The sequence below is a fragment of the Xenopus tropicalis genome, chromosome 8, assembly GCF_000004195.4.
Source record: "Xenopus tropicalis strain Nigerian chromosome 8, UCB_Xtro_10.0, whole genome shotgun sequence".
NCBI lineage: Eukaryota > Metazoa > Chordata > Amphibia > Anura > Pipidae > Xenopus > Xenopus tropicalis.
This window is the reverse complement of record NC_030684.2, coordinates 1,871,676-2,014,987: the sequence shown is the minus strand read 5'-3', so window position 1 is coordinate 2,014,987 and position 143,312 is coordinate 1,871,676. Positions and strand designations below refer to the sequence as shown.

Here is a 143,312-nt window from a genome sequence, read left to right as displayed (position 1 = left end):
TGTTGTAATCATAATCCTTCACCTCGTTATACCAAGCATCCACGGCAACGTTCCCTGCACCAAAGGGAGTCATTTTAGTACTTTAATCAGCAAAAATATCCCCCTTCCCCATGATAATGTATGGGAATAGCTGTGCTCCCTCTAGTGGCCAGAGCTGGGAAGTGCAGAAATCCATAGAGGCCCATAGAAAGTCTCCCATGACTGGGGGTTGTTATTATAGTACTTACCTGCCAGGGTCCTGCCCCGGGAGCTGTAGGAATAATAAAGGTTCTCCCCGCCGGCGCCGCTGTGCTGCATTTTGTTAATAGACAGAAGGTGGTTGGCCCAGGTCTGGGCGGATTTACTGAGCTCCGCATTGAGTCTCATTGGAGGGACGTTGTGCTTTTTCCTGTACTTATTATGGGCCTCTAGGAACTGGGTCTGGAACAGATTCTCATCCGCTCCTAATGGGGAAAATATATATATATATATATAATGCTGCAAAATAAGCGTCAATGGAACTCTAAGCAACATCCAAATAGACATTCATTATATTTTGGGTTTATTTCCCCTTTAGCATGAACTGTGCGTATCTTTGCGAACAGCCTGTACAATTCCCAGGGTAAAAAGCCCCCATAAGGCAAGTCCACCTTTATATTCACATCATCTCCCAGACATAATCGTGTTCCTATGGGTCTCATTTCTCCTGTGTTTAACTCTTTCCTACCAGCGATAACTTTCATGTCAATAGTATGTAAATTTACCCTTTAATCTTCAGTTTACTGAAGGGCTTACGGAATGTTTTAGCATTTACCTTCACACTGACTCATTCCTGTGCCACTGTCAGTCTGATTATCCTGATTCTCTGTACTTCCTGCTCCTGGGCTGCTCTCTTTCCCATGGACAGGCAGGAACCTCCCCCTGGGTAAGTGAATTCAATCTCCCCCCAGTACTTACCCAGGTACAGAGCTCTGATTCTCTGTACTTCCTGCTCCTGGGCTGCTCTCTTTCCCATGGTCAGGCAGGAACCCCCCCCTGGGTAAGTGAATCCAATCTCCCCCCAGTACTTACCCAGGTACAGAGCTCTGATTCTCTGTACTTCCTGCTCCTGGGCTGCTCTCTTTCCCATGGTCAGGCAGGAACCTCCCCCTGGGTAAGTGACTCCAATCTCCCCCCAGTACTTACCCAGGTACAGAGCTCTGATTCTCTGTACTTCCTGCTCCTGGTCTGCTCTCTTTCCCATGGTCAGGCAGGAACCCCCCCCCCGGGTAAGTGAATCCAATCTCCCCCCAGTACTTACCCAGGTACAGAGCTCTGATTTTCTGTACTTCCTGCTCCTGGGCTGCTCTCTTTCCCATGGTCAGACAGGAACCTCCCCCTGGGTAAGTGAATCCAAACTCCGCCAGTACTTACCCAGGTACAGAGCTCTGATTCTCTGTACTTCCTGCTCCTGGGCTGCTCTCTTTCCCATGGTCAGACAGGAACCTCCCCCTGGGTAAGTGAATCCAATCTCCCCCCAGTACTTACCCAGGTACAGAGCTCTGATTCTCTGTACTTCTTGCTCCTGGGCTGCTCTCTTTCCCATGGTCAGACAGGAACCCCCCCTGGGTAAGTGAATCCAATCTCCCCCAGTACTTACCCAGGTACAGAGCTCTGATTCTCTGTACTTCCTGCTCCTGGGCTGCTCTCTTTCCCATGGTCAGACAGGAACCTCCCCCTGGGTAAGTGAATCCAATCTCCCCCCAGTACTTACCCAGGTACAGAGCTCTGATTCTCTGTACTTCCTGCTCCTGGGCTGCTCTCTTTCCCATGGTCAGGCAGGAACCTCCCCCTGGGTAAGTGAATCCAATCTCCCCCCAGTACTTACCCAGGTACAGAGCTCTGATTCTCTGTACTTCCTGCTCCTGGGCTGCTCTCTTTCCCATGGTCAGGCAGGAACCTCCCCCTGGGTAAGTGAATCCAATCTCCCCCCAGTACTTACCCAGGTACAGAGCTCTGATTCTCTGTACTTCCTGCTCCTGGGCTGCTCTCTTTCCCATGGTCAGACAGGAACCTCCCCCTGGGTAAGTGAATCCAAACTCCGCCTACCTATATCTTCCTGGTGTTTTTCCCCTCCCACAGTTATATGAATACCCATAAAGTATAATGTTAATATCTATTATAACTAAAGTCGAACCCGTATTTTATATTTTCAAGGGGATCAGAAAATAATGGAAAATTGAGGGTTTCACTGTATTATTAGCCATAAATAATAATAAGCTTCACCCTGTAACAATGAACACGCCCCCTATACCCACGCAGTATGTGTGTATATGGGAAGAGAATAACCCATAACATTGCATAGTACTTAATAAAGGGTAAGTACCTCTTCTCGAGGGAAACGCTGAACAAGTAGAAAATTCTGTGCTCAATAGAAACAGTCCGAATAGTGACAGAGTCCATTTCAGGGCGTCCATTGGTGCTGTAAATGCAAAAACACAATGAACCTGGGGGGATCGGCCAGTGACAGAATGCTCTGTTATACAGATAGCTAGAATCTCAGCCATAAAGCAGGGCAGGACTGCTGCTTACAATGGGGGGATCAGATAGGATCTGTGCCACTGTGACAGAATGCTCTGTTATACAGATAGCTAGAATCTCAGCCATAAAGCAGGGCAGGACTGCTGCTTACAATGGGGGGATCAGATAGGATCTGTGCCACTGTGACAGAATGCTCTGTTATACAGATAGCTAGAATCTCAGCCATAAAGCAGGGCAGGACTGCTGCTTACAATGGGGGGGATCAGATAGGATCTGTGCCACTGTGACAGAATGCTCTGTTATACAGATAGCTAGAATCTCAGCCATAAAGCAGGGCAGGACTGCTGCTTACAATGGGGGGATCAGATAGGATCTGTGCCACTGTGACAGAATGCTCTGTTATACAGATAGCTAGAATCTCAGCCATAAAGCAGGGCAGGACTGCTGCTTACAATGGGGGGGGATCAGATAGGATCTGTGCCACTGTGACAGAATGCTCTGTTATACAGATAGCTAGAATCTCAGCCATAAAGCAGGGCAGGACTGCTGCTTACAATGGGGGGATAGGATCTGTGCCACTGTGACAGAATGCTCTGTTATACAGATAGCTAGAATCTCAGCCATAAAGCAGGGCAGGACTGCTGCTTACAATGGGGGGATCAGATAGGATCTGTGCCACTGTGACAGAATGCTCTGTTATACAGATAGCTAGAATCTCAGCCATAAAGCAGGGCAGGACTGCTGCTTACAATGGGGGGATCAGATAGGATCTGTGCCACTGTGACAGAATGCTCTGTTATACAGATAGCTAGAATCTCAGCCATAAAGCAGGGCAGGACTGCTGCTTACAATGGGGGGATCAGATAGGATCTGTGCCACTGTGACAGAATGCTCTGTTATACAGATAGCTAGAGTCTCAGCCATAAAGCAGGGCAGGACTGCTGCTTACAATGGGGGGATCAGATAGGATCTGTGCCACTGTGACAGAATGCTCTGTTATACAGATAGCTAGAATCTCAGCCATAAAGCAGGGCAGGACTGCTGCTTACAATGGGGGGGATCAGATAGGATCTGTGCCACTGTGACAGAATGCTCTGTTATACAGATAGCTAGAATCTCAGCCATAAAGCAGGGCAGGACTGCTGCTTACAATGGGGGGATCAGATAGGATCTGTGCCACTGTGACAGAATGCTCTGTTATACAGATAGCTAGAGTCTCAGCCATAAAGCAGGGCAGGACTGCTGTTACAATACTCACCTCCGGCTGGTGTAGAACGTGTGTGCGCGCTGCTGGCTAAGACTGCAGTCACCTTATCCCAAGGCTGATTATAAAGCTTTTGAGATCACCCAAGGGCCCTTTAGCCCCTCCCACTCTGGAATGAGTGACAGATAAAATACTTGGGACATGATCCAACCCACGGAGTTTGGGGTTATTTTTAAGCCAATCTTTTTATGGGTTGTTTACCAAGGTTATGTAATTAATTTAAAGGGAAACTAAAGTTGTTGTTTTTTTAATCCCTTAGTTTATTGTCTATACCAATATAATGGGAATCCCTCCTTCTGTTCCCCCAACTTACTGTCCCCCACCAGCATCTTCCCTTCCAAAGCAAATGGTGGAACATAGGATTAGTGGCTAAAGGTCACTTGGGAAGAGAATTGTCCATTTACTCTCCTAGATACCCCTGAAGGCCCAACTTGAAGATCATTTAGGGTGAGAATTCTGGAGATTGTCCATTTGCTCTCCTAGAAAACCCATAAAAACCCAACTTGAAGGCCATTTAAGGTGAGAATTGGAGAGATTGTCCATTTGCTCTCCTAGATACCCCTGGAAGCCCAACCTGATGGTCATTTAGGGTGAGAATTGGAGAGATTGTCCATTTGCTCTCCTAGATATCCCTGGAAGCCCAACCTGATGGTCATTTAGGGTGAGAATTGGAGAGATTGTCCATTTGCTCTCCTAGATACCCCTGGAAGCCCAACCTGATGGTCATTTAGGGTGAGAATTGGAGAGATTGTCCATTTGCTCTCCTAGATATCCCTGGAAGCCCAACCTGATGGTCATTTAGGGTGAGAATTGGGGAGATTGTCCATTTGCTCTCCTAGATACCCCTGGAAGCCCAACCTGATGGTCATTTAGGGTGAGAATTGGAGAGATTGTCCATTTGCTCTCCTAGATACCCCTGGAAGCCCAACCTGATTGTCATTTAGGGTAAGAATTGGAGAGATTGTCAATTTGCTCTCCTAGATACCCCTGGAAGCCCAACCTGATGGTCATTTAGGGTAAGAATTGGGGAGATTGTCCATTTGCTCTCCTAGATACCCCTGGAAGCCCAACCTGATGGTCATTTAGGGTAAGAATTGGAGAGATTGTCCATTTGCTCTCCTAGATACCCCTGGAAGCCCAACCTGATGGTCATTTAGGGTAAGAATTGGGGAGATTGTCCATTTGCTCTCCTAGATACCCCTGGAAGCCCAACCTGATGGTCATTTAGGGTAAGAATTGGGGAGATTGTCCATCTGCTCTCCTAGATACCCCTGGAAGCCCAACCTGATGGTCATTTAGGGTAGGAATTGGGGAGATTTTCCATTTGCTCTCCTAGATACCCCTGGAAGCCCAACCTGATTGTCATTTAGGGTAAGAATTAGGGAGATTGTCCATTTGCTCTCCTAGATAATCCTGGAAGCCCAACCTGATGGTCATTTAGGGTAAGAATTGGGGAGACTGTCCATTTGCTCTCCTAGATACCCCTGGAAGCCCAACCTGATGGTCATTTAGGGTAAGAATTGGGGAGACTGTCCATTTGCTCTCCTAGATACCCCTGGAAACCCAACCTGATGGTCATTTAGGGTAAGAATTGGGGAGATTGTCCATTTTCTCTCCTAGATACCCCTGGAAGCCCAACCTGATGGTCATTTAGGGTGAGAATTGGAGAGATTGTCAATTTGCTCTCTTAGATATCCCTAGAAGCCCAACCTGATGGTCATTTAGGGTGAGAATTGGAGAGATTGTCCATTTGCTCTCCTAGATATCCCTGGAAGCCCAACCTGATGGTCATTTAGGGTAAGAATTGGGGAGATTGTCCATTTGCTCTCCTAGATACCCCTGGAAGCCCAACTTGAAGGCCATTTAAGGTGAGAATTGGGGAGATTGTCCATTTGCTCTCCTAGATACACCTGAAAGCCCAACTTGAAGGCCATTTAAGGTGAGAATTGGGGAGATTGCCCATTTGCTCTCCTAGATACCCCTAAAAGTCCAACTTGAAGGCAATTTAAGGTGAGAATTGGGGAGATTGTCCATTTGCTCTCTTAGATACCCCTGAAAGCCCAACTTGAAGGCCATTTAAGGTGAGAATTGGGGAGATTGTCCATTTGCTCTCCTAGATACACCTGAAAGCCCAACCTGATGGTAATTTAAGGTGGGAATTAGGGAGATTGTCAATTTGTTGTCCTAGATACCACTGGAAGCCCAACCTGATGGTTATTTAGGGTGAGAATTGGAGAGATTGTCCATTTTCTCTCCTAGATACTCCTGAAAGCCCAACATGAAGGCCAGTTATGATGAGAATTGGGGTGACTGTCCATTTTCTCTCCTAGATACTCCTGAAAGTCCAACTTGAAGGGCATTTAGGGTTAGAATTGGGGAGATTTTCTATTTGCTCCCCTAGATAGTCCTGAAAGCCCAACTTAAAGACCATTTAAGGTGAGAATTGGGGAGATTGTCCATTTTCTATCCTAGATATCCCTGAAAGCCCAACCTGATGGTCATTTAGGATGGGAATTAGGGAGATTGTCCATTTGTTGTCCTAGATACCCCTGGAAGCCCAACCTGATGGTCATTTAGGGTAAAAATTGGGGAGATTGTCCATTTGTCTCCTAGATACCCCTGAAAGCCGAACTTGAAGGCCATTTAGGGTGAGAATTGGGGAGATTGTCCATTTGTTGTCCTAGATACCCCTGAAAGGCCAACTTGAAGGCCATTTAGGGTAAGAATTCCGGAGACTGTCCATTTTCTCTCCTAGATACTCCTGAAAGCCCAACATGAAGGCCATTTAAGGTGAGAATTGGGGAGATTGTCCATTTCCTCTCCTAGATACCCCTGAAAGGCCAACTTGAAGGCCATATGGGATGAGAATTGGGGAGATTGTGCATTTGCTCTCATAGATACCCCTGAAAGCCCAACTTGAACGCCATTTAGGGTGAGAATTGGGGGGGACTGAGCATTTGATCTCCTAGATACCCCTGAAAGCCCAACCTGATGGTCATTTAGGGTGAGAATTGTGGAGATTGTCCATTTTCTCTCCTAGATACTCCTGGAAGCTGAACCTGATGGCTATTTAGGGTGAGAATTGGGGAGATTGCCCATTTGCTCTCCTAGATACCCCTGGAAGCCCAACCTGATGGTTATTTAGGGTGAGAATTGGAGAGATTGTCCATTTGCTCTCCTAGATACCCCTGAAAGCCCAACTTGAAGGCCATTTAAGGTGAGAATTGGGGAGATTGTCCATTTGCTCTCCTAGATAGACCTGAAAGCCCAACTTGAAGGCCATTTAAGGTGAGAATTTGGGAGATTGCCCATTTGCTCTCCTAGATACCCCTTAAAGTCCAACTTAAAGGCAATTTAAGGTGAGAATTGGGGAGATTGTCCATTTGCTCTCCTAGATACCACTGAAAGCCCAACTTGAAGGTCATTTAAGGTGAGAATTGGGGAGATTGTCCATTTGCTCTCCTAGATACACCTGAAAGCCCAACTTGAAGGCAATTTAAGGTGAGAATTGGGGAGATTGCCCATTTGCTCTCCTAGATACACCTGAAAGCCCAACCTGATGGTCATTTAAGGTGGGAATTAGGTAGATTGTCCATTTGTTGTCCTAGATACCACTGGAAGCCCAACCTGATGGTTATTTAGGGTGAGAATTGGAGAGATTGTCCATTTTCTCTCCTAGATACTCCTGAAAGCCCAACATGAAGGCCAGTTATGATGAGAATTGGGGTGACTGTCCATTTTCTCTCCTAGATACTCCTGAAAGTCCAACTTGAAGGGCATTTAGGGTGAGAATTGGGGAGATTTTCTATTTGCTCCCTTAGATAGTCCTGAAAGCCCAACTTAAAGACCATTTAAGGTGAGAATTGGGGAGATTGTCCATTTGCTCTCCTAGATATCCCTGAAAGCCCAACCTGATGGTCATTTAGGATGGGAATTAGGGAGATTGTCCATTTGTTGTCCTAGATACCCCTGGAAGCCCAACCTGATGGTCATTTAGGGTAAAAATTGGGGAGATTGTCCATTTGTCTCCTAGATACCCCTGAAAGCCGAACTTGAAGGCCATTTAGGGTGAGAATTGGGGAGATTGTCCATTTGTTGTCCTAGATACCCCTGAAAGGCCAACTTGAAGGCCATTTAGGGTAAGAATTCCGGAGACTGTCCATTTTCTCTCCTAGATACTCCTGAAAGCCCAACATGAAGGCCATTTAAGGTGAGAATTGGGGAGATTGTCCATTTGCTCTCCTAGATACCCCTGAAAGGCCAACTTGAAGGCCATATAGGATGAGAATTGGGGAGATTGTCCATTTGCTCTCATAGATATCCCTGAAAGCCCAACTTGAACGCCATTTAGGGTGAGAATTGGGGGGGACTGAGCATTTGATCTCCTAGATACCCCTGAAAGCCCAACCTGATGGTCATTTAGGGTGAGAATTGGGGAGATTGTCCATTTTCTCTCCTAGATACTCCTGGAAGCTGAACCTGATGGCTATTTAGGGTGAGAATTGGGGAGATTGTCCATTTGCTCTCCTAGATACCCCTGGAAGCCCAACCTGATGGTTATTTAGGGTGAGAATTGGAGAGATTGTCCATTTGCTCTCCTAGATACCCCTGAAAGCCCAACTTGAAGGCCATTTAAGGTGAGAATTGGGGAGATTGCCCATTTGCTCTCCTACATACCCCTGAAAGTCCAACTTCAAGGCAATTTAAGGTGAGAATTGGGGAGATTGTCCATTTGCTCTCCTAGATACCCCTGAAAGGCCAACTTGAAGGCCATATAGGATGAGAATTGGGGAGATTGTCCATTTTCTCTCATAGATACCCCTGAAAGCTCAACTTGAACGCCATTTAGGGTGAGAATTGGGGGGACTGAGCATTTGATCTCCTAGATACCCCTGAAAGCCCAACCTGATGGTCATTTAGGGTGAGAATTGGGGAGATTGTCCATTTTCTCTCCTAGATACTCCTGGAAGCTGAACCTGATGGCTATTTAGGGTGAGAATTGGGGAGACTGTCCATTTTCTCTCCAAGATATTCCTGAAAGCCCAACTTGAAGGCCAGTTATTATGAGAATTGGGGAGACTGTCCATTTTCTCTCCTAGATACTACTGAAAGTCCAACTTGAAGGGCATTTAGGGTAAGAATTGGGGAGACTTTTGATTTCCTCTACTAGATACTCCTGAAAGCCCAACTTGAAGACCATTTAGGGTGAGAATTGGGGAGATTGTCCATTTGCTCTCCTAGATACCCCTGAAAGTCTAAATTGAAGACCATTTAGGGTGAGAATTGGGGAGATTGTCCATTTGCTCTCTTAGATACCCCTGAAAGCCCAACTTAAAGGCCATTTAGGGTAGGAATTCGGGAGACTGTCCATTTCATCTACTAGATACTCCTGAAAGCCCAACTTGAAGGCCATTTAGAGTGAGAATCACGGAGATTGTCTATTTGCTTTCCTAGATACACCTGAATCCCAACTTGAAGGCCAATTAAGGTGAGAATTGGGGAGATTGTCTATTTGTTCTCCTATCTACCGGAATCCCAACTTGAAGGCCATTTAGGGTGAGAATTCGGGAGACTGTCCATTTCCTCTATTAGATACTCCTGAAAGCCCAACTTGAAGGCCATTTAGGGTGAGAATCGGGGAGATTGTCTATTTGCTTTCCTAGATACCCCTGAAAGGCTAAATTGAAGACCATTTAGGGTGAGAATTAGGGAGATTGTACATTTGTTCTCCTAGATACCCCTTAAAACCCAACTTGAACGCCATTTAGGGTGAGAATTAGGGAGATTGTCCATTTGTTATCCTAGATACCCCGGAAAACCCAACTTGAATGCCACTTAGGGTTAGAATTGGGGTGACTCTTCATTTGCTTTCCTAGATACATTTGAAATCCCAACTTGAAGGCCAATAAGGGTGAGAATTTGGGAGACTGTCCATTTGCTCTGCTAGATACCCCTGAATGCCCAACTTGAAAGTCATTTATGGTGAGAATTTGGGAGCCCATTAGTCCAAGAAGGGCATTTATTTTAAAAGTATGAATCTAATAGAACCCGCTCAGTCCCTACTGTATTCCAGGAGGAACCCTCGCTGTTGGGTATTGGGCAATGGGCGGCCCGGTTCTTTAAGGTAAAAATCTCTGATCCAGGAACAAGGAAAACTTCTACATAAATATCTGGTTTTTCCAGAGCCTCGGCTGTGCCTCGTGGTCACGGTATCAGGAGATCCATGAGTTACACCGGGGTGGGGTTTAATGAGGGGTGAGTCAGCTAATGATTGGCTGTAGGGTGATTGGGCGCATTGTTACCCAGCTCTTCCAGTATGGGCGGAAATTACGCACCTCATTAGCACCCCAGGTATTCATGGGAGCCCACGTGCTTGGATTATTGGGGTGTGGATTTACTGAAAGGACTTAATTCCATTGGGGGGGAGTCGAGACTGTAGGATTAGTGGCAGTCTGGAAGCAGCTCATTGGTTGACCTAAATATTTGGGGATCTATATCGGGGAGTAACGTGAAGTGAGAACATTTGTTCTAGTGTGATCCAGTTATGACTCTTACTGGCACCCCTGGGGTTCTGCCCAAGTCCTTTCCCAGCATCACTGGTTCCTGATACAACTACCACTAGTGTGCGACTGCAATTAGGCCCTTAGATTGTAAGCTCACTGGGGCAGGGGCTGATGGGAATGGGATAGGGACCTTAGAGTGTAAGCTCACTGGGGCAGGGACTGATGGGAATGGGATAGGGACCTTAGATTGTAAGCTCACTGGGGCAGGGGCTGATGGGAATGGGATAGGGACCTTAGATTGTAAGCTCACTGGGGCAGGGACTGATGGGAATGGGATAGGGACCTTAGAGTGTAAGCTCACTGGGGCAGGGACTGATGGGAATGGGATAGGGACCTTAGAGTGTAAGCTCACTGGGGCAGGGGCTGATGGGAATGGGATAGGGACCTTAGATTGTAAGCTCACTGGGGCAGGGACTGATGGGAATGGGATAGGGACCTTAGATTGTAAGCTCACTGGGGCAGGGGCTGATGGGAATGGGATAGGGACCTTAGAGTGTAAGCTCACTGGGGCAGGGACTGATGGGAATGGGATAGGGACCTTAGATTGTAAGCTCACTGGGGCAGGGACTGATGGGAATGGGATAGGGACCTTAGATTGTAAGCTCACTGGGGCAGGGACTGATGGGAATGGGATAGGGACCTTAGATTGTAAGCTCACTGGGGCAGGGACTGATGGGAATGGGATAGGGACCTTAGAGTGTAAGCTCACTGGGGCAGGGACTGATGGGAATGGGATAGGGCCCTTAGATTGTAAGCTCAGTGGGGCAGGGACTGATGGGAATGGGATAGGGACCTTAGATTGTAAGCTCACTGGGGCAGGGACTGATGGGAATGGGATAGGGACCTTAGATTGTAAGCTCACTGGGGCAGGGGCTGATGGGAATGGGATAGGGACCTTAGATTGTAAGCTTCACTGTCATGCTAGAGAGATGCCAGGGTAGAGAGATGCCAGGGTAGAGAGGTGCCAGGGTAGAGAGATGGCAGGGTAGAGAGGTGCCAGGGTAGAGAGATGCCAGGATAGAAAGATGCCAGGCTGGAGAGATGCCAGGGTAGAGAGATGCCAGGCTGGAGAGATGCCAGGGTAGAGAGATGCCAGGCTGGAGAGATGCCAGGGTAGAGAGATGCCAGGGTAGAGAGATGCCAGGCTGGAGAGATGCCAGGGTAGAGAGATGCCAGGCTGGAGAGATGCCAGGGTAGAGAGATGCCAGGCTGGAGAGATGCCAGGGTAGAGAGATGCCAGGCTGGAGAGATGCCAGGGTAGAGAGATGCCAGGGTAGAGAGATGCCAGGGTAGAGAGGTGCCAGGGTAGAGAGATGCCAGGGTAGAGAGATGCCAGGGTAGAGAGATGCCAGGGTAGAGAGGTGCCAGGGTAGAGAGATTCCAGGGTGGAGAGGTGTCAGGGTAGAGAGATGCCAGGGTAGAAAGATGCCAGGGTAGAGAGATTCCAGGGTAGAGAGATTCCAGGGTAGAGAGGTGTCAGGGTAGAGAGATGCCAGGGTAGAGAGATGCCAGGGTAGAGAGATGCCAGGGTAGAGAGGTGTCAGGGTAGAGAGATGCCAGGGTAGAAAGATGCCAGGGTAGAGAGATGCCAGGCTGGAGAGATGCCAGGGTAGAGAGATGCCAGGGTAGAGAGATGCCAGGGTAGAGAGGTGTCAGGGTAGAGAGATGCCAGGGTAGAGAGATGCCAGGGTAGAGAGATGCCAGGGTAGAGAGATGCCAGGGTAGAGAGGTGCCAGGGTAGAGAGATTCCAGGGTAGAGAGGTGTCAGGGTAGAGAGATGCCAGGGTAGAAAGATGCCAGGGTAGAGAGATGCCAGGCTGGAGAGATGCCAGGGTAGAGAGATGCCAGGGTAGAGAGATGCCAGGGTAGAGAGATGCCAGGGTAGAGAGATGCCAGGCTGGAGAGATGCCAGGGTAGAGAGATGCCAGGGTAGAAAGATGCCAGGGTAGAGAGATGCAGGCTGGAGAGATGCCAGGGTAGAGAGATGCCAGGGTAGAGAGATGCCAGGCTGGAGAGATGCCAGGGTAGAGAGGTGCCAGGGTAGAGAGATGCCAGGGTGGAGAGATGCCAGGGTAGAGAGGTGCCAGGGTAGAGAGATGCCAGGGTAGAGAGGTGCCAGGGTAGAGAGGTGCCAGGGTAGAGAGATGCCAGGGTAGAGAGGTGCCAGGGTAGAGAGATGCCAGGCTGGAGAGATGCCAGTGTAGAGAGGTGCCAGGGTAGAGAGATGCCAGGGTAGAGAGGTGCCAGGGTAGAGAGGTGCCAGGGTAGAGAGATGCCAGGGTAGAGAGATGCCAGGCTGGAGAGATACCAGGGTAGAGAGGTGCCAGGGTAGAGAGGTGCCAGGGTAGAGAGATGCCAGGGTAGAGAGATGCCAGGCTGGAGAGATGCCAGGGTAGAGAGGTGCCAGGGTAGAGAGATGCCAGGCTGGAGAGATGCCAGGGTAGAGAGGTGACAGGGTAGAGAGGTGCCAGGGTAGAGAGATGCCAGGGTAGAGAGATGCCAGGCTGGAGAGGTGCCAGGGTAGAGAGGTGCCAGGGTAGAGAGATGCCAGGGTAGAGAGGTGCCAGGGTAGAGAGATGCCAGGCTGGAGAGATGCCAGGGTAGAGAGGTGCCAGGGTAGAGAGATGCCAGGCTGGAGAGATGCCAGGGTAGAGAGGTGCCAGGGTAGAGAGGTGCCAGGGTAGAGAGATGCCAGGGTAGAGAGATGCCAGGCTGGAGAGGTGCCAGGGTAGAGAGGTGCCAGGGTAGAGAGATGCCAGGGTAGAGAGGTGCCAGGGTAGAGAGATGCCAGGGTAGAGAGGTGCCAGGGTAGAGAGATGCCAGGGTAGAGAGATGCCAGGCTGGAGAGATGCCAGGGTAGAGAGGTGCCAGGGTAGAGAGATGCCAGGGTAGAGAGGTGCCAGGGTAGAGAGATGCCAGGGTAGAGAGATGCCAGGCTGGAGAGATGCCAGGGTAGAGAGGTGCCAGGGTAGAGAGATGCCAGGCTGGAGAGATGCCAGGGTAGAGAGGTGCCAGGGTAGAGAGATGCCAGGCTGGAGAGATGCCAGGGTAGAGAGGTGCCAGGGTAGAGAGGTGCCAGGGTAGAGAGGTGCCAGGGTAGAGAGGTGCCAGGGTAGAGAGGTGCCAGGCTGGAGAGATGCCAGGGTAGAGAGGTGCCAGGGTAGAGAGGTGCCAGGGTAGAGAGATGCCAGGCTGGAGAGATGCCAGGGTAGAGAGGTGCCAGGGTAGAGAGGTGCCAGGGTAGAGAGGTGCCAGGGTAGAGAGATGCCAGGGTAGAGAGATGCCAGGGTAGAGAGATGCCAGGGTAGAGAGGAGCACCAGCCACACACACAGCATTGTGGGTAACCCCTCCCCCCAAACCAATGAGACCAACAACTCAAATCACCATGGATCCGACTCATATTTATTTAGCATTACTCAGGGTGGGGCTAGGGGTGGGGTCAGTAGCGGGTGAGGGAGGGGTGCTCTTGCCCCAGTGGGACAGGGGGGGCTGTGGGGTATCAGGGTCGCTGGGGTGGTTCTTCCTCTATTGTCCATTCAGGGAAGGAAGATGCAGAGATTTCCAGTTTGTGACTCCAGTATCCAAGGCAACGGGGGAGATTCTTGGAATTTGGGAAGCAGAAAAGAGAAAAGTAAAATAATGTTAAAGGGAAAGTAAAACCCATTGACAATCCCATTAATTCCCCAGATACATTGAGCAGAATCTGACAGCGCCGGCAGCTGTATTAGAGGTATAGGTAATAGGTATTAGGGTTAGGGGGTATTAGGGTTAGGGTATTGGGGTTAGGGTATTGGGGTTAGGGTATTGGGGTTAGGGTATTGGGGTTAGGGTATTGGGGTTAGGGTATTAGGGTTAGGGTATTAGGGTTAGGGTATTAGGGTTAGGGGGTATTGGGGTTAGGGTATTGGGGTTAGGGTATTAGGGTTAGGGTATTAGGGTTAGGGTATTGGGGTTAGGGTATTAGGGTTAGGGGGTATTGGGGTTAGGGTATTGGGGTTAGGGGGTATTGGGGTTAGGGTATTGGGGTTAGGGTATTGGGGTTAGGGTATTGGGGTTAGGGTATTAGGGTTAGGGTATTAGGGTTAGGGTATTGGGGTTAGGGTATTAGGGTTAGGGGGTATTGGGGTTAGGGTATTGGGGTTAGGGTATTGGGGTTAGGGTATTGGGGTTAGGGTATTAGGGTTAGGGTATTAGGGTTAGGGTATTGGGGTTAGGGTATTAGGGTTAGGGGGTATTGGGGTTAGGGTATTGGGGTTAGGGTATTGGGGTTAGGGTATTGGGGTTAGGGTATTAGGGTTAGGGTATTAGGGTTAGGGTATTGGGGTTAGGGTATTGGGGGTTAGGGTATTGGGGTTAGGGTATTAGGGTTAGGGTATTAGGGTTAGGGTATTGGGGTTAGGGTATTGGGGTTAGGGTATTGGGGTTAGGGTATTGGGGTTAGGGTATTGGGGTTAGGGTATTAGGGTTAGGGTATTAGGGTTAGGGTATTAGGGTTAGGGTATTGGGGTTAGGGTATTAGGGTTAGGGTATTGGGGTTAGGGTATTGGGGTTAGGGTATTGGGGTTAGGGTATTAGGGTTAGGGTATTAGGGTTAGGGTATTGGGGTTAGGGTATTGGGGTTAGGGTATTGGGGTTAGGGTATTGGGGTTAGGGTATTAGGGTTAGGGTATTGGGGTTAGGGTATTAGGGTTAGGGTATTAGGGTTAGGGTATTGGGGTTAGGGTATTGGGGTTAGGGTATTAGGGTTAGGGTATCAGGGTTAGGGTATCAGGCTTAGTGTATTAGGGTTAGGGTATTAGGGTTAGGGTATAAGGTTAGGGTATTAGGTTAGGGTATTAGGTTAGGGTATTAGGTTAGGGTATTAGGGTTAGGGTATTAGGGTTAGGGTATTAGGGTTAGGGTATTAGGTTAGGGTATTAGGGTTAGGGTATTAGGGTTAGGGTATTAGGGTTAGGGTATTAGGGTTAGGTTATTAGGTTAGGGTATTAGGGTTAGGGGGTATTAGGGTTATGGTATTAGGGTTAGTGTATTAAGGTTAGGGTATTAGGGTTAGGGGGTATTAGGGTTAGGGGGTATTAGGGTTAGGGTATCAGGGTTAGGGTATCAGGGTTAGGGTATTAGGTTAGGGTATTAGGGTTAGGGTATGAAGGTTAGGGTATTAGGGTTAGGGTATAAGGTTAGGGTATTAGGGTTAGGGTATTAGGTTAGGGTATTAGGGTTAGGGTATTAGGGTTAGGGTATAAGGTTAGGGTATTAGGGTTAGGGGGTATTAGGGTTAGGGTATTAGGGTATTAGGGTTAGGGTATTAGGGTATTAGGGTATAAGGTTAGGGTATTAGGGTTAGGGTATTAGGGTTAGGGGGTATTAGGGTTAGGGGGTATTAGGGTTAGGGTTAGGGTATAGGGTATTAGGCTTAGGGTATTAGGGTTAGGGTATTAGGGTTAGGGTATTAGGGTTAGGGTATGAAGGTTAGGGTATTAGGGTTAGGGTTAGGGTTAGGGTATTAGGGTTAGGGTATTATTAGGGTATATTAGGGTTAGGGTATTAGGGTATTATTAGGGTTAGGGTATAAGGTTAGGGTATTAGGGTTAGGGTATTATTAGGGTTAGGGTTAGGGTATTATTAGGGTTAGGGTATTAGGGTTAGGGTATTAGGTATTAGGGTTAGGGTATTAGGGTTAGGGTATTAGGTTAGGGTATTAGGGTTAGGGTATTAGGGTTAGGGTATTAGGGTTAGGGTATAAGGTTAGGGTATTAGGGTTAGGGGGTATTAGGGTATAAGGTTAGGGTATTAGGGTTAGGGTATTAGGGTATTAGGGTATAAGGTTAGGGTATTAGGGTTAGGGTATTAGGGTTAGGGGGTATTAGGGTTAGGGGGTATTAGGGTTAGGGTATAAGGTTAGGGTATTAGGGTTAGGGTATTAGGGTATTAGGGTATAAGGTTAGGGTATTAGGGTTAGGGTATTAGGGTTAGGGGGTATTAGGGTTAGGGGGTATTAGGGTTAGGGTAGATTTCATGCTATGGGGGGGTATTGTAGCAGACTTACCTGTTATCCTGGCCATGGGGTTGCTTAGCAACGGGTGCCTATTTTGCAGCAGAGCCGGCGGGCAGAACGTTCTGCTTATAGGACTCTGGGTCGTCTATGTTCCCCCCGGGGTTGTACTGCCCCACCACATAGTGACGCCCCTTTCCATCCGTGGCCACTCCCACTCCAACCTCCTTCGACTCCTTCCAGATAACCTGAGTGAAGTGCCCTGGGGGGGGGGGAGAATGCAGTATTAAAGGGGAACTAACCCTTCATTTCCATGTAAAGCGGAATAGAATGATACAGACACTGCCATTGGCCAGGGATTCTCTATGCGCAGAACTGTCTTATATAAAGCAGAAATAAATGGGGGTCTGAGTGGGCGTGGTCAAGGGGGGAGCGCCCAAAAGGAGGCGTGGCCTATTTTATTTTATTTTTTTAAACTCTGATCACAATTCTTTCAGATGGGTAAGAGCCCCCCCCCCCCCACATGGACCAGCGCATACATTTTGTTACCCCCCCATTCCATAACATAGAGTAACAAGTACCTGTACCGGGGACATACCCCGGGCTCCCGAAATTGTACTTCTTAATCTCACTGTACCAGGAATCCACTGTGTGATCCGCTGAATCAAAGGGAAAGCAAAAGTCACTATTAGATCTGTGTATTAGTCACTGCTAATATCCTTATCATTTACAGTAGGGGGTACATTATCCCTTATAATACATGAGTGATACTCAGAGTTCCCTGTATAACTCAGCCTGCAGCCTTGTGCCTTTATATGGGGGGCACAGAGCCCCTCAGTGACTGCTAATATCCTTATCATTTACAGTAGGGGGTACATTATCCCTTATAATACATGAGTGATACTCAGAGTTCCCTGTATAACTCAGCCTGCAGCCTTGTGCCTTTATATGGGGGGCACAGAACCCCTCAGTGACTGCTAATATCCTTATCATTTACAGTAGGGGGTACATTATCCCTTATAATACATGAGTGATACTCAGAGTTCCCTGTATAACTCAGCCTGCAGCCTTGTGCCTTTATATGGGGGGCACAGAACCCCTCAGTGACTGCTAATATCCTTATCATTTACAGTAGGGGGTACATTATCCCTTATAATACATGAGTGATACTCAGAGTTCCCTGTATAACTCAGCCTGCAGCCTTGTGCCTTTATATGGGGGGCACAGAACCCCTCAGTGACTGCTAATATCCTTATCATGTACAGCAGGGGGTACACTATACCATACATGAGCAGCTGTAGGTTTAAGAGGTAGTTGTTACCTGTCGGCTCCTTGCCAGTTCTCTCGTAGATATTCTCCCCAATAGATCCTTCAGCTGCGGCGCTGTGCTGCGAGGTGCCCAGTTTGGCCAGTTGGTCGGCCCATTCCTGGGCGGATTGGCAGAGCTGGCGGCTGAGTTGGAGGGGCGGGGCTCCGTGCATTTCCCGGTATTTATTATGTGCCTGTAGGAATTCCGACTCAAACGATTTCTTGTCCATCCTAAAGGGAAAAGATCAGAATGTGAAGGAAATCTGCCCCCACTTATTCCATTAATACCCCCCTCACCCTATATGTAAATGCCCGGGGCAGCTGGCGCCTATGCCATAGCTATGGGTGGGCACCCATAGGGATCAGACCCCCGCACTGTAGGGGGCAGTCTCTCACCTGTTGCCCCCAGCTGCTGTACAATGCGGTGCAGTCACTCCCTCCCGGGCTGATTTTATAGGGTCCCAGATCTGCCCCCAGGGGCCCCAGTAACCCCGCCCACTACTGTTTGATTTGGGAGTGACAGCCGAGCATCAGGGAAATGCCCCACACGGTCTGCCCCGGGGGCACTTGGCACACTTAGTGCTTCTGGGATTTCTCTGGAACCAACAAACGGCTCAAAACACCATGTGACTGGGTCACCGGATCTGCTCCCAGAATCCCTGAATTCAACTGTAAGAAGTCACTCAGCAACTGATCAAACCTGCCCCCCCTCCTTCCCCCCCTCTGACCTCCCTGCTGGGGGTCATACAGTGTCCCACTCGGGGGGCAAAATTACCAACGGGTGAAATAGTTTGTTTCTTTTTTGTGTACTTCCTGCTCCTGGGCTGCTCTCTTTCCCATGGTCAGGCAGGAACCCCCCCCTGGGTAAGTGAATCCAATCTCCCCCCAGTACTTACCCAGGTACAGAGCTCTGATTCTCTGTACTTCCTGCTCCTGGGCTGCTCTCTTTCCCATGGTCAGACAGGAACCTCCCCCTGGGTAAGTGAATCCAATCTCCCCCCAGTACTTACCCAGGTACAGAGCTCTGATTCTCTGTACTTCCTGCTCCTGGGCTGCTCTCTTTCCCATGGTCACAATGAAACCTCGCCCCTGGGTATGTGAATCCAATCTCCCCCCAGTACTTACCCAGGTACAGAGCTCTGATTCTCTGTACTTCCTGCTCCTGGGCTGCTCTCTTTCCCATGGTCAGGCAGGAACCCCCCCTGGGTATGTGAATCCAATCTCCCCCCAGTACTTACCCAGGTACAGAGCTCTGATTCTCTGTACTTCCTGCTCCTGGGCTGCTCTCTTTCCCATGGTCAGGCAGGAACCTCCCCCCCTGGGTAAGTGAATCCAATCTCCCCCCAGTACTTACCCAGGTACAGAGCTCTGATTCTCTGTACTTCCTGCTCCTGGGCTGCTCTCTTTCCCATGGTCAGGCAGGAACCTCCCCCTGGATAAGTGAATCCAATCTCCCCCAGTACTTACCCAGGTACAGAGCTCTGATTCTCTGTACTTCCTGCTCCTGGGCTGCTCTCTTTCCCATGGTCAGGCAGGAACCCCCCCTGGGTAAGTGAATCCAATCTCCCCCCAGTACTTACCCAGGTACAGAGCTCTGATTCTCTGTACTTCCTGCTCCTGGGCTGCTCTCTTTCCCATGGTCAGACAGGAACCTCCCCCCTGGGTAAGTGAATCCAATCTCCCCCTAGTACTTGCCCCCTGAGTTGCTCCATCTCTAGGGAAAAGTGCTGATTCTGAGCCTAGTGAGCCCAGTAGGAGATGAGTGGGTACCAGAAATATAGAGAGGGGGTGCAGGGGCAGCATAAGGGTCCATTACAGGTGGGCACCCCATACACTCCAATTCCCTTGAACCCCCCAACCTTGGGTTTATCTGGGGGTACAAGCAGTGGGTTCCTCCCCTAAAGGAGACAAGGGACCCCCAGGACTTGGAATCTATGATGCATTCAGGTTCTGAGTTTCACTGTGGGACAATTCCAGCCAATGAGTTACCCCCTCTGGTCAAATGAAGAACTGCACCTTGGCCCAATCAGATTTCCTGCCAGTGGTTCTGATTTCTCTGTGGGTTCTGCTTCACCAAAGGGTTAAAAGTTGCCTGTATACCAGGATTGGATCAGTAGAATCAAGGCCCTAGGTTGGCACCCTCCGGACCCTATGCAGAACCGGACCCCATGGGCACAGCATAGTATCACGGTACCTACATCCGTCTGCCAACCAGGCCCATAATGAAGCGGCTGGATCCTTGTGTGCCATACTCTGCCTGCCCTATGCTGCCTGTGTGTGCCATACTCTGCCTGACCTACCTGGCTTGTGTGTGCCATACTCTGCCTGCCCTATGCTGCCTGTGTGTGCCATACTCTGCCTGACCTACCCGGCTTGTGTGTGCCATACTCTGCCTGCCCTATGCTGCCTGTGTGTGCCATACTCTGCCTGACCTACCCGGCTTGTGTGTGCCATACTCTGCCTGCCCTATGCTGCCTGTGTGTGCCATACTCTGCCTGCCCTACCCTGCTTGTGTGTGCCATACTCTACCTGCCCTATGCTGCCTGTGTGTGCCATACTCTGCCTTCCCTACCATGCCTGTGTGTGCCATACTCTACCTGCCCTATGCTGCCTGTGTGTGCCATACTCTGCCTTCCCTACCATGCCTGTGTGTGCCATACTCTGCCTGCCCTACCCTGCTTGTGTGTGCCATACTCTACCTGCCCTATGCTACCTGTGTGTGCCATACTCTGCCTGCCCTATGCTGCCTGTGTGTGCTCCATACTCTGCCTGCCCTATGCTGCCTGTGTGTGCCATACTCTGCCTTCCCTATGCTGCCTGTGTGTGCCACACTCTGCCTGCCCTACCCTGCTTGTGTGTGCCATACTCTACCTGCCCTATGCTACCTGTGTGTGCCATACTCTGCCTGCCCTATGCTGCCTGTGTGTGCTCCATACTCTGCCTGCCCTATGCCACCTGTGTGTGCAATACTCTACCTGCCCTACACTACTTGTGTGTGTCATACTCTGCCTGCCCTATGCTGCCTATGTGTGCCATACTCTGCCTTCCCTACCGTGCCTGTGTGTGTCATACTCTGTCTGCCCTATGCTGCCTGTGTGTTCCATACTCTGCCTGCCCTACCCTGCTTGTGTGTGCCATACTCTGGCTTTCCTACCGTGCCTGTGTGTGCCATACTCTGCCTGCCCAATGCTGCCTGTGTGTGTGCCATACTCTGCCTGCCCTATGCTGCCTGTGTGTGTGCCATACTCTGCCTGCCCTATGCCGCCTGTGTGTGCAATACTCTACCTGCCCTACACTACTTGTGTGTGTCATACTCTGCCTGCCCTATGCTGCCTATGTGTGCCATACTCTGCCTTCCCTACCGTGCCTGTGTGTGCCATACTCTGTCTGCCCTATGCTGCCTGTGTGTTCCATACGCTGCCTGCCCTACCCTGCTTGTGTGTGCCATACTCTGGCTTTCCTACCGTGCCTGTGTGTGCCATACTCTGCCTGCCCTATGCTGCCTATGTGTGTGCCATACTCTGCCTGCCCTATGCTGCCTGTGTGTGCCATACTCTGCCTTCCCTACCGTGCCTGTGTGTGCCATACTCTGTCTGCCCTATGCTGCCTGTGTGTGCCATACTCTGCCTGCCCTACCCTGCCTGTGTGTGCAATACTCTGGCTTTCCTACCGTGCCTTTGTGTGCCATACTCTGCCTGCCCTATGCTGCCTGTGTGTGTGCCATACTCTGCCTGCCCTATGCTGCCTGTGTGTGCCATACTCTGCCTGCCCTATGCTGCCTGTGTGTGTGCCATACTCTGCCTGCCCTACCCTGCTTATGTGTGCCATACTCTGGCTTTCCAATCGTGCCTGTGTGTGCCATACTCTGCCTGCCCTATGCTGCCAGTGTGTGCCATACTCTGCCTGCCCTACCCTGTCTGTGTGTGCCATACTCTGCCTGCCCAATGCTGCCTGTATGTGCAATACTCTGCCTTCCCTACCGGGGCTGTGTGTGCAATATTCTGCCTGCCCTATGCTGCCTGTGTGTGCCATACTCTGCCTGCCCTATGCTGCCTGTGTGTGCCATACTCTGCCTTCCCTACCATGTCTGTGTGTGCCATACTCTGCCTGCCCTATGCTGCCTGTGTGTTCCATACTCTGCCTGCCCTATGCTGCCTGTGTGTGCCATACTCTGCTTGCCCTATGCTGCCTGTGTGTGCAATACTCTGCCTTCCCTACCCTGCTTGTGTGTGCCATACTCTGCCTGCCCTACCCTGTTTGTGTGTTCCATACTCTGCCTGCCCTATGCTGCCTGTGTGTGCCATACTTTGCCTGCCCTATCCTGCCTGTGTGTGCCTTACTCTGCCTGCCCTATGCTGCCTGTGTGTGCCATACTCTGCCTGCCCTATGCTGCCTGAGTGTGTCATACTCTGCCTTCCCTACCCTGCCTGTGTGTGCCATACTCTGCCTGCCCTATGCTTCCTCTGTGTGCCATACTCTGCCTTCCCTACCGTGCCTGTGTGTGCTATACTCTGCCTGCCCTATTCTGCCTGTATGTGCCATACTTTGCCTGCCCTATGCTGCCTGTGTGTGCCATACTCTGCCTTCCCTACCCTGCCTGTGTGCCATATTCTGCCTGCCCTATGCTGCATGTGTGTGCCATACTCTGCCTGCCCTATGCTGCCTGTGTGTGCTATACTCTGCCTGCCCTATGCTGCCTGTGTGTGCCATACTCTGCCTTCCCTATGCTGCCTGTGTGTGCCATACTCTGCCTTCCCTACCGTGGCCGTGTGTGCAATACTCTGCCTGCCCTATCCTGCTTGTGTGTGCCATACTCTGCCTGCCCTATGCTGCCTGTGTGTGCGCCATACTCTGACTACCCTGTGCTGCCTGTCTGTGCGCCATACTCTGCCTGCCCTGTGCTGCCTGTCTGTGCGCCATACTCTGCCTGCCCAGTGCTGCCTGTCTGTGCGCCATACTCTGCCTGCCCTATGCTGCCTGTGTGTGCCATACTCTGCCTGCCCTACCCTGTTTGTGTGTTCCATACTCTGCCTGCCTCATGCTGCCTGTGTGTTCCATATTTTGCCTGCCCTATGCTGCCTTTGTGTGCTTTAATCTGCCTGCCCTATGCTGCCTGTGTGTGCCATACTTTGCCTGCCCTATGCTGCCTGTGTGTGCCATACTCTGCCTTCCCTATCGTGCCTGTGTGTGCCATACTCTGCCTGCCCTATGCTTCCTGTGTGTGCCATACTCTGCCTTCTTTACCGTGCCTGTGTGTGTCATACTCTGCCTGTCCTATGCTGCCTGTGTGTGCCATACTCTGCCTGTCCTATGCTGCCTGTGTGTGCCATACTCTGCCTGTCATATGCTGCCTGTGTGTGCCATACTCTGCCTGCCCTATGCTTCCTGTGTGTGCCATACTCTGCCTGCCCTATGCTTCCTCTGTGTGCCATACTCTGCCTTCCCTACCGTGCCTGTGTGTGCTATACTCTGCCTGCCCTATTCTGCCTGTATGTGCCATACTTTGCCTGCCCTATGCTGCCTGTGTGTGCCATACTCTGCCTTCCCTACCCTGCCTGTGTGCCATATTCTGCCTGCCCTATGCTGCATGTGTGTGCCATACTCTGCCTGCCCTATGCTGCCTGTGTGTGCTATACTCTGCCTGCCCTATGCTGCCTGTGTGTGCCATACTCTGCCTTCCCTATGTTGCCTGTGTGTGCCATACTCTGCCTTCCCTACCATGGCCGTGTGTGCAATACTCTGCCTGCCCTACCCTGCTTGTGTGTGCCATACTCTGCCTGCCCTATGCTGCCTGTGTGTGCGCCATACTCTGACTACCCTGTGCTGCCTGTCTGTGCGCCATACTCTGCCTGCCCTGTGCTGCCTGTCTGTGCGCCATACTCTGCCTGCCCTGTGCTGCCTGTCTGTGCGCCATACTCTGCCTGCCCTATGCTGCCTGTGTGTGCCATACTCTGCCTGCCCTACCCTGTTTGTGTGTTCCATACTCTGCCTGCCTCATGCTGCCTCTGTGTTCCATATTTTGCCTGCCCTATGCTGCCTGTGTGTGCTTTAATCTGCCTGCCCTATGCTGCCTGTGTGTGCCATACTTTGCCTGCCCTATGCTGCCTGTGTGTGCCATACTCTGCCTTCTCTATCGTGCCTGTGTGTGCAATACTCTGCCTTCCCTACCCTGCTTGTGTGTGCCATACTCTGCCTGCCCTACCCTGTTTGTGTGTTCCATACTCTGCCTGCCCTATGCTGCCTGTGTGTGCCATACTTTGCCTGCCCTATCCTGCCTGTGTGTGCCTTAATCTGCCTGCCCTATGCTGCCTGTGTGTGCCATACTCTGCCTTCCCTATGCTGCCTGTGTGTGCCATACTCTGCCTTCCCTACCGTGGCCGTGTGTGCAATACTCTGCCTGCCCTACCCTGCTTGTGTGTGCCATACTCTGCCTGCCCTATGCTGCCTGTGTGTGCGCCATACTCTGACTACCCTGTGCTGCCTGTCTGTGCGCCATACTCTGCCTGCCCTGTGCTGCCTGTCTGTGCGCCATACTCTGCCTGCCCAGTGCTGCCTGTCTGTGCGCCATACTCTGCCTGCCCTATGCTGCCTGTGTGTGCCATACTCTGCCTGCCCTACCCTGTTTGTGTGTTCCATACTCTGCCTGCCTCATGCTGCCTGTGTGTTCCATATTTTGCCTGCCCTATGCTGCCTGTGTGTGCTTTAATCTGCCTGCCCTATGCTGCCTGTGTGTGCCATACTTTGCCTGCCCTATGCTGCCTGTGTGTGCCATACTCTGCCTTCCCTATCGTGCCTGTGTGTGCCATACTCTGCCTGCCCTATGCTTCCTGTGTGTGCCATACTCTGCCTACTTTACCGTGCCTGTGTGTGTCATACTCTGCCTGTCCTATGCTGCCTGTGTGTGCCATACTCTGCCTGTCCTATGCTGCCTGTGTGTGCCATACTCTGCCTGTCATATGCTGCCTGTGTGTGCCATACTCTGCCTGCCCTATGCTTCCTGTGTGTGCCATACTCTGCCTGCCCTATGCTTCCTCTGTGTGCCATACTCTGCCTTCCCTACCGTGCCTGTGTGTGCTATACTCTGCCTGCCCTATTCTGCCTGTATGTGCCATACTTTGCCTGCCCTATGCTGCCTGTGTGTGCCATACTCTGCCTTCCCTACCCTGCCTGTGTGCCATATTCTGCCTGCCCTATGCTGCATGTGTGTGCCATACTCTGCCTGCCCTATGCTGCCTGTGTGTGCTATACTGTGCCTGCCCTATGCTGCCTGTGTGTGCCATACTCTGCCTTCCCTATGCTGCCTGTGTGTGCCATACTCTGCCTTCCCTACCGTGGCCGTGTGTGCAATACTCTGCCTGCCCTACCCTGCTTGTGTGTGCCATACTCTGCCTGCCCTATGCTGCCTGTGTGTGCGCCATACTCTGACTACCCTGTGCTGCCTGTCTGTGCGCCATACTCTGCCTGCCCTGTGCTGCCTGTCTGTGCGCCATACTCTGCCTGCCCTGTGCTGCCTGTCTGTGCGCCATACTCTGCCTGCCCTATGCTGCCTGTGTGTGCCATACTCTGCCTGCCCTACCCTGTTTGTGTGTTCCATACTCTGCCTGCCTCATGCTGCCTGTGTGTTCCATATTTTGCCTGCCCTATGCTGCCTGTGTGTGCTTTAATCTGCCTGCCCTATGCTGCCTGTGTGTGCCATACTTTGCCTGCCCTATGCTGCCTGTGTGTGCCATACTCTGCCTTCCCTATCGTGCCTGTGTGTGCCATACTCTGCCTGCCCTATGCTTCCTGTGTGTGCCATACTCTGCCTTCTTTACCGTGCCTGTGTGTGTCATACTCTGCCTGTCCTATGCTGCCTGTGTGTGCCATACTCTGCTTGTCCTATGCTGCCTGTGTGTGCCATACTCTGCCTGCCCTATGCTTCCTGTGTGTGCCATACTCTGCCTTCCCTACCGTGCCTGTATGTGCTATACTCTGCCTGCCCTATGCTGTCTGTGTGTGCCATACTCTGCCTGCCCTATGCTGCCTGTGTGTTCCATACCATGCCTGCCCAACCCTGCCTGTGTGTATGGCACTCACAGGCAGCATAGGGCAGGCAGAGTATGGCACACATAGGAAGCATAGGGCAGGCAGAGTATAGCGCACACACAGGCAGCATAGGGCAGGGAGAGTATGGCACACACACAGGCAGCATAGGGCAGGCAGAGAAGAGCGCACACACTGGCAGCATAGGGCAGGCAGAGTATGGCACACACACAGGCAGCATAGGGCAGGCACAGTATGGCCCATACAGGCAGCATAGGGCAGGAAGAGTATGGCACACACAAAGGCAGCATAGGGCAGGCAAAGTATGGCACATACAGGCAGCATAGGGCTGGCAGAGTATGGCACACACACAGGCAGCATAGGGCAGGCAGAGTATGGCACACACAGGCAGCATAGGGCAGGCAGAGTATGGCACACAAAGGCAGCATAGGGCAGGCACACAATGGCAAATACAGGCAGCATAGGGAAGGCACAGTATGGCAAACACACAGGCAGCATAGGGCAGGCAGAGTATGGCGCACACAGGCAGCATAGGGCAGGCATAGTATGGAACACACAGGCAGCATAGGGCAGGCAGAGTATAGTGCACAGACAGGCAGCATAGGGCAGGCAGAGTATGGCACACACACAGGCAGCATAGGGCAGGCACACTATGGCAAATACAGGCAGCATAGGGAAGGCACAGTATGGCACACACACAGGCAGCATAAGGCAGGCAGAGTATGGCACACACAGGCAGCATAGCGCAGGCAGAGTATGGCACACACAGGCAGCATAGGGCAGGCAGAGTATAGCACACATACAGGCAGCATAGGGCAGGCAGAGTATTGCACACACATGCAGCATAGGGCAGGCAGAATATGGCACACAGGCAGGGTAGGGAAGGCAGAGTATGGCACACACAGGCAGCATAGGGCAGGCAGAGTATGGCACACAAAGGCAGCATAGGGCAGGCAAAGTATGGCACACACAGGCAGCATAGGGAAGGCAGAGTATAGTGCACAGACAGGCAGCATAGGGCAGGCAGAGTATGGCACACACAGGCAGCATAGGGCAGGCAGAGTATAGCACACATACAGGCAGCATAGGGCAGGCAGAGTATGGCACACACATGCAGCATAGGGCAGGCAGAGTATGGCACACAGGCAGGGTAGGGAAGGCAGAGTATGGCACACACAGGCAGCATAGGGCAGGCAGAGTATGGCACACACAGGCAGCATAGGGCAGGCAGAGTATGGCACACACAGGCAGCATAGGGCAGGCAGAGTATAGCACACATACAGGCAGCATAGGGCAGGCAGAGTATGGCACACACATGCAGCATAGGGCAGGCAGAATATGGCACACAGGCAGGGTAGGGAAGGCAGAGTATGGCACACACAGGCAGCATAGGGCAGGCAGAGTATGGCACACAAAGGCAGCATAGGGCAGGCAAAGTATGGCACACACAGGCAGCATAGGGCAGGCAGAGTATAGTGCACAGACAGGCAGCATAGGGCAGGCAGAGTATGGCACACACAGGCAGCATAGGGCAGGCAGAGTATGGCACACACAGGTAGCATAGGGCAGGCAGAGTATGGCACACACAGGCAGCATAGGGCAGGCAGAGTATGGCACACACAGGCAGGGTAGGGAAGGCAGAGTATGGCACACACAGGCAGCATAGGGCAGGCAGAGTATGGCACACACAGGTAGCATAGGGCAGGCAGAGTACGGCACACACAGGCAGCATAGGGCAGGCAGAGTATGGCACACACAGGCAGGGTAGGGAAGGCAGAGTATGGCACACACAGGCAGCATAGGGCAGGCAGAGTATGGCACACACAGGCAGGGTAGGGAAGGCAGAGTATGGCACACACAGGCAGCATAGGGCAGGCAGAGTATGGCACACACAGGCAGCATAGGGCAGGCAAAGTATGGCACACACAGGCAGCATAGGGCAGGCAGAGTATGGAACACACAAACAGGGTATGGCAGGCAGAGTATGGCACACACAGGCAGCATAGGGCAGGCAGAGTATGGCGCGCAGGCAGGCAGCACAGGGCAGGCAGAGTATGGCGCACACACAGGCAGCATAGGGCAGGCAGAGTATGGCACACATAAGCAGGGTAGGGCAGGCAAAGTATTGCACACACAGCCACGGTAGGGAAGGCAGAGTATGGCACACACAGGCAGGGTAGGGAAGGCAGAGTATGGCACACACAGGCAGCATAGGGCAGGCAGAGTATGGCACACACAGGCAGGGTAGGGCAGGCAGAGTATGGCACACACAGGCAGCATAGGGCAGGCAGAGTATGGCACATACGGGCACGGTAGGGAAGGCAGAGTATGGCACACACAGGAAGCATAGGGCAGGCAGAGTATGGCACACACAGGCAGCATAGGGCAGGCAGAGTATAGCACACACAGGCACGGTAAGGAAGGCAGAGCATGGCACACACAGGAAGCATATGGCAGGCAGAGTATGGCACACACAGGCAGGGTAGGGAAGGCAGAGTATGGCACACACAGGCAGCATATGGCAGGCAGAGTATGGCACACACAGGCAGCATAGGGAAGACAGAGTATGGCACACAAAGGCATGGTAGGGAAGGCAGAGTATGGCACACACAGGCAGCATAGGGCAGGCAGAGTATGGCACACACAGGGAGCATAGGACAGGCAGAGTATGGCACACACAGGCAGCATAGAGCAGGCAGAGTATAGCACACACAGGCACGGTAGAGTATGGCACACCCAGGAAGCATAGGGCAGGCAGAGTATGGCACACACAGGCAGGATAGGGAAGGCAGAGTATGGCACACACAGGCAGCATAGGGAGGGCAGAGTATGGCACACACAGGTAGCATAGGGCAGGCAGAGTATGGCACACACAGGCAGGGTAGGGAAGGCAGAGTATGGCACACACAGGCAGCATAGGGCAGGCAGAGTATGGCACACACAGGCAGCATAGGGCAGGCAGGGTATGGCACACACAGGCAGCATAGGGCAGGCAGAGTATGGCACACACAGGCAGCATAGGGCAGGCAGAGTATGGCACACACATGCAGCCTACAGTGACACAATGCTGGCACTGCTCCTACAGGCTGCACAATAATTATATATTAAAAAACTTTTTCATTTCAGTACCACCTCAGTATATGTTCTTTTTATAGTGTGCAGGGTTTATTTTTGGGTTTCTACTGCTCCTACAGTCTGAGGTGTGAACAGGGGAACAATGAGCCTGAGGTGTGAACACTGCAGAGGGGGCAGTTAATCTCAATACTGGTACCATTTAAAGCTTCCACATAGGTAAGGCATCAAAGCAGTCATACAGATGGGGGGCCGCGGCCGCCAGTTGGACAGCACTGAAATAAGGTATAAAGCCCCCACGTAATGAGAATGACCCCCCCCAGATTGTGGCCCCAGGGCCTGTTTCTGACTGGGTACTGCGTGTGTAGGGAACCAGCAGATCCGACTGGCATTGAGCCCACATTATGCCCATTAGGGGCCTCGGGGCAAATTATATTTACTCATGTGGCGTCTGTAGCATTTCTGTAGAACGTTCCGCAGCGTCGCGTCTCTTTCCATGGAAGTCTTTACCCCCCCCCCCCGGGTGCTGCACCCACAGCCTCCCCTCCTCATTCTATGGCTGCTGGGAAATCTGGGGGCCCCCAGTCACAACCCCAGCCATGTCTGACCATGGGAAAGAGAGCAGCCCAGGAGCAGGAAGTACAGAGAATCAGAGCTCTGTACCTGGGTAAGTACTGGGGGGAGATTGGATTCACTTACCCAGGGGGAGGTTCCTGCCTGACCATGGGAAAGAGAGCAGCCCAGGAGCAGGAAGTACAGAGAATCAGAGCTCTGTACCTGGGTAAGTACTGGGGGGAGATTGGATTCACTTACCCAGGGGGAGGTTCCTGCCTGACCATGGGAAAGAGAGCAGCCCAGGAGCAGGAAGTACAGAGAATCAGAGCTCTGTACCTGGGTAAGTACTGGGGGGAGATTGGATTCACTTACCCAGGGGGAGGTTCCTGCCTGACCATGGGAAAGAGAGCAGCCCAGGAGCAGGAAGTACAGAGAATCAGAGCTCTGTACCTGGGTAAGTACTGGGGGGAGATTGGATTCACTTACCCAGGGGGGGGGGTTCCTGTCTGACCATGGGAAAGAGAGCAGCCCAGGAGCAGGAAGTACAGAGAATCAGAGCTCTGTACCTGGGTAAGTACTGGGGGGAGATTGGATTCACTTACCCAGGGGGAGGTTCCTGCCTGACCATGGGAAAGAGAGCAGCCCAGGAGCAGGAAGTACAGAGAATCAGAGCTCTGTACCTGGGTAAGTACTGGGGGCAGAGTGGATTCACTTACCCAGGAGGGGTTCTTGCCTGACCATGGGAAAGAGAGCAGCCCAGAGAGTAAAAAGATTTTTGGCCAATTGTGGGAGGGGCCTCTCTGTAGATTGAATTGTAGCAAATCAATACAAATAGCCGAGGCCGTCGGTTTAACACTGAATGATTTTCCCCATCAGCACAGCATTGTGGGTAATGCCCCCCCAGACCCAATGAGACGCAGGAGACACAGTTGGAAAGATCCGGCTCATATTTATTGGGCAATACAGATTCCCATTGCACTTCAGTCCATTGCGGCTACAGATAATCCCACAGACCCAGTCTCTGCAGCGTGACAGTAGTACAGTATCAACAGAACCAACCCCCCCCCCCACATTACTGGGTCCGTAAAACAATATTTGGGGGACCCGTGAGTGACATTCATCAGATACAAATCCAGTGTGGGAGAAACAACTCTCTCGCTATCGGCGCCGGGTCGAGGGGGGGGGACCGGCCGGGGCGGCACCAGTAACCGGGCACAGTTGGCACTTGGGGCAGTAGAGGGTGCCCCTCTTTATCTCGGGGGGAGCAGAGGGCAAGTGGTTATAAAACACAATAGTCAGCGCCCCTGAAAGGGTTAATCAGCGGGACCCCCTAGTGGTTATACCGGTGCCCTGTGCAGTCCTGGGGGGCACAGAAGGGTTAACTACCAGTGCGCCAAACTGCTTGCAATCCGATCACCCCGCTCGTTTAGTGGTAATTAATCAGCGCTGCCCACGGCCATTAACTGTTTGTGATACAGGTGGGCGGGGCAATCCCTGTGCCGGCCCCCTGCTTGGCACCGCCCACACATTAGGCTATTAACCCCTTCACTCCCGGGGGGGGGCCCTTTCTCACCCTTCGTGCCATCACACGGGCGTTGGCATCCTTGGTCCTGTGTCCGATTGGGCGAGAGGAATTGCCCCCCCCCCCCCCGAGGGCACAGGAGATGATTGGCTTCTATGTACAGAGTGTCGGTGCCAGGGAGGCGGGCACTGAATAAATATATACAATCTGTGCAGTGGCAGCGGGAGCCCAAGTACCCACTCACGCTCACACTCACACTCACATATATTTACATACAGAGAGGAGGGGCCTCAGTGAGCCATGTAGCTCCTCCTCCTTTCCAGTCCTCAGTCCCAGCTCGACCGTTGGGATGTGCAACTTTGCCTCCGGCAGAACCGAGGGGTCCGAGGGCCCAGAGATGCTGGTGTGGCCCCTGGAGATTTCCCCCCCAATGTCTCTTGGTCCATCTACATCTAGAAAACTAAAGGTTGCCCAGGCTAGTCCAGTCCCAGGCACACTGCCCCACGCTGGCTGGGCAACTAGTCCTTAGTGCCCCCTCACAAGCCCAAGGCGGCAGGTTTAGGCGGCACAGTCCAACTGCTCGATCAGGAAGTGGTGAATCGTCTCGAAGGTTGGTCGGTCCTTGATGTCTCGGCTCCAGCACCGCATCATCAACTCGAAGACTGGGCCGGGGCACAGGGGAGTCTGGGAAAGGTAAATCTGCCAAGGGAAACGCAAGCCACTCAGTTGGTGCTGCCATAGTGCTTCCCCCACAAAATGGCTGGAGTGATGCCTCAGCACCCAACTGTATCTGCCCCTACCTGTCTGCCCTGGTCCCGGAAGAACTCGCCCGTGTTCTCGATCACCTGCTCGTCGGTTAGAACGCTGTACGGCTGCTCCTTGCACAGACTGAACATCTCCCACAGGGTCACCCCGAAGGCCCAGGCATCACTGCAGGTGGTAAACTTGCCCTGTGGCAGAGAAATGGGGAATTAGACTGGCACTCAGTTACCCCTGGGAACTCTCCCATTGGGTAGGTGACCCCGAACTCCCCCCCAGTACTTACCCAGGTACAGAGCTCTGATTCTCTGTACTTCCTGCTCCTGGGCTGCTCTCTTTCCCATGGTCAGGCAGGAACCTCCCCTCTGGGTAAGTGAATCCAATCTCCCCCCAGTACTTACCCAGGTACAGAGCTCTGATTCTCTGTACTTCCTGCTCCTGGGCTGCTCTCTTTCCCATGGTCAGGCAGGAACCCCCCCCCCTGGGTAAGTGAATCCAATCTCCCCCCAGTACTTACCCAGGTACAGAGCTCTGATTCTCTGTACTTCCTGCTCCTGGGCTGCTCTCTTTCCCATGGTCAGGCAGGAACCTCCCCCTGGGTAAGTGAATCCAATCTCCCCCCAGTACTTACCCAGGTACAGAGCTCTGATTCTCTGTACTTCCTGCTCCTGGGCTGCTCTCTTTCCCATGGTCAGACAGGAACCCCCCCTGGGTAAGTGAATCCAATCTCCCCCCAGTACTTACCCAGGTACAGAGCTCTGATTCTCTGTACTTCCTGCTCCTGGGCTGCTCTCTTTCCCATGGTCAGACAGGAACCCCCCCCCCCTGGGTAAGTGAATCCAATCTCCCCCCAGTACTTACCCAGGTACAGAGCTCTGATTCTCTGTACTTCCTGCTCCTGGGCTGCTCTCTTTCCCATGGTCAGGCAGGAACCCCCCCCCCTGGGTAAGTGAATCCAATCTCCCCCCAGTACTTACCCAGGTACAGAGCTCTGATTCTCTGTACTTCCTGCTCCTGGGCTGCTCTCTTTCCCATGGTCAGGCAGGAACCCCCCCCCGGGTAAGTGAATCCAATCTCCCCCCAGTACTTACCCAGGTACAGAGCTCTGATTCTCTGTACTTCCTGCTCCTGGGCTGCTCTCTTTCCCGTGGTCAGGCAGGAACCTCCCCCTGGGTAAGTGAATCCAATCTCCCCCCAGTACTTACCCAGGTACAGAGCTCTGATTCTCTGTACTTCCTGCTCCTGGGCTGCTCTCTTTCCCGTGGTCAGGCAGGAACCTCCCCCTGGGTAAGTGAATCCAATCTCCCCCCAGTACTTACCCAGGTACAGAGCTCTGATTCTCTGTACTTCCTGCTCCTGGGCTGCTCTCTTTCCCATGGTCAGGCAGGAACCTCCCCCTGGGTAAGTGAATCCAATCTCCCCCCAGTACTTACCCAGGTACAGAGCTCTGATTCTCTGTACTTCCTGCTCCTGGGCTGCTCTCTTTCCCATGGTCAGGCAGGAACCTCCCCCTGGGTAAGTGAATCCAATCTGCCCCAGTACTTACCCAGGACAATGCTCACTTACCAGCAGGATGCTCTCCCAGGCCATCCAACGTATGGGCAGCACGGCCCGGCCCTGGATGCGGTAGTAGTCACCGCTGTACAGGTTGCGGCTCATGCCGAAGTCGGCCACCTTGATGGTGTAGCTGTTGCCCACGAGGCAGTTGCGGGTCGCCAGGTCCCGGTGCACAAAGTTGAGCGACGCCAGATACTTCATGCCGGCGGCAATCTGCGCGGCCATATACAGGAGGTTCTGCCGGCTGTGGGGGCACAGAGAGGGGGTAAGAGCAAGGCGGCAGGGGGCAGTTATGGCCTAGTTGCCCCCGGGGTATCTGCTCACCTCACAGACGGGATGTTGTTGGCTTTGGTGAATTGGCTGCGGATTTCCCGCTGGGACAGGAACTGGTTGAGGTCCCCATTCTCCATATACTCGGTGATCATACAGAGGGGGTCGTCCCGCACACACACCCCCAGGAGGCGGATAATGTTGGGGTGCTTCAGGCGGGAGATGATCTTTATCTCCTTCAGAAAGTCGTTCCTATGGGGGAGATTGCAGTAGTGTTACCCCGGCGGGGGGCAGATGGGGGCAGCAGCACAGTAAGGGGGGGGGCACATACCTGGCGGTTTTGGTGACGTCGGGTCTCAGCATCTTCACGGCCACCATATTGGGCTGATCGCTGAATTCATTGGGCGACATCTCCAGGAACTCCTGCAGCCCCTCCGCCTCACACAGATGAACCTGCAGGGGGCGACACTGCGCTTAATCTCCCTATGGGCAACACGGGGCAACACGGGGCAACTCCCAGCATCCCCCCCCCCGTACCTCTCCGAACTGCCCCTCTCCCAGTTTCTCCTTGAGCCGGAGCTGGTTGCGGGGGAACTCGCCCACGGTGATGTCCTTCTTGGTCAGGGAGTCGACGGTGACGGCCGGCACCGCGTACATGTTGTTCCCCGTTACCCCCTGCAGGCTGACGATGTCCGTCTCGGCGTAGTGGGGGACGCTGTTCTGGAAGCCCTGGTGCGGGGTGGATTTGGTCAGGTCGGGCTCGGCATAGTCTCCGCTGCAGGCTGCAACGAGGGGAAACTGGCATTATTATACAGAGCGGGAGCTGCCATATTGGAGCCAGAGGAAGTAGCTGGGATGGGGGAAGCTGAGGGGAGCCGGAGGAAGTAGCTGAGATGGGGGAAGCTGAGGGGAGCCGGAGGAAGTAGCTGAGATGGGGGAAGCTGAGGGGAGCCGGAGGAAGTCGCTGGGATGGGGGAAGCTGAGGGGAGCCGGAGGAAGTAGCTGAGATGGGGGAAGCTGAGGGGAGCCGGAGGAAGTAGCTGGGATGAGGGAAGCTGAGGGGAGCCGGAGGGGAGCCAGAGGAAGTAGCTGGGATGGGGGAAGCTGAGGGGAGCCGGAGGAAGTCGCTGCGATGGGGGAAGCTGAGGGGAGCCGGAGGAAGTCGCTGGGATGGGGGAAGCTGAGGGGAGCCGGAGGGAAGCCAGAGGAAGTAGCTGAGATGGGGGAAGCTGAGGGGAGCCGGAGGAAGTCGCTGGGATGGGGGAAGCTGAGGGGAGCCGGAGGAAGTCGCTGGGATGGGGGAAGCTGAGGGGAGCCGGAGGGAAGCCAGAGGAAGTAGCTGGGATGGGGGAAGCTGAGGGGAGCCAGAGGAAGTAGCTGGGATGGGGGAAGCTGGGGGGAGCCGGAGGAAGTCGCTGGAATAGGGGAAGCTGAGGGGAGCCGGAGGAAGTCGCTGGGATGGGGGAAGCTGAGGGGAGCCAGAGGAATTAGCTGGGATGGGGGAAGCTGAGGGGAGCCGGAGGGAAGCCAGAGGAAGTAGCTGGGATGGGGGAAGCTGAGGGGAGCCAGAGGAAGTAGCTGGGATGGGGGAAGCTGGGGGGAGCCGGAGGAAGTCGCTGGGATGGGGGAAGCTGAGGGGAGCCGGAGGAAGGCGCTGGGATGGGGGAAGCCGGAGGAAGTCGCTGGGATGGGGGAAGCTGAGGGGAGCCAGAAGAAGTCGCTGGGATGGGGGAAGCCGGAGGAAGTCGCTGGGATGGGGGAAGCTGAGGGGAGCCAGAGGAAGTAGCTGGGATGGGGGAAGCTGAGGGGAGCCGGAGGAAGTCGCTGGGGGTGGAGCTGGAGGATACTGGGGGGAGCCACAGGAGGATGCTGGACAGATGGGAAGCCGGAGCACATATCATGAGGGAGAAGCAGCAGGAAGTCGCTTGGGGGGGAGCTGGAGGATTCTGGTGGGAGCTGGGGGGAAGCCGGAGGATGCTTGGGGGGGGGGGGTGGGAGCAGCTGGAGGATTCTGGTGGGAGCTGGGGGGGGAGCTGGAGGATGCTGGGAAGGACTCTGGGGGGGAGCCTTAGGATGTTTGGGGGGTGGGAGCTGTAGGATGCTGGGGGGAGCTGGAGGACCAAAGAAGGGAGTAACTGGAGGATGCTGAGGGGCCCTGGCTACCAATGTTTTAGGGGGGCCCTGGCTACCAATGTTTTAGGGGGGCCCTGGCTACCAATGTCTGTGTGTCCTTTGTACTGATGGGAGGGGCCATTGGGGGGCAGGGCATGGGAGGAAGGGGGCCCAGAAAATTTTGATGTGAGGGGCCCCGTGATTTCTGATTTCTTGTGTGTTTGGGGGTCTCACCGGAGTCCTCGGCGCTCTGGGAAAGCTCGGGCAGTTTGCGCAGGGGTTTGGTCGGCTGCTGGTAGTCGAGGTCCAGAGGGAAGATCCGCTCGTAGGTGGGATTGGATTGGTGGATCTGGGTCTGCTGACTGTTGCCGATGGTGTAGCTGTAGAAGGAGAGACGGACGGTGGCGTCTTCTTCCAGGATTCGCCGAGGCGCCTGAGGGGGGGGGCACATAACATCGTCATGGAGATGGCTTTGGCCAATTGGACGCTAGAGTCCAGGGACCGGCAGGGAAAGCTCTGGGGATACTTGCAGTTTCCTACACGCACCACTAGGGGCAGAAGTAGGAAACATGGAAATATAGTCCCAATGGGCACATTTATCTGATGGTGTAAATACTATTCCCAGAATCCCCTCTGCCCAATGTACTCCCGGAGCTTCCCTTGCAGTGCTGTGGGGTAGATTCTCGGGGCACGGACCCCATGTGGGGTAGGACGGGGGGGCCTTATAACACCCACCTTCTCCAGACGTTTCTGCACATACTGCTTCCACAGGATCAGCACGATGACCAGGACAAGCAGGAGAATAATGGCCACAAGGCAGCCAATCAGAACCGAGGTTCTCGACTCAGGGGGATTGACCACCGGCCGGCTGATGGTGAAGGGGAAAGTGGTTTCTAGGGGGGGAAATGCAAAAGGAGATGAGTGTCAGCTACGGGGGCCAATTTCCCAGAAACCCCTGGGTGTGTTTCCCACTCCGGCCACTAGGTGTCCCACTTCCAAATGGAAGAAACCAATTGACACCTTGGGCCGGGGGGTTAATTATTTAGATAGTTACCCAGTTTCCTCTCCGTAGAGTTCTGCAGAGCCACTGGAACCTCAGTGGTTTGTGCCGGAGCCGAGGTGGGAGACTGGGTGCCCAGGGTGGGCACGGCTATGCCCATATCTGCAAGGGAAGAAGTGAAGCTGGCACCATTAGGGTGTCGGTGGGGGGGCACGCAGTGGGTGTGGCTTAAAGCAGCAGGGAGGGAGCACTTACCTGACTCAAAGGAAATCTCGCTGAACATCATCCAGGCGTCGGCAAAGTAGAATCGGCACAAGATGGCGCTGCCCACGCGCTGGCGCAACGGGATGGTGACAAACCTGGCACTGGGGTTCTTATCATCCACCACCATCAGCACCACCACAGGCTCCGCCTCCCATTCGCCCTCCAGGCGGGGTTTAAACAGACACTCGGCCTTCTGGAAGATCTTTACCCCCTTGGAGAAGAGATTATTGCAGTGCACCTGGGGGGGGCAGATAGAGGGGTTAAGGGGGCAGATAGGTGGGTTAGGGGGGGCAGTAGAGCCGGTACCGAATCCGGAATAAACCCAACAGAACCGGTTACCTTCATGAGGGAGAAGTTGCGCGGCCGATCGAAGTGGAACTCCACCTCCACGTACCCCCGGGGGGCGCTGTCGTTCCTCCAGCCGATGTAGTCGTAGCCGGGCCACACGCGGTACTGGAGGCTCTGGGTGAAGTCGTCCAATCCGTGAATCCCATCCGTCAGCTGCCCCAAGCCCCCAAACTGGCGCCTGCAATCAGGAATCCATCAGAGCAGGGGCAACAAGACCTTTATACCCCCCCAGCATCCCAGCATGGGGCGGAGCCATAGTCGTAACCAAGGGGGCGGGACCCCCAACCCAGCACTTAACCAAAAGTAAATTAAAGGGCACATTGCCCCGTACCTCTTCTCCAAGTATCCGTCGTAGGTGGAATCGTTAAGGAAGGCGATTGGTTGCCCCGGGGCAATGTAGGTCTCCCCTTCGGGGACGCTGTACGAGGTCAGGCCGTCTGTGGGGGGAGAGGGTAAACACTCAAATGCCCCGACTAACTGCCCAATCAATGTCTGCCCCCTGCAGTAGCCACTGATATCCAGTTTTTCCCTCCTCCCGTTCCTCAGGGGCCGGGCTTAGTTGAAGCTCTGCCCTCCCCCTGCTGCAGCCAATAAGAAGCTGTAAAAACTCACCGGACCACTTGCAGCCGTACAGCTCCACCCGCATACACACCGTCATGGGCACCTTGGTCACCGGGATCACCCTGATGTAACGGGCGATTATCGGGGGCCGCAGATCTGCCAGGACCACCTCGTACTCATCAACGTTGCCCCTCATTACCTGGAACAGAAGGGAGGGGCAGTTATGGGACAGGCCACCTTCCTGGGGCTTGGGGGGGGGCAAATACCCCCCAGTAAAGCAGATTTTGTCCCAATTACGTGCGACCGGCAGCCCCAATCTCTCAGCAATGAGCACAAGGTCAGCAGCCACACTGCCCGGGCCCCTCACTATCACGAGTTATGCCAAGGATACGCGGGCACCGGCGCCACTGACGACTCTCGGGAATCACGTAATTCTATTCGCTGGCTTCTGCCCCCCCCTGTTCTGATTGGAGGGAGGAATGGTGTGTACTGGTCAGGGCAGCAGGGAACGTCCGTGTTCTCAGGGGGCATCTAGGGACACAATTGGCCAACAGCGGAGCTTATGTACCTACCTGCACCTTAGCCCCCAGCTCTGTACCTGCGTAAGTACTGGGGGGAGACTGGATTCACTTACCCAGGGGGAGGTTCCTGCCTGACCATGGGAAAGAGAGCAGCCCAGGAGCAGGAAGTACAGAGAATCAGAGCTCTGTACCTGCATAAGTACTGGGGGGAGATTGGATTCACTTACCCAGGGGGGGGGGGTTCCTGCCTGACCATGGGAAAGAGAGCAGCCCAGGAGCAGGGAGTACAGAGAATCAGAGCTCTGTACCTGGGTAAGTACTGGGGGGAGATTGGATTCACTTACCCAGGGGGAGGTTCCTGCCTGACCATGGGAAAGAGAGCAGCCCAGGAGCAGGAAGTACAGAGAATCAGAGCTCTGTACCTGGGTAAGTACTGGGGGGAGATTGGATTCACTTACCCAGGGGGGGGGGTTCCTGCCTGACCATGGGAAAGAGAGCAGCCCAGGAGCAGGAAGTACAGAGAATCAGAGCTCTGTACCTGGGTAAGTACTGGGGGGAGATTGGATTCACTTACCCAGGGGGAGGTTCCTGTCTGACCATGGGAAAGAGAGCAGCCCAGGAGCAGGAAGTACAGAGAATCAGAGCTCTGTACCTGGGTAAGTACTGGGGGGAGATTGGATTCACTTACCCAGGGGGAGGTTCCTGCCTGACCATGGGAAAGAGAGCAGCCCAGGAGCAGGAAGTACAGAGAATCAGAGCTCTGTACCTGGGTAAGTACTGGGGGGAGATTGGATTCACTTACCCAGGGGGAGGTTCCTGCCTGACCATGGGAAAGAGAGCAGCCCAGGAGCAGGAAGTACAGAGAATCAGAGCTCTGTACCTGGGTAAATACTGGGGGGAGATTGGATTCACTTACCCAGGGGGAGGTTCCTGCCTGACCATGGGAAAGAGAGCAGCCCAGGAGCAGGAAGTACAGAGAATCAGAGCTCTGTACCTGCATAAGTACTGGGGGGAGATTGGATTCACTTACCCAGGGGAGGGGTTCCTGTCTGACCATGGGAAAGAGAGCAGCCCAGGAGCAGGAAGTACAGAGAATCAGAGCTCTGTACCTGGGTAAGTACTGGGGGGAGATTGGATTCACTTACCCAGGGGAGGGGTTCCTGTCTGACCATGGGAAAGAGAGCAGCCCAGGAGCAGGAAGTACAGAGAATCAGAGCTCTGTACCTGGGTAAGTACTGGGGGGAGATTGGATTCACTTACCCAGGGGAGGGGTTCCTGTCTGACCATGGGAAAGAGAGCAGCCCAGGAGCAGGAAGTACAGAGAATCAGAGCTCTGTACCTGGGTAAGTACTGGGGGGAGATTGGATTCACTTACCCAGGGGGAGGTTCCTGCCTGACCATGGGAAAGAGAGCAGCCCAGGAGCAGGAAGTACAGAGAATCAGAGCTCTGTACCTGGGTAAGTACTGGGGGGAGATTGGATTCACTTACCTGGGGGGGGGGTGTTCCTAGCAGGGCTAACTCTAGTTAGACAAAGAAGCCATTCCCTATGCTATAACAAGGTTAAAGGGAACACTAAACCTATATCCAACACAAATGTATTTGGAACGGACATGGCAGCCACGGTCTGTCCTTTGGACCCACTCACCTGTTGACCTTGGTGGTCTCTCCAGGAGAGCCAGCGACCCCCATTCCGGCTGTAGTCGACCCGGTAGGCCCTGGCGAATTCCTTCCCCGTCGCCCGAGCGTGGCGCCCTTGGGTGCCAATCAGGGTGATGAAATGAAGCTCGTGGAGGTCAATCTGCAGGTACTGAACATCCTCGGGTTGGAGGAGACCCGCTGGGCACCAAGCGCCATCGCCTTCTTCTCGCTGCAGCCTGGAGCGGAGGGAAGGAATCGGGCGTTAGTACTAGGGCGGGGGTGCTGGGAGTTGCAAATCAAAGCTGATCTGATTGGACGACAAGCGGGTACCTTGCGTATTGGGGGCCGGTAGATTCGTACCACTGGCTGGACGCTATGATATCCTCATCCCGTATGGTGCGGTCGTGCATGCCCAGGGCGTAGCGGCACGAGGCTTTGGGAAAGAACAGAGAATGAACCCACAACATGGGCACCCACTGGTACAACCGGGCACTGCCATCAGGCTGGTATATACAACTCACCGGGGATCACCGCACACTTGGCACGCCCACTCAGAAGAGCCAATAGGAAGAAGCAGCGGAACATCTTGTGAATCCAATAGGTGCGCAGACTGTGGGGTGGTCGCCCAGTCAGGCCGGGAGCCGTCGCCAATGCCCCCTACATCTCTAGGGAGAAAGCCAAGAGGGTTAGTTGCCAGGGGCTGGTACCCAGGGGAACCCTGGAATCTGCACCAAAGGCTCCCCCACTACTCTCCACTGCATGGCTTCACCCCTTTTAGCCCCAGAAACGACCCCCTTTCCCCACTGTATATTATGGAGGATATTATTATTGCTGCACTGTGTGTCTGTGCCAGCAGGTGGCGCTGTGGTACAGGATATGGTGAGAATTATAAGGCACAACAGAGCCTTTGGCCTGTAGAGCTTACAATCTACATTTGCTGCACAGTAAGTTTCTGTGACTGACAATTAGGGTTCAGCCCCGCCCCCAATACAAATATAAACCCTACAGATAGTCGGCAGCTGGCAGGGGATTCTGGGAGTTGTAGTACAGAAATGACCAGGAAGTGGCTGGATGCAATAGCAAGAAGGGATTGGGCTGTAAATAGATTTAGTGATTCTGCAGCCAATAAGGGAATCAATACAGAATTGGGGGGGGGGGTAAGTGAATTTAACGTATTGCCCCCCCCAAGCAAGAGATTGGGAAACATGTTTGTCTTCATCTTGTGATTCTCTCAAAGGTTCCGATTCCTAGAAATGTGATGCAAGTGCCCCCTAACTCCAACCATATGTTCCTGCGCCCCCCGGGGGGGTCTGTGTGCTCCTTCTGGAAGCCGGCCCTTTAATTACCCCCCACTGGCTGCTTGTAACAGTGGCCCCCAGCTCAGTGCTCCGGGGCCCCCATACTGAGGCACCTTAGGGAAAGACTGGGCTCGCCCTGAGGTTTCTCAGCCAGAGGGGGGGTCCCGGGAGTTGCACACATTATATTCTGGGGGGCCCCCCAGCAGGCTCCCCCCTATTCCCAGGCTGCACATCCCCATGTCCCTTACACAGCAGCTCAGCCAATAGCTGCAGCCCTTACAGTGGGAGCTGGTCCACACTCCCTATAAAGGTCAGTAGGGCAGTTGGTGGCTTTGCCCCACTTTAGGGCACATACAGAAATCTGGCGGCGCAGCACCCCCCCCCCCCCCCAGTTCAGGGAGGAGAGGGTTAAGGCCGGGGTGAGATCGTGAGGAGGATCAGATTGCAGATTATTCCCATCTGTCTGCCTCCCGGCCAAGTGACGTGACAGCCAATCAGGGCTCAGGAACTCATTACATAAAGCCCAGCGCTGGGGTAAAGCGAATCTATTCGCTGAGAGCTGAACCCCCATATTGTACTGTCTGACACTATGGCACCCCCTACCCATATGTATAAATACAAATATACAGAGAGGGAATGTTCTGGGCACACAATAAGCTGTACCCCCATACTGTACTGTCTAAGGGAAACACTATGGCACCCCCTACCCATATGTATAAATACAAATATACAGAGAGGGAATGTTCTGGGCACACAATAAGCTGTACCCCCATAATGTACTGTCTAAGGGAAACACTATGGCACCCCCTACCCATATGTATAAATACAAATATACAGAGAGGGAATGTTCTGGGCACACAATAAGCTGTACCCCCATACTGTACTGTCTAAGGGAAACACTATGGCACCCCCTACCCATATGTATAAATACAAATATACAGAGAAGGAATGTTCTGGGCACACAATAAGCTGTACCCCCATACTGTACTGTCTAAGGGAAACACTATGGCACCCCCTACCCATATGTATAAATACAAATATACAGAGAGGGAATGTTCTGGGCACACAATAAGCTGTACCCCCATACTGTACTGTCTAAGGGTCTCTATTACTTCCTACTCAGGGGAGCCCTGTGTCCATCCCAGATTCCCTTCCCCTACAGGTTTCTATGGTTACTGGCCCATCTGGGCTGCCCGGTCCCTCTATCACTTCCTGCTCAGAGGAGCCCTGTGTCCGCCCCAGATTCCCTTCCCCATGTTTCCATGCTTTAGGAGCACATTCCCTCTCTTTGCATCACCGAGTCGTTCCATCCCTCCTCCCCCAACTTGCTGAAACTTTTCTTTCCGGAAACTTCTGTTGGCCAGAGGAGAGGCTCGCTTGGCCCGGGGCCCGGAGGGATTGACTCGGTGCCAGTGAGAATTCCTGGAGCGGCTGATTATTACCACGCAATTTGGGGGCAGGAAGCGAGGATAAAAAGGCAGGAATTGGCGGCACTGACTCCGGCCCCTCGCGCTGAGGCTTCCCTGAGCTTCGCCTGGAATGGGGCCGCGCCATTGGCTGCTGCTCCCTTAGCTTCTCCGAGAGCCTCTTCTGCCCCCGGCCTCTTCTGCCTCCTCTGCTTCTATTAACTCCTCTCTTACTGTACATTCCCCCTACTGTATTCCAGCAGGAACAGCCTGACTGCTCCCCCACTGCCAACAACAGCAGCCCTGGCTTGCTTTATGGCAGTGATCAGAGCCAGGCAGTTACCCACAGGCTTCGCCAGGCAGCAGTGCTGTAAGCACTAACATCAGAATGTTATTTAGAGAGAGAAAAAACTGGAACCTCTGACAGAACCTAGAGACACCCCCCCCCCCCACCAATGCAGGGCCAATGGGAGAATGGGTAGGGTTTAGGCCAACTATGAGGGTATTTGGGGCATAATGGGTAAACCAGGGTGGCAGCCCCAACCCTGAGCTTTAGTTACTGGGGCTGCTGGGTAATGTAGGAAATTGGCACAGGGTACAGGCTGAGCTGGAAAATCTCAGAGGGAACTGTCTGGAGAAAATGTTTGAAGGGTGCGCTTCCCCTTTAATGCAGCTGTCAGAGGGGGCAAGGGGTAAATAGGTGCTATGTAATGGGCAGAGGGTAGGAGCAGAAATGCCAATGTTCTGGGCAGCAGGGTAGAGAGAAGAAAATAAATGAGGAATAAATGGGCACAGGCAGTGCCACTATATCACCCCCCAACCTCAAACATAAGGAGATACTCAATGCCGGGTACCAGGGGGCACGGGGAGGGTGGGTCTGAGCTTTCCATATGATCTCACCCACACGTGGCACCGCCCAGCTCCTTCCTATGGGCCATGTTACATACCCGCGGCAAAGCCAGGCTTTTTCCATTCAGTCAGGGGGCGGGCACAGATACCCCCATAATGTGTAGCATCACCCCCTGCTGTGTGCATTATAGGATAGGGCACAGAGAGCCCTGGCTCAGACTGCAACAAAGAATGCTGGGAGGTGTAGTCTACAGGGCAAGGAAATCCCCAGTGGTGCTCAGTGCAAGAAATAGATCGTAAGCTCTTGGGAGCAGGTCGATCCATAAGCAGGACATGACAGTGCGCGATAACGTATGATATGACTGGCTGTTATGTACAGCTGCAAGGATGCTGGGAGTTGCAGATCAGACAGCAGGGAGATTGCCCATATCTGTATCACTGAGGCTCCAAAGCTGGAACATTCCCCAAACCCCCCAGAGGGGGCGCTACATACCCCATCACTGCTCTGTTCCCTACCTCTGGCAGGGGGTGAAGCCGTGCCCTGCTCTGTTAGAATCTCAGCCATAAAGCAGGGCAGGACTGCTGCTTACAATGGGGGGGATCAGATAGGATCTGTGCCACTGTGACAGAATGCTCTGTTATACAGATAGCTAGAATCTCAGCCATAAAGCAGGGCAGGACTGCTGCTTACAATGGGGGGGGGATCAGATAGGATCTGTGCCACTGTGACAGAATGCTCTGTTATACAGATAGCTAGAATCTCAGCCATAAAGCAGGGCAGGACTGCTGCTTACAATGGGGGGGGATCAGATAGGATCTGTGCCACTGTGACAGAATGCTCTGTTATACAGATAGCTAGAATCTCAGCCATAAAGCAGGGCAGGACTGCTGCTTACAATGGGGGGATCAGATAGGATCTGTGCCACTGTGACAGAATGCTCTGTTATACAGATAGCTAGAATCTCAGCCATAAAGCAGGGCAGGACTGCTGCTTACAATGGGGGGATCAGATAGGATCTGTACCACTGTGACAGAATGCTCTGTTATACAGATAGCTAGAATCTCAGCCATAAAGCAGGGCAGGACTGCTGCTTACAATGGGGGGGGATCAGATAGGATCTGTGCCACTGTGACAGAATGCTCTGTTATACAGATAGCTAGAATCTCAGCCATAAAGCAGGGCAGGACTGCTGCTTACAATGGGGGGGGTAGGATCTGTGCCACTGTGACAGAATGCTCTGTTATACAGATAGCTAGAATCTCAGCCATAAAGCAGGGCAGGACTGCTGCTTACAATGGGGGGGGGGGATCAGATAGGATCTGTGCCACTGTGACAGAATGCTCTGTTATACAGATAGCTAGAATCTCAGCCATAAAGCAGGGCAGGACTGCTGCTTACAATGGGGGGGATCAGATAGGATCTGTGCCACTGTGACAGAATGCTCTGTTATACAGATAGCTAGAATCTCAGCCATAAAGCAGGGCAGGACTGCTGCTTACAATGGGGGGGGGGATCAGATAGGATCTGTGCCACTGTGACAGAATGCTCTGTTATACAGATAGCTAGAATCTCAGCCATAAAGCAGGGCAGGACTGCTGCTTACAATGGGGGGGGGGATCAGATAGGATCTGTGCCACTGTGACAGAATGCTCTGTTATACAGATAGCTAGAATCTCAGCCATAAAGCAGGGCAGGACTGCTGCTTACAATGGGGGGGATCAGATAGGATCTGTGCCACTGTGACAGAATGCTCTGTTATACAGATAGCTAGAATCTCAGCCATAAAGCAGGGCAGGACTGCTGCTTACAATGGGGGGGGGATCAGATAGGATCTGTGCCACTGTGACAGAATGCTCTGTTATACAGATAGCTAGAATCTCAGCCATAAAGCAGGGCAGGACTGCTGCTTACAATGGGGGGGATCAGATAGGATCTGTGCCACTGTGACAGAATGCTCTGTTATACAGATAGCTAGAATCTCAGCCATAAAGCAGGGCAGGACTGCTGCTTACAATGGGGGGATCAGATAGGATCTGTGCCACTGTGACAGAATGCTCTGTTATACAGATAGCTAGAATCTCAGCCATAAAGCAGGGCAGGACTGCTGCTTACAATGGGGGGATCAGATAGGATCTGTGCCACTGTGACAGAATGCTCTGTTATACAGATAGCTAGAATCTCAGCCATAAAGCAGGGCAGGACTGCTGCTTACAATGGGGGGGGATCAGATAGGATCTGTGCCACTGTGACAGAATGCTCTGTTATACAGATAGCTAGAATCTCAGCCATAAAGCAGGGCAGGACTGCTGCTTACAATTGGGGGGGGGATCAGATAGGAAACCATCCCATGCCTTACATTGCCAGTGGGTATGCTGAGGGCTGGGGGGCATGAAGCCTGGGCACCAGACGTGGCATTGCCAACAGGGCAGCACCGACCCCCCTACTATGGATTTGCTGATAACATGCAGGAAAGAGGGAGTACAGTTTGGAAGCCCCAGGGGCGGGTAGTGGGGAACATATAGGGGCTGCAGGTTCTGCTCAGAGGGAATATTTGGCCAGAGGGAGTCCTGAAACTCGGCATCATGGGAGCAACGTCATCCCTCCAGCTGTCATAATAATCACTGGGCTCCACATGCTCTGGGCTCCCTGCCATCCCCTACACAGGCCTGGGGGGTGCACTTCCCAGCATGCTCAGCACTCACCCCAAATCCCCCCCTAACTGGCCTTCAGGCTGGGCCCCCTTAGCCCATAACAAGGTTACAGATATATAGAAACATTGGGGTAACAGTCACCCCGCTATAGTTCCAGGGGTACCCAGGGCACAAATAAGCACTCACCCCAAATCCCCCCCTAACTGGCCTTCAGGCTGGGCCCCCTTAGCCCATAACAAGGTTACAGATATATAGAAACATTGGGGTAACAGTCACCCCGCTATAGTTCCAGGGGTACCCAGGGCACAAATAAGCACTCACCCCAAATCCCCCCCTAACTGGCCTTCAGGCTGGGCCCCCTTAGCCCATAACAAGGTTACAGATATATAGAAACATTGGGGTAACAGTCACCCCGCTATAGTTCCGGGGGTACCCAGGGCACAAATACCCACTCACCCCAAATCCCCCCCTAACTGGCCTTCAGGCTGGGCCCCCTTAGCTCATAACAAGGTTACAGATATATAGAAACATTGGGGTAACAGTCACCCCGCTATAGTTCCAGGGGTACCCAGGGCACAAATAAGCACTCACCCCAAATCCCCCCCTAACTGGCCTTCAGGCTGGGCCCCCTTAGCCCATAACAAGGTTACAGATATATAGAAACATTGGGGTAACAGTCACCCCGCTATAGTTCCAGGGGTACCCAGGGCACAAATAAGCACTCACCCCAAATCCCCCCCTAACTGGCCTTCAGGCTGGGCCCCCTTAGCTCATAACAAGGTTACAGATATATAGAAACATTGGGGTAACAGTCACCCCGCTATAGTTCCAGGGGTACCCAGGGCACAAATAAGCACCCCAAATCCCCCCTAACTGGCCTTCAGGCTGGGCCCCCTTAGCCCATAACAAGGTTACAGATATATAGAAACATTGGGGTAACAGTCACCCCGCTATAGTTCCAGGGGTACCCAGGGCACAAATAAGCACCCCAAATCCCCCCCTAACTGGCCTTCAGGCTGGGCCCCCTTAGCCCATAACAAGGTTACAGATATATAGAAACATTGGGGTAACAGTCACCCCGCTATAGTTCCAGGGGTACCCAGGGCACAAATAAGCACTCACCCCAAATCCCCCCTAACTGGCCTTCAGGCTGGGCCCCCTTAGCCCATAACAAGGTTACAGATATATAGAAACATTGGGGTAACAGTCACCCCGCTATAGTTCCAGGGGTACCCAGGGCACAAATAAGCACTCACCCCCAAATCCCCCCCTAACTGGCCTTCAGGCTGGGCCCCCTTAGCCCATAACAAGGTTACAGATATATAGAAACATTGGGGTAACAGTCACCCCGCTATAGTTTCCAGGGGTACCCAGGGCACAAATAAGCACTCACCCCAAATCCCCCCCTAACTGGCCTTCAGGCTGGGCCCCCTTAGCCCATAACAAGGTTACAGATATATAGAAACATTGGGGTAACAGTCACCCCGCTATAGTTCCAGGGGTACCCAGGGCACAAATAAGCACTCACCCCAAATCCCCCCCTAACTGGCCTTCAGGCTGGGCCCCCTTAGCCCATAACAAGGTTACAGATATATAGAAACATTGGGGTAACAGTCACCCCGCTATAGTTCCAGGGGTACCCAGGGCACAAATAAGCACTCACCCCAAATCCCCCCCTAACTGGCCTTCAGGCTGGGCCCCCTTAGCCATAACAAGGTTACAGATATATAGAAACATTGGGGTAACAGTCACCCCGCTATAGTTCCAGGGTACCCAGGGCACAAATAAGCACTCACCCAAATCCCCCCCTAACTGGCCTTCAGGCTGGGCCCCCTTAGCCCATAACAAGGTTACAGATATATAGAAACATTGGGATAACAGTCATCCCGCTATAGTTCCAGGGGTACCCAGGGCACAAATAAGCACTCACCCCCAAATCCCCCCCTAACTGGCCTTCAGGCTGGGCCCCTTAGCCCATAACAAGGTTACAGATATATAGAAACATTGGGGTAACAGTCACCCCACTATAGTTCCAGGGGTACCCAGGGCACAAATAAGCACTCACCCCAAATCCCCCTCTAACTGGCCTTCAGGCTGGGCCCCCTTAGCCCATAACAAGGTTACAGATATATAGAAACATTGGGGTAACAGTCACCCCGCTATAGTTCCAGGGGTACCAGGGGATGGGAGAGATGAGCTGCAGGCATAGTGGGGTGCCACTGGGGGCAGCAAAGGGTTACAGGGGGCGTGGCATTAGGCGCTTAATAGCAAACAGCTGGGGGCGGGAGGAATGCTAATTGGGCAGAAGAATGCGCAGTATGCACGGCGGCTGAGGCGGCAGCGGCGCAGCTAGATGCTTAACGTGCCTATAATCCCAGGCCGCGCCGGGTACAACAGGGAGCACATGGGGCAATAACAGAACATGCTCAGTTGTGCCAGAGAACACACAACAATCTCCCAGCATCCCCTGCCACCCTGGCACTGGGCACGTGGGTAGAGGGTGGGCACGCTGGCACGAGTAGGAGTAACAGTACTATAGGGGCAGTATAGGAAGGTACAACTCCCTGCACCCTGAGCTGCACAGACTCAGGCAGAGGAAATCTCCCAGCATCCCCTGCCACCCCAGCACTGGGCACGTGGGTAGAGGGTGGGCACGCTGGCACGAGTAGGAGGAGTAACAGTACTATAGGGGCAGTATAGGAAGGTACAACTCCCTGCACCCTGAGCTGCACAGACACAGGCAGAGGAAATCTCCCAGCATCCCCTGCCACCCCAGCACTGGGCACGTGGGTAGAGGGTGGGCACGCTGGTATAAGTAGGAGTAACGCTACTATAGGGGCAGTATAGGAAGGTACAACTCCCTGCACCCTGAGCTGCACAGACACAGGCAGAGGAAATCTCCCAGCATCCCCTGCCACCCCAGCACTGGGCACGTGGGTAGAGGGTGGGCATGCTGGCACGAGTAGGAGGAGTAACGCTACTATAGGGGCATTATAGGAAGGTACAACTCCCTGCACCCTGAGCTGCACAGACACAGGCAGAGGAAATCTCCCAGCATCCCCTGCCACCCCAGCACTGGGCACGTGGGTAGAGGGTGGGCATGCTGGCACGAGTAGGAGGAGTAACGCTACTATAGGGGCAGTATAGGAAGGTACAACTCCCTGCACCCTGAGCTGCACAGACACAGGCAGAGGAAATCTCCCAGCATCCCCTGCCACCCCAGCACTGGGCACGTGGGTAGAGGGTGGGCACGCTGGCACGAGTAGGAGGAGTAACAGTACTATAGGGGCAGTATAGGAAGGTACAACTCCCTGCACCCTGAGCTGCACAGACACAGGCAGAGGAAATCTCCCAGCATCCCCTGCCACCCCAGCACTGGGCACGTGGGTAGAGGGTGGGCATGCTGGCACGAGTAGGAGGAGTAACGCTACTATAGGGGCATTATAGGAAGGTACAACTCCCTGCACCCTGAGCTGCACAGACACAGGCAGAGGAAATCTCCCAGCATCCCCTGCCACTCTGGCACTGGGCACGTGGGTAGAGGGTGGGCACGCTGGCACGAGTAGGAGTAACGCTACTATAGGGGCAGTATAGGAAGGTACAACTCCCTGCACCCTGAGCTGCACAGACACAGGCAGAGGAAATCTCCCAGCTCAGCAGACTGTGGCCCCAGAGTGTGGGCAGGGGATGGGGTTGTTTACACAGAGCAGAGTGGGCGGAGGGATCCAGATGCGCCAGCTGCCAGTAAGTCCTGTACAAATACTATTTCCCCCTTCCTGGGGAGGCCAAATATTTATGGACACTATAAATCTGCGCGGCCTGAGCCCCTGCAGCCAACTGACCCTTAATGCGCCGGCGGCATGATGGGCAGCGTGATGGGCAGCGTGGCATGATACCCATAATACAGCAGGATAAAGTGAATCTACCCGGGGGCCTGTAACAGGCCATGTGATCCGGCCCAGGGGCCAAAGCAACAGGTTAACACGATGTAGCCAATCACATGAGCCGGCCTTCCCACATGGGCGGGGTTACACATGTGCTAAAGGGCCAAGTGTTTCTCCTGGCTGGAGATTGGGGATAAAGGAACCCCCTTTTGGCTGGGGGGGGTCAGTTTGGGGGTGCAGGAGTATAGGGGGGCCAGTGGGGTTCCTGACTGATGTACAATATAGTAGCGGAGCTAGGAATGGGCAGCAGAGCCCCCTATAGGTGGGTGGGTGAGTAGCAAAGCTAGGAATGGGCAGCGGAGCCCCCTATAGGCGGGTGGGTGAGTAGCAAAGCTAGGAATGGGCAGCGGAGCCCCCTATAGGTGGGTGGGTGAGTAGCGGAGCTAGGAATGGGCAGCGGAGCCCCCTATAGGCGGGTGGGTGAGTAGCGGAGCTAGGAATGGGCAGCAGAGCCCCCTATAGGCGGGTGGGTGAGTAGCGGAGCTAGGAATGGGCAGCGGAGCCCCCTATAGGCGGGTGGGTGAGTAGCGGAGCTAGGAATGGGCAGCGGAGCCCCCTATAGGTGGGTGGGTGAGTAGCGGAGCTAGGAATGGGCAGCGGAGCCCCCTATAGGTGGGTGAGTAGTGGAGCTAGGAATGGGCAGCGGAGCCCCCTATAGGTGGGTGGGTGAGTAGTGGAGCTAGGAATGGGCAGCGGAGCCCCCTATAGGTGGGTGGGTGAGTAGCGGAGCTAGGAATGGGCAGCGGAGCCCCCTATAGGTGGGTGGGTGAGTAGCGGAGCTAGGAATGGGCAGCGGAGCCCCCTATAGGTGGGTGGGTGAGTAGCGGAGCTAGGAATGGGCAGCGGAGCCCCCTATAGGTGGGTGAGTAGTGGAGCTAGGAATGGGCAGCGGAGCCCCCTATAGGTGGGTGGGTGAGTAGTGGAGCTAGGAATGGGCAGCGGAGCCCCCTATAGGTGGGTGGGTGAGTAGCGGAGCTAGGAATGGGCAGCGGAGCCCCCTATAGGCGGGTGGGTGAGTAGCAAAGCTAGGAATGGGCAGCGGAGCCCCCTATAGGTGGGTGGGTGAGTAGCGGAGCTAGGAATGGGCAGCGGAGCCCCCTATAGGTGGGTGGGTGAGTAGCGGAGCTAGGAATGGGCAGCGGAGCCCCCTATAGGTGGGTGAGTAGTGGAGCTAGGAATGGGCAGCGGAGCCCCCTATAGGTGGGTGGGTGAGTAGTGGAGCTAGGAATGGGCAGCGGAGCCCCCTATAGGTGGGTGGGTGAGTAGCGGAGCTAGGAATGGGCAGCGGAGCCCCCTATAGGCGGGTGGGTGAGTAGCAAAGCTAGGAATGGGCAGCGGAGCCCCCTATAGGCGGGTGGGTGAGTAGCGGAGCTAGGAATGGGTAGCGGAGCCTCCTATAGGCGGGAGGGTGAGTAGCGGAGCTAGGAATGGGCAGCGGAGCCCCCTATAGGCGGGTGGGTGAGTAGCGGAGCTAGGAATGGGTAGCGGAGCCTCCTATAGGCGGGAGGGTGAGTAGCGGAGCTAGGAATGGGCAGCGGAGCCCCTATAGGCGGGTGGGTGAGTAGCGGAGCTAGGAATGGGCAGCGGAGCCCCCTATAGGTGGGTGGGTGAGTAGCGGAGCTAGGAATGGGTAGCGGAGCCCCCTATAGGTGGGTGGGTGAGTAGCGGAGCTAGGAATGGGCAGCGGAGCCCCCTATAGGTGGGTGGGTGAGTAGCGGAGCTAGGAATGGGCAGCGGAGCCCCCTATAGGTGGGTGGGTGGATGAGTAGCGGAGCTAGGAATGGGCAGCGGAGCCCCCTATAGGTGGGTGGGTGGGTGAGTAGCGGAGCTAGGAATGGGTAGCGGAGCCCCCTATAGGCGGGTGGGTGAGTAGCGGAGCTAGGAATGGGCAGCGGAGCCCCCTATAGGCGGGTGGGTGAGTAGCGGAGCTAGGAATGGGCAGCAGAGCCCCCTATAGGCGGGTGGGTGAGTAGCGGAGCTAGGAATGGGCAGCGGAGCCCCCTATAGGCGGGTGGGTGAGTAGCGGAGCTAGGAATGGGCAGCGGAGCCCCCTATAGGCGGGTGGGTGAGTAGCGGAGCTAGGAATGGGTAGCGGAGCCCTCCTATAGGCGGGAGGGTGAGTAGCGGAGCTAGGAATGGGCAGCGGAGCCCCCTATAGGCGGGTGGGTGAGTAGCGGAGCTAGGAATGGGCAGCGGAGCCCCCTATAGGCGGGTGGGTGAGTAGCGGAGCTAGGAATGGGCAGCGGAGCCCCCTATAGGCGGGTGGGTGAGTAGCGGAGCTAGGAATGGGCAGCAGAGCCCCCTATAGGCGGGTGGGTGAGTAGCGGAGCTAGGAATGGGCAGCGGAGCCCCCTATAGGCGGGTGGGTGAGTAGCGGAGCTAGGAATGGGCAGCGGAGCCCCCTATAGGTGGGTGGGTGAGTAGCGGAGCTAGGAATGGGCAGCGGAGCCCCCTATAGGTGGGTGAGTAGTGGAGCTAGGAATGGGCAGCGGAGCCCCCTATAGGTGGGTGGGTGAGTAGCGGAGCTAGGAATGGGCAGCGGAGCCCCCTATAGGTGGGTGGGTGAGTAGTGGAGCTAGGAATGGGCAGCGGAGCCCCCTATAGGTGGGTGGGTGAGTAGCAGAGCTAGGAATGGGCAGCGGAGCCCCCTATAGGCGGGTGGGTGAGTAGCAAAGCTAGGAATGGGCAGCGGAGCCCCCTATAGGCGGGTGGGTGAGTAGCGGAGCTAGGAATGGGTAGCGGAGCCTCCTATAGGCGGGAGGGTGAGTAGCGGAGCTAGGAATGGGCAGCGGAGCCCCCTATAGGCGGGTGGGTGAGTAGCGGAGCTAGGAATGGGTAGCGGAGCCCCCTATAGGCGGGTGGGTGAGTAGCAAAGCTAGGAATGGGCAGCGGAGCCCCCTATAGGCGGGTGGGTGAGTAGCGGAGCTAGGAATGGGTAGCGGAGCCTCCTATAGGCGGGAGGGTGAGTAGCGGAGCTAGGAATGGGCAGCGGAGCCCCCTATAGGCGGGTGGGTGAGTAGCGGAGCTAGGAATGGGTAGCGGAGCCTCCTATAGGCGGGAGGGTGAGTAGCGGAGCTAGGAATGGGCAGCGGAGCCCCCTATAGGCGGGTGGGTGAGTAGCGGAGCTAGGAATGGGCAGCGGAGCCCCCTATAGGTGGGTGGGTGAGTAGCGGAGCTAGGAATGGGTAGCGGAGCCCCCTATAGGTGGGTGGGTGAGTAGCGGAGCTAGGAATGGGCAGCGGAGCCCCCTATAGGTGGGTGGGTGAGTAGCGGAGCTAGGAATGGGCAGCGGAGCCCCCTATAGGTGGGTGGGTGGGTGAGTAGCGGAGCTAGGAATGGGCAGCGGAGCCCCTATAGGCGGGTGGGTGAGTAGCGGAGCTAGGAATGGGTAGCGGAGCCTCCCTATAGGCGGGAGGGTGAGTAGCGGAGCTAGGAATGGGCAGCGGAGCCCCCTATAGGCGGGTGGGTGAGTAGCGGAGCTAGGAATGGGTAGCGGAGCCTCCTATAGGCGGGAGGGTGAGTAGCGGAGCTAGGAATGGGCAGCGGAGCCCCCTATAGGCGGGTGGGTGAGTAGCGGAGCTAGGAATGGGCAGCGGAGCCCCCTATAGGTGGGTGGGTGAGTAGCGGAGCTAGGAATGGGTAGCGGAGCCCCCTATAGGTGGGTGGGTGAGTAGCGGAGCTAGGAATGGGCAGCGGAGCCCCCTATAGGTGGGTGGGTGAGTAGCGGAGCTAGGAATGGGCAGCGGAGCCCCCTATAGGTGGGTGGGTGGGTGAGTAGCGGAGCTAGGAATGGGCAGCGGAGCCCCCTATAGGTGGGTGGGTGGGTGAGTAGCGGAGCTAGGAATGGGTAGCGGAGCCCCCTATAGGTGGGTGGGTGAGTAGCAGAGCTAGGAATGGGCAGCGGAGCCCCCTATAGGTGGGTGGGTGAGTAGCAGAGCTAGGAATGGGCAGCGGAGCCCCCTATAGGCGGGTGGGTGAGTAGCGGAGCTAGGAATGGGCAGCGGAGCCCCCTATAGGTGGGTGGGTGAGTAGCGGAGCTAGGAATGGGTAGCGGAGCCCCCTATAGGTGGGTGGGTGAGTAGCGGAGCTAGGAATGGGCAGCGGAGCCCCTATAGGTGGGTGGGTGAGTAGCGGAGCTAGGAATGGGCAGCGGAGCCCCCTATAGGTGGGTGGGTGGGTGAGTAGCGGAGCTAGGAATGGGCAGCGGAGCCCCCTATAGGTGGGTGGGTGGGTGAGTAGCGGAGCTAGGAATGGGTAGCGGAGCCCCCTATAGGCGGGTGGGTGAGTAGCGGAGCTAGGAATGGGTAGCGGAGCCTCCTATAGGCGGGAGGGTGAGTAGCGGAGCTAGGAATGGGCAGCGGAGCCCCCTATAGGCGGGTGGGTGAGTAGCGGAGCTAGGAATGGGTAGCGGAGCCTCCTATAGGCGGGAGGGTGAGTAGCGGAGCTAGGAATGGGCAGCGGAGCCCCCTATAGGCGGGTGGGTGAGTAGCGGAGCTAGGAATGGGCAGCGGAGCCCCCTATAGGTGGGTGGGTGAGTAGCGGAGCTAGGAATGGGTAGCGGAGCCCCCTATAGGTGGGTGGGTGAGTAGCGGAGCTAGGAATGGGCAGCGGAGCCCCCTATAGGTGGGTGGGTGAGTAGCGGAGCTAGGAATGGGCAGCGGAGCCCCCTATAGGTGGGTGGGTGGGTGAGTAGCGGAGCTAGGAATGGGCAGCGGAGCCCCCTATAGGTGGGTGGGTGGGTGAGTAGCGGAGCTAGGAATGGGTAGCGGAGCCCCCTATAGGTGGGTGGGTGAGTAGCAGAGCTAGGAATGGGCAGCGGAGCCCCCTATAGGTGGGTGGGTGAGTAGCAGAGCTAGGAATGGGCAGCGGAGCCCCCTATAGGCGGGTGGGTGAGTAGCGGAGCTAGGAATGGGCAGCGGAGCCCCCTATAGGCGGGTGGGTGAGTAGCGGAGCTAGGAATGGGCAGCGGAGCCCCCTATAGGCGGGTGGGTGAGTAGCGGAGCTAGGAATGGGCAGCAGAGCCCCCTATAGGCGGGTGGGTGAGTAGCGGAGCTAGGAATGGGCAGCAGAGCCCCCTATAGGTGGGTGGGTGAGTAGCGGAGCCATAAGCTGCTATAAATGCTGATTTTCTGCTCCCCCTTCCAATTACCCTGCAATGAGGGAATGGTAAGTTTGGGGGGCACTTACACCCTACTGCCCAGGCCCATACCCTCCATAGTGCCAGGCTTAGCTGCAACATGCTGCCCTCACACAGTTCCCAGGCTTGGCTGGCAGCGCTAGTGCCCGGCACAGCCCCCCAACACCTGTGAATAACAGACTATGGGAGGGGGCCCCCCAGCAGCACATAAGGTTGGAGAGGCTGGAGACTGGGGCAGGGGGGGGTTGTCCTGCTCTAAATATCCCTTAGTAAATGCCCCCCCGCTTATTTGCAGCCGTCACATATAGGCGGGTGATTAAATGGTGCAAATCTGCCGCTAATCCCCCCCCAATAAATCTTCCCCAGCTGTAACTGAGCATCTGATGCCGACTGGCAGCGCGCCATGGAATGCGCCTCACAGCAGCTACACTGGGGGGGCAACATGGACCCTCTTGGCTCTCTATGGGAAACATTTATTATTGCACTTCCAGAGGGACCATGGCAGCTTTGGGGCACAAAATGGGCATTACCAATAGACATGGCAGCTTTGGGGCACAGAGAATGGGCATTACCAATAGACATGGCAGCTTTGGGGCACAAAATGGGCATTACCAATAGACATGGCAGCTTTGGGGCACAAAATGGGCATTACCAATAGACATGGCAGCTTTGAGGCACAGAGAATGGGCATTACCAATAGACATGGCAGCTTTGGGGCACAAAGTGGGCATTACCAATAGACATGGCAGCTTTGGGGCACAAAATGGGCATTACCAATAGACATGGCAGCTTTGGGGCACAGAGAATGGGCATTACCTATAAACATGGCAGCTTTGGGGCACAGAGAGTGGGCATTACAAATAGACATGGCAGCTTTGGGGCACAGAGAATGGGCATTACCTATAAACATGGCAGCTTTGGGGCACAGAGAGTGGACATTACAAATAGACATGGCAGCTTTGGGGCACAGAGAGTGGACATTACAAATAGACATGGCAGCTTTGGGGCACAGAGAGTGGACATTACAAATAGACATGGCAGCTTTGGGGCACAGAGAGTGGACATTACAAATAGACATGGCAGCTTTGGGGCACAGAGAGTGGACATTACAAATAGACATGGCAGCTTTGGGGCACAGAGAGTGGGCATTACCAATAGACATGGCAGCTTTGGGGCACAGAGAGTGGGCATTACAAATAGACATGGCAGCTTTGGGGCACAGAGAATGGGCATTACCTATAAACATGGCAGCTTTGGGGCACAGAGAATGGGCATTACCAATAGACATGGCAGCTTTGGGGCACAGAGAATGGGCATTACCAATAGACATGGCAGCTTTGGGGCACAGAGAATGGGCATTACCAATAGACACAGCAGCTTTGGGGCACAGAGAATGGGCATTACCAATAGACATGGCAGCTTTGGGGCACAGAGAATGGGCATTACAAATAGACATGGCAGCTTTGGGGCACAGAGAATGGGCATTAACTATAAACATGGCAGCTTTGGGGCACAGAGAATGGGCATTACCAATAGACACAGCAGCTTTGGGGCACAGAGAATGGGCATTACCAGCTGAAGAAACAGGAATGTGCCAGGCTCCGGTGCAGCTGTGCCAGTTGGCAAGGCCTGGGCATTATAATGCATGGCAGCTCTGTTACCAATCAGGGGGGGCACTGGAGCCAATGAGAGCGGAGAGAAAGGAGTCTCTGGGAAAGAGCGGATGAGAAATAAATGAGCCTCTGTTTGTGAGGGGCCCGGGGGGGCCAGCGTGTTGTGGCACAGCACTATGCCTGGCAGCCCCCCATCCTGGGCACGACGCAGTAGGTCTGAGGGTAACGTCTCGCCCCCTGGCACCAACACTGCCAATTCTGAGCACATCCGGCCGCTGCCCCAACCCACAGTCATTTTATTAACCCTTTCACTGCCACAATCGCTGCCCATGTAGCTGTGGGATCAGAACTGCCCCCTGCCCGTACCCAGGCCTGTGTAGTAGTGTGATGCCTGGGGCAAAACCTGCCCCACTGGGCCCACTCTGACACCCCAAGTGACCCTAGCTCTTGCCCCTATGTAGCCCCCCTAGAGGCAGCTTTGCAGCACATGTGGGGGGGTGGCTAATATCCCAGATCTGCCCCACTGGGCCCATTCTGCCACCCCAAGTGGGGGACCCTAGCTCTTGCCCCTATGTAGCCCCCCTAGAGGCAGCTTTGCAGCACATGTGGGGGGGGGGAATGTCCCAGATCTGCCCCACTGGGCCCATTCTGCCACCCCAAGTGGGGGACCCTAACTGTCGCCCCTATGTAGCCCCCGTAGAGGCAGCACATGTGGGGGGGGGGGAATATCCCATATCTGCCCCACTGGGCCCATTCTGCCACCCCAAGTGGGGGACCCTAACTGTCGCCCCTATGTAGCCCCCGTAGAGGCAGCACATGTGGGGGGGGGGGAATATCCCAGATCTGCCCCACTGGGCCCATTCTGCCACCCCAAGTGGGGGACCCTAACTGTCGCCCCTATGTAGCCCCCCTAGAGGCAGCACATGTGGGGGGGGGGGGAATATTCCAGATCTGCCCCACTGGGCCCATTCTGCCACCCCAAGTGGGGGACCCTAACTGTCGCCCCTATGTAGCCCCCCTAGAGGCAGCTTTGCAGCACATGTGGGGGGGGGGATATCCCAGATCTGCCCCACTGGGCCCATTCTGCCACCCCAAGTGGGGGACCCTAACTGTCGCCCCTATGTAGCCCCCCTAGAGGTAGCTTTGCAGCACATGTGGGGGGGGGGATATCCCAGATCTGCCCCACTGGGCCAATTCTGCCACCCCAAGTGGGGGACCCTAACTCTCGCCCCTATATAGCCCCCCTAGAGGCAGCTTTGCAGCACATGTGGGGGGGTGGCTAATATCCCAGATCTGCCCCACTGGGCTTATTCTGCCACCCCAAGTGGGGGACCCTAGCTCTTGCCCCTATGTAGCCCACCTAGAGGCAGCTTTACAGCACATATGGGGGGGGGCTAATATCCCAGATCATGTCTGTGCCCCCCCACCCGTGTCCCTTGCAGCTGCATCCAGACACAGGCCCTGGGGGGGGAACCTCACAAAGCGCTGGGCCCCCGATCCCTCTCTGCTTCCCGCCGCTGCTCTGCAGATGTGCTCATAAATACAACAAAGCATTTGGGCTGCAGCCATTAATGGGCCCCCCTGCCCCTATCCACTTCCTGCCTGGGCCCAAACCGACCCCCCCTTACTGTAGGGGCGCCCCGATATTCCCAGGGTTCTGATAAAGCAGGATCTGATTCTGATGTTAAAAATAAAAGCTGAAATCCAAATGATTTGGGTCCAGGCCCAGTTAATGGGGTGCTGGGGGGCCGCAGGTATATACTATAGCTGTGCTCCCCGTGAGTGGCCCCTGGGTTGGGGCCCAAGGCGGATCCGGGCCGGGAGTTCACAGCAGGTCAGAGAAACCGCAGGAGGCAGAGACGCCAGGAGGGAGATTGCGTTACACAGGGAGACGCTGCCGGCGCTGTGGCCGAGACCCAGACGGAGCGGTTTGTCTTTGCCCCGGTGCTGTTCCTCTGACCGACTGGACTATTGGAAACGGGGGGGGGCAGAACCCAAATGGCTCCCTCAGCACATTCATTGCACCACAGGCTGCAGGGAAAGGGATTCTGGGGAGGGTGGGGCTCAGTCTGCAAGCAGCAATCCCCCATATGTAATAAAAGGCACTAAGTTTGCCCAGTAGCAGTAACCCATAGCAACCAACTCTTTTAAAGAGTTGACCAGTAAAAGATACCTGCTGATTGGTCGCTAAGGGTTACTGCATAACCCCCCCAATGTATAGGCCTGGGACCCCCCACCCCCTGTAACAGGCTGCAGATACATAGATACATTAGCCGCACCGCAGGAGGCCGGGAGCAGCATCCCCACTCGAGAGGAAGGAAGGGATGAGCAGCACAGGGGGTCCTGTTTCTAATACTCTTGTAATACCCCCCCCCACACCCCCATGCAGTTTCCCAATCCCCCCCCCCCACCCCCTGTAACAGGCTGCAGATACATAGATACATTAGCCGCACCGCAGGAAGCCAGGAGCAGCATCCCCACTGGAGAGGCAGGAAGAGATGAGCAGCACAGGGGGTCCTGATTCTAATACTCTTCTAATACCCCCCCCACACCCCCATGCAGTTTCCCAATCCCCCCCCCCCACCCAATGGATAGGCCTGGGACCCCCCACCCCCTGTAACAGGCTGCAGATACATAGATACATTAGCCGCACCGCAGGAGGCCGGGAGCAGCATCCCCACTGGAGAGGAAGGAAGGGATGAGCAGCACAGGGGGTCCTGTTTCTAATACTCTTGTAATACCCCCCCCCACACCCCCATGCAGTTTCCCAATCCCCCCCCCCCACCCCCTGTAACAGGCTGCAGATACATAGATACATTAGCCGCACCGCAGGAAGCCAGGAGCAGCATCCCCACTGGAGAGGCAGGAAGAGATGAGCAGCACAGGGGGTCCTGATTCTAATACTCTTCTAATACCCCCCCCACACCCCCATGCAGTTTCCCAATCCCCCCCCCCCCACCCAATGGATAGGCCTGGGACCCCCCACCCCCTGTAACAGGCTGCAGATACATAGATACATTAGCCGCACCGCAGGAGGCCGAGAGCAGCATCCCCACTGGAGAGGCAGGAAGAGATGAGCAGCACAGGGGGTCCTGCTTCTAATACCCCCCCCCCCACACCCCCATGCAGTTTCCCAACCCCCCCGGGGTGCATGTTTATTTAGTAGAAGTGTCCCTAAATGATCCGCAGTTACAGGGACGCGGCCCAAACCCAAGTTCACAGGCCTCGCACAAACAACTGGGATCTGGGGGCGATCCAACCCGGACTCATTCCTGTAATTGGGCCCAATATAAATACCCTAATTATCCTCAGCGGGAGCAGAACCTGCACACTCAGCACTCCCCCCCCCCCCCACAAACCCAGCAATGGGCCGGCCCGAGCTGGTTACCATGGTCACTGGGAAGCATCCCAAAACATAGGCACGGCCCAATGACAAGGCAGCACTACTGACGCATCACAGACGGGGGTTCACTGTATATTACATGGCTACAAACTCATGTAAGGGATACTGTACCCCCTACTGTAAATGATAAGGATATTAGCAGTCACTGAGGGGTTCTGTGCCCCCCATATAAAGGCACAAGGCTGCAGGCTGAGTTATACAGGGAACTCTGAGTATCACTCATGTATTATAAGGGATACTGTACCCCCTACTGTAAATGATAAGGATATTAGCAGTCACTGAGGGGTTCTGTGCCCCCCATATAAAGGCACAAGGCTGCAGGCTGAGTTATACAGGGAACTCTGAGTATCACTCATGTATTATAAGGGATAATGTACCCCCTACTGTAAATGATAAGGATATTAGCAGTCACTGAGGGGTTCTGTGCCCCCCATATACAGGCACAAGGCTGCAGGCTGAGTTATACAGGGAACTCTGAGTATCACTCGTGTATTATAAGGGATAATGTACCCCCTACTGTAAATGATAAGGATATTAGCAGTCACTGAGGGGTTCTGTGCCCCCCATATAAAGGCACAAGGCTGCAGGCTGAGTTATACAGGGAACTCTGAGTATCACTCATGTATTATAAGGGGTAATGTACCCCCTACTGTAAATGATAAGGATATTAGAGGGGTTCTGTGCCAATATAAAGGCACTTACCTATTACAAGCTATTGCTCGTATTTTTTATGAAATGAATGGAGAGACTGCGCTGTATGAGTAGCTGAGTGTTACAGTAGGCTTACAGGAGGAGGCCAGGAGCAGCTCCCTGTATGATACAGATTATACAGCTATCGTGTCTGTTTATTCCCAAAGGAAGGGGGTAACACATTGATAGGATATGCCCCTTTCCCCCAAGCTGGGCTATAGGAGGGCCCCATCCTCCCCCCCACGGGTTATAGCTCTTATCTTTATTAGCCAGGGGGGCCATGAACGAGAGTGGGACAGGGGTTCTGCCCAGGAAGGAAGTCAGAGCAGATAACATTGTATCACTGGAGCTGAGTGGGAGGGGCTCTAGTTCTTACTAATTGCTTTGTTGTTACAATTCTGTGTAACCAGAAGGCAAAGCTGTAGCCACCAAGATGGCCGAGCGAGCCAACGGGTTCATCTGAGTCCCAGAGCCTGTGGCCCTACAGGGGCCGAACACAAGGGCACTGAAAGTGCACATCTGCAACATGTTCAGTCAGGACATGGGGGGGCACATACAGGGACGTGACCCCCTAACCGCAGGAATCCTTCCTGGCTGCCCAGCAACCCCACTGACACACACAAACAAATGCCGGAGGGAGGGGGAGGGATGAGATTTATGGGGCAAGATAAGGAACCGATTGGCTACACAGTATCTCAATGACAATCACTGGGAGTTGTAGTTAAACAACAACCCCCATCTATGGAGGGCTAGGCATGTTATCTGTAGGATACAGTGGGACTTCCCATACTGGCACCAGTGGAAGGGAAAAGGCTCTATCTCCTGTGCAGTGACACCTGGGGGTTACTATATATCCCATAAGCCCCCCCAGCACTTCCCCACCATCTCCAGTGCTGTGACACCCGGGGGTTACTATATATCCCATGTAACAGCAGTGCATAAGCCCCCCCAGCACTTCCCCACCATCTCCAGTACTGTGACGCCCGGGGGTTACTATATATCCCATGTAACAGCAGTGCATAAGCCCCCCCAGCACTTTCCCACCATCTCCAGTACTGTGACGCCCGGGGGTTACTATATATCCCATAAGCCCCCCCAGCACTTACCCACCATCTCCAGTACTGTGACGCCCGGGGGTTACTATATATCCCATGTAACAGCAGTGCATAAGCCCCCCCAGCACTTCCCCACCATCTCCAGTACTGTGACGCCCGGGGGTTACTATATATCCCATGTAACAGCAGTGCATAAGCCCCCCCAGCACTTACCCACCATCTCCAGTACTGTGACGCCCGGGGGTTACTATATATCCCATAAGCCCCCCCAGCACTTACCCACCATCTCCAGTACTGTGACACCCGGGGGTTACAATATATCTCATAAGCCCCCCCCCCCAACACTTACCCACCATCTCCAGTACAGTGACTCCCAGGGGTTACAATATATTCCATAACCCCCCCCCAGCACTTACCCACGACCTGGGGAAGGAAAACAAAGCCCAAGAGCCCCCCTGGGAGCTCAGCAAGGGGTAAATACCTTCAGCTCAGTGACAGGCCTTATCTCTCCCTTATTAACCCTCGCTGGGGCGGCTGCAATTCAGCTGGGGGCATAATACCCACCCTAAGTGGATACAATGCCCCACTGCCCCCCTTGGCAGCAGTGAACACATAGAGGCCACTCACAAGAGGGAAATAATACACAGCAAGATACAGACAGAGGCAATGGAATTAATTATGGGCATTAGGTGTTGCTTGCAGGTGAAATGAACAGACACTGGAGAAAAGGGGGTTCTGCCATCAGCAAAGGCAGGACTGATCCTTACTGAGGAAACAAATGCTTCTATTAAATGAACCCTAACCCTGCCCCCACATGACTGACAGTTACCCATCTGGGGGGGGGGAGGGGGGTCTTGCTCTGAATAAGCAAGGAAAGGGTTACCAAAGGTCAGGCTTGATGGACATATTGCTTCCTGTCCCAGTGTGATTGGCTGAGCAGCTGCTGTGATCCCGTAGCCCCCCAACTCCCACCAAGCCTCTTCCCAATGGCCAAACTTTGCCTTTAATCTCTGTAGCCCCACCCCCAGGCTGAGCTCCCCCCCCCCCCATCACATGGCCGTAGGGATCGCTGCACTCTATCGGGTTTCATATATTTATAACTGTGCCCGCAGTGCCCGCTAATAACTCTCGCCCAGACCTTTCAGCCCATTGGGCCACTGCTGCACATTTAAAGGGCAAGTTCAGCTGCAGTCGGGCTGAAAAGCAGGCTAGATTGGTTGCCAGGGCCACAGGGATCCTAGCAACCAGAGAGCCGTGTAACTAGCAGGATGGGGAATGTGCTGGGCCCCAATCCAACGTGACCTCACTTACTTACACTTACCCAAGCCAGGGCCCCCCCCAACTCTGCACCCCAATCTGATTGTGTAACGGGAAGAAACAACCCCAGGACCCCCCCTGCCAGGGGCAGAAGAAGGAATATTGCCCATAGGGATGGGTAGTTACCTGTCGGTGCTCAGCCAGGGGTGCAACACAGAGGATTCTGGGGGTACACTCTCTGTGACCCGGAATAGCCCCCAGAATTAACTGTGACCCCAACATACACCCCCTGCAGCCTGGAGTGCAGGAGAAATCTACCCATAAACCTCTGCCATCCTGGCATTCTAACCTGGAGAACAATGAGACCTGGGCGCTACCTGCGGGTAACTAATCCCCCCCAAATGGCGGAACAGTAATGCTGAGAGCAGTGAATGGGCCGGCCCCTGTGGCCCACTATGAGCTCATGTAGGGGGGCCCCGGAGACGGCTCACATTACTGGCTGATGATGGATGATGTCACTGCGAGTTGAACAAGACATTACCCCGACTCCCCCCCATGGGGGTCCCAGGCAGGGAACATGTATGGGGGGGGCAGGGAACATGTATGGGGGGGGCAGGGAACATGTATGGGGGGGAAGGGAACATGTATGGGGGGGAAGGGAACATGTATGGGGGGGGCAGGGAACATGTATGGGGGGGGCAGGGAACATGTAGGGGGGGGCAGGGAACATGTATGGGGGGGCAGGGAACATGTATGGGGGGGGCAGGGAACATGTATGGGGGGGAAGGGAACATGTATGGGGGGGAAGGGAACATGTATGGGGGGGGGCAGGGAACATGTATGGGGGGGGGCAGGGAACATGTATGGGGGGGGCAGGGACATGTATGGGGGGGGCAGGGAACATGTATGGGGGGGGCAGGGAACATGTATGGGGGGGGCAGGGAACATGTATGGGGGGGGCAGGGAACATGTATGGGGGGGGCAGGGAAACATGTATGGGGGGGGCAGGGAACATGTATGGGGGGGCAGGGAACATGTATGGGGGGGCAGGGAACATGTATGGGGGGGCAGGGAACATGTATGGGGGGGCAGGGAACATGTTGGGGGGCAGGGACATGTATGGGGGGGGCAGGGAACATGTATGGGGGGGCAGGGAACATGTATGGGGGGGCAGGGAACATGTATGGGGGGGCAGGGAACATGTATGGGGGGGCAGGAACATGTATGGGGGGCAGGGAACATGTATGGGGGGGCAGGGAACATGTATGGGGGGGCAGGGAACATGTATGGGGGGGGAAGTAGGGGGGCAGGGAACATGTATGGGGGGGGCAGGGAACATGTATGGGGGGGGCAGGGAACATGTATGGGGGGCAGGGAACATGTATGGGGGGGGCAGGGAACATGTATGGGGGGGGCAGGGAACATGTATGGGGGGGGGCAGGGAACATGTATGGGGGGAAGGGAACATGTATGGGGGGGGCAAGGGAACATGTATGGGGGGGCAGGGAACATGTATGGGGGGCAGGAACATGTATGGGGGGAAGGGAACATGGTATGGGGGGGGCAGGGAACATGTATGGGGGGGGAGGGAACAGTATGGGGGGGAAGGGAACATGTATGGGGGGGCAGGGAACATGTATGGGGGGGCAGGGAACATGTATGGGGGAGGGAACATGTATGGGGGGGCAGGGAACATGTATGGGGGGGGGACAGGGGGAACATGTATGGGGGGGGAAGGGAACATGTATGGGGGGGGCAGGGAACATGTATGGGGGGGAGGGAACATGTATGGGGGGAAGGGAACATGTATGGGGGGAGGGAACATGTCATGGGGGGGCAGGAACATGTATGGGGGGGCAGGGAACATGTATGGGGGGGGCAGGGAACATGTATGGGGGGGGCAGGGAACATGTATGGGGGGGCAGGGAACATGTATGGGGGGGAAGGGAACATGTATGGGGGGGGCAGGGAACATGTATGGGGGGGAAGGGAACATGTATGGGGGGGGCAGGGAACATGTATGGGGGGGGCAGGGAACATGTATGGGGGGGCAGGGAACATGTATGGGGGGGCAGGGAACATGTATGGGGGGGCAGGGAACATGTATGGGGGGGTGGATAGGAGCAGGAATGGCTGAATGACATGGGAGCCCCAGTGCAGCGTGGGATAGAGCCAAACTAGGGCCGGATAGGCACAAGGGGCAACAACTCCAGTTACAGCCCCACATCTGCCCCGATGCTCTGATTGGCCCCTGCACTTCCATCAGGCACTTACTGTGTATCTCAGGGGCCCCAGGTACCTGCTGCAGGGAATCATGGGTAATATAACCTGGGGAGCTATAAGGAGGCAGATACCCCAGGGAAGGCCAACCAATGAGGGGAAGGTACCTGCTGCAGGGAATCATGGGTAATATAACCCGGGGAGCTATAAGGAGGCAGATACCCCAGGGAAGGCCAACCAATGAGGGGAAGGTACCTGCTGCAGGGAATCATGGGTAATATAACCTGGGGAGCTATAAGGAGGCAGATACCCCAGGGAAGGCCAACCAATGAGGGGCAGGTACCTGCTGCAGGGAATCATGGGTAATATAACCTGGGGAGCTATAAGGAGGCAGATACCCCAGGGAAGGCCAACCAATGAGGGGAAGGTACCTGCTGCAGGGAATCATGGGTAATATAACCCGGGGAGCTATAAGGAGGCAGATACCCCAGGGAAGGCCAACCAATGAGGGGAAGGTACCTGCTGCAGGGAATCATGGGTAATATAACCTGGGGAGCTATAAGGAGGCAGATACCCCAGGGAAGGCCAACCAATGAGGGGAAGGTACCTGCTGCAGGGAATCATGGGTAATATAACCTGGGGAGCTATAAGGAGGCAGATACCCCAGGGAAGGCCAACCAATGAGGGGAAGGTACCTGCTGCAGGGAATCATGGGTAATATAACCCGGGGAGCTATAAGGAGGCAGATACCCCAGGGAAGGCCAACCAATGAGGGGAAGGTACCTGCTGCAGGGAATCATGGGTAATATAACCCGGGGAGCTATAAGGAGGCAGATACCCCAGGGAAGGCCAACCAATGAGGGGAAGGTACCTGCTGCAGGGAATCATGGGTAATATAACCCGGGGAGCTATAGGGAGGCAGATACCCCAGGGAAGGCCAACCAATGAGGGGAAGGTACCTGCTGCAGGGAATCATGGGTAATATAACCCGGGGAGCTATAGGGAGGCAGATACCCCAGGGAAGGCCAACCAATGAGGGGAAGGTACCTGCTGCAGGGAATCATGGGTAATATAACCCGGGGAGCTATAAGGAGGCAGATACCCCAGGGAAGGCCAACCAATGAGGGGAAGGTACCTGCTGCAGGGAATCATGGGTAATATAACCTGGGGAGCTATAAGGAGGCAGATACCCCAGGGAAGGCCAACCAATGAGGGGAAGGTACCTGCTGCAGGGAATCATGGGTAATATAACCTGGGGAGCTATAAGGAGGCAGATACCCCAGGGAAGGCCAACCAATGAGGGGAAGGTACCTGCTGCAGGGAATCATGGGTAATATAACCTGGGGAGTTATAAGGAGGCAGATACCCCAGGGAAGGCCAACCAATGAGGGGAAGGTACCTGCTGCAGGGAATCATGGGTAATATAACCCGGGGAGCTATAAGGAGGCAGATACCCCAGGGAAGGCCAACCAATGAGGGGAAGGTACCTGCTGCAGGGAATCATGGGTAATATAACCCGGGGAGCTATAAGGAGGCAGATACCCCAGGGAAGGCCAACCAATGAGGGGCAGTTACCTGCTGCAGGGAATCATGGGTAATATAACCCGGGGAGCTATAAGGAGGCAGATACCCCAGGGAAGGCCAACCAATGAGGGGAAGGTACCTGCTGCAGGGAATCATGGGTAATATAACCTGGGGAGCTATAAGGAGGCAGATACCCCAGGGAAGGCCAACCAATGAGGGGAAGGTACCTGCTGCAGGGAATCATGGGTAATATAACCTGGGGTACCTGCACCTCCCTGTGAGACACAAGGGATCTGGGTTCCTTCCCACTGTATGGGCCAAGAGCTTACTATCTAATGGCCCCGTCACACACAGTACAGACCTATCAGGAGCCAATTAACCTGTATGTACCTGTTGTACCAGAATACAAGAAGAACAAGTGACAAGTGTCAGCTCTTCTGGCAAGACAGAGTACCAGACAGAGAGAAAACACACACCTTCCTTCCCTGCCTCCCTCCTGCATGTTCCATACACTGCGACCCTCCTGCACTCTCATGGCAGCTACAGACTCCTCCCCTGGCGCTTGTCCTGCCTTACTATACACACCATCCCACAGCTGCAGCCTCTTACTGACGCTACCTTGCCTTACTATACACACCATCCCACAGCTGCAGCCTCTTACTGACGCTACCTTGCCTTACTATACACACCATCCCACAGCTGCAGCCTCTTACTGACGCTACCTTGCCTTACTATACACACCATCCCACAGCTGCAGCCTCTTACTGACGCTACCTTGCCTTACTATACACACCATCCCACAGCTGCAGCCTCTTACTGACGCTACCTTGCCTTACTATACACACCATCCCACAGCTGCAGCCTCTTACTGACGCTACCTTGCCTTACTATACACACCATCCCACAGCTACAGCCTCTTACTGACGCTACCTTGCCTTACTATACACACCATCCCACAGCTGCAGCCTCTTACTGACACTACCTTGCCTTACTATACACACCATCCCACAGCTGCAGCCTCTTACTGACGCTACCTTGCCTTACTATACACACCATCCCACAGCTACAGCCTCTTACTGACGCTACCTTGCCTTACTATACACACCATCCCACAGCTGCAGCCTCTTACTGACACTACCTTGCCTTACTATACACACCATCCCACAGCTGCAGCCTCTTACTGACACTACCTTGCCTTACTATACACACCATCCCACAGCTGCAGCCTCTTACTGACACTACCTTGCCTTACTATACACACCATCACAGTTACAGCCTGTTGCTGACACATCCTTGCCTTACTATACACACTGTATCACAGTCCCAGCCTGTTGCTGACACATCCTTGCCTTACTATACACACTGTATCACAGTCCCAGCCTGTTGCTGACACATCCTTGCCTTACTATACACACTGTATCACAGTCCCAGCCTGTTGCTGACACATCCTTGCCTTACTATACACACCATCCCACAGCTGCAGCCTCTTACTGACACTACCTTGCCTTACTATACACACTGTATCACAGTTACAGCCTGTTGCTGACACATCCTTGCCTTACTATACACACTGTATCACAGTCCCAGCCTGTTGCTGACACATCCTTGCCTTACTATACACACAGTATCACAGTCCCAGCCTGTTGCTGACACATCCTTGCCTTACTATACACACTGTATTACTACACACACAGTACAATGGAGGTTGCTGCTGTGCAGGTTCAGCCCTGGGTGCAGCTCTGGCTCCGCTCCCCGTTGCCGCCCTATAGCAGCACATTTCTGGGTTCGTTACTGGGGGGAACCATGAAGTCTGGGAGCCTCTGTGCCAGGGAAGCTGCAAGTTCCCCCCCCCCCCCAGAGCTCAGCCCATAACCCTAGGGAGAAAGTTTCCCACTGACCTGGGGGTCCCGTCCAGATGTCCTGAGGGTCTTCTCTGCCCTTCTGTGCCCGAGCCCCCCAGTACGGCCCCTCCGGCCCCTGTTTATCCGGCTTCCAAGAGTCGCCTTCCCCACATTCCCGCTTTCCCTACTTTGTGTAACAATATCAGGATCCTCCAACTTCTCCAATGGCTTTTACATCACATCCCCCTTCCGGCTGCAGGCAGGAGAGCAGCAACGGCAGGAGGGAAGGGGGGGGGGGTTTGCCTGGGAGGGGGGGCCGGCTCCTGCTGCATCTGCTCTGGCTTTTAAAGGGGCATTGTCCGACCTGTACTGGGGGGAGATTGGATTCACTTACCCAGGGGGGGGGGGTTCCTGTCTGACCATGGGAAAGAGAGCAGCCCAGGAGCAGGAAGTACAGAGAATCAGAGCTCTGTACCTGGGTAAGTACTGGGGGGAGATTGGATTCACTTACCCAGGGGGGGAGGTTCCTGCCTGACCATGGGAAAGAGAGCAGCCCAGGAGCAGGAAGTACAGAGAATCAGAGCTTTGTACCTGGGTAAGTACTGGGGGGAGATTGGATTCACTTACCCAGGGGGAGTTTCCTGCCTGACCATGGGAAAGAGAGCAGCCCAGGGGCAGGAAGTACAGAGAATCAGAACTCTGTACCTGGGTAAGTACTGGGGGGAGATTGGATTCACTTACCCAGGGGGAGGTTCCTGCCTGACCATGGGAAAGAGAGCAGCCCAGGAGCAGGAAGTACAGAGAATCAGAGCTCTGTACCTGGGTAAGTACTGGGGGGAGATTGGATTCACTTACCCAGGGGGGGGGGTTCCTGCCTGACCATGGGAAAGAGAGCAGCCCAGGAGCAGGAAGTACAGAGAATCAGAGCTCTGTACCTGGGTAAGTACTGGGGGGAGATTGGATTCACTTACCCAGGGGGGGAGGTTCCTGCCTGACCATGGGAAAGAGAGCAGCCCAGGAGCAGGAAGTACAGAGAATCAGAGCTCTGTACCTGGGTAAGAACTGGGGGGAGATTGGATTCACTTACCCAGGGGGAGGTTCCTGCCTGACCATGGGAAAGAGAGCAGCCCAGGAGCAGGAAGTACAGAGAATCAGAGCTCTGTACCTGGGTAAGTACTGGGGGGAGATTGGATTCACTTACCCAGGGGGAGGTTCCTGCCTGACCATGGGAAAGAGAGCAGCCCAGGAGCAGGAAGTACAGAGAATCAGAGCTCTGTACCTGGGTAAGTACTGGGGGGAGATTGGATTCACTTACCCAGGGGGAGTTTCCTGCCTGACCATGGGAAAGAGAGCAGCCCAGGAGCAGGAAGTACAGAGAATCAGAGCTCTGTACCTGGGTAAGTACTGGGGGGAGATTGGATTCACTTACCCAGGGGGAGTTTCCTGCCTGACCATGGGAAAGAGAGCAGCCCAGGAGCAGGAAGTACAGAGAATCAGAGCTCTGTACCTGGGTAAGTACTGGGGGGAGATTGGATTCACTTACCCAGGGGGGGGGGTTCCTGCCTGACCATGGGAAAGAGAGCAGCCCAGGAGCAGGAAGTACAGAGAATCAGAGCTCTGTACCTGGGTAAGTACTGGGGGGAGATTGGATTCACTTACCCGGGGGGGGTTCCTGCCTGACCAGGGGAAAGAGAGCAAGCCCAGGAGCAGGAAGTACAGAGAATCAGAGCTCTGTACCTGGGTAAGTACTGGGGGGAGATTGGATTCACTTACCCAGGGGGAGGTTCCTGCCTGACCATGGGAAAGAGAGCTGCCCAGGAGCAGGAAGTACAGAGAATCAGAGCTCTGTACCTGGGTAAGTACTGGGGGGAGATTTGATTCACTTACCCAGGGGGAGGTTCCTGCCTGACCATGGGAAAGAGAGCAGCCCAGGAGCAGGAAGTACAGAGAATCAGAGCTCTGTACCTGGGTAAGTACTGGGGGGAGATTGGATTCACTTACCCAGGGGGGGGGGGGGTTCCTGCCTGACCATGGGAAAGAGAGCAGCCCAGGAGCAGGAAGTACAGAGAATCAGAGCTCTGTACCTGGGTAAGTACTGGGGGGAGATTGGATTCACTTACCCAGGGGGAGGTTCCTGCCTGACCATGGGAAAGAGAGCAGCCCAGGAGCAGGAAGTACAGAGAATCAGAGCTCTGTACCTGGGTAAGTACTGGGGGGAGATTGGATTCACTTACCCAGGGGGAGGTTCCTGCCTGACCAGGGGAAAGAGAGCAGCCCAGGAGCAGGAAGTACAGAGAATCAGAGCTCTGTACCTGGGTAAGTACTGGGGGGAGATTGGATTCACTTACCCAGGGGGAGGTTCCTGCCTGACCATGGGAAAGAGAGCAGCCCAGGAGCAGGAAGTACAGGGAGACAGGAATCACTTACAGCCCAGTGGAAGATACATACACACACTGGGCAGAGCTATCAGAACATGACCAATAAGGTTACATGGATAAAGTTGATTGGAACATACCTCGTGTAGCTCTGAACATTACTGCTACAGCTATTGGATCTCTAACTGCCAGCTATGCATCATGGGGGCAAATACAGACTTGCCCTTGGAATAAAGATAATCCCAGGGGTACATGCTAGCCAGGGGTGTCTGTCCTGTCATGATATTGACTATAGTGCTACACAGAACTCCTATTAGTGCAATCTATTCTAGTCTGTAGCTCACCTGTCTGGGGATGCTGGGAGTTGTAGTCTTATGATCATGTGCTTTAGACTGAGTATCAATTATATAAATCTATATAGAGCAATGCATCTACAAATATATATATTCAACGCTAATACATTTAGTGCAGTGATGGGGTCTATCTACCATCTAGTGGCAGCAAACGGTATTGCACCATTAAAGGACCATTAACACTATTATTATTATTAACATTTATTTATAAAGCGCCAACATATTCCGCAGAGCTGCACCATAAAGAGTTAAAATTATTTTTATTAAAATTCCGGGACCTACAAACAATCGATTTCATGGAAATAAATGTTATATGTGCTGCACCCCAGTAAGTGGGCCAGAGGGGGGCAGTTCCACTAGAGTTTATGGGTGATGTTGCTGCAGGGGTAGAACTACAACACTAATATACAGGTAAGTTGCCTCCCTAAACAGAGAGTATTAATAGTGACTCCTATAGAGATGAATCTCCCTTTAGCTGTATGTTGTGGCGCAGCAATAATAATCCCAAATAAGGGTGCTGCTCCTGGGTGCCCCATGTAAGGCTGCTCATTATCCCCTCTCACTGGAACGTCCCACTACAAGATGCAGGCTGTGCCCATAGTGTAACCAATAGCAACCAATCGGCACCAGTAGAGGTCGCTATAATGCCATTTATATGAGGGAAATTCCAGGAATGACTGGGATTGGATGCAAGAGGAATGCTATTATTGGCCGAGGTTCCGCTCTGGAATTCCAGGCATTGCTCTTACTGTTTGCATTAAAAATAGCTTTGGTAAATTCCCAGGGATCATTGGGGTATATTGCCTTCGTCACCTGCAGCCCCCCCTGCTGTTGTTAAACTACCTCGACAGGTGCTGGGGGGCCCCGTGCTCAGGGAAGAGTCTTATCAAGGGGCCCCTGGGCCAATCACAGAACTCTGTACACTCACAAGGCTCCTCCCTAAATCAGCCATTGGCTATTAGTGTTTCTGTTGTTTACATGGGTAGCACTGCAGCCTGGAGAGACCTTAGCAGGATTAAAGTAGAAGAGATAAAAATACCCAGAGGCAGAAGGAACCAATCAGCATTGTATTATCATCCTTATTTGCCCCTTGTACCTGTGGGGGTCTGGGTTCATTCCCACACGGGGCCCCGGGCTCAGGGAAGAGTCTTATCAAGGGGCCCCTGGGCCAATCACAAACACAGCACTCACAAGGCTCCTCCCTAAATCAGCCATTGGCTATTAGTGTTTCTATTGTTGACATGGGTAGCACTGCAGCCTGGAGAGACCTTAGCAGGATTAAAGTAGAAGAGATAAAAATACCCAGAGGCAGAAGGAACCAATCAGAATTGTATTATCATCCTTATTTATCAAAAGGGGGGGGGGCTTAGCAGCATGTTAAAGGGGAAGTTCACATTTCCGACAACTTTTGGTGTTTTATAGATGCGCCTGTTTTGCACAACTTTCCCTTTAATCTTTGAAAGTTTAGGGGAAATGTGTTTTCCGGTCATTAACGGGATTCCCAGAGGGACCAATCCAGTAATTGGGGGGGGGCACCTCTTATTTGCATAGTCTGGCCCCGCCCCCTCCCCCCCATACAGTTCATGTCCCATAGATCTGATAAGCAAGGAAAATTCCAAGAGTGACATTTGCTTTCCAGTAACGAGGCCGGATATCAGATTGGGCTACAATAACGAGGCCGGATATCAGATTGGGTTACAGTAACGAGGCCGGATATCAGATTGGGTTACAGTAACGAGGCCGGATATCAGATTGGGTTACAGTAACGAGGCCGGATATCAGATTGGGTTACAGTAACGAGGCCGGATATCAGATTGGGTTACAGTAACGAGGCCGGATATCAGATTGGGTTACAGTAACGAGGCCGGATATCAGATTGGGTTACAGTAACGAGGCCGGATATCAGATTGGGCTACAGTAACGAGGCCGGATATCAGATTGGGTTACAGTAACGAGCCGGATATCAGATTGGGTTACAGTAACGAGGCCGGATATCATTGGGTTACAGTAACGAGGCCGGATATCAGATTGGGTTACAGTAACGAGGCCGGATATCAGATTGGGTTACAGTAACGAGGCCGGATATCAGATTACAGTAACGAGGCCGGATATCAGATTGGGTTACAGTAACGAGGCCGGATATCAGATTGGGTTACAGTAACGAGGCCGGATATCAGATTGGGTTACAGTAACGAGGCCGGATATCAGATTGGGTACAGTAACGAGGCCGGATATCAGATACAGTAACGAGGCCGGATATCAGATTGGGTTACAGTTAACGAGGCCGGATATCAGATTGGGTTACAGTAACGAGGCCGGATATCAGATTGGGTTACAGTAACGAGGCCGGATATCAGATTGGGTTACAGTAACGAGGCCGGATATCAGATTGGGTTACAGTAACGAGGCCGGATATCAGATTGGGTTACAGTAACGAGGCCGGATATCAGATTGGGTTACAGTAACGAGGCCGGATATCAGATTGGGTTACAGTAACGAGGCCGGATATCAGATTGGGTTACAGTAACGAGGCCGGATATCAGATTGGGTTACAGTAACGAGGCGGATATCAGATTGGGTTACAGTAACGAGGCCGGATATCAGATTGGGTTACAGTAACGAGGCCGGATATCAGATTGGGTTACAGTAACGAGGCCGGATATCAGATTGGGTTACAGTAACGAGGCCGGATATCAGATTGGGTTACAGTAACGAAGCGCCGGATATCAGATTGGGTTACAGTAACGTAGGCCGGTAGTGGTTACACGAGGCCGGATATCAGATTGGGTTACAGTAACGAGGCCGGATATCAGATTGGGTTACAGTAACGAGGCCGGATATCAGATTGGGTTACAGTAACGAGGCCGGATATCAGATTGGGTTACAGTAACGAGGCCGGATATCAGATGGGTTACAGTAACGAGGGCCGGATATCAGATTGGGTTACAGTAACGAGGCCGGATATCAGATTGGGTTACAGTAACGAGGCCGGATATCAGATTGGGTTACAGTAACGAGACCGGATATCAGATTGGGTTACAGTAACGAGGCCGGATATCAGATTGGGCTACAGTAACGAGGCCGGATATCAGATTGGGCTACAGTAACGAGGCCGGATATCAGATTGGGTTACAGTAACGAGGCCGGATATCAGATTGGGCTACAGTAACGAGACCGGATATCAGATTGGGCTACAGTAACGAGGCCGGATATCAGATGGGCTACAGTAACGAGAACGGATATCAGATTGGGCAACAGTAACGAGGCCGGATATCAGATTGGGCTACAGTAACGAGGCCGGATATCAGATTGGGCTACAGTAACGAGACCGGATATCAGATTGGGCAACAGTAACGAGGCCGGATATCAGATTGGGTTACAGTAACGAGGCCGGATATCAGATTGGGTTACAGTAACGAGGCCGGATATCAGATTGGGTTACAGTAACGAGGCCGGATATCAGATTGGGCTACAGTAACGAGGCCGGATATCAGATTGGGTACAGTAACGAGGCCGGATATCAGATTGGGTTACAGTAACGAGGCCGGATATCAGATTGGGTTACAGTAACGAGACCGGATATCAGATTATATCAGATTGGGCTACAGTAACGAGGCCGGATATCAGATTGGGCTACAGTAACGAGGCCGGATATCAGATTGGGTTACAGTAACGAGGCCGGATATCAGATTGGGCTACAGTAACGAGGCCGGATATCAGATTGGGCTACAGTAACGAGGCCGGATATCAGATTGGGCTACAGTAACGAGGCCGGATATCAGATTGGGTTACAGTAACGAGCCGGATATCAGATTGGGTTACAGTAACGAGGCCGGATATCAGATTGGGCTACAGTACGAGACCGGATATCAGATTGGGTTACAGTAACGAGGCCGGATATCAGATTGGGTTACAGTAACGAGGCCGGATATCAGATTGGGTTACAGTAACGAGGCCGGATATCAGATTGGGCTACGGTAACGAGGCCGGATATCAGATTGGGTTACAGTAACGAGGCCGGATATCAGATTGGGGTACAGTAACGAGGCCGGATATCAGATTGGGCTACAGTAACGAGGCCGGATATCAGATTGGGCTACAGTAACGAGGCCGGATATCAGATTGGGTTACAGTAACGAGGCCGGATATCAGATTGGGCTACAGTAACGAGGCCGGATATCAGATTGGGTTACAGTAACGAGGCCGGATATCAGATTGGGTTACAGTAACGAGGCCGGATATCAGATTGGGCTACAGTAACGAGGCCGGATATCAGATTGGGTTACAGTAACGAGGCCGGATATCAGATTGGGTTACAGTAACGAGGCCGGATTTCAGATTGGGGTTACAGAGGCCGGATATCAGATTGGGTTACAGTAACGAGGCCGGATATCAGATTGGGTTACAGTAACGAGGCCGGATATCAGATTGGGTTACAGTAACGAGGCCGGATATCAGATTGGGTTACAGAGGCCGGATATCAGATTGGGTTACAGTAACGAGGCCGGATATCAGATTGGGTTACAGTAACGAGGCCGGATATCAGATTGGGTTACAGTAACGAGGCCGGATATCAGATTGGGTTACAGTAACGAGGCCGGATATCAGATTGGGTTACAGAGGCCGGATATCAGATTGGGTTACAGTAACGAGGCCGGATATCAGATTGGGTTACAGTAACGAGGCCGGATATCAGATTGGGTACAGAGGCCGGATATCAGATTGGGTTACAGTTACAAGTTAACGAGGCCGGATATCAGATTGGGTTACAGTAACGAGGCCGGATATCAGATTGGGTTACAGTAACGAGGCCGGATATCAGATTGGGTTACAGAGGCCGGATATCAGATTGGGTTACAGTAACGAGGCCGGATATCAGATTGGGCTACAGAGGCCGGATATCAGATTGGGTTACAGAGGCCGGATATCAGATTGGGTTACAGTAACGAGGCCGGATATCAGATTGGGTTACAGTAAAGAGGCCGGATATCAGATTGGGTTACAGTAACGAGGCCGGATATCAGATTGGGTTACAGTAACGAGGCCGGATATCAGATTGGGTTACAGAGCCGGATATCAGATTGGGTTACAGTAACAAGGCCGGATATCAGATTGGGTTACAGTAACGAGGCCGGATATCAGATTGGGTTACAGTAACGAGCCGGATATCAGATTGGGTTACAGTAACGAGGCCGGATATCAGATTGGGCTACAGTAACGAGGCCGGATATCAGATTGGGCTACAGTAACGAGACCGGATATCAGATTGGGTTACAGAGGCCGGATATCAGATTGGGTTACAGTAACGAGCGGCGGATATCAGATTGGGTTACAGTAACGAGGCCGGATATCAGATTGGGTTACAGTAACGAGGCCGGATTTCAGATTGGGTTACAGAGGCCGGATATCAGATTGGGTTACAGAGGCCGGATATCAGATTGGGTTACAGTAACGAGGCCGGATATCAGATTGGGTTACAGTAACGAGGCCGGATATCAGATTGGGTTACAGAGGCCGGATATCAGATTGGGTTACAGAGGCCGGATATCAGATTGGGCTACAGTAACGAGGCCGGATATCAGATTGGGTTACAGTAACGAGGCCGGATATCAGATTGGGTTACAGTAACGAGGCCAGATTTCAGATTGGGTTACAGAGGCCGGATATCAGATTGGGTTACAGAGGCCGGATATCAGATTGGGTTACAGTAACGAGGCCGGATATCAGATTGGGTTACAGTAACGAGGCCGGATATCAGATTGGGTTACAGTAACGAGGCCGGATTTCAGATTGGGTTACAGAGGCCGGATATCAGATTGGGTTACAGTAACGAGGCCGGATTTCAGATTGGGTTACAGTAACGAGGCCGGATATCAGATTGGGTTACAGTAACGAGGCCGGATATCAGATTGGGTTACAGTAACGAGGCCGGATTTCAGATTGGGTTACAGAGGCCGGATATCAGATTGGGTTACAGATTGGTTACAGAGGCCGGATATCAGATTGGGTTACAGTAACGAGGCCGGATATCAGATTGGGTTACAGTAACGAGGACCGGATATCAGATTGGGTTACAGTAACAGAGGCCGGATATCAGATTGGGTTACAGTAACGAGGCCGGATATCAGATTGGGTTACAGTAACGAGGCCGGATATCAGATTGGGTTACAGAGGCCGGATATCAGATTGGGTTACAGAGGCCGGATATCAGATTGGGTTACAGTAACGAGGCCGGATATCAGATTGGGTTACAGTAACGAGGCCGGATATCAGATTGGGTTACAGTAACGAGGCCGGATATCAGATTGCGCGGTTACAGTAACGAGGCCGGATATCAGATTGGGTTACAGTAACGAGACCGGATATCAGATTGGGTTACAGTAACGAGGCCGGATATCAGATTGGGCTACAGTAACGAGGCCGCGATATCAGATGGGTTACAGTAACGAGGCCGGATATCAGATTGGGTTACAGTAACGAGGCCGGATATCAGATTGGGTTACAGTAACGAGGCCGGATATCAGATTGGGCTACAGTAACGAGGCCGGATATCAGATTGGGTTACAGTAACGAGGCCGGATATCAGATTGGGTTACAGTAACGAGGCCGGATATCAGATTGGGTTACAGTAACGAGGCCGGATATCAGATTGGGTTACAGTAACGAGGCCGGATATCAGATTGGGTTACAGAGGCCGGATATCAGATTGGGTTACAGAGGCCGGATATCAGATTGGGTTACAGTAACGAGGCCGGATATCAGATTGGGTTACAGTAACGAGGCCGGATATCAGATTGGGTTACAGTAACGAGGCCGGATATCAGATTGGGTTACAGTAACGAGGCCGGATATCAGAGTTACTAGTAACGAGGCCGGATATCAGATTGGGCTACAGTAACGAGGCCGGATATCAGATTGGGTACAGTAACGAGGCCGGATATCAGATTGGGTTACAGTAACGAGGCCGGATATCAGATTGGGTTACAGTAACGAGGCCGGATATCAGATTGGGTTACAGTAACGAGGCCGGATATCAGATTGGGTTACAGTAACGAGGCCGGATATCAGATTGGGTTACAGTAACGAGGCCGGATATCAGATTGGGTTACAGTAACGGAGCCGGATATCAGATTGGTTATTCAGAGTATATCAGATGGGTTACAGTAACGAGGCCGGATATCAGATTGGGTTACAGTAACGAGGCCGGATATCAGATTGGCTACAGTAACGAGGCCGGATATCAGATTGGGCTACAGTAACGAGGCCGGATATCAGATTGGGCTACAGTAACGAGGCCGGATATCAGATTGGGCTACAGTAACGAGACCGGATATCAGATTGGGTTACAGAGGCCGGATATCAGATTGGGTTACAGAGGCCGGATATCAGATTGGGTTACAGTAACGAGGCCGGATATCAGATTGGGTTACAGTAACGAGACCGGATATCAGATTGGGCTACAGTAACGAGGCCGGATATCAGATTGGGCTACCAGTAACACGAGGCCGGATTATCAGATTGGGTTACAGTAACGAGGCCGGATCAAGATTGGGGTTACAGTAACGAGGCCCGGATATCAGATTGGGTTACAGTAACAGAGGCCGACATCAAGATTGGGTTTACAGTAACGAGGCCGGATATCAGATTGGGTTACAGTAACGAGGCCGGATATCAGATTGGGTTACAGTAACGAGGCCGGATATCAGATTGGGTTACAGAGGCCGGAGGGCCCCCTACACAAAGTACTGATCCCTATGGCCCAATGAAAACAATGGGATGAGGCAACTGCCTATGCTCCCCAGTGTTCCCTATTGCCCCACGGCTCAGGGCTAATAATAGCTCCCTTATCACCCCCGGAGTAACGCTGAGTAATGGCTGCTCGCCGGCCGCTTCACGGCTTCTGGCTCCGTGTTGTGAAACAGCAGAATTTTCAGATGGACCAAAGCCAGCGGAGAATCTCCCCCCCCCCACCCGTCACATCCTGCCCGGGTCGGGGTAATAGTTCAGCGTCTCTCCAATAACAATGTGTTGGTTCATGAGGCAGCCATGTGTGTGTGCAGCTGGCACGCCATCGCGCGTGGGTGGGGGGGGGGGGTGTATAGGGGGTCACAGGGGGAAACACACGGACGCGGCAGGGAAAGTATGAGCTCAGACATTCAGGTGTAAACAGGGGCCCTAACTGGCACCCAGGGGCCCCACATCCACCAACCAATCCCTGTTACAGCCTTTACATGATATAGGGGCAGCTTTAAACTACCCTGGGGCCCCAACTGTACCCCAAAAGTATATTAAAAATAACATTTCATTAACCCCAAACATGCCAGTGACATCACCATAGGAAATGGATAATTGGCACCACATCAGCCCCAGACATGCCAGTAAGATCACTGCAGAAAGTGAATATTCTGCATTGTATTAACCCCAAACTTACTGGTAAGGTCATTGTTGGAAAAGAAAAATAAGGGCTGCCAGGGTCGGACTGGGCCCATGGGACACCGGGAAAAAACCCAGTGGACCCCAGGCCCTGTTGGGCCCCGCTGGTGCTCCCCGGGGCCAGTAATAATTCCTCCCTGAGTACTCATAAATATAGATTTTGTACACATGCTCGGGGAGGGGGTTGGGCAGCCGGCAGGGGTCCCTGGGGGGAGCGTGGGAGCTGACACGGGGGCCCCTTGGAGGCGTGTGGGGGCCCCACACCCTCCAGTCGGACCCTGTGCGCTGCATTAACAGAGGTAACAGCGAGATCACTGTAGGATGAAGATATTGAAGCTTGTATTAACCCATACATGCAAGCAAGATCACTGTAGATAATAGGAATTACATTAACCCCAGACATGTCCGTAAGATCACTGCAGAAAGCATGTTGACCAATGGCCTACCCTGATAATGATATAAGAAGCAAGATGATGTGGGTGGGGCTCTGTGCTTATGGGTGGCCCTCACCCCTCCTAATGCCCTGCACCAGTCCTACAGGTCTTGCCACAGTTCTGGGTGTAGTTCCCCTTTAACATTTAGCATGCAGATGGAACTAATGTAAGCAACTGCGGTCCTTGTGTGTTATTTGTTGCCGTTTCTAGGGTCAGCAAGCCTAGCAACCAGGAGTATTTTTGTAAAATCTCATAATATCCGGCTTCCCTTTCATGCCAGGCTACACACACACAGATGGGGGGGCTCCCGTGACTATGCGGTTCCATCGGGGGGATGTAGTCGCACGAGTGCTGGGATTGCATAACCAGGGTGGGGGCGGACAGCCCCGCCCCCAGCACTTCTACTCAAACGCACGGCCAGAATACAGGCCTTGTTCATAGAAATCACTATTAGGGAAGGATGTGGGGAGTTGTAATGGAACTGCGGGGGGGGGGGGGGCAATGGTTTATGCCCATTTTATCCTCAAGTTGAGGGGCAGTTCCCCTTTCCTAGCCATGGCTACGTCAAATTTCCAGTCTTTGCACATAAATTGTATAAATAATGAACCAAAATATGGACTACAAGCCCCCCCCCCCCCCCACGGTGGGACCCCCCCATAAGGCTAATTAATCTCTAGGCTCTATAAAGCACTTACTGCCCCAATGGAAAAAAGGCCTTTAATAAACCATTGCCCCTAACAGAGGGGCAGGAAGCTACAGAATATAAATGGTCATGGAAGTGCCTTAGAAAATCCTTATACTTTACAATGGGGGGGTGTATTGTTCACTATATAAACACCTCCCACATGAAAAAGGATGGGTGGGACCCCTGGTCTGAAGCACCCAGGATGTGAAGACGAGGGGGCTTATTTCATGCATGTATTTTGTAGCAGCTCACTGTCCAACCCGTGCCTGCGGGGGGCGCTCTGCTGTAGCTGGCACCCAGGCAGTAGTGATAGTTATGTAAGTGCTACATAATAGCCACATACACTCACTCCAGGCACCCCAGCAGGTAAGTGACTGGCACCTTTGGTTTTGGGGCCTATGACGCCATACGGGGGCACAGAGAGGCCAATAGGAGCTCATCGCTGGGCAGGAAGTGGGAGATTGGGACAGAAAGGAAGTTCATTGCCAGACTGGGGCAGAGGGGAAAGTATCTGTGGCTGATCTCAGCCTCTAATTGGCTCCCAGCTCTGTGGCACAGCGTGCCCGGCCTCTCCCGCCTTGCATCACCGGATGCCCCAGCACAGCCAGGAAAGTCCCTGGATATGGGGGAGTCATGAATAATTTACTGCAGTTTGTGCTGGAGAAGAGGAAATGTACTGCTTTGCTGCAGTGTAGTAAATGCAGATTTGAATGTAATGTATTAAATGCACCAATGAAAAGCAGCACATGTAAAGTCTGCCCTCTGGCCCCTCAGCAGCACAGACTGTCAGCCTACTGGCCAGGGCCAGTCTAGGGCCCCTAAGATAAAGGTTAAATACCCCCCCTTTAATACCACAGCTCCAAGGGGGTACCCCTGGAACTATAGCGGGGTGACTGTTACCCCAATGTTTCTATATATCTGTAACCTTGTTATGGGCTAAGGGGGCCCAGCCTGAAGGCCAGTTAGGGGGGGATTTGGGGTGAGTGCTTATTTGTGCCCTGGGTACCCCTGGAACTATAGCGGGGTGACTGTTACCCCAATGTTTCTATATATCTGTAACCTTGTTTATGGCTAAGGGGGCCCAGCCTGAAGGCCAGTTAGGGGGGATTTGGGGTGAGTGCTTATTTGTGCCCTGGGTACCCCTGGAACTATAGCGGGGTGACTGTTACCCCAATGTTTCTATATATCTGTAACCTTGTTATGGGCTAAGGGGGCCCAGCCTGAAGGCCAGTTAGGGGGGGATTTGGGGTGAGTGCTTATTTGTGCCCTGGGTACCCCTGGAACTATAGCAGGGTGACTGTTACCCCAATGTTTCTATATATCTGTAACCTTGTTATGGGCTAAGGGGGCCCAGCCTGAAGGCCAGTTAGGGGGGGATTTGGGGTGCTTATTTGTGCCCTGGGTACCCCTGGAACTATAGCGGGGTGACTGTTACCCCAATGTTTCTATATATCTGTAACCTTGTTATGGGCTAAGGGGGCCCAGCCTGAAGGCCAGTTAGGGGGGGATTTGGGGTGAGTGCTTATTTGTGCCCTGGGTACCCCTGGAACTATAGCGGGGTGACTGTTACCCCAATGTTTCTATATATCTGTAACCTTGTTATGGGCTAAGGGGGCCCAGCCTGAAGGCCAGTTAGGGGGGGATTTGGGGTGAGTGGGTATTTGTGCCCTGGGTACCCCTGGAACTATAGCGGGGTGACTGTTACCCCAATGTTTCTATATATCTGTAACCTTGTTATGGGCTAAGGGGGCCCAGCCTGAAGGCCAGTTAGGGGGGGGATTTGGGGTGAGTGGGTATTTGTGCCCTGGGTACCCCTGGAACTATAGCGGGGTGACTGTTACCCCAATGTTTCTATATATCTGTAACCTTGTTATGGGCTAAGGGGGCCCAGCCTGAAGGCCAGTTAGGGGGGGATTTGGGGTGAGTGCTTATTGTGCCCTGGGTACCCCTGGAACTATAGTGGGGTGACTGTTACCCCAATGTTTCTATATATCTGTAACCTTGTTATGGGCTAAGGGGGCCCAGCCTGAAGGCCAGTTAGGGGGGGATTTGGGGTGCTTATTTGTGCCCTGGGTACCCCTGGAACTATAGTGGGGTGACTGTTACCCCAATGTTTCTATATATCTGTAACCTTGTTATGGGCTAAGGGGGCCCAGCCTGAAGGCCAGTTAGGGGGGGATTTGGGGTGAGTGCTTATTTGTGCCCTGGGTACCCCTGGAACTATAGTGGGGTGACTGTTACCCCAATGTTTCTATATATCTATATCCCTTTTCAGCCCGATGCAATCTGCTGCAATCTTAATGGGCATATCCATTAATAAACAGAAGAATACTGTAGCTATGCCCATCTCCAGGCTGGAATAATGTAAGTAAGTGACACAGCAAGCTGTCAGTGTATAAGCTCTCAGATACCCTACAGTTGGGGAGGGATATACATCGTGGGTACAAGTCAGGGCTTGGCCTATACACCCACACAGCGGCCCCTCCCAGCACTGAGAATGGAACAACCCGGGACACACCTGACACACGTGGGACAGGCTGGAATGCTGAGCCAAGCAATGGAGGTCCTATCAGCTCTTTGTATAGGGGAATATGAAGAGAAAATCTGTATTGAGGAAATAAAGCCCCTTGGGACCCGCCCCCTAGGGTTAAGGGTTACCTACATGTTCCTCCAATCACTCACCTTATTACCCCCTCTGCCTGACTGTGCCTAGGGTGATGCCGGGGGGGGGGGCATTGAGTAACATGAGGATCAGGGTACTAATGAGACTGGCAGGAAGGGGAAATAGCTGTGCGGGCATGTTGCTTCCCAGCTGGCAGTCGGTGTGCCAGTGTGTAATTGGTACAGCCAACTCTCTGCCAGATTTGCCTTTTATCTTATTAACGAGAAACAAACTGTGACTTTCTTCTCCAGTAACATTCCTGCCATGTGAAATAATCACCCCCCCCCCAAAAGGCAAGTTCTTATTAACATGTATGCCAGAAACCACTGGGATATTCTTCCATTTTACCCCCAAACTCATGTAGCCAATTATACTGCTTCTTCCTGCAATGTCCTGAAAGCCCCTCCTCCCACTGCTGCCCCCTGGTGACTACCTTGCTGGGATCAGGGTAATTACATATAGATGTCAGTGTAAGTAGCATTGCATGTAACCCCCGGGGGTATTGTGTCGTTTCCATGTCGGTTGCTATGTAACTAGTGGGTGTAGCAACTTCAGGCAATGTTAGGGTTACCTCCCAGCCAGGCGTCTCTAGGAGAAACCAAACGGATCCAACAACAAAGGTTCCCATGCCCTGCTCTCCCCTATGGGCACAGACAGAGAAGAGAGGAGGCAGAAGGATGATGGGGGGGGGACTAGATGTACAAGGGGACCCCCATGTGTCAGATGCTTTATATAAAAGTTATTGCTTTGGAAAGACACCACTAGGGGCATAGTTTCATTGGAGCACCCAGACTGCATGCAAACAATATGGCAGCTCCTACACATCATTTTTATAGTTATTCAGCTTTTCTTTCAGCAGCTCCCCAGTTTGGAATTTCAGCTCTCTCCGGTTGCTAGGGTCTTTTTTACCTTAGCAACCAAGCAGTGGTTTGAGCGAGAGAGGAATATGAACAGGACAGAATAGGAATAGAAAGATAAGGAATACAAAGTAACAATAATACTGTTAAAGATGAGACATCTGAACATAATAGATGAGAGGAGTGTGATTATTTTTATTGGACCGGTTCTGTTGGGATGAATAGAGGTCCGGATAAGGACAGTCTCGCTGACGTCTCTAATGATTTCCTGCCGGACGCCGCAAACAAATAAACCAAAGTAATGGGACGAGTCCAAAACCTTCCATTAACCAATCCCACAGCGGTTCCAGGTTTAACAAGGGGTTAACGTTCCCCTTACTCCCCCCCATTCTGTATAATGAGCGCAATATAGTGATATAAGGGGGGGAGGTTCACCTTTACATTTTAGAATATAGTATATAGTTATAAAAGGGCCAATTCTAAGCAACTTTTCAATTGGTCTTTGTTTTTTTATAGCTTTTGTACTATTTGCTTTGCTCTTCTGATTCGTTCCAGCTTTCCAATGGGGGTCGCTGACCCCGTCTAAAAGTCAACAAATGTATTGTTATTGGGAGTCTTTATTACTCATCTTTCTATTCAGACGATCCCCTATTCAGATTCCAGTGTCTTGTCCAAATCGATGCACGGTTGCTAGGGTAACTGGGACTCTAGCAACCAGATTGCAAAAACTGCAGAGCTGCTGAATAAAAAGCTAAATGACTCAAAAACCGCAAATAAAAATGAAGACCAATTGCAAATTGTCTCAGAACTGCACTCTCTCCATCACAGTAAAAGTTAAATTAAAGGTGAACAATCCCCTTTAATAATGACACCGGGGGGTTCAGACTGAGCAGGAAAGCCGACGTGCCCCGACGTCTATTAACAATGCGGCTTTGTGGGCAGAATTAATGATCCTGTTTATTTATTGTTAAACCGGATATAAATGACCCGCTCTGTGCCAGAATTTGCTGCAGGCCGCACTGACCCACATACAGTTTGTTCCGATACAGAACGTTACATTACTGCGCTCCCTTATTGCCTATGGGCCCATTAACTATTCATTTATTCTACTATTCAATGGCTCCTGCGTCCGGCCTGAAGTGACGCACGGAATAAAGGAAACAACAAGCCCATCCAGGGTGGGAAATGTGTCAAATATACTGTTACATTCCTACGCACTACCGACCTGTGATACGTGGGGTCACTAATATACAGTACAGTATGGGGGTACAGCTTATTGTGTGCCCAGAACATTCCCTCTCTGTATATTTGTATTTATACATATGGGTAGGGGGTGCCATAGTGTTTCCCTTAGACAGTACAGTATGGGGGTACAGCTTATTGTGTGCCCAGAACATTCCCTCTCTGTATATTTGTATTTATACATATGGGTAGGGGGTGCCATAGTGTTTCCCTTAGACAGTACAGTATGGGGGTACAGCTTATTGTGTGCCCAGAACATTCCCTCTCTGTATATTTGTATTTATACATATGGGTAGGGGGTGCCATAGTGTTTCCCTTAGACAGTACAGTATGGGGGTACAGCTTATTGTGTGCCCAGAACATTCCCTCTCTGTATATTTGTATTTATACATATGGGTAGGGGGTGCCATAGTGTTTCCCTTAGACAGTACAGTATGGGGGTACAGCTTATTGTGTGCCCAGAACATTCCTTCTCTGTATATTTGTATTTATACATATGGGTAGGGGGTGCCATAGTGTTTCCCTTAGACAGTACAGTATGGGGGTACAGCTTATTGTGTGCCCAGAACATTCCTTCTCTGTATATTTGTATTTATACATATGGGTAGGGGGTGCCATAGTGTTTCCCTTAGACAGTACAGTATGGGGATACAGCTTATTGTGTGCCCAGAACATTCCTTCTCTGTATATTTGTATTTATACATATGGGTAGGGGGTGCCATAGTGTTTCCCTTAGACAGTACAGTATGGGGGTACAGCTTATTGTGTGCCCAGAACATTCCTTCTCTGTATATTTGTATTTATACATATGGGTAGGGGGTGCCATAGTGTTTCCCTTAGACAGTACAGTATGGGGGTACAGCTTATTGTGTGCCCTGAACATTCCCTCTCTGTATATTTGTATTTATACATATGGGTGGGAGGTGTATAAGCCCCTAAGTGGATGAGCGAGTGGGTAGCTGATATATTACCCCCCCAGCTGACAGTAGGAAGGAAGTTATCACTTACAGGCAGTTATACAGATAATCCCATTTGGCTGCAATGTGACAGAAGAGAGTAAACTGCAGAGACAAATGTGCGGATGGTGTCGCTGGGCCGGGGCTGCCAGAATTACAAACCATGGGGTCACTGGGTTCTTGCTGGGGACCAGAGAGTATTGTTTACATTGAATCCTGATTAAAGGGAAAGGGCAGAAATGATTCAAGTCATTAAAGCCATAAAGGCAGATACATATTATAAGTTATAAATAGGCGGTTAGTTGGCAATAGCGAGCCTTTGTGCCAGGCTATTTCTGGCTGTGCCAGTGGGAATGCCCCCGGGTGTAACAATGGCAGGATTATGAGATGGAAAATGATTGGCCGGCAGATACGTTACCCAGTGACTCACTGCTTGCACTTCTCCCTTTTGTTTAAACACCGGGAACGCCAAGTGCCGAGTGACATCACTGGCCGAGCACCAAACACAGAGCTGTAACCGGGCAGGCAAAGAGTTTAGCGTTACGGCCATTTAACCACCGGGCCTCGGGCACAAATGGGGCCTCACTGAGCCGACTATCATTTCTATAGGCTGAAATCCAGCTGCAAAACAGTCTCTCTCTTTCTGCATCATTTAAAGTCCTGGCAGGGGAGGAGGGACTAAAACATTGCTCTAACAACTGCATCTTTGTATACTGCAAAGTTGCTTGAAATTAGATTCACTTTTCAAAAAGCTTACATTGTGTTTGGGTGCAGTTCCCCTTTAATCCGGGCCAAAAGACTGAAATACAAGGACAGGTCTAGGAGCCGTCGGAGTGACCAGTGCCGCAATGAGCCGACGCGGGAAAATCAAACCTGTCTGGGCTATTTTTGGGCAGATATAGTTCGGGAAGGCCCATTGGGGGTCCCCATACACGGGCAGATAAGCTGCTGAATGGGCCAATTGGCAGCCTAAATCTGCCCGTGTAAGACCACCTTAAGCCTCTCTATACTGAGGGATCCTCTGTCCCCCTTTCCCATGCCCGTCCCCCCCCACAGGGGCTGCCCAGCAAACTCCCATTCTCCCTCACTGAGAGCAGACACTCCTAGTGTAAAAGCCAACGGTGGCGTCTCTGTAGCACTGACGCACGGCTACCTGTCAGCTACATGAGATCACTGCATTCCACTCTCCTGCAGCAAGTGATCTCACACTCACATATGCGCCACTAACAGAAATCCCAAGCTGCCCTGCACTCACTGTAACAGTCTGATGGAAAGAATAATAGCGGCTTTGTATAACGTGCTAACATGATGGAGAAACTGCACAATGGGGAGAGTAGGGGAGGGGGAGACAGGAGGGCAATAGGGAGAGTAGGGGAGGGGGAGACAGGAGGGCAACAGTGAGAGTAGGGGAGGGGGAGACAGGAGGGCAATAGGGAGAGTAGGGGAGGGGGAGACAGGAGGGCAATAGGGAGAGTAGGGGAGGGGGAGACAGGAGGGCAACAGTGAGAGTAGGGAAGGGGGAGACAGGAGGGCAATGGGGGAAAAGGAGGGCAAGGGGGAGAGTAGGGAAGGGGGAGACAGGAGGGCAAAAGTGAGAGTAGGGAAGGGGGAGAGTAGGGAAGGGGGAGACAGGAGGGCAATGGGGGAAAAGGAGGGCAAGGGGGAGCGTAGGGAAGGGGGAGACAGGAGGGCAAAAGTGAGAGTAGGGAAGGGGGAGACAAGACGGCAATGGGGGGGAAAGGAGGGTAAGGAGGAGAGTATGGAAGGGGGAGACAGGAGGGCAATGGGGGAAAAGGAGGGCAAGGGGGAGAGTAGGGAAGGGGGAGACAGGAGGGCAATGGGGGAAAAGGAGGGCAAGGGGGAGAGTATGGAAGGGGGAGACAGGAGGGCAATGGGGGAAAAGGAGGGTAAGGAGGAGAGTAGGGGAGGGGGAGACAGGAGGGCAACAGTGAGAGTAGGGAAGGGGGAGACAGGAGGGCAATGGGGGGAAAAGGAGGGTAAGGAGGAGAGTAGGGAAGGGTGGGACAGGAGGGCAATGGGGGAAAAGGAGGGTAAGGAGGAGAGTAGGGAAGGGGGGGACAGGAGGGCAATGGGGGAAAAGGAGGGTAAGGAGGAGAGTAGGGAAGGGGGGGACAGGAGGGCAATGGGGGAAAAGGAGGGTAAGGAGGAGAGTAGGGAAGGGGGGGACAGGAGGGCAATGGGGGAAAAGGAGGGTAAGGAGGAGAGTAGGGAAGGGGGGAGACAGAAGGGCAATAGGGAGACAGGGGTCAGTGCAATCGACAGCACAAGCAAATGGACTGAAGTTATACATAAATAAATGGAACGATAACCTGTGATAGTTAATAGTTAATTTAGGTTGAAAAAGACACTTTTCTATTAAGTTCAATCTAGGGATGCACCAAATCCACTACTTTGGGATTCGTCCGAACCCAAATCCTTTTGCCGGCGAATACTAACATACTAACTAACTATACAATCCGCCATTTTAATCAAACAAACAATTGAATTCGATGAATCCAAATCCTGCTGAAAAGGGCCGAATCTTGGCCGAGTCCCCAACTAAACTGGATCTGGCGCATCCCTAGTTTAGTCCGTTTATTGCTATAGAGTAGAGGAAAGAGCAGGGTGACAGTAAGTGGGGTGTGAGTGTCAGTTTGTAGGCACACATACAGCAATACGGACAGGTACAGGAGGGCAGTCTGGGACACAATGGGAAAAGCTGGGAAGGGGCCAGACCCAGTCCCCTGGGGGCACGAGGGAAGAACTGGTTGGCCAGCGAGTTCCATCTGGGATTGGAAAGAGAGCGGCTCTCAGGAAGTGCTTGCTTTGTGCCAGGAAACGAGAGACACAAATAATACACAAGCAGGGGGCAGATTGAGCTGGCGCGGGGCAGGATTTCTAGCAGCAATATTTCTCATTATCACCGTGACTGTGCATTCTGAGCCCACGAGCCACACACACAAGGGACCCGAGGGGAGAGCCAATGAGCAGTGCCCTAGCGTGACTCTCTGCTGCGGGGGGATGTTTGTGGGGGCAGGAAGGGAAATTATTGTTATTACTGGGGCCCGTGTTACAGAAACACTAAAGGGGTCGGTCACCTTTCAGTTAACTTTTATTATTATGTAGAGGGCAATATTCTGAGGCAATTTGCAATTGGTCTTCATTTTTTATCATTTCTCATTTTTTAGTTATATCATTTTCAGTTCAGCAGCACTCCAGTATGGAGTTTTGGCAGCTATTTGGTTCCTAGGGTCCAAGTTACCTTAGCAACCAGGGAGGGGCTTGGATGAGAGACTAATATATGAATAGGGGAGGGGGCTGAATAGAAAAGAAAGTTATAAAAAGTAACAATAACAATAAAACTGGAGCCTCACAGAGCAATAGGGTTTGGCTGCCGGGGTCAGTGACCCCCATTTGAAAGCTGCAAAGACGTAGGCAAATGATTCAATAACTATAAATAATGAAGACCAATTGAAAAGTTGCTTAGAATTGGCCTTTCACTGTTACTAAAAGGTGAACCGCCCCTTTAAGCTGCTCGTTTGCCAAATGAGTAGCTCTTTCCCCCCAAATGGCCGCCTTGAGGTGGGCGATACCAGGTTGCCCTGACCATTTGGCCATTGTGCCAAACGACTGGATCACAACAACCACATCAATAAGACAATGCGGTTCTCTCCCCATTGGAATTTTTACACCTGCCCTATCAATATATGTGCCTGATTTTTAGCCAAATATTGCTTGGGCCGGCCCATCGGGGCATTTTAAAGGGCAAATAAGTTGCCAACATGGTCTGGAACATGAAACCATGTTGCCAGATGGGGGGTGGCAGGGAGACCCCACTAGCCCTTTGCTGAGACAATACCAGTGCCATTTACAGGAAACCCTTTCATAATGACCCCATTTGTCTCTGGGCCCTGCTGGGAATGGGAGATTCCATTTAATGGAAACCCTTATGTCTCTGGGTCTCACTGGGAATGGGACATTCCATTTAATGGAAACCCTTATGTCTCTGGGTCTCACTGGGAATGGGACATTCTATTTAATGGAAACCCTTATGTCTCTGGGCTTCGCTGGGAATGGGAGATTCCATTTAATGGAAACCCCTTGGTCTCTGGGCCTCGCTGGGAATGGGAGTTTCCATTTAATGGAAACCCCTTGGTCTCTGGGTCTCACTGGGAATGGGAGATCCATTTAATGGAAACCCTTATGTCTCTGAGCCCTGCTGGGAATGGGAGATTCAATTTAATGGAAACCCCTTGGTCTCTGGGCCCTGCTGGGAATGGGAGATTCCATTTAATGTAAACCCCTTGGTCTCTGAGCCCTGCTGGGAATGGGAGATTCCATTTAATGGAAACCATTTGGTCTCTGGGCCCTGCTGGGAATGGGAGATTCTGGGGACAATGGCTTCTATAGTTCTATCCAGGTTGGCAAGTCACATGACTACCAGGAATTAGAACAAAAAGCATTCAAGTTGCTGAAAACTGTTGTTTACCAAAGGGTCAGACTTACTGGTAATAAATGTTTTGTCCTGGGCCCCAGCAAACAGAGCCCCCCCCCCCCGTAACCCTTTTGTCTCTGGTCCTTGCTGGGAATGGGAGATTCCATTTAATGGAAACCCTTTGGTCTCAGGGCTTCGCTGGGAATGGGAGATTCCATTTAATGGAAACCCCTTGCTCTCTGGGCCTTGCTGGGAATGGGAGATTCCATTTAATGGAAACCCTTTGGTCTCTGGGCCCTGCTGGGAATGGAAGATTCTGGGGACAATGGCTTCTATAGTTCTATCCAGGTTGGCAAGTCACATGACTACCAGGAATTAGAACAAAAAGCATTCAAGTTGCTGAAAACTGTTGTTTACCAAAGGGTCAGACTTACTGGTAATAAATGTTTTGTCCTGGGCCCCAGCAAACAGAGCCCCCCCCCCCCCGTAACCCTTTTGTCTCTGGTCCTTGCTGGGAATGGGAGATTCCATTTAATGGAAACCCTTTGGTCTCAGGGCTTCGCTGGGAATGGGAGATTCCATTTAATGGAAACCCCTTGCTCTCTGGGCCTTGCTGGGAATGGGAGATTCCATTTAATGGAAACCCTTTGGTCTCTGGGCCCTGCTGGGAATGGAAGATTCTGGGGACAATGGCTTCTATAGTTCTATCCAGGTTGGCAAGTCACATGACTACCAGGAATTAGAACAAAAAGCATTCAAGTTGCTGAAAACTGTTGTTTACCAAAGGGTCAGACTTACTGGTAATAAAGGTTTTGTCCTGGGCCCCAGCAAATAGAGCACCCCCCCATGGCCCTGTGTGTAATGCTCAGCAATGGGCGCTACTACCCTAAGGGCAGCGGCAGGGATCATACTCTCATACTCTCATACTCGGCTCATATAGAGGAATTCAGTAACTACATTCCAAGCTACTGACAAGGTATCTGTCATATTGCAAACAGTCTCGGGCAGGTAAGAATGTCAGGTGTTGCCCCCGGTATGTGGCACAACCGCACAGGAATGTGCATGGGGGGCAGAATCATATGGGCGATTCCTTTTGTTTTCCATAAGAGGCGCCTGTGTAACCTCCCGCGTGTGAATAAAGGAACATTAAAGTGATTTTGTAACATTCCAATGTAATCCCTCCACATGTGTGAGACCGATCTGTCATATTCTCCTACTGACTGATCTCTTCCTTTCATCATTAGCCTGACTATGGGAAGCCAGGTGTAGCATTCTCCAATGAGAAACTGATGTTTATACTCATCAGAGCAATGTTATGTTCAGCCTACAGGGCAAACAAACAGCCAGACACTTTAGCTTCCTATGGGGATTTCTGCCCCCCCCCCCCCCAGCAAATGGTTTAACCCTTCTATTTCCCTACACCCTTGGCTGGAAGGGGGGTTGTGTATTCTATATATACTTTCACACTATAATTGGAGTTTGGCCCAACGAGTGGATCTTTCCACCCATATGCCCACCTAAGGCGGGTGATTTTGGAGTAATCATTTGGCTCTTGAGAACAGGAGCGAGATCCACATCAATGGGGTAGAATCAAACCCGTATGATGACCATCGGGCCAATTTTAAGCCAGATATCAGTAAAGTAGAACCTTCAGGGGCCCCCATACACAGGCAGATACGCTACCTAATTGGTCCGAAGGACCCAAACTGGCAGCTGAAATCTGCCTGTGTATGGCCAGCTTTAGGGCAAGACCCCATGGAATGACTTACTCACCTGCAATAGACTGCTGCTATCGCGGGCGTTTAACCACATCTCAGTTGGGCAGGTTTGCTTTTTCCGTTGGATCGGGGGCTGCATCGGATGTGGTCCCCAAACCCCCAGGTGGGCATATCATGAAAAGATCCGCTTGCTTGGGGACCTCACCAGTCGAGCTGATCTTAAGGTGGCCATACATGGTAAGATCAACTCGAGTTTGCCAAGTGAGTGGATCTTCTCCCGATATCCCCACCTACGGGTGGGCAATATCAGGCTAATTCAGTTGTTTGGCCCTGGGGACAAACGATCGAATTAGAATGACGGGTACAGGCGCTGTCAGTTCAGAGACCCCATCAACGAGCCGATGTGGTCCCCGATCAGACTAAATTTTTAAACCTGCCCGATTCCAGGCCAGATATCGGTTGGGCAGGCCCGTCGTTAGTGCCCATACATGGGCCAATACGCTGCTGAGTCGGTCTAAGGGACTGATATAAGGCCAGCTTAAAGGTCCCCATACACCATAAGATCCGCTCGTTTGGCGATGTCGCCAAGTAAGCGGTTCTTCCCCCAATACCCCCCACCTAGGGGTGGGTGATATCAGGAGAATCCAGGGTAATTATAACGGCGGGTATAGGAAAAGTCGGTCTGGGGACCCCATCAACGAGCCGATGTGGTCCCCAATCCGACTAGATTTATTAACCTGCCCTGATCGATATCTGGCCAATTTCAGGCCAGATGTCGGTCGGTCGGGCAGGCCCGTCAGGAGTGCCCATACACGGGACGATTAGCTGCCGAATCGGCAGCTACTATCGGCCCGAGTATGGGGGACCTTTAGTCACATGTGATTATCTATGGCAGTGGTTATCTGCCTTTCCCAGTTCGATCCCCCTGGAGGAGCAAAGCTTAGGTCAGGGACCCTCTTACTACATCTCAGCAGATATGAAATAAAACATTAATCTGTGAGCCATAATCTCAAGCCTGATATCCCCCACCCCAAGGCAAATCAGTAAATGCCACCCTAGCTGCAAGCTGGGCTTATGTGTATCTAGGGGGCACACAGGCCTCTGTGATAATACAAAGCCACAAGCCTGACAGTTGCTACCTTTCCTTACCAAAAGAAGCGTGGCTATTGGATCGGTCTGACATTGCCATAGGGAGCTGAGCGTTGGCTGTTAGACTGAAAGTGAAGGTTATTTTTCGGGTAAATATGTGCAATTGTAATCTTATCTGTACGACAGAATGTTCTTGGCGTGTCTCTGACTAACGCCGGGCATGGCAGTGTAGCCCAATACAGGGAGACTTGCACTTAATCTTATCCCCAAATATAATGCGATGGATAGAAGAAAGTATACACGCGATAATCTTCTAATTGCTGGAAGGGATTGATAACACGGTAGGAAAAACAAAGAGACTGATGTAACAGCCGTGTAAATTCCATGTACTCCCCCCCCCGGCTTCTATAAACAGCTCCTGTTCCATGAATACTTACATACTTACTGCTCTTACATTGTGCAACTGGAATATCATCCCCACAGTCTGTCATAGTACAGCCAAGTATTAGTACAGACTGTCACTGGTGTGGCTTGCCCCATAGACATTGTACTGTACGAATCTAATGTTGGTAATAAGGCAGTTACTGCAATGGATTGGGGGAATGCAGTATGTTGCCCTCTGCCCTCATATGTTATTGCCCCAACCAAACTGCACAATGGCAATGTCACTGCTTTGTGTGCGGTGATTAAGCCTTGGCTTTGACTTTCCACATGTAGCAACCCCCTGCCCACTTCCTAAGGGGAAGCCAAAAGCAACACTTCCAAGAACGGGAAATCACTGACATCAGCCATTAGCCAATCCAGAGACAGAAATACGGGCAAGCGGATATGGTATAACTTGCGCCCAGCTGTAAAAGGAATATACACCCTAAAAGTGCAGGGACAAATACTAACTGCACCCAAAGCCTGTTGCACAGACAGTACAGTATGGGGGTACAGCTTATTGTGTGCCCAGAACATTCCCTCTCTGTATATTTGTATTTATACATATGGGTAGGAGGTGCCATAGTGTTTCCCTTAGACAGTACAGTATGGGGGTACAGCTTATTGTGTGCCCAGAACATTCCCTCTCTGTATATTTGTATTTATACATATGGGTAGGGGGTGCCATAGTGTTTCCCTTAGACAGTACAGTATGGGGGTACAGCTTATTGTGTGCCCAGAACATTCCTTCTCTGTATATTTGTATTTATACATATGGGTAGGAGGTGCCATAGTGTTTCCCTTAGACAGTACAGTATGGGGGTACAGCTTATTGTGTGCCCAGAACATTCCTTCTCTGTATATTTGTATTTATACATATGGGTAGGGGGTGCCATAGTGTTTCCCTTAGACAGTACAGTATGGGGGTACAGCTTATTGTGTGCCCAGAACATTCCTTCTCTGTATATTTGTATTTATACATATGGGTAGGAGGTGCTATATGGGTTCCCTCTGTAGGTGCAGACTTATTTTAAACCTTTTTATACCTTTTATACCTTGTAATTGTTTCTTTTCCACTGTATCAGTGAATGGCTGTTGTGCAGAAATATTAATTTTTCCCATTTAAAAGAAAAAAGCATAAGAATAACATACTACATACATGTACCTGGGCATTCTGTAACCCAAAATGAAGCCAGAAACAGATAATTCGTTTAAATAATTTATTGACTTGTCCAGCATTTGGAACAATGCTATAATAATAATAATATCATAATAATATAAATAGGACAATAAATAAATAGTGAATAATTGACAATAATTAAATAGTAACAATAATACAAAGTGCAATAAATATAAACTTCCATGTCAGTACAGTATCGATCGGGATCAATCTCCCATAGTTCTGCGATTAGCAAGTCTCTTACTGAATATTCTTCATAGAGCGGTATCAAGTATCTCAGGCCACACAGATGTCAGATGTACAGTCTGTAGTGTGCATAGGGCCGGTACAGTTCAGCCACACGTTGCGACAAAGTATCAGTGAGCGCTCCCAGCTTGTTACATTGTATCTGTCGCTGCTGGGAGGCTGCGACTTGTTACATTGTATCTCTGGCTGCATTATATCAGCCGCAATGGCCGGATTCTCCTTCCTTCCAGCCCCGCCGGGGCTTTGCCGGTCAGACGAACTGTAGTAGCCCCTGGGTCGGTACCAGTTTGGACCCGTCCCCAGCTGGGGGGCTCTCAGCGCTGAATCTTTAGCAGTAACAGAGGCAGATTGCAGGTCAGGGCCCGGTGGCTGAGTGCGGAGATGTCCAGGGTCTGGTTGGGGAAAGCTGAATGAATGGTGGGTGCTGCTGGGAGTTGTAGGCTGCGCTCTGCCCAGGCTGCTGGGAGTTCCAGGCTATGTTCTGCCCAGGCTGCTGGGAGTTCCAGGCTATGTTCTGCCCAGGCTGCTGGGAGTTCCAGGCTATGTTCTGCTGCGAGTTGGAGGCTCTTTCCCAGCGGTGCGGCTGGGGGGCCCTGTAGGACAGCGGGCACTTCGGGCTCCTCGGCACATACCTGCAGCAGCAGCACCACACACAGCCCGTAGAGCCAGCGCAGGGCCCGGTCGGTCTCCGGGGGAGGTAGGTACCTACGGACCTTGGCGGGGTACAGCACCTTTCGGGGTCTCCTGCTTCTGCCCCCGGCTGGGTTGCGCCGGGGGGCCCCTACTCGCTGCACCGACTCCACCTCGAAGGTAAAGATCTCAGGCAAAGTGTTGCGGGCAGGGCGGGCTGGGAGCGGGGCCCGGGGGCCACTGTCGGTGCTGCCCGATAGGGAGAGGGCGGGCAGGATGGGCCGCTGGCGGGATTGCTTGCAGGGTGCCAGGCACATGGCTGGGTGCGCTGATTGGTCAGTTAGAGCCGTGTTGGGAGCAGTCAGTGGGCTCTGGTTATCCCTTCTGTATCAGCGGGATGTACTGAGGGACTGCGCTGCCTGCACTGCCTTATATACAGTCCTGAGGGACAGAGGTACCGCCCAGCGGGGGCGGAGCCAAATCGGTGTTGCTCCTATCCCTGAGCGCTACAGCTGGCCGACTGCCTGCCAGAAACGTCTGTCTGGGAATTGGGAACTGTGACCAGTCTGTATGGGGATTTCTATATGGAGATAGGGTGGGGGTCTCTTACAGGGCACCTACAGCTTGGGGGTCTCTTACTGGGCACCTACCGCTTAGGGGGTCTCTCCCTGGGCACCTATCGCTTAGGGGGTCTCTCCCTGGGCACCTACCGCTTGGGGGTCTCTCCCTGGGCACCTACCGCTTGGGGGTCTCTCCCTGGGCACCTACCGCTTGGGGGTCTCACCCTGGGCACCTACAGCTTGGGGGTCTCTCACTGGGCACCTACAGCTTGGGGGGGGTCTCTCACTGGGCACCTACCGCTTGGGGGTCTCACCCTGGGCACCTACAACTTGGGGGTCTCTCACTGGGCACCTACAGCTTGGGGGGGGGGTCTCTCACTGGGCACCTACAGCTTGGGGGGGTCTCTCACTGGGCACCTACAGCTTGGGGGGGTCTCTCACTGGGCACCTACAGCTTGGGGGTCTCTTACTGGGCAACTACAGCTTGGGGGTCTCTTACTGGGCACCTACAGCTTGGGGGTCTCTCACTGGGCACCTACAGCTTGGGGGGGTCTCTCACTGGGCACCTACAGCTTGGGGGGGGGTCTCTCCCTGGGCACCTACAGCTGGGTCGGGCCTGTGATTGGCTGCAGGGCACATACTATGAAGCAGACAATCTCTAGTTGGCACACACTGTAAGGTGGGCAAAGGGAACACCTGTGAGACCCAGGTAATATACAATAAAGCTGCCCATACACTGTCAGATCTGTTGGTTTGGAGAGGTCACCAAGCGAGCGGATCTTCTCCCAATGTGCCCACCTAAGGGGCGATATTGGGCTAATTCGGTTTATGAATTCAAACAAGGAGTATAGGCACTGTCGGGTTGGGCACCACATAAGCCAATGTGGTCCCTGATCTGACGGGAAAAAAATCAAATCTGCCCCATAGAGACCAGATATTGGTCGGAGAGAACAGTCATTGGTGCCCATACATGGGCAGATAAGCTTCCAAATTGGTCACAAATCCACCTTAGGCCCATGCAGGTAAGGTACGGGGCACAGAGGGCTATTGTTATACATTGCACCATTAGGCTTGATGTCCGACGGAGCAGTTGAGCCACCTATGATCACTACTATTGTGGGCAACTAACTGCTCCAAAAAGGCTTTCCACCAGCAACAATAGGAGTTGCAGCTGGAAAGCCCTTGGCATCGCTTCGGTAATCCAAAGTTGCGCAAAATTTCCTTCTACAGGCGACTTCATGCAACTTGGGAAAACTGAAGCGACGCGCAGGCCTTTGCACCGGCGATTCCTTCGATGCCGCTTGGAAAGGCATTTCAGAGATTAGTTGCCTACTGGCGGCTAAATCTTGGCATGGGACATTAGACTAAGCCCTAAAAAGAATATGGCTAGCCCAGAGGTACAACAGCCCAAAACCCAGTAATGGCCCAGTCCACCAATATTGTCCTCTGTAGCCAGGGTCGGACTGGGGGTGAAGGGCCCACCAGGGCTTCCGCCCCAGGGGCCCTGCAGGTGCCCGCACCCACAGCCACCCCCCCGGAGGGGCCCCCCAACCCCCCTCGCAGGGCCCCCCACCCAACACCCCCCCCCAGCTGTAAATTTAATGCGTCAGGGCAGGAGCAGTTGAGCAGGGGGAGCGCCGCAAGGGTCGGGTCTGGGCTGCCGGGGCCCAATATAGCCGGGGCCCACTGGGATTTTTCCCAGTCCGACCCTGTCTATTGCCCCCCATCTTCTGATCTTGTGAGACCTTTATATGTCAGTAGGTCCCTATGGTCAGGTAAGTAACTGCAGCCCAGAGTATGTGCTGGGAATCAGCAGATAAGATGAAGGGCAGTTATTGGGGGCAGGAAGGGCAGCTATGGGGGGAATTTTTAGAGACACAGATATTCCCTGCATTAGGGCTGTTGTTGCCTTAGGTTTAGTTGAGGTTTATTTCCCCTTTATTATCACTAGATTGCAGAGACTGCTCTTTTCGGCTGTTTTTGCCTTATCTATGATGGGAAAAGATGGAATAAATCAGAGCGGCTGTTTAATATCCCCTTGACTTGCAGGGGCCGCTTCTTTACGCTTCTTTGTCTCTTTTTACCATAATTGTGCTGGAAAATGTGCAAATCCAGCAGCGCGACTGGTTTGGCACCGCCGAGCGTGATGGAAACATTTCAGGTCATTAAAGTGCAATTAGAAGCGCAGAGTGGTGAGTTCCCACACCGGGGATGGTGCACAGAATAAAGGGGAAGCTAACCGCAGTAGCTAAATGTATGTGCGAGTTGGTTTAACCAATGAGGGCTAAATGTGTAGCCTGTGTTTATGGCGTCAGAAGGTTTAGTCATTCCGATCATTTGTCCCCCAAACAATCGTCCTGTAGCCACTTCACTCGAGTGCACGCATGGTTCCGCTCGCTTGCACCTCGCCATGTGAATCACATAAGCAGCCAGCGATTGGCTAATCCCTTTTGTAATGAGGAGGCAGCCAAGCGCCGCGTTCTTTTTGCGCTCACACCGACGAGCGGACAAAAGGCAAATGCGTAGTTATTCAGGCTGCCTGGAAAATTTTTCTCCTCTCTTGTCAAATGCCACACAAACATTCACACAGCGAAATGCCTGAGAGCTGACAGTCGGCCCCAAGTGGCGTGAGCGCTGAGAAGGGCATGTTGTTCCAGCAGTGCTTGGTACAATGAAGCGATAGTGTTCCCACGGTGTGGCAACCTGGGAACTACTGTCTAACCATACTCTCACTAGCCACCGGCTAGGGGGCAGGTAACTAGATATACAGAAGGTGACTAGGTGGGTTGCTAATCCCCATATTCTGCTCACTCATTGCCCATCAGCATTTCTTCATGTAGAAGTATTCATTTAAAACAGTGTATATCTACAATGTAGAACCTCTGCCATAAAGCAAGGCAGGACTGCTGAAAAGAAGGCAGCGGTAGAAGTAGCAGGAAATACCCACAGCCCCATATAAGAACCCAATATAACATAGATTAATAGATTTTCCTCCCATGGTGGCACCACTTTATATAATCATACAGGTTCACTTTAGGTATAAATATTATTATACTAATTGGGCCTATTACTGTCTGGGGTTCACATTTGAGTTAATACTCTGAGACAATATACAATTGGTCTTGATTTTTTATTATTTGTCATTTTTTTATAGTTATTTCACTCTGTTCAGCAGCTCTGCAGTTTGGAGTTTCAGCAGCTATCTGGTTGCTAGGGTCCAAATTACCTTAGCAACCAGGGAGTGGTTTGAACAAGAGACTGAACCAGATGCCGGTTGGATAGGCCCGTTGTTCGTGCCCATACACGGGCAGGTAAGCCAAATCGGTCTAAAGCAGGGGTCCTCAAACTTTTTAAACAGGGGGCCAGTTCACTGTCCCTTAGACTGTTGGGGGGCTGGACTATAGTTAGTCCTAAAACTATGACCCCGCCCCCGATGCATCCTCACCCCTGGGGCCAAGGACCACGCTGAGGCAGACAGGTAGTAGCCAGGGGCGGGGCCGGAACTAGGGGTAGGCAGAAGAGGCAGCTGCCTGGGGCGCAACGATTAGGGGGCGCCAGGCAGAAGCCTCTCTTGCCTACCCCTAGTCTGTGCACTCCGTTTTCATTGGCCCTCGCCGCTTGTGATTACTCGGAGGGGGCAATGCACCATCGCTTTGCAAACACCCCCCCCCCCCCCCGGTTTTGGACGCGCATGCGCAGTTCGCAGCATGCGCAGGGCGGGGTTTGCGAAGCGCTGGTTCATTGCCCCCTCCGAGTAATCACAAGCGGCGGGGGCCAATGAAAACCGAGTGCACAGACTACACAGTTTGCGTTACCACAGGTGCAGGGGCGAGGTAGCCGACCGGGTTGCCTAGGGCGCCGGCCTGCCCCTGGCCAGGGTAAATGAACTTGGGGGGCCGTATGCGGACTCCAGGCCGTAGTTTGAGGACCCCTGGTCTAAAGGACCAATATCGGCAGCTAGAATCGGCCCGTGTATGGCCAAGAGGAAAAAGACAAACAGATTAGAAACTATAAGAAATAAATAATGAAGACCAATTGAAAAGCTGCTTAGAATAGGCAACTGTATAATATACTAAAAGTTAAGTTAAAGGTGAACCATCCCTGTTAGACAGTAATTGATGTTACCATCATGGCTACCGTTGTATAAGCAGAGGGGAATGCAGGCCCTTAATACACAGCTGATAAGACAAACATGGATTTCCTCCCTGTATAAATCACATTCCCTGTGTCACTCGTTACAATAACAGCGAGAGATTTTTCCAGGGCTTTCGCAATGCCGAGGCTCATTCACTCCTGAGAGTGCTTTTATGTACAAAGGGCAGGCACCAGTGTGCATTAAAGCTACAGGAGAAAGGAATAAATAAAGGAAAGAGCGGCGCGGCTATTCTGGGCGTGCGGGGGCTTGGGAGTTGTGCAACCCCAGGGGAAGGCTGCAATGTGGGGAAACCGGTTTTGTTTTTCATGACACAATCACAAGGGTGAAACTGCTACTGTAATGCTGCCGTGCTGCGTTTCTGTTAAACCCCAGTGTGCCAAAGGCGCTCGCTGGCAGGGCTGGGGTTACACAGGGACCCTCTGCTCTAACATACAAGCATTTGCTATTTTTATATAAGGAGATAAAAACAAAACTTCCAGGGTATTGCTTGCTCTGCCTTTGCACAGCCTTCTTATTTCAACCACTTTGATTGTTATTATCATAGGGGCTTGCCGAGCAGCAGAGGTGTAAAGCAAGGCTGTACTGTGGGCCAGATGTGGCTCTCCTTTTAACTGACCCCCCCAAGCTGCTTGTAGACCTATTACCAAGTACAGGTATGGGATCTCTTATCCTGAAACCCTAGGCAACCCAGTCGGCCACCTCGCCCCTCTGCACCTTCCCCCCCCCTCACTTTGGCGTTCCGGGGGGTGCGATGTGATGGGTTATTGCCCCCACCGCATAATGACAAGCGGCGGGGGCAATGACAAAGGAGTGTGGACTAGGGCTAGGCAGCAGAGGCTCCTGCCTGGCTTCCCCCAATCATGGCACTACCCCTAGTTCCAGCCCTGCTCCCATAGACTCCATTATAAGCAAATAATTCAAATTTATGGAAAGATCCCTTATCCAGAGTTCTCGGGACCTGGGGTTTCTCCGGATAACAGGTTCCATGCCTGTATTTTTAAGGCACTGACAAATCCCACAGCACTGTACAGTGAATGGGTTTATAAATTGGACATACAGAATTACATACCAAGTAATCGATACAAGAGGTGAAGAGGGCCCTGTCCAGAAGAGCTTACAATCTATAAGGGGAGGGGGTTGAAGCTTTTTGCGCATTGCAAACGGCAGTTCCTAAAGTGTCCAGCAGGCGGGGCCTCAATATCATTATTTAAGCTGCTACGGCTGCTCAGTGGTTCTGGGGCAGCACCAACAAGTCAGGCTTCCCTGTTAGGGGTTGCAAGGTGAGTGTGTCCCCAGGTTCCCAATAAGGTACTAAATAATACATATTTTAAAAAAATAATATGCAAGGGAACACCCTTCATAGTTACCATGACTCAGGTACCTCCAGGATCCTTCTCACAACTCCTCTTCCTCAGGGAGAACGACCAATCAGATTTAGAGCAGAGCAGACCAATCATGACTCGGGAAGACAACTCTGTTGTTTGATCCCAACAGTGAAATTCAAAGACGAATCGCAAATGAACTTCACGATTATTGTTTTCTGAAAAAGAAGCGACACAAACATCTGGTTTAATGGTCGGCTGACAACAAACAAGACTAACTGCAACACTGCATAGATTTCCCCTACAGCTTAGTATATAAAGTTACAATATGTGAAGTCTGTTGCATGGAGAAGTAGTGAGGAGAGACGAGTTGCGGAGTTGGGGGGTAAAATACAGGCCGAGAATCTGCCACTACGCCGGTATTGGCCTTCCTTGCCTGCACCCAGAACCATTGCGCCGGCACAGGCGGCGGATTTCAGTGCGGATATTAAGTTACCCCTCTGGCCAAGTATGTCGCCCACTGAGAGTCATATCTCCCAGCATGCTCAGTCAGGCCAAGGATTGCGGAAGAAGTCACCCACACAAGTCTGCTGGCCCCTAGGAATATACAATTTGCCCAGGTACCGATATATGTAATACGGATAATTATTGGCTTGGCCAATGGGTGCAGCACTATGGCACCACCGTTACCTAATATATATAGTCTAGGTAAAATCGGCACTCACCGCTCCAAAGGCACTCGCCGGGTGCTGACCAAAAAAGAGACAGCAAGTTTGTAGAAAGCACTCACGGCATCACAGTAGGAAATAAAAATTTTTTTTGTTTATTTAATCATCGCATCAACGCGTTTCGATCCTCATAGGATCGTCATCAGGATATATATATATATATTATATATATAATATAAAATATGTAAGTATCCCGATAACGACCTTACCACAATATTACTATATATATATATATACATACTATTTCCCCAGGCACCAGTCTATGTAACGTGGATAATTCTCAGCTTGGCTGATGGGCACAGCACTATGGCATCCCCGTTACCCAATACATATATACAAATATACTATTTCCCCAGGCACCAGTCTATGTAACGTGGATAATTCTCAGCTTGGCTGATGGGCACAGCACTATGGCATCTCCGTAACCCAATACATATATACAAATATACTATTTCCCCAGTCACTAATCAATGTAACTAGGGTAATAAGTGTAACTGTGCCCGCTATGAGCTAAATAAACAGCCGCACAGCATATTAAAGCGGTGGTTCACCTTTAGCTTAGCTTTTAGTATGTTATAGAATGGCAGGTTTTCAATTGGTCTTTTTTTTTTAATATAGTTTTTCAATTACTTACCTTCCTTAGGCACCTGGGACATATATAAGCTCCGTCCTGGACTTTCCCAGGTATCCCAATAATGACTGTTCCACAATATTACTATATATATATTATATTAACGCAGATAATTATCGGCTTGGCTGATGGGCACAGCACTATGGCATCCCCGTTACCCAATACATATATACAAATATACTATTTCCCCAGGCACCAGTCTATGTAATGTGGATAATTCTCAGCTTGGCTGATGGGCACAGCACTATGGCATCCCCGTTACCCAATACATATCTATATACAAATATACTATTTCCCCAGGCACCAGTCTATGTAATGTGGATAATTCTCAGCTTGGCTGATGGGCACAGCACTATGGCATCCCCGTTACCGTTGCAGCTTTCAAATGGGGGTCACTGACCCCGGCAGCCAAACCCTATTGCTCTGTGAGGCTCCAGTTTTATTGTTATTGTTACTTTTTATTCCTTATCTTTCTATTCAGCCCCTCCCCTATTCATATACCAGCCTCTCATCCAAACTATTCCCTGGTTGCTAAGATAATTTGAGCCCTAGCAACAGGATAACTGACCCCGGCAGCCAAAACCTATTGCTCTGTGAGGCTCCAGTTTTATTGTTATTGTTATTTTTTATTACTTATCTTTCTATTTAGGCCCTCCTGTATTCATATTTCTGTCCCTCTTTCAAACCACTGCCTGGTTGCTAGGTTAACCTGGACCCTAGCAACCAGGCATCTGCTAAAATTCCAAATTGGGAGACCTGCTGAACAAAAAATGAATTATAAAACCTTTCTTTCTTCATGTATCATATTGGCATTATTGTTATAGGTCATTGGCAACAACACTAGGGCATGAGTTATAGGGCCCACACAGGCCTGGAGTACTGTCACTCGCATTCCTACCTCAAAGAGACCAAAGCCACACAGGGAGGCCTGTGCTGACTAGGAATGGCCTCCCACAATTTCCTCCTTGCAGTAATTTGGGGCCTATGTGTTAAATTTACCTCAGGATGTTACTAAAGGCGCGAATTGGGCGCCCATCGCGTCCCGGAGCGCGTAGCCAATCAGAAGACGGAGTGAGGTAATGGACTGGCAGTTCAGCCTACGGAGAGCGGGAGGGCGGGGCGTACGTGCTCAAGGAGTGCAGCGATTGGTGGAAAACTGTGACAGGATTTTATGGTTCTGGTAAGTCGGTGTGAGGTAAAGAGAGGCACTTACCGCCAGTAGGTGGGATTTATAACAGCTGGGTAGGTCTAAATTGTACATAATGACTTTCCCAGCATCCCCAATGCTTGGTACTTCCACAGCTGTAACCCCCGGCCTAGAGATAACTGGAGTCTGCTGGGAGTTGTAGTTCACTGCCAGGTTGGCCTATACATGCCCTATAAAAATCACTTTCATTTTTTTTCCCTGTTAGTGCTCAATGGCAGCTCATTGTGCCCCCAGCCCAGACATGGGCTATAATATGCTTATCTGTACTGGGGAATGTGTATCAATATGGCCCCTTCCCGCCCAAAGATGAACCACTATTTCCCCAATATGCAAACTGTCTGCCCGCGGGAACGTGTGGGAAATGTCAGGGAGCTGCAGGGAGTTGCGCTTTTACTTCCCCGTGTCGCTTACATTAATAACCCGTTCCATGATTACATACTCCTTGTTCCACTCACATTCCTGTATATTGGGCAGGGCACATTGCGCAGCCCCGGGATCTACACTGCCCCACCCTGCCCCAGTCTGTAGTGAGTTTGTGGGCACCTCTCATAGGGCATAGTGAAAGTGATCTTTTGGGGAAACACTAGGTTTTGACCCAGGCAGCCCTTCCGAACCCGTCCGGGTCAGAACCAGACAGGTGTCAACTCCTGGGCACCTGGGTCAAACTTGCAGGGCATATGTAACCAGTACACTAGGCACCTGGGTCAAGCTTGTAGGGCTCATATAACCGGGCAGGAGGTTTTGACCCAGGCAGCCCTTCTGAAAACCGGCTGCCCGGGTCAGAACCAGACAGGTGTCAACTCTTGGGCGCCTGGGTCAAGCTTGCAGGGCATATGTAACCAGTACACTAGGCACCTGGGTCAAGCTTGTAGGGCTCATATAACAGGGCAGGAGGTTTTGACCCAGGCAGCCCTTCTGAAAACCGGCTGCCCGGGTCAGAGCCAGACAGGTGTGGGGCCAACCAATGGGAACTCTACGTACAGACATCACATTTCTTTGTTTTCTTTTTTTCCACCAGAATTAATCCTCAATATTTTGTGTTTGCAGCATTTGTGGAACTGAATTCCTGGGTCGGATCCATCCCCGTGCCTCAGTACTCTGTGCCTCAGTACTCTGTGCCTATGTACTGATTACAGGTAACGGTATGACTGGCATAGGTTTGTTTGCCTTGTTTGTTTGCCTGTTTGTTTATAAGATTTTGTAGAATTGCCGATTAATGTATTCTTTAAATTCTCTGTGCCCCTTTGCTCAACGGCGCATATAACCAGTATGCCAGACCCCTGGGCCGTGCTTGCAGGTGAATATAAACAGTACTATGGGCATCTTGTCTATGCTTGGATGGCACATATAACCAGTACACTAGGCACCTGGGTCAAGCTTGCAGGGCACATATAACCAGTACACTAGGCACCTGGGTCAAGCTTGCAGGGCATGTATAACTAGTACACTAGGCACCTCGGCCAAGCTTGCAGGGCACATATAACCAGTACACTAGGCACCTCGGCCAAGCTTGCAGGGCACATATAACCAGTACACTAGGCACCTCGGCCAAGCTTGCAGGGCACATATAACCAGTACACTAGGCACCTGGGTCAAGCTTGCAGGGCACATATAACCAGTACACTAGGCACCTGGGTCAAGCTTGCAGGGCACATATAACCAGTATGCTAGGCACCTGGGTCAAGCTTGCAGGGCACATATAACCAGTACACTAGGCACCTGGGTCAAGCTTGCAGGGCACATATAACCAGTACACTAGGCACCTGGGTCAAGCTTGCAGGGCACATATAACCAGTACACTAGGCACCTGGGTCAAGCTTGTAGGGCACATATAACCAGTATGCTAGGCACCTGGGTCAAGCTTGCAGGGCACATATAACCAGTACACAAGGCACGGGGGCATGATGGGCACTAGGGCACCTGGGTAATGATGAAAACAACTATTGTGCATTTAACAGACTTTATTGCACTGTACATGAGTGAGACACTGTTTGCAGCAGAACATAAAGCAAACGTTACATTGTCATTAGAACCCAAATACAGCACAGAACACTACGGAGAGAGGAAACACTGATTCCGCCCAGGCCTGGGTGCGTGGCCCAACCATATGCCACATTGGCGCAGCAAGTCTTTGTGGGGGGCCTATTTCCCAGCATCCCACAGCTTTCTGTCCCAGGAGACCATGCCAGCCTCGGCTTTCTTATTAATACTGATTCTGTTTCCAGTTGAAGCAAATAACAAATCACCTGCAGTCAGCCTGGGGGCCACAACCGGCCACTGAAGGCAAGTACAGTCCTCTGTTGGTAGCCATGAAGTCATTGATGAATAGATAGTCCAGTGGCTTGAATAGCGTTTGTCCGGGAGTGATGCCCCCTTCGCTGTCGCCAAAGGACTGATTCACCGCCGCGCCGTTCCCTTCCAGCTCACCGTATGGCAGGCAGCTTCTCGCACACGGTGAAACCACGGGATCACGGTGAAAGTCGCCGGGGTCGGCCTCTTCGGCGCAAATCTGTAGGAGCACCACGGCGCCGAGTATCAGCAGCCACCTCATGGGGGCGTCTTTCTCTGTAGGAGGGAGGAATTTTCTTGGATGTGGTGGGTACAGCACCCTCCTGGGCTTCTTCCTTCGGAGCGACATCCTTCTGCCCCCTGGGAATCTGGGCTCTGTCTCATTGGTCGGTGGGATACCTCCTTTTTGCATTAACACTTCGCTGGCTGGCATGCAGGTACTTCCGTGTGACCGAGGGCTTCCTAGGCACATACTGGGGGTGCAGCACAGGGCTCTCTCCCTGCTCAGGCCCGAGTTCTGTGCCAGCCACTTGCAATCTGATCCTTGAGCCGCGTTCTACCTGAACTATAAATACCTGCATGCGTTTGGCCTTTTTTTTTTTTTTTCTCTTGTGTGGGTGGAACTAATTGGTTTATTTTTAGTTTAACAAGCTGCATTGTCCTGCCCTATGGGTCAGCCTCTGGCACATGTTGTATTTACTTGTGCACTTGGTTTTTCCCAAGGCAGGCGTGCCTGTGGCACCTCAGCAGTATAGGGATACATGGGGTGACCACTGATGTCATCTGTTGCCTTTAAAGGGGAAATATACCACTTTTCTATCTGAACACTACCATTTATTGCCTATTGTCAACTGAGAATAAATCCAGTGTAAGTTTGTTTTGTAATACAAAGCATCAGAGTGCACACCTTACCCGACCTCAATACTAATCGAGGTGCAGTCCATTGGAGGAGACCCATTCAGCAACTCCAAAGCTTAACACAAAACCAAAAAAGTGTTCTGCACACTCAAAAAAAATACAAAAAGGAAGACATTTTTATTGAATACAAAACATAAAAATACAGCCCAACGCATTTCAACCCGACAAGAGGGTCTTCATCAGGGGCAAAAAAAAGTTCCTGCCCCTTTTTAACTTTTTTTTGCCCCTGATGAAGACCCTCTTGTAGGGTTGAAACGCGTTGAGCTGTATTTTTGTGTTTTGTATTCAATAAAAAAAAATTTCCTTTTTGTATTTTTTTGAGTGTGCAGAAGACTTTTTTGGTTTTAAGTTTGTTTTGTAAACAGGCCTCACCACGTGAGTGGTTCTTACTGTGTGTGGCCACCTTTAGCCTTAAAAAGGGCAGATAAAACCTCCAGGTTTGCTAGCCAAAAGGTGCAATAAACCAAAGAAGTCTTTGGACTCCCCTTCACCAAAGCCAGGGGGAGACCCTTTACCCCCAACCTCCCCAGCCAAAGGGTCCACAGGAGGCAAGGGTATTGCGACGAAGGGGTAGTCGCTTTTTCCCTCTAGCCAAAAGGCTTTGAGGCATCGGAAACAAATGCCTTCCGAGGAAGGCCCAAAGCGAATGTGTCCACGGCGGGCCAGGGTTTAGGGGGGGCAGACCAGTGCTTAGACCCAGAGGCCTAGTTGCACCGATCCATAAAGTGCAATAAATAAAATCATAGGGTTACCATGGACGGATTTTTAAAAATTCTTGTCTATCCCGATGCCAAAAAGCTGGGATTAAGAGCAAGTCATCGTTTAAAATGCCAAAGTAAAGGGCACTAGTGCCGTATCACAGATGGGGGTGCAAGATCTGTGGGTCCAGGGGTGCAAAAAACTCGGGGCTTCAAGTGGCAACTTGGCCTCTGGCCTCAACCAAGTGCTTTCTCCGTCCCCCTGGTGCGTTAAACGGAACACTCCATGGCTGGAGCAAATACCCCACGACTGGTAAGAACAGATACTACACTTGATCTTAGCCAAAAGGACAAGAAGCAATTATTTATGGATTACTAAATTGACCCCTTCTGGATCAGCACCGATAGCCCGGCCTACGGAATATTGTATAGGAAGCAATGAGGCCCAGGAAAGGCTGCAGCAGGCACATATCGGCACATATGGTTGCGACTGCCTGTGGGAAACTGCTCGGTGTTTGTTGGATTCTTTCCAGAGCACAGGAGTATTTTTACTCTCTGACTGTAAACACAGTCACCTGTGCATCTTATTGCCCCACGTGAGGCATTGAGGCTAAACCAGCGAATAAGCCACGGGGATCACCATCTCCACCGCCGGGATGGAAAGTTCTGCGGTCGGGGTGCACGGTGATCCCTGCGTTGTTGGCGGCAGAACACCGTGACACTCATGGCGGAACCTGTATAAACAAAATACTTTCCTAAGGGTGAGGAAAAGGGGCCACTTTGTGAGACGCCGCTCATACGAGACGCGAGGCTTTGGGCGAGAGCGAGAACCGGCAGTGCGTTATGGAGAAAGGCTTCTTTCATTGTTTTGTGGGTTCTGCCGGGCGCTGAAATGAGTTTAAATGTTAAGTCTGGTGTTCCCTTGTGCTTATCCCTCACTGGGTACATACTAACTGCATTAAAGGGGAACTAAACCTTAACTAAAGAAGTAGTGCAGATATGCCGCTCATTATCTTTTTGGCTTCCGTACCAGCCCAAGGCAACCTCAGCCCTTTAGCAGGGAAGATACGTGCCCCCCCAATAGCCCCCATCTTCTTTTCTGCTGTTAGTTACTGAGTTTAGGGACTGACTATAAGGCTGATTAGTAATTAATACTGATTATTACTGCATGGCAGCCCAGAAACCAGTGCAGTTAGCATCAGAATGTAATAATCAGCCCTGTAGCACCATCTTTTATGACGGGCCAGCCTCATTTTCTGCTGATAATTTGCGATGACCCCTAAGCTTCTCAACAGCCACTCAGAGCCCACTGAGCATGTGCAGTGTCACTGACTCTTCTAGCAAAATCTAGTCTTTTTAAACTATCATCCCAAGCCAGAAAGCTAAGGATGATGGGTAAGTAACTTTTATTCATAGCCCAAAGCCCCTTGGTCCCTTCAAGGGGGCAGATATCTTACCTGGTAGACTGAGTTTATTTGGAATCTGCCTCTGAAACATGTACAGTGCTTCTGGTTGCTATGGTTAATAACCCTGGCAACTAGAAAGTAGAGCTTGAGACTAGATTTTCATGGGCATTGATATGCCCCTTTTTTATTTGCCCACTGGTCTGTCATTCAGAGCGCTGCTTGGTTGCTAGGGGCCATCCGGGGTGATGCAAGGAAAGTACTTGTAAAATCTCATTTCCTCGTTTTTATGCCAAGCCCCGCCCCCTGCGTCCTCTTTGGCTTTCAGTTCCTGTTGAATGATTTAATGCAAGGAATTAAGGTTAATGGGCTTCGGAGATTCCGCTCGCTGACAAACCTAATCAGCCGCTGCTATAATGTTAATTACTGTGTTGGAGGCGAAACTGAGGACTGCGGCCCTTTCTGCTCCACCTGAGCCTCCCTGACCTCAGGGTGCCTCCAGCTAATGAAGGTGGGGGGCTAATGGGGAGTCATGGGAAATCCCTGTAAGGGTGGGGCACACCCCAGCGATTATTTAATACTCCTGCTCTGTGTGCCTACAGTTTTATTAAGTTGTTACTTTTAATAACTTTTCTTAGGCCTCTCCCTTACCTCTGCCAGTCCCTTATTTACACCACCGCCCGGTTGCTAAGGGAATTAGGACCCTAGCAACCAGATAACAACCACCATAAAATAAAAAGGAAGACCAACTGCAAATATCTGATATATGTGTCATCTTTAGGCCAGTGGCCAAACAAGAATATTTCTGCCTGCACATTAAATGGTTCAACCCCCCCCAGCATAGAACATACCAAATCTCCTTCTGGTTCTGCTTTATGTTCTTCATCTTCTTCCTCCGAACTGGAAGGAATCAGTAAATTACTGCTTTTCTGGGTCAGTTCCCTATTCCGTAACTGGCAGCAGCCAAGTCAGCATATGGGGAAAATTATACAAAACCTTCAATTAATGTCACCCAAGCACTATGGTTTCCAGGCACATCAGCCAATCACTTTGAGCCATTGGGGTCTCAGCCAATTGCTTTTTGCTTTCCATTAATGTCACCCAAGCTTTACAGGCAGATCAGCCAATCATTTTGAGCCATTGGGGTCTCAGCCAATTGCTTTTTGCTTTCCATTAATGTCACCCAAGCTTTCCAGGCACATCAGCCAATCACTTTAACCTATCTGAAGAGTTCAGCCAATCACACTGTGCCTTCCATGAATGCCACCCTATCTCTCCAATTCTCCAGCAATCTCAGTCACTCTGAGGTTAGTGAATGTCAGCCAATTGCTGTGAGGTTTATAAGGAGGCTAACTGGCCCTAGCTGCATCGGGGCCAGTACTTGTGGCCATAGATTTACTGTTTTTGTTTTTGCAGGTGAAACATCGCAAGCATTTCAGTTGTGTATCCAGACAACGTCCTTGTTACTCAATTGCCAGAAAGCAAAGAATGAGGTGAGACAGGTGGTGCTGTAATGACTACACTGCTGTTCTACACCCCAGGCGGGCAGAGGGCTGGGGAATTCCACTGGCCGGGGCACAATACACAGACATGTGCATGGGTATCTATTTTAGTTCCCTGGCCTGACTCACTGCATCTTCCCTCTCTCCCTGTCATCCTTACCCTCTAGCCATGCAGCCTCAGCGCTCTGTGGTTTCGCAGAAGCTGAAGATCACTGCTGTGGATTGTAAGCTCTTGTGAGCAAGGGGAATTGCTTGACCTACAGGTATACAGTGGTGTGAAAAACTATTTGCCCCCTTCCTGATTTCTTATTCTTTTGCATGTTTGTCACACAAAATGTTTCTGATCATCAAACACATTTAACTATTAGTCAAAGATAACACAAGTAAACACAAAATGCAGTTTTTAAATGAGGGTTTTTATTATTTAGGGAGAAAAAAAATCCAAACCTACATGGCCCTGTGTGAAAAAGTAATTGCCCCCTGAACCTAATAACCGGTTGGGCCACCCTTAGCAGCAATAACTGCAATCAAGCGTTTGCGATAACTTGCAACGAGTCTTTTACAGCGCTCTGGAGGAATTTTGGCCCACTCATCTTTGCAGAATTGTTGTAATTCAGCTTTATTTGACGGTTTTCTAGCATGAACCGCCTTTTTAAGGTCATGCCACAACATCTCAATAGGATTCAGGTCAGGACTTTGACTAGGCCACTCCAAAGTCTTCATTTTGTTTTTCTTCAGCCATTCAGAGGTGGATTTGCTGGTGTGTTTTGGGTCATTGTCCTGCTGCAGCACCCAAGATCGCTTCAGCTTGAGTTGACAAACAGATGGCCGGACATTCTCCTTCAGGATTTTTTGGTAGACAGTAGAATTCATGGTTCCATCTATCACAGCAAGCCTTCCAGGTCCTGAAGCAGCAAAACAACCCCAGACCATCACACTACCACCACCATATTTTACTGTTGGTATGATGTTCTTTTTCTGAAATGCTGTGTTACTTTTACGCCAGATGTAACAGGACACGCACCTTCCAAAAAGTTCAACTTTTGTCTCGTCGGTCCACATGATATTTTCCCAAAAGTCTTGGCAATCATTGAGATGTTTTTTAGCAAAATTGAGACGAGCCATAATGTTCTTTTTGCTTAAAAGTGGTTTGCGCCTTGGAAATCTGCCATGCAGGCCGTTTTTGCCCAGTCTCTTTCTTATGGTGGAGTCGTGAACACTGACCTTAATTGAGGCAAGTGAGGCCTGCAGTTCTTTAGATGTTGTCCTGGGGTCTTTTGTGGCCTCTCGGATGAGTTGTCTCTGCGCTCTTGGGGTAATTTTGGTCGGCCGGCCACTCCTGGGAAGGTTCACCACTGTTCCATGTTTTTGCCATTTGTGGATAATGGCTCTCACTGTGGTTCGCTGGAGTCCCAAAGCTTTAGAAATGGTTTTATAACCTTTACCAGACTGATAGATCTCAATTACTTTTGTTCTCATTTGTTCCTCAATTTCTTTGGATCTTGGCATGATGTGTAGCTTTTGAGGTGCTTTTGGGCTACTTCTCTGTGTCAGGTAGCTCCTATTTAAGTGATTTCTTGATTGAAACAGGTGTGGCAGTAATCAGGCCTGGGGGTGACTACACAAATTGATATTGAAATTGAAAATTGATAAACCACAGTTAAGTTATTTTTTAACAAGGGGGGCAATCACTTTTTCACACAGGGCCATGTAGATTTGGAGTTTTTTTTCTCCCTTAATAACGTAAACCTTCATTTAAAAACTGCATTTTGTGTTCAATTATGTTATCTTTGACTAATAGTTAACGGTTTTTGATGAGCAGAAACATTTAAGTGTGACAAACATGCAAAAGAATAAGAAATCAGGAAGGGGGCAAATAGTTTTTCACACCACTGTATATATATATATATATATATATATATATATATATATATATATATATATATATACATACATAACTTATATGTCATGTTATTCTATGATAATATGACGCCACTAATACATTATTGCTAAGGCCCATATGGTATAGTAGGCCCCATGAGGCCCTATTTAATATTAGGTGTGTAACAGGCTAATGTCTTGATATTTTGGGGGCCCTAAAATTACTTTGCTCTGAGGCCTAGTGACATCTAGTTGTGCCACTGCCAGGGGGGCTGTAAGGTGCCACAGACAGTCACTATTTATTGGGCTGGGGGGGCTGTTTGTGCCTCTGGGTACTGGGAATGCCAGGGGGGCTGTAAGGTGCCACAGACAGTCACTATTTATTGGGCTGGGGGGGCTGTTTGTGCCTCTGGGTACTGGGAATGCCAGGGGGGCTGTAAGGTGCCACAGACAGTCACTATTTATTGGGCTGGGGGGGGGGCTGTTTGTGCCTCTGGGTACTGGGAATGCCAGGGGGGCTGTAAGGTGCCACAGACAGTCACTATTTATTGGGCTGGGGGGGCTGTTTGTGCCTCTGGGTACTGGGAATGCCAGGGGGCTGTAAGGTGCCACAGACAGTCACTATTTATTGGGCTGGGGGGGGCTGTTTGTGCCTCTGGGTACTGGGAATGCCAGGGGGGCTGTAAGGTGCCACAGACAGTCACTATTTATTGGGCTGGGGGGGCTGTTTGTGCCTCTGGGTACTGGGAATGCCGGGGGGGCTGTAAGGTGCCACAGACAGTCACTATTTATTGGGCTGGGGGGGGCTGTTTGTGCCTCTGGGTACTGGGAATGCCAGGGGGGCTGTAAGGTGCCACAGACAGTCACTATTTATTGGGCTGGGGGGGCTGTTTGTGCCTCTGGGTACTGGGAATGCCAGGGGGGCTGTAAGGTGCCACAGACAGCCTATATATATATATATATATATATATATATATATATATAAAGGACTCAAGGATCAGGCACTCATGTATCAAAAGTAGGTAACAGATGCCTGGGTGCAGAATGCCAAAAGCATAGATATTATGCTTATGAAAAGCAAAAGTATTTTTATTGGCAAGTGACTAATGTTTCGGCTGACACAGCAGCCTTTCTCAAAGTGAGTGCAGGATACTGATACAGTGTGCAGAAGTGGCACCTTATACATAACTCAAAATGGAGGGTCCCTGATTGGCTAGCAGCGGGCTCGCTTTAGTAAGAGTAGTGTTGGAGTAGTATGTGGAGCAAGGTAAGGGGATATTAGCTTATTTATAGCTCCTTATTACCTGATCTAGGTCACCGTAGCGCCCCCTGCTGGTTTACAGCGCAAATGTAAGAAAAAGACAATAGAGTCTTGTTGGGTTGCATTCTAGGGCAGTGCTGTCCAACTGGCGGCCCGCGACCCCCCTCTGTGTGGCCCCCCACCTGTCTGGCTGCTTTGATGGCTTACCTTTGAGTAAGCATTAAATGGTATCAGTACTGTGATTAACTGGCCCCCTGCATGGTTCTCACCTCAGATTCAGGCTGTAATCCCTCTGTATTGTTTAAAAATGTAATCCCCTGTGTTTTTCACACCTTTTAATACCTGCATTGTTCACCCCCTGCAGTGTTCCCACCTCAGGCTCAGACTGTAATCACTCCCATTGTTCACTTCTTCACACCTCAGACATAGGTACTGTAGGCAGAGTATGGCACATACAGCCAGCATAGGGCAGGTAGAGTATGGCACACACAGGCAGCATAGGTCAGGGAGGGTATGGCACACACAGGAAGGGTAGGGCAGGCAGAGTATGGCACACAGAGGCAGCATAGGGAAGGCAGAGTATGGCACACACAGGCAGGGTAGGGCAGGCAGAGTATGGCACATACAGGCAGGGTAGGACAGGCAGAGTGCTGCCTGTGTGTGCCATACTCTGCTTGCCCTATGCTGCTTGTGTGAGGTGAACCTGGCAGGGGTTTGTTGTGGGAGTTTGTTAGCAGTTGGAAATAGCCATTAAATGGTCCCTAAGGTGTGTAATTATGTACTGGGGGTTGCTCTGCTATCCACAGGGGAGGAGGAGGCATATGGAATTTAAGGGTATATCTTAATATGACATAATTCTTTCACATATGAATGATGGTTGATATCCCCACAGTAAGGACCAAGCATTTGGGATTTTGCTGTGCTACCACCATTGTGATAAAATAGGTGTGGTTTGAAGTGGGTGTGGTTTCAAAAAGGGGAGTGGTCAAAACTGGCTTCCATTAGCGGCCCTCCACCATGTATGCTAGAGAAATTCCGGCCCTCGGCACCGTAGAAGTTGGACAGCACTGTTCTAGGGCAATGGCCCACGGGGATATTAGTCTCTTGTGGTTAACCTCGGCTACCACAGGGCGGCTAATCTACCCAGAATGCCTTTCTACCTGCAATAAAGTTAATCGCCAGTGGAAAGGCATACATGTCACTTTGTTTTCTGAAGTCATGTGACTTGTTATTGATTCACATCCCTCATAGGCACACAATGGAACTTGGGAATTCAATCAGAATGTTGAGTACAAAAGGGAATCTATGGTTTCAGGAGTCAGAGCCAGCAGTGCAGAGAACATACAGAGGGAATATAAACTGGGAAATTGCTTAGAATTCCATATTCCCTCATTCTGGCTGGACATTCCCATTGAGCAGTGTAAGTCAGGCCGCCTGTGCCAGACACAAGTGGGATTCCAGGGAAGCCTGGGGGTCTTGTTTTGGAATCTGCTTGCGTCAGTTTAAAGGTTAAGAAGTTCTTCTGTCTTTAATAATGAGTTATTGCATTCTTTTTGCAGTTATACAAACAGCGGGGTAACCCTCCGTCATTCCAACCATCACAGACGCCACGTGTTGCCAGGTAAGTGCCCTGTCGGGTGTCCAAGTACCGAGCAACCACACAAAGCCTTGGGCCTAGATGAGTGACAGGCAGGCGTGTAGGGCATCATGGGATGTTTATAGCCAAGGGATACGGCACCTTACTCACTCAAGCCTCTTGCCTTAAACATACAGAGTAGCCATGTCAACTGGAAATATAGCGGCACAAATATATGAGTCATTTATTTGTATAAGATACTCTATTAGAATCCATACAGATAAACCAGCTTTCTATATATAGCATTATTAGCAGGAGCCAATTGGAAGGCAGGATACATGGCAGCTCCACAGCTGTTCTCACCACCGTCTAGGTGCCCCTGTGAGAATGTCCGGTGCTTACCTGGCCCCTAGCAGGGGGGGCTTGGCACCACAGTTCTAACCAATCACAGCCTTGCAATCACACTAGCAAAGACAGTCTGCAGTTCTCTATCAGGTCAGCTTAGCTGCTGATTGGTTCTTATCCTACAGTTCCTGCCAGCCCCCCACTGCATTTCCAGAGAATTCAGCCAGCAGGAAGTGGAACAGATGTGCGTGCCTAGTAGGGTTTTGGGGGAATTTCTCAATAAATGAGCCCGAAGCACAATCCTTCTATATCTAGGGGAGTATAATGCACTGGTACAGTCTTCATTTTCATATGATATGTCTCCTTTGGTACCAATGCAGCAACAGATTTTACAATTTATATTGGGTGCTGCAGCCATTCATTCCAGCACAGACAATAATTGTTCTTGACCATTGTATGTGATTCCTGTGAATTACTGTTCTACTGTAGCTACTTCCCTTTTACAATGGTGGGCGCCTGTGAACAGGAAATGGTTATTTGGTACGTGTTTTCTCGATGACTGTGGAAGTGGTGTTCTTGGGTAAGAAACAGAAGTGGAATTGCTGGTTTCGCTCTGAGCCGCATTGCTCTCATTCCTGGTTATGTATAGACATTGCTCTAGACTAGCAAGAGGGGGGGCCCAGACAGTGGGTTCTACTGTACCTTAAGGTCTCCATACACGGGCCGATAGTAGCTGCCGATATGGGTCCCTTAGGCCGATTCGGCAGCTAATCGGCCCATGTATGGGCACTCCCGGCGGGCCTGCCCGACCGATATCTGGCCTGAAATTGTCCAGCTCTCGATCGGGCAGGTTAGAAAATCTAGTCGGATCGGGGTCCCCGGACTGACTTTTCCTATGCCCGTCTGGATTCTCTCGATATCGCCCACCTGTAGGTGTAGATATTGGGAGAAGATCCGCTCGCTTGGCGACATTGCCAAGTGAGCGGATCTGCCAGTGTATGGGGACCTTTGCCCCCCCTCCCCGGCCCCTCTCATACCTTTAAAGGAACAGTAACGCCAAAAATGAAAGTGCATTAAAGTATTTAAACTATAATGTACTGTTACCCTGCACAGGTAAAGTTGTGTATTTGCTAAAGTAACGGTACTATAGCTTATATAAATAAGCTGCTGTGTAGCCCCGGGGGCAGCCATTCAACCTGGAAAAAAGGAGAAAAGGCACAGGTTACATAGCAGATAACAGATAAGCTCTGTAGAATATAATGGAGCTTTATCTGTTATCTGCTGTGTGCCTGTGCCTTTCCTCCTTTGAATGGCTGCCCCCATGGCTACATAGCAGCTTTGTTTATATAAACTATAGTAGTCTTTCTGAGGCAAACATACCAGGTGTACCAGCACAGGGCAATAGTACATAATATCGTAATTATTTTTATACACTTTCATTTTTTGGTGTTACTGTTCCTTTAATATATGCAATGTAATCAGTAGCTGCCATGTTTGTGTGTTTATAGTAACTGTTTTGTCCTTCCAGTAGGGGGAGCCCATGTTCCATCAAAGTATTGTGAAGCTGGCCATACACTATAAGATTGACATCTGCCCGATTTTCGGTTGAGCAGGCTCATCGGAGATCCCCATACATGGGCAGATAAGCTTTCAGATCAGTCTGAAGGACCCCCATCCAGTGGCATAACAATTAAGGAAGCAGACACCAGCTCCCAGGTAGGAAGTGGGCGGGGATTGACAGGTGAGTGCAGGAGGGGGCAGGGTACGGGTCATAACATAGGGATAGTGTGTCGGGGGGGCTGGGTAAGTACCGTGTTTTATGGGTCAGTTGTATTAAAGGAGAAGAAGACCCTGTATTTTTAATTGAATGCCTCCCACCCAGACCATTGGTACTGGAGGATGCCAGCTAGTGATGTGTGTGTCATCTAAACCTTGACCCTAACCTGCCCGCTCCCAGCCGAACCCGACCTGGCTAGCCCCCTCTGTTTATAGCCTGCCTACAAGGAGCAGGGGGGGTGGGCACCTATAAATCAGAGAGCCGAGACCCAGTAGGTGGCAGTGTAAGGTGTGGTGGATGGGGAGAGCAGGCAGAAGAGCCAACCAGAACTGGCCTACTACCCACAAATGGTGGGTGCCATTGTTGGCCCAAACACGCCTAACCCACGGGTATTGGGCCGACCCACATATCACAAATGCCAACATCAGATCTGGTTGCCCCCAATCCTTGTGAGGCCGTTACTACTTGGCTCCGCCCGCTGATTAGTGCTGCCTCTTTACTAATACCGCGCCAGTGAAACCAGCACTCGGAACCAACGATTAAATGACATCGTATACGGGTCACTCCCAGCAAAGCCAGTGTGCCAATAGCGGAGAGTATTTCTCATTTATACATATGAGACTGTGCAAATGTTTCCCCCGGGCGTGTCGGTTGCATCACTGGCGTTGCACATTCCCCTCGCTGGATGCGTGGGCCGCTCACAGGATTAGCAGGATATTTTTATCAGTGTTGCACAAGGCAGTGCCAAGAGTTGCTGCAACCCGCCCTTTATTTATATCTATATATATATATATACACACGCACACATTGTCTGTAGGGGGCGCTGCAGCTAATCTGTACTGCTCTATTCTGCTCAATAGTCTAGCTGCCATAATAATGTGCTGAGTCATTATTTTTCCATAGATATAACCATATAATTCTCTCATTGGCTCCTGTCAGGGTTAAAAAGGGGTTAAAGGGGAGGTTCACCTTCATTTTGTTATAGTTTATAATATTGCTCTGTGAGGCTACAGTTGTATTGTTATTGTTACTATGCATTACTTATTATTCTCTGTAAGCCCTCCTCTATTCATATTCCTGTCTCTCTTTCAAACCACTGCCTGGTTGCTAGGTTAAATTTGACCCTAGCAACCAGATGGCTCCTGAAATTCCAGCTGCTGAACCTAAAGCTGCAAATAATAGAAAAGGAAGTCAAATTGAAGTCAACATTGCTCTCTCCTCGTCCTACTGATTGTTAATTCAAAGGTGAACAACCCCTTTAAGGGCCACTATATTGACAGTACAAGTTGGCTCAGTGTTACGCGCCTTAACTAATGACCCGGAGACTGGTGGACTCTAAATAACCCTTAAAGAACCTGTGCCCAGATCCCTTGGGTCCATGACCCAAGCCCACTACTTTTGGCATCAAGGAGGTAAAAAGGCTACAGTGGTGGGTCTGAAAAACCTGTGCCCAGATCCCTATGATCTTCCTATGGCCCAAACCCACTATTTTTGGCATCAAGAAGGTAAGGAGGCTACAGTGGTGGGTCTGAAGAACCCGTGCCCAGATCCCTCAGATCTTCCTATGATCTAAACCTACTACTTCTGGCATTAAGGGGGTAGAGAGGCTACAGTGGTGGGTCTGAAGAACCCATGCCCAGATCCCTCAGATCTTCCTATGACCTAAACCTACTACTTCTGGAATCAAGGGGGTAGAGAGGCTACAGTGGTGGGTCTGAAGAACCCATGCCCAGATCCCTCAGATCTTCCTATGACCTAAACCTACTACTTCTGGAATCAAGGGGGTAGAGAGGCTACAGTGGTGGGTCTGAAGAACCCGTGTCCAGATCCCTCAGATCTTCCTATGACCTAAACCTACTACTTCTGGCATCAAGGGGGTAGAGAGGCTACAGTTTTGGGTCTGAAGAACCCATGCCCAGATCCCTCAGATCTTCCTATGACCTAAACCTACTACTTTTGGCATCAAGGAGGTAGAGAGGCTACAGTGGTGGACGTTCTGACGTGACCAGCATTACCAAATCCAGCATTACCTGTCACACTTGGGATGCCAAGGGGCTGTTGTAATATGCCATAAACCAGTGATTCCCCAACCAGTGGCTCGTGGGCAACATGTTGCTCACCAACCCCATGGATGTTGCTCCCAGTGGCCTCAAAGTAGGTGAATTCCTGACTCGGAGCAAGTTTTGGAGGCACAAATCCAAGTGTCCTGCCTAACAGAGCCTCCTGTAGGCTGCCAGTACTCATGCTCATACCAAATAGCCAATAACAGCCCTTATTTGTCACCCCAGAAACTTTTTTTTATGCATGTGTTGCTTCCCAACTCTTTATGGATCCCCTACCATAGACCAAGTGGGGCTGTTTGGCCTCTGTGTAGGGGTTTAATGTCAATATCATGACCTGGTGGGGCAGAGGGATAGCATTTAACCCCATTTTCAGCATTCTAACCCTCGTTTGGTGAGGAGGTAGTTGCTTTAGAACTTGTGGGCAGCTAATTTGTTGCGTGCATTTCCCCCTTTACTTTCACTATGTGGTACCTCTGCAGGAATTACACTGTGTCCAATCAAATTGGAATGTTTCTTTATTACTTACATTGACACCAACCAAACCTATAAACAAGCAGTATGTCCCACTTGGGCAGCCCCCAGTTCATGTATAGGGCTGTAAGAGATTGACCTTGGCTACCACCTGTTTGCATCCCGTGATGGAGTACTCCTTGTTTTCCTTAGTGTAGTACCGGAGCTGGCCCGCTAGGCTCTCGATGTTACTGTGGTCCGGATAAAGCCCTTCCCGTAAGAGTTCGTCAAGGAAACAATCCAAAATGTGTCTTTTCTCCAAAAGGGTAAAAGGAACGATTTCGGCAACGTCCCAGAGGAAATGCTGTTTCCGTAGGGAGGTGAGCACTAGGTGGCGGAGTTCCTGGGGGACGTTGACAAAGTCCTTAGAAGAATTCTGCAGCACAAACTTGGTAATCTCGTTGCCCCCTATATTGCTGATCAGGATATAGACGGCGTTGAGATACTCGTTGCTCTGATTGAGCTGGAAGTACCCGTGCAACACGTCTAACAGCGCCACGGGCATGACCTCTAGCTCATCGAATATGAACACAGGGATCTTTTCCTCAATCTCCGCCCTGGAGATCATCTCCGATATCATTCCAGACACCTCCGCTTGGCACTTTGCGACGTCGTTCTCATCGGGGCAGTTGTGCATGGTATAATATTGAAGAACAAAGTCGTTATCCATGACGGAACGGAAATGTTTGGCCAACAGTCGGCCGGTGTGGCTCTTCCCGACCCCGCTGGGCCCATTGAATGAAAGAACTAAAGGCTTGTTATGATAATGCGTGGCTAGATAGTCCTTCAGGTGGTCCATTAATTTGTCAATGGCTCTTCTTTGGCCAAACACCTCCCTCTGCAGAGTCTTTTCCAGTCCGTCCAAGTCGTATTTCTGCAGGTTATCGTCCAGGTTCTCGATTGCGTTGAAAATCTGAAAGCAGACGATCGCTATGAAGAGTAGGAGGCACCGCTTGGCCTTGCTCTTCTGCTCGACGGGGAGGCACTTCCTGACGTTGCCGGGGTACAGCACGTGCCGGGACTTCTTGCGGTTCTTTTTGCGGATTTGGTTGTTTAACGCCAGTTTCTCCAAGGTGGGCGTGTCAAAGTTAAAATACTGCTGCTTTTCGTAGGTGGTGGTCTTAAATAAGGACGCCCTGTCCGTGGAAATCTGCCGACGCAAAGAAGCCTTGGCGCTGTCCAAAGGGCGCCCCGTGGTCAGGTCCAGCTGGAGCCGGCTCTTTTTCAGCGTGCGGATCTTCCTGCGCATCCGGATGAGCGCCCGCACTGGCGAGGATGCCAAGGAAATGCCATGGTGGGCCGCGGGCGCTTGCGTGCTCGATTCGCTATCTTCCATTGTTAGGGGCGTCAGGAAACCATTCAGAAGCGGGAAGCAGAATCCTCTGTAACACACAAAAGCCAAAGGTAACATAACTAATGGGGTGGTTAATTTTTAGTATATTATATAATGGGTTATTCTTAGCATCTTTGCAGTTGGTCATTATTTATTGTTTCTGAATTATCCGCCTTCCTCTTCTATCCGGCTTCCCCATATACGGGCAAACTCTAGCTGCCAATATGGGTCCCTTACACCGATTCGGCAGCTAATCGGCCCGTGTATGGGGACTACCGACGGGCCTACCTGACCGATATCTGGCCTGAAATCGGGCAGATATCGATCGGGCAGGTTAAAAAATCTAGTCGGATTGATAAAAACTAACAATAATGTTATAGCGTCATCGGGGTCGGTGACCCCCATTTCAAAGCTGGAAAGAGTTAAGGTCGCCAAGCGAGCGGATCTTCTCCTGATATCCCCCACCTACGGGTAGGTGGGTACCCCACTCTATCGGTAGAATCCAGGCTAATTCGATCGTTTGGCCCTGGTGTATGGGGACCCTAACTCTTTCCAGCTTTGAAATGGGGGTCACCGACCCCGGTGACGCTACAACGTTATTGTTACTTTTTATCTCTCATCTTTCTGTTTCCTCTCCGCTTTATACTCCCATCTCTCTTTCAAACCACTGTCTGGTTGCTAGGGTGAATAAGACCCTGGCAACCCGATAGCTGCTGAAATACCCGAAAAGCCATACAAAATAAAAAATGAAGACCAATTGCATATGATCTTAGAAAAGATACTGTTTATATAATATTCTGCCCCACACTAAGGCAAGGGCAATGGGACTGAGTGGGGTAAATAATTAGTAGGATAGGGAGGGAGCGGAGCTCGTTACCCCTCTCATAGGCAGAAAGTGAGATTCTGTGGGGAAGAGATGACTTGGGGGGGAGAGGTGGGGGTTAGTAAATATTATACCAACAGCAGATACAGGAAGGAAGTAGCCATTGATAAGCTTCCCCCTGTCATGGGCTGCATTTGTGCAAGGAGAGATTACACCCCCACCACTTCAGGAGCCTCTCGCTAGCTGCCAACATATGCACATGTATGTGTAATAACACGCACACTATATGTACGTTTCATGGGCCAGCGTGGCCACCTTGAGCTCTGTCATTGGGGGGGGGATATTTCACTTTACCTTAGAAGTGCAAAGCATGATGGCAGCTCCTACAGTAAAAATATGTTTTCGTGTCATTTTCTTATGGGATAATTTCCTCTTTAATAGTGGGAATCTGTCTGTTATATAGATGGGGATATGGTGCCCGATATAAGCAAAAGAAAGTAGGGGACTTTGGCTGACCAAGGAGCAATGAAGCAGTAGCCGAAACAGATTCTGATCCAATAGGAGCAGGAGTTTGGCTGATCCCTCCCCTGCGGAGCCAGCTATACCCAGCCATGCTGTTCTCTATACAGGTTGCATTCAGTTTGGGGTCTGTATGGCATTCCTGAATCTTGGAATACTGATACCTGTCAATCATTTTCTGGAACTGCCCCCTTCAGTGGCAGTTTGTTTGGCCACGGGCCGTGTAACATTAGCACAAAGTAAGCTGCCCACAGACTGCCTCTAGGAGCATCATTGGCTATTAGCAATCTCCCATAATAATATAACATTTTTCTCCTGCAGCCCCCTGACTGTGACATTTCAACCCCCTTATGCAATTGCTAAGGTGTGGCTGACCCTAGCAACCAGGAAGTGCTTTACATAGCAGCCTGTAAGAGGAATAGAAAGGAGAAAAAAAATAAAGATTCATGTCCATAATAAACCAGCTGTCTGTTACCTGGGGTCAGGGTCCATAGCAACCTGGCAGCATAGAAAACTCCATCTTGGAGATGGGCAGAATTAAAAGACCAGACCTTCACAAAGCTCCCAGTTGCCCTTCTGATTGGCACGGGGGGGGGGGGGGCAATACTGCGGGACCCTATATCAGAGGTCAGAATGGAATATTTGTCTTTTACCCCAAGTTGAGGTGGGTATTGCCATGTACATAAGGAACATACCCAGTTACTCCAGCTGCATGCCTACCTAGAGAGACACCTGTGCTGGGAGGCGGCTCCATGTACCCACTGCTCCCCCCATAGGCAGAAAGAGAGGCCCTATAGGGGCTGAGGCACTTATCCACAGAACTGAGATAGAATATAAAGGGGAAGCTAAAAGAATAGTGCAATTTCCTTGCCCATAAATGAGTTAAATACCTGGGGTTCCCCTGGGAAGGATAAGTCGCCCCTCTGGCTCCCGGCTCTCTCCCCGCCCGGTTCTGGCCAATGAGTAGAGCTTTTGTTTGCCTGGGTCCCTATGTGCTGAAAGGAAATAGCGCGTCCCCTCCCATTGCTTATCTTCCTTTTTATTCTCACTGCAAGTTCTGCTATTTCTTTTTTTTTGCATCAGGGTCAGTTTACAGCTCATCAGAATAACCATCACCTCATACTGTAGCATTTCCATGTATAAACCCTCCCCGCATGTATAAATACACATATACAGAGAGGGAATGTTCTGGGCACACAATAAGCTGTACCCCCATACTGTACTGTCTAAGGGAAACACTATGGCACCCCCTACCCATATGTATAAATACAAATATACAGAGAGGGAATGTTCTGGGCACACAATAAGCTGTACCCCCATACTATACTGTCTAAGGGAAACACTATGGCACCCCCTACCCATATGTATAAATACAAATATACAGAGAAGGAATGTTCTGGGCACACAATAAGCTGTACCCCCATACTGTACTGTCTAAGGGAAACACTATGGCACCTCCTACCCATATGTATAAATACAAATATACAGAGAGGGAATGTTCTGGGCACACAATAAGCTGTACCCCCATACTGTACTGTCTAAGGGAAACACTATGGCACCCCCTACCCATATGTATAAATACAAATATACAGAGAAGGAATGTTCTGGGCACACAATAAGCTGTACCCCCATACTGTACTGTCTAAGGGAAACACTATGGCACCTCCTACCCATATGTATAAATACAAATATACAGAGAGGGAATGTTCTGGGCACACAATAAGCTGTACCCCCATACTGTACTGTCTAAGGGAAACACTATGGCACCCCCTACCCATATGTATAAATACAAATATACAGAGAAGGAATGTTCTGGGCACACAATAAGCTGTACCCCCATACTGTACTGTCTAAGGGAAACACTATGGCACCCCCTACCCATATGTATAAATACAAATATACAGAGAGGGAATGTTCTGGGCACACAATAAGCTGTACCCCCATACTGTACTGTCTAAGGGAAACACTATGGCACCCCCTACCCATATGTATAAATACACATATACAGAGAGGGAATGTTCTGGGCACACAATAAGCTGTACCCCCATACTGTACTGTCTAAGGGAAACACTATGGCACCCCCTACCCATATGTATAAATACAAATATACAGAGAGGGAATGTTCTGGGCACACAATAAGCTGTACCCCCATACTGTACTGTCTAAGGGAAACACTATGGCACCCCCTACCCATATGTATAAATACAAATATACAGAGAAGGAATGTTCTGGGCACACAATAAGCTGTACCCCCATACTGTACTGTCTAAGGGAAACACTATGGCACCTCCTACCCATATGTATAAATACAAATATACAGAGAGGGAATGTTCTGGGCACACAATAAGCTGTACCCCCATACTGTACTGTCTAAGGGAAACACTATGGCACCCCCTACCCATATGTATAAATACAAATATACAGAGAAGGAATGTTCTGGGCACACAATAAGCTGTACCCCCATACTGTACTGTCTAAGGGAAACACTATGGCACCCCCTACCCATATGTATAAATACAAATATACAGAGAGGGAATGTTCTGGGCACACAATAAGCTGTACCCCCATACTGTACTGTCTAAGGGAAACACTATGGCACCCCCTACCCATATGTATAAATACAAATATACAGAGAGGGAATGTTCTGGGCACACAATAAGCTGTACCCCCATACTGTACTGTCTAAGGGAAACACTATGGCACCCCCTACCCATATGTATAAATACAAATATACAGAGAAGGAATGTTCTGGGCACACAATAAGCTGTACCCCCATACTGTATTGTCTAAGGGAAACACTATGGCACCCCCTACCCATATGTATAAATACAAATATACAGAGAGGGAATGTTCTGGGCACACAATAAGCTGTACCCCCATACTGTACTGTCTAAGGGAAACACTATGGCACCTCCTACCCATATGTATAAATACAAATATACAGAGAGGGAATGTTCTGGGCACACAATAAGCTGTACCCCCATACTGTACTGTCTAAGGGAAACACTATGGCACCTCCTACCCATATGTATAAATACAAATATACAGAGAAGGAATGTTCTGGGCACACAATAAGCTGTACCCCCATACTGTACTGTCTAAGGGAAACACTATGGCACCTCCTACCCATATGTATAAATACAAATATACAGAGAAGGAATGTTCTGGGCACACAATAAGCTGTACCCCCATACTGTACTGTCTAAGGGAAACACTATGGCACCCCCTACCCATATGTATAAATACAAATATACAGAGAAGGAAAATAGGTTGTACAGCCATACATGGGTTAGTAGTATGACAGATGGGCACTAGTGACAGTTGTTTCTGTGTCCCTCACCAAACGGGTTTGTGACTCACAAAGTACAAGCCCTCAGGTTGCCACCTTGTGCAACACTGGTACCGGCGCACGTGTAATCCGACCAGATTGGGCCTGGGGCAGATCTCTCATTAGATCAGCCTTCTGTTCCATAAAGCAAAATCCCCTGCATTTTGTTTCATTTACAGCACTGCTGGCAGGAGATACCTCTGACTGATCTGACTAGGAGAATACAAGGGATAAGATAGCTTGTCTGAGGCAGGCCAAGCAAAACCACTAAAATTCATGTATATATATATATATATATATATATATCTATTCTACACATGAAATCCCCAGTGTGAAGGCGCCGGGTTTGGGCAGTTGTGTCGCTGCTATTGGCTGACGCTGCAAATTGCAATTGGGGAAGAGAGAATGAGAGCGAATCTATTGGGAGAGAGAGGAATGATGGGTCGGACACTGTGGGGTAAAGGGCTAAACCAAGTGGCTGTATAGGGGTCATGTCTAGGGGCCACATTGGGGTCTCTGAGCCAGAGCAGATACAAAGATGATTCTCTTTATATCACAACTACATGTCTGGCCTGGGATTGTTCTCTAGACCCTGCCCCAGAGGAGCTTACAATCACCAGCCCAAGGAGCTGTAGGAACTATAGATTTTGCTGACTGTGTATGTTTTTCAGTTGAAGGTGGGAAGTGATCTGCACGGCCCTTATTGGTGGGATATAAAGTCAAATCCGCACTGGCCATGTGTTTCCTATTTGTTTCCTATTCCCCTCATAATGGAAACGGCCGTATCCGCTCCAGTCATCAGCCCTGTCAGCTGTATATTCACTGTCTGTCATGCAGCTATGGCAAAGCAAAACCTTATACACTGAATTTTATTGGCTACTCACAGCTCTGGTTCTCTGTACTTCCTGCTCCTGGGCTGCTCTCTTTCCCATGGTCAGACAGGAACCACCCCTCCTGGGTAAGTGAATCCAATCTCCCCCCAGTACTTACCCAGGTACAGAGCTCTGATTCTCTGTACTTCCTGCTCCTGGGCTGCTCTCTTTCCCATGGTCAGACAGGAACCACCCCTCCTGGGTAAGTGAATCCAATCTCCCCCCAGTACTTACCCAGGTACAGAGCTCTGATTCTCTGTACTTCCTGCTCCTGGGCTGCTCTCTTTCCCATGGTCAGACAGGAACCCCCCCTGGGTAAGTTAATCCAATCTCCCCCCAGTACTTACCCAGGTACAGAGCTCTGATTCTCTGTACTTCCTGCTCCTGGGCTGCTCTCTTTCCCATGGTCAGACAGGAACCACCCCTCCTGGGTAAGTGAATCCAATCTCCCCCCAGTACTTACCCAGGTACAGAGCTCTGATTCTCTGTACTTCCTGCTCCTGGGCTGCTCTCTTTCCCATGGTCAGCAGGTTAATAGGTAACAGCTCCATCTTGTGGCGATAACACCATAAAATGACTTTAGTGCAGTAGGGGAAAAAAAAGCCCTGACCAGCTGTTAGAACTGAGTTGCTGATACATTGGGAGGAGAGCAGCCCAAGAGCAGGGAGTGGTAACAATATCATTGGATTCTATTAGCATACACAGGGCTCATATTTGATATCTTTAACTAGGGGCAGGAACGGATACTCGCTCAGCTGCTGTGGTGGGTACAGTGCTGCTTCTGGGTAACTATCAGATCTGATTGGGCAGTGTAGGATGTACACTTATAAAGCATGAACTGCAAATTCTACTTACTGTAAACTGGCTGGGGGTTCCATGTATCTATCAGCCATATCAGCTGAGATCTCCCTCACACAGTGTGAAGCGCTGGCTTCCTGTGTCTGTGCTTCTGATCTCTCACCTTGCCCTGTGTGTGCATCACAATTGCCCCTCTCATATCGCACCAATGTAGCCCTGGGGCATAAATACATATAAATACACTTTACTTTTGCCTTATCCCCTAACCTAGAACTTGTTCCAGCAAATAGCATCAAAGTATCATAGTCCCACCCACTGCTTGGGTTACAGAGCCCTCCCCCTGTAAGCTGCCATCAGAGTGTTCTAGACCAGTGCTGTCCAACTGGCGGCCCGCGGGCCGCATGCGGCCCGCGACCCCCCTCTGTGTGGCCCCCCACCTGTCTGGCTGCTTTGATGGTTTACCTTTGTGTAAGCTTTAAATGGTATCAGTACTGTGATTAACTGCCCCCCCTGCATGGTTCTCACCTCAGATTCAGGCTGTAATCAGGCTGTATTGTTTAAATATGTAATCCCCTGTACTGTTCACACCTTTTAATCTCTGCATTGTTCACCCCCTGCAGTGTTCACACCTCAGGCTCAGGCTGTAATCACCCCCATTGTTCCCCTGTTCACACCTCAGGAGCAGTAGAAACCCACAAATAATCCCTGCACACTACAAAAAGAACATATACTGAGGTGGTACTGCAATTAAAAAGTTTTTTAATATATAGTTATTGTGCAGACTGTAGGAGCAGTGCCAGCATTGTGTCACTGTAGGCTGCCTGTGTGTGCCATACAGGCAGCATAGGGCAAGCAGAGTATGGCACACACAGGCAGGGTAGGGAAGGCAGAGTATGGCACACACAGCCAGAGTAGGGCAAGCAGAGTATGGCACACACAGGCAGGGTAGGGAAGGCAGAGTATGGCACACACAGCCAGAGTAGGGCAGGCAGAGTATGGCACACACAGGCCAAGTTTGGCACAAACCAGCCAAGAATGGCACACACAGTGAAAGTATGGCACACAGGCAGGGTAGGGCAGGCAGAGTATGGCACACACAAAGGCAGGGTAGGACAGGCAGAGTATGGCACACAGGCAGGGTAGGGCAGGCAGAGTATGGCAGGTTTTTGCTGTACTACAACCATTAATATGGGTATGGTCATGTGATAACATGGGTGTGGTTTCAAGTGGGTGCGGTTTCAAAAAGGGGAGTGGTCAAAACTGGCTTCCATTATCGGCCCTCCACCACGTAGGTCGGAAAAATTCCGGCCCTCGGTACAACAGAAGTTGGACAGCACTGTTCTAGACCCATCCACTTCTTGAGTCACAGGCTTCTAGCCCCACCCCTTGTCAACAGTGCAGTGGAGCAGACTAGGACAATCTGATGGGGAGGAGAAAGGAGTCCTTATCAGTTAATATACCTCTGCCCCGGGGTTGATGGGTAAGAATGGGGGCTATAGGACCACACTAATTCAGTGATAAAGCAGGGGGGTATGGGTATTTACCCCCCTGCCCCCAGAGACCCACTGAGATTTCCCTTGATTGGAGCCTATAAACATGTCCTGGCTCGCTCCCAGTGCCCCGGAATGTACCATTGCCCCCCCCCCCCCGAGAGACAATATAAAACCCTTACCTAGGCCCCAGCCCACTCACTCTATTTATATAATACTGCCCCTTGCTAGTGCCTCGGAATGTATCATTGCCCCCCCCCACCGAGAGACAATATAAAGCCCTTACCTTGGCCCCAGCCCACTCACTCTATTTATATATGTCTGCCCCTTGCTAGTGCCCCGGAATGTACCATTGCCCCCCCCACCGAGAGACAATATAAAGCCCTTGCCTAGGCCCCAGGCCACTAATACTGCCCCTTGCTAGTGCCCCGGAATGTACCATTGCCCCCCCCCCCCAGAGACAATATAAAACCCTCACCTAGGCCCCAGCCCACTCACTCTATTTATATATGTCTGCCCCTTGCTAGTGCCCCGGAATGTACCATTGCCCCCTCCACTGAGAGACAATATAAAGCCCTTACCTAGGCCCCAGCCCACTCACTCTATTTATATTTGTCTGTAATTGGGATCATTCCCAGGATACTTTATACCCACCCCCCCCGACTGATTGAAGGTGCTTCCAGGAATAGGTAGGGGGAGGTGTAAAGGGTAAGTATTTAATGCTTGGTACCTGCCAGTGCCTGGTATCTGTACTGACTGTGTGCCCGGTCATTTCCATAACTGGCCACTCCCCCTTCCCATCTGCACTTCCTTCCTATCTGGAACCCAATCCATTTGGTAAGTTGAGGTCGAATTAGTAGTAATACCTTTATGGAACCCGGGGACCCCCTCCAACAGGAATAGTGCTTTCCATTCATCTCCCAGTGTTTCCATTGAGTGGGCGGGGCTACAGATATTCACAGACATGGCTTAATTACTTCCCCTTTACTGCTCATACTGCCCCACAGCTAATGAGGCTGCTGAGGGGGGGGGGGACTCCTTCATTCATATCTCAGCCCCAGGCTGGGTTTCTGCCCACTTCTCCAACCCCTGGTCCTAGAGAGGGTACTGATCTCTGATTGGCTACGGGCGGGTTTAGGCTTGTTCATATTCCAGCGCTCTGATTGGCTGATCAGCAGTGTACATGACTGTAGTACAAATGCCCTGTGTGTACGTGTGACCCAGCTGCATGCTTAGTTTACTGAAAGTGTAAATATTTGAACAAACGTGTAACAGTATATATTGATATTAACATAAATACAGGGTGGGGCGGGGGGGCTCCAGGAATGGGAATTTCTGACTTTAATCCACCTACTCTGCAGAGAGTTCCGCCAACAAACATCATTGTGATCCTCCTAATTTGTGTTCAAAATGGCCTACAGAGCCCCCTAACCCCTATCTACAGAGCCCCCTAATTCTTCTCTACAGAGCCCCCTAATTCTTCTCTACAGAGCCCCCTAACCCCTATCTACAGAGCCCCCTAATTCTTCTCTACAGAGCCCCCTAACCCCTATCTACAGAGCCCCCTAATTCTTCTCTACAGAGCCCCCTAACCCCTATCTACAGAGCCCCCTAATTCTTCTCTACAGAGCCCCCTAACCCCTATCTACAGAGCCCCCTAATTCTTCTCTACAGAGCCCCCTAACCCCTATCTACAGAGCCCCTAATTCTTCTCTACAGAGCCCCCTAACCCCTATCTACAGAGCCCCCTAATTCTTCTCTACAGAGCCCCCTAATTCTTCTCTACAGAGCCCCCTAACCCCTATCTACAGAGCCCCCTAATTCTTCTCTACAGAGCCCCCTAACCCCTATCTACAGAGCCCCCTAATTCTTCTCTACAGAGCCCCCTAATTCTTCTCTACAGAACCCCCTAACCCCTATCTACAGAGCCCCCTAATTCTTCTCTACAGAGCCCCCTAACCCCTATCTACGGAGCCCCCTAATTCTTCTCTACAGAGCCCCCTAACCCCTATCTACAGAGCCCCCTAATTCTTCTCTACAGAGCCCCCTAACCCTATCTACAGAGCCCCCTAATTCTTCTCTACAGAGCCCCCTAACCCCTATCTACAGAGCCCCCTAACCCCTATCTACAGAGCCCCCTAACTCCTCTCTACAGAGCCCCCTAACCTCTATCTACAGACCCCCTAACCCCTATCTACAGAGCCCCCTAACTCCTCTCTGCAAAGCCCCCTAACCCCTATCTACAGAGCCCCCTAATTCTTCTCTACAGAACCCCCTAACCCCTATCTACAGAGCCCCCTAACCCCTATCTACAGAGCCCCCTAATTCTTCTCTACAGAGCCCCCTAACCCCTATCTACAGAGCCCCCTAATTCTTCTCTACAGAGCCCTTAACCCCTATCTACAGAGCCCCCTAACCCCTATCTACAGAGCCCCCTAATTATTCTCTACAGAGCCCCCTAACCCCTATCTACAGAGCCCCCTAATTCTTCTCTACAGAGCCCCTTAACCCCTATCTACAGAGGCCCCCTAACCCCTATCTACAGAGCCCCCTAATTCTTCTCTACAGAGCCCCCTAACCCCTATCTACAGAGCCCCCTAATTATTCTCTACAGAGCCCCCTAACTCCTATCTACAGAGCCCCCTAATTCCTCTCTACAGAGCCCCTTAACACCTCTCTACAGAACCCCCTAACTCCTCTCTACAGAGCCCCCTAATGTCCATCTACAGAGCCCCCTAAGCATATATACAGTAGTGAAACACAGACTGGCAGTTGCATTGTGTCTCCTCGCACTGGGATATATACAGTAGTGAAACACAGACTGGCAGTTGCATTGTGTCTCCTCGCACTGGGATATATACAGTAGTGAAACACAGACTGGCAGTCGCATTGTGTCTCCTTGCACTGGGATATATACAGTAGTGAAACACAGACTGGCAGTTGCATTGTGTCTCCTTGCACTGGGATGTATACAGTAGTGAAACAGAGACTGGCAGTTGCATTGTGTCTCCTCGCACTGGGATATATACAGTAGTGAAACAGACTGGCAGTTGCATTGTGTCTCCTCGCACTGGGATATATACAGTAGTGAAACACAGACTGGCAGTTGCATTATGTCTCCTCGCACTGGGATATATACAGTAGTGAAACACAGACTGGCAGTTGCATTGTGTCTCCTCGCACTGGGATATATACAGTAGTGAAACACAGACTGGCAGTTTGTGTCTCCACGCACTGGGATATATACAGTAGTGAAACACAGACTGGCAGTTTGTGTCTCCTCGCACTGGGATAATATACAGTAGTGAAACACAGACTGGCAGTCGCATTATGTCTCCTCGACCTGACATATACAGTAGTGAAACACAGACTGGCATTTGCATTATGTTCTTCCTCGCACTGGGATATATACAGTAGTGAAACACAGATGGCAGTTTGTGTCTCCTCGCACTGGGATATATACAGTAGGAAAACAGAACTGGCAGTCGCATTGTGTCTCCTTGCACTGGGATATATACAGTAGTGAAACAAAGACTGGCAGTCGCATTGCGTCTCCTCGCACTGGGATATATACAGTAGTGAAACAAAGACTGGCAGTCGCATTGTGTCTCCTCGCACTGGGATATATACAGTAGTGAAACACAGACTGGCAGTCGCATTGCGTCTCCTCGCACTGGGATATATACAGTATACAGTAGTGAAACACAGACTGGCATTTGCATTATGTCTCCTCGCACTGGGATATATACAGTAGTGAAACACAGACTGGCAGTTTGTGTCTCCTCGCACTGGGATATATACAGTAGTGAAACAAAGACTGGCAGTCGCATTGCGTCTCCTCGCACTGGGATATATACAGTAGTGAAACACAGACTGGCAGTCGCATTGCGTCTCCTCGCACTGGGATATATACAGTAGTGAAAAAAAGACTGGCAGTCGCATTGTGTCTCCTTGCACTGGGATATATACAGTAGTGAAAAACAGACTGGCAGTTGCATTGTGTCTCCTCGCACTGGGATATATACAGTAGTGAAACACAGACTGGCAGTTTGTGTCTCCACGCACTGGGATATATACAGTAGTGAAACACAGACTGGCAGTTTGTGTCTCCTCGCACTGGGATATATACAGTAGTGAAACACAGACTGGCAGTCGCATTATGTCTCCTCGCACTGGGACATATACAGTAGTGAAACACAGACTGGCATTTGCATTATGTCTCCTCGCACTGGGATATATACAGTAGTGAAACACAGACTGGCAGTTTGTGTCTACCCGCACTGGGATAATACAGTAGTGAAACAAAGACTGCAGTCGCATTGCGTCTCCTCGCACTGGATATATACAGTAGTGAAACACAGACTGGCAGTCGCATTGCGTCTCCTCGCACTGGGATATATACAGTAGTGAAACACAGACTGGCAGTCGCATTGCGTCTCCTCGCACTGGGATATATACAGTATACAGTAGTGAAACACAGACTGGCATTTGCATTATGTCTCCTCGCACTGGGATATATACAGTAGTGAAACACAGACTGGCAGTCGCATTGTGTCTCCTTGCACTGGGATATATACAGTAGTGAAAAACAGACTGGCAGTTGCATTGTGTCTCCTCGCACTGATATATACAGTAGTGAAACACAGACTGGCAGTTTGTGTCTCCACACACTGGGATATTACAGTAGTGAAACACAGACTGGCAGTTTGTGTCTCCTCGCACTGGGATATATACAGTAGTGAAACACAGACTGGCAGTCGCATTATGTCTCCTCGCACTGGGACATATACAGTAGTGAAACACAGACTGGCATTTGCATTATGTCTCCTCGCACTGGGATATATACAGTAGTGAAACACAGACTGGCAGTTTGTGTCTCCTCGCACTGGGATATATACAGTAGTGAAACAAAGACTGCAGTCGCATTGCGTCTCCTTCGCACGGATATATACCAGTAGTGAAACACCAGACTTGGCAGTCGCATTTGCGTTCTCCCGCACTGGGATATATACAGGATGAAAACACAGACTGGCGAGCCCCCGGGGGGGGGCCCCCAATTTTTGCGGCGGGGGTTTTTTTATTTTTCCCTTCCTTCGCACTGGATATATACTAGATAAACAGTAGTAAAACCACAGACTGCATTTTGCTTATGTCTCCCTCGCACTGGGATATAACAGTAGTGAATAACACCCAGGGACTGGCAGTCGCATTGCTCTCCCGCACTGGATATTATACAGTAAGTGAAAACACAGACTGGCAGTTTGCATTTGGTTTCTCTCGCACTGGATATATACAGTAGGTGAAAAACACAGACTGGCAGTCGCATTGGTCTCCTTGCACTGGATATATTACAAAGTAGTGAAACACACCCTGGCAGTCGCATTTATGTCTCCATCGCACGCGGATATAACAGTAATGAAACACAGCACTGACAGTCGCATGGGTCTCCTCGCACTGGGAGTATATTACAGTAGTGAAGACACAGACTGGGCAGTCCCACATTGTTCTCTTTCATTTGGGATATATACAGTAGTGAAACACAGACTGGCAGTCGCATTGTTCTCCCGCACTGCGGCATTATACAGTTAGTGAAACACACGACTCAGTCGATTGTCCTCCTCCATGAGATATAGTACAGCTCAGTGAAAAACACCAGGACTCGCAGTCCACCTTGTGTCTCTTCGACAACTGAATTATCAAATCAGTAGTTGAAACACAGGACTGCGTCACAATTGGTCTCCTCGCACATGATATATACAGTATGAAACGCAGACTGCAGTGCATTGTCTCTCCCTCGCACTGGATATAATACAGTAGTTGAAACACAGACTGGCATCGACATGGTCTCTTTGCACTGGACTATATACAGGTAGTGAAACACAGAACTGGCAGTCGCATTGTGTTCTCCTCGACTGGGATACTATACAGTAGTAAACACAAGACTGGCCAGTCGCATTGTGCCTCCTCGCACTGGGATATATACAGTAGTTTGAAAACACAGACGGCAGTTGCATTTGTGTCTCCTCGCACTGGAATAATACGCAGTAGTGAAACACAGGACTGGACAAGTCGCATGTGTGTCTCCTCGCCACTGGGATATATACAGTAGTGAAACACACGACTGGCATCACATTGTGTCTCTTTGCATTGGGATATATACAGTAGTGAAACACAGCAACCTGGCTGTCGACATTGCTGCTCCATCCACCTGCGGATAATACATCACACATAGTTAAAACACAACTGGCAGATCAGCATGTGCCTACCGCACTGGATATATACAGTCAGTGAAAACCAGACCTGGCCGAACGTCACAACTGCTAGCTACCTCGCCACATCGAATCACCGTATACCAAGTAGGAACACACCAGCACTGGCCATCACCAATCTGTGTCTCCTCGCACTGGAGCTTATAGCCAGTAGTGCAAACCAACCAGAACTGCAACAGTCACATTGTGTCTCCTCGACACTTGGAGACATATACAGTAGTGAAACACAGCACCATCGAGCAAGTCGACATGTCTCACCTCGCACTGGAGAATATACTAGATGAAACAACCAGCACTAGGCCAGTCACATCTTGTCGTCTCTTTGCACTGGGATCACTCATACAGTAGTCGAAACACAAACTTGGCCCAATCGCATCATTGACTACTGCCTACCTCAGCACTATGGGATACATACAGTAGTAACACAGCACTGGCCCAGAATCCGCATTTGTGCTCCTCGCACTGGAGATAATTATCACAAAGTAGTGATATTGAAAACACAAAGACTGGCAGTTGCATTGTGTCTCTCCGCACCTGGTATATATAACAATAGTGACAACACAGACGGCAGTCGCATTGAGTCTCCTTCGCAATCTAGACATCTATCATCCAGTAGTGTCAACACAGCCTGGACTTGCATGTTCTAGCATGTGTCCTCTTCTGCCACTGGACTCATATACAGTAAGTGAAACACAGACTGGCATCGTCATTGTGTCTCCTCGCACTGGGATATATACAGTAGTGAAACACAGACTGGCAGTTGCATTGTGTCTCCTCGCATTGGGATATATACAGTAGTGAAACAGACTGGCAGTTGCATTGTGTCTCCTCGCATTGGGATATATACAGTAGTGAAACACAGACTGGCAGTTGCAATAGGAAGCTGAGAGATGTTGTGCAACTAACAAGCGCTGCAGACGCAGGGTGTCTCGTAGTGCAATCGGAGGGATTGGCTCGGGGGATAATGGGGGTTACTCACCAGGAAGGTGCTGCTGTGGAACCTCAAGTCTTGTGGGGTGCAGGTGCTAATTCCAAGGGCCCCCGGCTGCGAGAGGGCGGCTGTGCAGGTCTGTCCGTGGGAGCCTCGGGGAAAGCAGAAGAAGAAGACTGTAACCACCATCACCTCCCCCCTTGCACAAGCAGCCAGAGCCCAGAGCCTGCCAGAGGGAGAGAGGCTCAGCCCCCAGCCCCCAAAAGAATGTGAAGTTCTGTGAGTGCAGGAGAGAGAGGTTTAATGGTGCGATGCACACTTCCCCATACCTGTGTGTGTGTCCTACTGAGTCCCCTAGTCCTGCCTGTCCCTGATACACACACAGGGTCACTCCCACATACAGCCCGGGGCCCCACAGCACCTTATCCGCACAACTAGGGGGGGTCACTATATTCTATTATCCTCCTACCCATATGTATAAATACAAATATACAGAGAGGGAATGTTCTGGGCACACAATAAGCTGTACCCCCATACTTGACTGTCTAAGGGAAACACTATGGCACCCCCTACCCATATGTATTAAATACAAAATACAAGAGGGAATGTTTCTGTTTCTGGGCACACAATAAGTGTACCCCATACTGTTACTGTCTAAGGGAAACCACTATGGCACCCCCTAACCCATAGTTATAAACTTACAAATAACAGAGAGGAATGTTCTGTGCACACAATTAAGCTTACCCCCATACTTACGTTAAGATAACACTATGGCACCCCCTACCCATATGCCTATAAATTAACAAATATACAGAGAGGGAATTTCTGGGCACACAATAAGCTGTACCCCATACTTACTGGTCTAAGCGGGGAAACACTAGGCACCCCTACCATATGTATAAATACAAATTATAACAGAGAAGAATGTCTGGCACACAATAGCTGTACCCCCATACTGGTACTGTCTAAGAAACCCACTATGCACCCCCTACCCATATGTATAAATACAAATATCGAGAATGGAATGTTCTGGGCCACACAATAAGCTGGTACCCCCATACTGTACTGTCTAAGGGGAAACACTATGGCACCTCCTACCCATATGTATAAATACAAAATATTACAGAGACGGGAATGTTCTGGGGGCAACAATAAGCTGTTAACCCCCATACTGTACTGTCTAAGGGAAACACTATAGGCACCCCCACCCATATGTATTAAATACAAATAGAGAAGGAATGTTTTCTGGCACACAATAAGCTACCCCATACTGTACTGTCAAGGGAAAACGAAACTTTTTTTTTTAATGCACCTCCTACCCATATGTATAAATACAAATATACCAGAGAAGGGATGTTCTGGGCACACGAATAAGCTGTACCCCGAATACTAATCTACATATGAAACACTATGGCACCCCCTACCCCATATGTATAAATACATAATTACAGAGAGGAATGTCTGGCACACAATAAGCCTGTACCCCCCATACTGTACTGTCTAAGGGAAACACTATGGCAACCCCCTACCCATATGTATTAAAATACAAATATACAGAGAGGGAATGTTCTGGGCACACAATTAGCTTGTTACCCCTCATACCTGTACTGTCTAAGGGAAACACTATGGCACCCCCTACCCATATGTATAAATACAAATATACAGAGAAGGGACAATAGGTTGTACATACTTCTTTACTGCCTATAAACAAGAATACCAGGTTATATTTACCCTTTAGGTAGGGCCGCCCAACAGTTATAAGTGAGCCGAGAGCCATAGGAGTTGAGGGAATATACGATATCATTATGTCATTATATTGTTATTATACACAATGATCACTGAGTCAGATATTGCCACATTGCAGCTTCCTAAACTGTTTGTGTAAGAACTGTGTGCACATTGTTCATATGAGCACCCCACTGGCAATAGGCCTGGACTGGCAATCTGTGGGTTCTGGCAAATGCCAGAGGGGCTGCTATGAGATGCCATAGACAGTCGCTATTAATTGCCCGTGTGTGGCGTTTGTCGATTAGTCCTCACTTTGCTATACAGTGCTGCAATACCATGGAACCCCCCGTACAGTCGTCCCCTACACCAAAGGAGTATGAAACGTGTCTGCTGTCGTCGTGGGCGATGCACATCAGCCGCCAGTTTGACTTAGATAAAAAACCATGTGAACATACAGAAACCATCATCCAAGAAAGGTACACAATGGGTAGGATTCCCAATATTTATACAGTGAACCCCTTGGAAGCTATTATTGGCACCCCCTTTCCTCACACTGATTGGCTTGGGGTGAGTATAGGAAGGAGAGTGGGTATAACTGGGATTATGCACAATTATATAAAAATCAGGTTGAGTTAAGTGCATTTTGGGGATTTTTAGCATCTGTGAGTGTGTTTGCTTTATCCCGAGAGCCCCTCACACGTAATATAAACACGGGGATAGCGGCCAAAGCTCCTATAAACACCCTTCCCCCGGCCAATAAAGAGACAGCGCCTCCTTATTCCCTGCGCAACTCCCAGTAACTTCCAGTCTCCAACTCCCAGTAACCTCCAGTCTCCAACTCCCAGTAACCTCCAGTCTCCAATGCTGGGCACTAATACTTGGGCAGCAGTCATCTTGTGTTTGTACCAGCATTGTAAACTGCAGGGCCCTTCCATACCATTATCACAGACCCATCTTTGCCTTGCCCTTGTATACCTATATATACAACCCATCTTCCTGCCTTTCATATACCCCATATACAGACCCATCTTGCTTTGGCCTTTATACCATTATACAGACCCATCTTGCCTTGGCCTTTATACCATTATACAGACCCATCTTGCCTTGGCCTTTATACCATTATACAGACCCATCTTGCCTTGGCCTTTATACCATTATACAGACCCATCTTGCCTTGGCCTTTATACCATTATACAGACCCATCTTGCCTTGCCTTTAATACCCATCATATACCAAACTCAATCTTGCCTTGGCCTTATAACCACTTATACAGACCCATTTGCCTTGGCCTTATTATACCCATTATACCAGAACCCATCTTGCTTTTGGCCTTATACCATTATACAGACCCATCCTTGCCTTGCCTTACAATTACCATATACAGAACCCATCCTTGCTCTGGCCTTCTATACCATTATACAACCCATCTTGCTTTGGCCCTTTATACCATATATACAGAACCCATCTCCATGCTTTGCCTTTAATACCATCTATACAGACCCATCTGCCTTGGACCTTTCATACCATATAACAATACCCATTTCTTGCCCTTAGGCCTTAATACCATTAACCAGACCCATCTTGCCTTGCCTTCATATACCATTATATAGACCATCTTCCTTGCTTATAACCATTATACAAGGACCCATCTTCTTTGGGCCTTAACTCATACCATTATACAGACCCATCTTGGCCTCTGGCCTTCTATCACCATATACTCAACCCATCTTGCCCTTAGCCTCTATACCATTATATCAGACCATCTTGCTTTGCTTTTACCCATCTATACAGACCCCATTCTTGCTTGCCTTCGTATACCATTATAACAGAACCCATTCTTCTTTGCCTTTATCACCCATATACAGACCCATCTTGCCCTTGGCCTGCTATACCACTATATAGACCCATCTTGCTGTCGGCCTTGTATTACCATTATACAGACCCATCTTGCCATGCCTCTTATACCATTATACAGACCCCAATCCTTGCTTATGCCTTATATACCATCTATACAGACCATCTGCCTTGCCTTTATACCATTATACCAGACCCAATCTTGCCTTGGCACTTTATACCATTATAACTAGACTCATCTTGCCTTCCTTTATACCATATAAGACTCATTCTTGCCTTGGCCTTATACCACTATACAGACCCATCCTTCTTTGAGCCTTATACCATTATTACAAACCCATCGTGCCTTGCCTTCATTATACCATATACAGACCCATTCTTGCTTTGCCTTTATAACCATTATACAGACCCATTCTTTGCCTTGGCTTTTAATACCCATTTATACAGACCCCATCTTGCCTTGCGCCATTGTATACCATTTATACAGCACCCATCTGCCTGGCCTTTATACCCATATATATTCAGACCCACTTGCCTTGCCTTTAATACCATTATTACAACCCATCTTCTTTGGCCTTTATGTACCATTATACAGACCCATTCTTGCCTTGCCTATTATACCATTATACAGACCACTGCTTTGGCCTATACCATTAATACAGGACCCATCTTCCCTTCGCCTTTATACCATTATACATAACCATCTTGCCTTGGCCTTATACCATAATAAGACCCATCTGCCTGGCCTTCTATACCATCATACAGACCCATCTTGCTTGGCCTTATTACCATCATACAACCCATCTTGCTCTTGGCCCTTATACCATTATACAGACCCATCTCGCCTCTGGCTTATACCAATATATAAGACCCTCTCCTTAGGCCTTATACCATATACAGACCCATCTTGCTTTGGGCCTTCTATACCATTATACAGAGCCATTCTCTGCCTTGCCTTTATACCTCATTATAACAGACCCCATCTTGCCTTCGGCCATCATATACCATTTATACAGACCCATCTTGCCTTGCCTTATATTACCATATATAGGACCCATGCTATGCCTTTGGCCTTATTACCCATATATACAGACCATCATGGCCTTGCCTTCATACATCATACAGACCCATCTTGCCTGCCTTGTATTATACCAATTATAACAGACCCATCTTTAGCCTTGCTTTAACTTTACCATGTATTACAGACCCATCTTGCTTTGGCCTTCCTATCACCATGTATACAGACCCATCTTGCCCTTGGCCCTTTATAACCATTATACGACCCATCTTGCTTTGGCCTTCTTATACCATTAACAGACCCATCTTCCTTGGCCTATATACCACTTATAACAGACCCAGTCTTGCCTTGGCCTTATACATTATATAGACCCATCTTGCTTTAGAGCTTTATACCATTATACAGACCCCATCTTGCTTTGCCTTCATACCATTATACAGGACCCATCTTGCCTTGGCCTTATACCAGCAATTAATCAGGACCCATCGTTTGCTTTGGCCTTAACCATTATACAGGACCCACTTGCTCTTGCCTTTATTCACCATAATATACAGACCCATTCCTTGCCTTAGGCCTTATACCATTATACAGACCCACTGCCTGGCCTTCAGTCATACCATTATCACAGACCATCTTGCCCTGGTCCTTACTATACCATCTATATCAGACCCATCTTGCCTTAATCGGCCTTATACACATCTATACCAAGCACCCCATCGCTGCCTTGCCTTCCTATACCATTATACAGACCTCATCTTGCATCCTTGCCTTATATACCATTATACAGACCCATCTGCCTTGCCTTTATACCATTAATACCAGACCCATCTTCCTTGAGGCCTTTATACCCGCCAAATTTATACAAGACCTCCGATCTTGCCTATCGGCCATATGCTATACCATTATACAGACCCATCTTGCCTTAGCCTTTATACCATTATACAGACCCATCTTGCTTTTGCCTTTGTACCATTATACAGACCGATCTGAACCATAATTAACCTCTTGCTAATGACTGGCCTGTTATCATTAGTACCATTGTGTGTCGGGTAAGTGATAACCCAG

General features: G+C 51.1%; 5 protein-coding genes and 1 pseudogene across 11 annotated transcripts in view; all 6 read right to left on the bottom strand.

Annotated features, from left to right (window-relative positions):
- The window catches only part of LOC100497187 (Golgi-associated plant pathogenesis-related protein 1-like), a 6,057-nt gene extending 1,821 nt beyond the window's left edge, over positions 1 to 4,236 (bottom strand). The window contains exons 1-4 of one of the 2 annotated variants that reach the window (XM_002940737.5): positions 3,758 to 4,236; positions 2,345 to 2,440; positions 228 to 443; positions 1 to 54 (exon numbers count right to left, since the gene is read on the bottom strand). The exon at positions 1 to 54 is cut by the window's left edge and continues 24 nt beyond it. In XM_002940737.5, the coding sequence (XP_002940783.2) occupies positions 1 to 54; positions 228 to 443; positions 2,345 to 2,435 (361 nt within the window). In that variant the 5' untranslated portion in view covers positions 2,436 to 2,440; positions 3,758 to 4,236. Of the gene's footprint in view, positions 55 to 227; positions 444 to 2,344; positions 2,537 to 3,757 lie in introns of those variants that run through there. The other variant, XM_018090169.2, reaches the window with a different exon arrangement.
- Positions 4,237 to 13,710: 9,474 nt separating this feature from the next.
- Positions 13,711 to 18,093, bottom strand: LOC116406669 (Golgi-associated plant pathogenesis-related protein 1-like). Its single transcript, XM_031891251.1, has 5 exons — positions 18,024 to 18,093; positions 17,641 to 17,858; positions 16,901 to 16,978; positions 16,374 to 16,581; positions 13,711 to 13,928 (listed from the first exon to the last, which is right to left on the bottom strand). Exons 2-4 carry the CDS (start codon positions 17,855 to 17,857, stop codon positions 16,412 to 16,414), a joined length of 465 nt encoding a protein of 154 aa, XP_031747111.1. The 5' UTR covers position 17,858; positions 18,024 to 18,093; the 3' UTR covers positions 13,711 to 13,928; positions 16,374 to 16,411.
- Positions 18,094 to 30,226: 12,133 nt separating this feature from the next.
- ddr2l (discoidin domain receptor tyrosine kinase 2 like) lies at positions 30,227 to 104,876 on the bottom strand. 2 transcript variants are annotated; one of them, NM_001079031.1, is given in 18 exon segments: positions 30,227 to 31,518; positions 31,620 to 31,769; positions 33,145 to 33,379; positions 33,460 to 33,657; positions 33,737 to 33,858; positions 33,943 to 34,187; positions 35,752 to 35,950; positions 36,253 to 36,410; positions 36,572 to 36,679; positions 36,773 to 37,019; positions 37,121 to 37,307; positions 37,461 to 37,566; positions 37,742 to 37,889; positions 39,858 to 40,086; positions 40,181 to 40,283; positions 40,372 to 40,515; positions 102,541 to 102,713; positions 104,854 to 104,876. In NM_001079031.1, coding segments are annotated over 16 exon segments (2,640 nt in total). In that variant the 5' UTR covers positions 40,436 to 40,515; positions 102,541 to 102,713; positions 104,854 to 104,876; the 3' UTR covers positions 30,227 to 31,377.
- On the bottom strand, positions 95,608 to 96,874 carry ier3 (immediate early response 3). The gene is made up of 2 exons (XM_004919807.4): positions 96,372 to 96,874; positions 95,608 to 96,338 (listed from the first exon to the last, which is right to left on the bottom strand). Exons 1-2 carry the CDS (start codon positions 96,772 to 96,774, stop codon positions 96,142 to 96,144), a joined length of 600 nt encoding a protein of 199 aa, XP_004919864.1. The 5' UTR covers positions 96,775 to 96,874; the 3' UTR covers positions 95,608 to 96,141.
- A 4,236-nt stretch (positions 104,877 to 109,112) lies between the features above and the next one.
- LOC116407383 lies at positions 109,113 to 109,328 on the bottom strand (annotated as a pseudogene).
- Positions 109,329 to 121,271: 11,943 nt separating this feature from the next.
- Positions 121,272 to 137,995, bottom strand: tor4a (torsin family 4, member A). Of its 5 annotated transcripts, none has more exons than XM_012954455.3 (2): positions 137,696 to 137,995; positions 121,272 to 122,666 (listed from the first exon to the last, which is right to left on the bottom strand). In XM_012954455.3, the coding sequence occupies exon 2, from the start codon at positions 122,618 to 122,620 to the stop codon at positions 121,358 to 121,360; it is 1,263 nt and encodes a 420-aa protein (XP_012809909.1). In that variant the 5' UTR covers positions 122,621 to 122,666; positions 137,696 to 137,995; the 3' UTR covers positions 121,272 to 121,357. The 5 variants fall into 5 exon arrangements, with proteins under 5 accessions (XP_012809909.1, XP_012809910.1, XP_012809911.1 ...); XM_012954456.3 differs by lacking the exon at positions 137,696 to 137,995 and adding an exon at positions 131,314 to 131,368; XM_012954457.3 differs by lacking the exon at positions 137,696 to 137,995 and adding an exon at positions 131,178 to 131,233.
- Positions 137,996 to 143,312: the final 5,317 nt, after the last annotated feature.

What these genes read in the sequence shown, in the direction of transcription:
- LOC116406669 (XM_031891251.1), bottom strand. Translation starts at nt 17,857, where the DNA reads ATGGACAAGAAATCGTTTGAGTCGGAATTCCTACAGGCACATAATAAA. An exon ending in AACTGGCAAGGAGCCGACAG is followed by an intron (nt 16,979 to 17,640) that starts GTAACAACTACC and finishes CCTTTGATTCAG; the next exon opens with CGGATCACACAGTGGATTCC. An exon ending in GGGGTATGTCCCCGGTACAG is followed by an intron (nt 16,582 to 16,900) that starts GTACTTGTTACT and finishes CCCCCCCCCCAG; the next exon opens with GGCACTTCACTCAGGTTATC.
- ier3 (XM_004919807.4), bottom strand. Translation starts at nt 96,774, where the DNA reads ATGTGCCTGGCACCCTGCAAGCAATCCCGCCAGCGGCCCATCCTGCCC. An exon ending in CCTCCAACTCGCAGCAGAAC is followed by an intron (nt 96,339 to 96,371) that starts ATAGCCTGGAAC and finishes CCTGGGCAGAAC; the next exon opens with ATAGCCTGGAACTCCCAGCA.
- ddr2l (XM_012954458.3), bottom strand. Translation starts at nt 40,435, where the DNA reads ATGTTCCGCTGCTTCTTCCTATTGGCTCTTCTGAGTGGGCGTGCCAAG. An exon ending in GCAACTTCTCCCTCATGAAG is followed by an intron (nt 37,020 to 37,120) that starts GTAACCGGTTCT and finishes TGCCCCCCCCAG; the next exon opens with GTGCACTGCAATAATCTCTT. An exon ending in AACAACATCCCGTCTGTGAG is followed by an intron (nt 33,380 to 33,459) that starts GTGAGCAGATAC and finishes GTGCCCCCACAG; the next exon opens with CCGGCAGAACCTCCTGTATA.
- tor4a (XM_012954454.3), bottom strand. Translation starts at nt 129,052, where the DNA reads ATGGCTGATAGATACATGGAACCCCCAGCCAGTTTACA. An exon ending in GAACCCCCAGCCAGTTTACA is followed by an intron (nt 122,667 to 129,014) that starts GTAAGTAGAATT and finishes TGTGTGTTACAG; the next exon opens with AGGATTCTGCTTCCCGCTTC.